The sequence below is a fragment of the Ascaphus truei genome, chromosome 13 (genome assembly GCF_040206685.1).
Source record: "Ascaphus truei isolate aAscTru1 chromosome 13, aAscTru1.hap1, whole genome shotgun sequence".
Taxonomy (NCBI): domain Eukaryota; kingdom Metazoa; phylum Chordata; class Amphibia; order Anura; family Ascaphidae; genus Ascaphus; species Ascaphus truei.
Window position 1 is genome coordinate 19,970,712 of NC_134495.1, and position 144,179 is coordinate 20,114,890.

The window sequence follows — 144,179 nt, forward strand, 5'->3', positions numbered from 1 at the left end:
GCAAGATTTTACCCTGATCTTTCAAGTGTTACGTGATTATCTGCCCAATTCCAGAATCAGTACGATATCGTTATTTTTTGGGAGGGGTTTAACTAGGACGGACCAATTCCACCATCTTTATTTTTTGCCAAAACAAAAAAAGACCAGTAGCATATCTGTGAGGTTGTAATTTTGGGGACATGCATCATATATTAAAACAAATTTTAATGTAAAGGGACAAGCACTGTGTTTGTTACACTGTCTGGAATTGCAAAAGGGGGGGGAAGAAAAATTGCCGTCAAGCTTCATGAGTTTTTATATAAATCTTTTTGCTATTATTGTGCTGCTGACGTTTCTTTAACTGCAGGCAGTGTGCGGGCGAGTAGAGGAGGGCGAGAAACGTCATTTTAAAGGTGCATTAAACGTGGGGAACGTACCTTAAACCTCATACATGGTCACTGCGTTTTCATCTTGTAGCTTTATCTCACAGGAGCCCTGGGCATCTGTATAATGTAGAGTTATTATTTTTCGCTGTATGGCATAAATTGAACCTTGTTTTCGAGGTCCAATCCCAGCTATCACCATCATCCTTTGGAAGGGACAATTCTGCAGTCCCACCCCCTCCCCCCGGCCTTTGGATTATCGAAGTCCCTCTGAATATCTTGGCTGAATGGGATAAAACAGTATGGCAGATTGAATCAAATGAAGCTTTGGTTCCAGTCTGAGGTCACTGCCCTCACTTGGGAAGTAGAGCCAATAAACAGTGAACAGCAGTGATTCTGGGAGTGAACATCACCAGCACCAACAGTCTCCCTAATGCGTTTTGATGATGGTGGTGAGCCCAAAGTTACATTTTTGAAGCACTGCATCCATCTTTTTTTCTTTTTTTTTTTTTCAAAGGTTTGATATTGGGTTCTAAGGCAGGTCCATTGATATAGTCTGTTCTAGCATCTCTCTCCACGAGTGTTCTTGAAGCGCTTATGACCAGAGCCAGCAACGTGCTGCAGCGTATGTGACACCAGTAACGCATAGCAATGGGACCAGTGGTGATCAAACCTCGGTGTGTGTTGTAGCGTGAGAACCTCGTGTACGTAAATGGGTGCAATCCATGGTAGCCAACAACAAAAAACGACCACTAGAATGCTTAGTGTTTTTTTTAATGTAAACATGCAGAAAGCAAAGATTGCCTTGATTTGTAAAGAAAAGCATTAATTGTCTGGGCCTCTAAATGGGGCGGGCTGGTCAGTCAAGTGTTCACTTTACCTCCCCCGTCTCTTTTTATAGCCAATATAGATTAAGGCCCATATCTACAAAAGGGTGCGACGGCTTAGCACGTTTTTACTTCCTTTAATCTGAATGGGAGCTGAGGCGTCCTAAAGCTTTGCACCCTTTTTATAGAGCTGGGCCTAAGAGAGGGGGTGGGGGGGTTGCCTGTGCAAACTCTTGTTGAAACCACAGACATAGGAAATCCAACCCCTCCCAAGTCGAGCTCACGGTGTTTAGCAAGTGACGTAAAATGAAAAGTAGGAGAAAAAAAGTGTCACGTTTTGGTTAACAAAAAAAACACACATCACCCAGATTTACCCCTGAAAGCTGCCCCTGCCATAGCTAAGGGGGACTGCAGATTTAAATACAGCTCTTTAAAAATGCAGTGTGTTTACTTTCTGGATTCAGCAATGTGTCCTTATAATGAGTTATTCAACAAATAAACTAGAGGGGTCTCCATCTGCAGACAGATTTCCTTCTGGGAACGAAGCCTGAACTTAAAACACCAATAATTGCACCTTCAATTATTAAGGTGTTCTCATGCCAAGCGCTTTGCCTTTGCTGCAGTATATCCCTCGATGTGGGACTCAAATGCACCTTTAAAATATGTTGTATAAAGGTGTGTGAAACGCCTCTGCTCGTATGCCTACGTTTTTGCACTGCCGCATTTTAGGAGTGGGGGTTACATGGTAACTGAACTCCTCGAGTGGGCCTACAGCTTTATATCCCAAGGGTGGAGGGATATAAATCCCCCCAGGCTGCCAGGCCAGAATGTCTACCGTAATATTTCTCCTGGGTTCAAAGGGCAGTCGCTCCCCGGGTCATAGGGAACTGAGGACCGGGAGGGTTTTTGCAAGCTGTAGCCAATATCTTTGTGATAAGACTGTTTGTCAGCCCTTCATGCCACCAGTACAGTTGTTTTTTGCTTTTGGTTCTTGGGTGGTGGCAGCGTCATTACTTTGCAAACACACCGGCAAACAGAAGTAGCTCATTAACCGAAAGGTAGATTGGATTACAACATTAAATTCGCACATGCCTTTTGCACAACCCCGGGTGTAAAAAGTTACACACCAAGTGTCGCATTGAAAAATGCAGAACGTGAGAAGCCGCAGTGCCACACGGCAAATTAATACCGGCAAAGGGTTTATAGGCTGGATCAGCGGGGCTCACCTCCAGCACTCGAGACCCCCAAACAGGTCAGGTTTTCAGGATATCCCAGCTTCAGCATAGGTGGCTCAATCAGAGGCTGTCGAAGACTTCACCTCTGAGCCACCTGTGCTGAAGCAGGGACTGATTGAGCCACCTATACACTGAAGCAGGGATATCCTGAACCTGACCTGTTGGGGGGGGTGGTCTTGAGGACTGGCGTTGAGCACCCCCTGGCCTAACTTAACAGTGATTGCCTTTGTATAAAGTCATTTTTCAAAGGGTGGGGCAGCTCGTAGATTATAAGAGGGGTTTGTTATGCGTGGGTTGAGGTTCTCAATTTTGGACGCTAGTCCCCCAAAAGATTCGTCTGAGTTGAGTATATCAGCTGGGACAGAGAAGAGAGCGAGGCAGTAAAACCCTAAACTTTAGGTTACCAAAAAAAAATCCGTTTTTTTTTTTTTTTTGTTACCCAAGGCATTAATAACGGAGCTTTAACCTGTTAACACTTTAGCTGCCAGCCACACCTTTCTGTATAGTGCAGGGATCTGGGTTAAACCGATCACTCGGCTGTTTATATGCGGGACTGAACATCTATGAAATCCTGTTTGGATGGTTTCCCCGATATACATCTCTGGTTTGTTTACATGCCTTTTTTTTTATTGCGTCGTTATCATTTTTTTATATATATATCTTTCTCCCCGTGCTAGTAAAATCTTTTATGATAAATCCGCCTTCTCCGTTGGTTACTTGGTTATTGCATTCATGTTGGGTCTGTACGATACTTTTTTTTTTTTTTTAATCATGTATGTCCGATTACAATCATGTCCAAGAAAGATCTCCGGTGTCTACTTTGTGTGTATGGGGCGGTCTTCTGAAAGGGTTCAAATAGTGGCCTGGTTGGTCTAATCCAGGGGTAGACAACTTCCAGTCCTAAAGGGCCATCAAGTCAGGAAGACCGAACCACCGATGAAACCACCTGTGCTGAAGCAGGGATAATCGGTGGTTCGGTCTTCCTGACCTGTTGATGGCCCTTGAGGACTGGAGTTGGCCACCCCTGGTCTAATCCATAGCGGCACAGAGAAGACATGAAGTCAAGACCACGGCCCAGATTTTCCAGCGGGACGTTATCGGTCATTAACGCCCCTTATTTTTTTCCCACGGTTTACACCCATCAACAAAGCTAGTTACGGCTTCAAAGCAACGGCTGTTGTATATCTCATTTAGCATCGGCTTCACACCACGTTAAATTAGCTTGAAATAACATGACTCACGTTGGGTATCTCTTACCGAGAGTCACACGTTGCCTCTCTACCTCTCCTAACTCACCTTTTTTATACACGTGGAGACCCCCGGAGATACGTGGGAAGTATGCAAAGTGTATTCAAATGCCCTAAATCGGCGTATTTCCTAGGTACAGCTCAACCACGTTACAACGCGAATCCGCTTATAACGTGATGCAGGCGCGGCTCCCAATTTTCATATGTATGAATACTTTACAACACGATTATTGGTGTCTTAAATACTTTATTGTACAATACATACAATTGTACATTATTTCTAACGCGATCCGCTTGTAGCGCGATGTGATTCTTTGGACCCCAAGCACAGCGTTATAAGGGGGTTGAGCTGTACCTCCCCAAGTGTTGTATAAAAGTGTGTTTGCTAGAGTCCAAATTGACTTGGGTAGCTCCCCAAAATAGTCTTTGTCCCTATTTCAGGGTCTTGATGCGAGTAACACCACCTTCAGGTATGACCTAAATCAGGGGTGCCTCAGTCATCAAACCTTGACCTGTTTCGGGGGGGAAGGTGGGGGGCTTGAGGACTGGAGTTAAGCACCCCTGACCTAAATAACGTCAGGTTAAATCGCTGCATTAACGAACGGAGCTCTGGATAGTCCTGATCTAGTGAGAGGGTAAAATGCAGTTGTGCTGCAGATCTGCAATCGCACGATCAATTTCTGTAAAGATCCCCCTTCCCCAAAGGAACATATACCATACAGTCAAAAGAAAGCACTCTAATGCAACACCTTGTTGGCTGCTATGACACGATTGCTGCTGTTGGAAAGCGTTCACGCACAGCCTAACAGTACTGAATGTCACACGTGCATTGCCAGCGGCTCCTATTACAAGCTAGGTTGGGGCAATTCCAACACGGCACTGATCAGGGCAAAGCAGTTTAATTTTCTAACATCAAAAAATTAAACGGGACCTGCACAAATTTATTAATGCGTATTTCTTCAGGAGAGAAAATTGCAGGTGAATTTCACAAGGTGTGATCGGGATAAAATAATGTACAAAAATGGAATGTAATGACAAGGTAAATACTGTTGAAACTGAGGGGAAAACTGCACAAATATGATGTTGCTATCTTGCTTGTTTTACAAGGTCATTGGCTACTCAGGGGAGTTACTATTTGGGTGAAGGTGACCTTGCCTTCTAGTCATCCATCCTGAGTGCCTTATTGCATTCACAATCGAGGACGAGCACTTTTTCTATGTTATTAGGCTTACTGGGGTCTCTTACAGGCGTCCTTAATAAAATCACATAAGCCACCGGCTCAACCAGCCCTATCCACTTCATTAGGAGTGGAACTTTCCATGCCATTACTATGCTGTGATTATGGGAGTCACCACAGGTTTAAGGGACCTGTCCGACTTCCCATGTGCCCTTTATTACATAACTGGGTGAAGGGAGTCTTCTAAGTGATGCTACTGCATTGGAGAAACACATTTGTTGTATCCATGACAACAGCCTGAGCCAACCAGCTGTGGGCCCGAAAGTTCCACACACTGGGTACCACTGGTGGGAAATTTAATGTAGGCGGTGAACTTTGCTGGGTGGAGGGTTCTGATTGGTCAACCGGAAATATGCCCACCATAATGGTTTTGTATGGGTGAAATTGGGTGGGTTCACATTACACAGAATATGAATGGGTTTCTATCCAGGTCACACGAACTACGGACTCCCCTCATTCTCCAGGCATGCTCCACTGAGCAGGAACACTCCGTCCATCAGAAGTTCCCACACGCCTATTGAAAATGAAGTAATAGCTCTTTATTTTTTTGTTTAGCTTCACACACGGGGAGGTTCAATCAGGTGCGAGAGTAACACCGTGCCCAACTTTTTTTTCATGCTTGTTTCGCATCTCAAAGCACAGGTTTATCGCAAATGTGTGTTCCTATCGGGATGTTTCTAACCCCAAGTCCAAAGAAGGGAGGGGACCCTGAAATTGGAATATGTCCGCGTCTATTTTAGAAGCGGATCAGGGTAATTAACCTGGCCCGGCTGCCTTCCAAAGCTGAATTAGTATTGTCGAATAAAACTTGAATTGGACGATGTTCCCTGCTGCGTTTTGTGATGCCGGCTCTGTCTGCAACAGCAAGGGACATTCAGTGTGACGCGATAGAACATGTTTCACTCTGGATACAGTCTATAATCAGGAGGCAGCAAAACGGGCTTCCTGCAAGCTTAATGTAGAAGTGGAAATGGCCATTTCTGCCAAATAAATGCATTGCATTGTTAAAAGTACAGTTATTCCAAAGGTAAAGGCTAATGACCAAGTCAATAAGGGATTTCTTCATATTTATTTACCAGGCAGCCGGATCAATAAAGGGACTTGTTCAACCTAACCTGAATATGCCAACCTTCCCCTAACCAACTCTGTCTAGGTCTTCATACTCTGGGAGAAAATCATTGCTAGCTAAATAAACACTTTTTTTTTTTTGTTCTGCAAAATGTTTGCATGGTTTTGCAATGCGTTGTAAGCCCCTCTGGCAGGGAAGGGGTTACATACGTGGGACTTGACCGAGCTTCCTCTAAATGCGTCCGGGGACTTTATACGTCATTTCAATGTGCGTTTCTTATTTACAGCCAAGGAAATGACGAAGTCGGGGAGTCGGAGCCTAGGCAGAGAAATATAGAAAATCGGTAGTTTGGTTTCATATAACGAAGGTCATTTTAAAACCGGTCCAGGTCAATGCAACGTGCCAATAACATCCCAAAATAAGGGGCGGCTTTTCCAATTTGCTTACACGGGGTCTTCCATTTTGATGTCAATATATTTCTTCTTTTTTTTTAAATCTGCATTGTGATGTTCTATGTTCTGGAAACTACTGCTATTAAAATGACTGCGTTACTTTTGAAAATCTGTGTTGACATTATTTATACAGATGTATTTTGTGGGAGTGAGCGAGCGATTTGTGGGGGGGGGGTTACATGTAGAAGATTAACTGTATCAAGTTGTTAAATAGTAATGTGTTTCTGGACCTTTTATTGTAGAAAACGTTCTGTGGAGGACGTGAGGAAGTTGATTTATTTATAAAATGTTTTACCAGGAAGTAATACATTGAGATTTACCTCTCGTTTTTAAGTATGTCCTGGGCATAGAGTTAAGACAAAGAATACATGGTTATATAAGTGAACAGGGTATACATTATATACAAGATATTGCATGCACAGTAAGAGATAATATGTTATAGGCGTATGTAACAGTTACAGACCAGATTAAAATGTGAGACCGCTTTAGTTTTGAAAGAACTTAAACTTGTGGTGGATGCGAGAGTCTCTGGTAGGTTGTTCCAGTTTTGGGGTGCATGGTAAGAGGAGGAGCGGCCGGATACTTTGCTGAACCTTGGGACCATGAACAGTCTTTTGGAGTCAGATCTCAGAGGATAAGTGCTGCGTGTGGTAGGGGTGAGGAGCTTGTTCAGCTAGGTGGGTAGCTTGCCCAGAAAGTATTTGAAGGCAAGACAGGAAATATGAACTTTGCGCCTAGTCTCAAGTGATGACCAATCTAGTTCTATGAGCATTTCGCAGTGATGTGTGTTGTAGTTGCATTAGGGAACAAAACAGCATATTGAATTGTAGAGGGTGTCAAGTTTGCTAAGGTGGGTTTGGGGTGCCGAGCCGTATACTATGTCCCCATAGTGGATAATTGCCATTAGCATCTGCTGGGCGATACGCTTTCTGACCAGCAGACTTAGGCTGCACTTATAGTGCCAGCGACGCGACGTTGCGGCAAAACAAATGCATTGCCGCCGTCACGTGCGGTTATAGTAAGGACGGAGCGACAGGTTGGTCGCGATCGCTGGAAGTCATCTCTTTGATTTTCCAGCGGCCGTCGGCGGCACTATAAGGGTAGCCTTAGGGAGGTTTTGTTCCTGTAAAGTACACCTAGTTTGGCATAGGTTTTGGATGTCAGGGTATCAATGTGCATCCCGAATGTTAAATGGGAATCAAACTGTATGCCCACATTTAAAACTAGTAACAGGGGTTAGGGTGGTGTTAGCGTTGGTTCTGATTTGGAGCTCAGTTATTGGAAGCTTTAAAAATTTAGCCTTGGTCCCAAATAGCATTGTCACAGGCTTGTCAGTGTTTAAAAACAGCAGTTTGTTTTGGGAAATCAAATTTTCAAGTCTCAAAGTCAGACTGTAGTATGTGTTGAAGGTCGGAGAGGCTATGGCTGTGTGCATATAAGATTGTGTCATCTGCATACATGTGTATTAAAGCTCCCTTACAAGCTGTAGGAAGATCATTGATGGACACTGAGAAGAGTAAGGGCCCCAGAACAGAGCCTTGCGGGACGCCACAGGTGATATCCAAGGGGTTGGAGGTAGAGCCTGAGAGACACATGTTGGGATCTACCTGGTAGGTAGGAATGAAACCAGTTTAAAGCATGTTTCCCTATTCCAGAGCCCTGGAGTTTAAGCAAGATAACATGCTCAACAGTATCAAAAGCCTTTGTCAAATCTAGGAATATTGCACCAGTGAGTTGTCCCCGTTCCATTCCACACTGGATTTCATTGCAAACTTAGCACAAGTATGTTTACACAAAGGTAGGTGGGTGGGTGGGGGGGGGGGGGTATTTCGTGGAATAGCCATCCAGCAGAGGTGGTAGGGGGCTAATGCAATAAGGTGTGTGTCTGTCTCTAAGACATGTGGCGCTCAAGGGGTTAACAAGTGAGCGAGCGAAGGGAAACCGGAGAATAGGTATGTGATACTGTACAAAATAACTACAGAAGTATATAATATAGGTACGGGGGCGAGTGAACACACACACACAAACACACACACTGTACAAATCTGTGAACCTGAAAAGTGACCAGCTAAAAACATGGCAATTCTGGATGGGTGGGGGGTGGGGGGTGGGGGTGCTGCTCATCGCAGAGCTGTATACAAAGGGAGCACAAAACTGCTATCCAAAAATATATTTTTACATACTATACTAAATGTTACTTTTACGTCTGAAGCACTTATTCCCATGATTTGTTATTTATATGATTATCACGTGTATTACTGCTGTGAAGGGCTATTTACATGAATGGCGCTATACAAAAAGACACACACACAATAATAAATATATATATATACACACGTATATGATCAAGGCATTTTTAGTGCAACAGATAAGCAAAAAAATGATGTCAGATAAACAATTTTCCCATCTGCTGTAAAACCGCACACCCTATTCCTTTCTCTTGCGTATTTAGGATAGTCTTGTCTATCATGTTTGAATGCCCTTTCTGTATTACCCTCTACCACCTCTGCCGGAAGGCCATTCCACACCCCCACCACCATTTCTGTGTAGAAGGTCTTCCTCACCTTTCCTCCCGCCCGCCCGCTTCAGAATATGGACCTCTTGTTCTATCACTTCTCTGGAGACGAGTTTCCCTCCCCCCTCCCTCCTGCTCCTTGTTGAATCCCTTGCTGTGTTTGATACTTTTTGAATCCTGTCCCCTCGCCCCTTCCCATCTGTACATTTAAAATGGTGTGTGGTCTCCTCTCTTTGCACCACCTCTAGTTGAGGGATGAGAGGGTGTTTCCAGAACTAAACAGTGAGGTCTCTCCACTGATCCGTAAGCTGGCATTGCCACCTCATGCTGCTTAGTTCATGTGGCTCTGTAGATTCTCGACAGGAAAACCTCAGAGTTTGGACGATATTACAGCAAATAAAAACACCGCTTGTGAGCACATTCACATGTCTCAGGTCTGCAACCCTGCCTCTCCCCATTATCTCCCAGCATGCAGTGCTTCCACTGCAGCAAGGGATTCTGGGAAATGACATACAAATGAGCACTCTGTTAGTCTTAACTTCTTACCCACTTTAACATGGACCCCTATAAACTTATGCCTGCCGCATTATACAGCTTTTTCAGTACAGCCTGAGTTAAAGAAGTGTAGAGCCAGCAAACCTCCTCACAGATAGCTGTTTCAGTCTTTTGGGCCTTATCAGTGCGAGGTTGATTGGTGCCTTTGCGATGTGAAGCGGATACCTGGGTATAACCAGACACTAACAAAGTTATTGTGGGTTAAAAAAAACAAGTGATGGTTACAAAACTTCCACGTGTGTTGTAAGAGTTTCACGGCCTTGTATCTGAATCACTCCACCTGGTTTCCCAACAGGATGCTGTGTATTGTACAACAGCTGTAAACAGCTGTTCTGCACAACCAGAGGGGGCTATTTATCTCACACGCCAATGAAGTCCAATCCCACCTAGCATGGTGAGCCGGTGCAATACTGGGCCAGGACCACTCCCCGCAAACAGCCCTAATATCGAGAGGGGCCCCCGCCACAGGTTTGGGCTTCCAAGGAGCAAGTTCAAAGTATTCAAGGTTACAAATAAAACACATCTTTGAGGCATGTGTGTTAAGCTTTGCCATTCCTATCTTAAGAAGGCAGAAGCGAACAGGGAAGCGAGTTGATTGGGGGGGGGAGAGGGTGGTGGTGGTAAGTCAACTAGAGTCCAGAAACCACGGTCACAGTGCAGCCGAAAAGACGTTGGGGCCGAAGGAAGAGATGAGATGCTGCGGTTAGATTAGTGAACTCGGAAGGGAGGGGAGTTGGGGACCGTAAGAACCACCTTCACCACAGATCAGAAACACTCTGCGGAGCGCAGCGAGGCGCTGAGAACCTTCCATCGGGGAAGTTGATTTGAAGGTGGGATATTGTCCTCTGTTCTACATCCAGTGAAGACGCTTCCCCGCTCTGCAGATTATTTTTTTTGTCCCAGTTTATTTGAATGGTGCTGGCTCTTCTCCAGCACGGGGAAGCGGTTCGGATTTATATTGAACGAGGACCACAGTGGTAGAAATATTACCTCTCTCCTCTAGGGTTGCCAGGTGGCTTCTCCAAAAATACTGGACACAATGGTGAAAGGTACACACACACACACACACCACTTCTCCATGCTGTTTCCTCCTCTCCTTGGCCCAACCCCCAGGCTCCTGACACCTCCTCCTGATTGGCTGCATTACCCAGCAGCAGCCAATCAGGATGGCTGCCAGCCCCCTAGCATCAGACCTGCTCAGGGAAATTCCGCGCCCCTCCCCCCCAAGCCAATCAGTTCACTATATCCAGAGAGGTGATACCGGTCACTATGTCCAGTATTACCTCTCATTTCTTACTGGACAGTGTGTCCAAATACAGGACCGGTTAAATACTGGACACCTGGCAACCCTAGCGCCCCTGCAAATAATCCCACCTCTGCCTTATCCCGTGCACTTTACTGATTAGGTGAGAGGAATGAACACACCGGATTACCTTATAAACAGGTTGGGTAAAGAGTGGCATTCCTCCTCCCTGTGTATTGTAAAAGAAAACCTTTTTGAACACGAAATAATGTCATGTTTTTTTTAAAGGCGTCTATCGCTACGTTTCAACACGAAGATCTCTCTGTGTCATCAGCTGCAGTTGTTCCTGTGTCGGACTGAACGTTTACATGAGTGGGAACTATGCGGGGTGGTTATTCTGTGCTCTCGGTTACAAGATATGACTGACGGGAACACGCCCAAAGATAATGAGGGATCCTTAACGTGCAAAGCGAGGTCAGATTCTAGAACAGATCCGTGAGAAGATATTAGGGCCAGTGTTCGCTAAGCAGTCTTCTGCCATAGGACAGCTGCAGGAGGTGGGAGACCCGGGGAAGGCCATTGATTTGTGTTCCAGGGACAGAAGACTGCTTAGTGAAAACTATCTGGAGAGGACTCCGACTCTGCCGCCGTAATGTGCCGGTCCTACAGCCCGGTGTTTCCCAACTCCAGTCCTCGTAGAACCCCCAACAGTGCAGGTTTTAAGGATACCCCAGCTTCAGCACAGCTGGTTCGGTCAAAATGATTGAGCCACCCGTGCTAATGTGAGGATATCCTTAAAACCTGGACTGTTCGAGGGTCCTTGAGGGCTGAAGTTGGGAACCAGTGCTATAGCCCAGGGGTGCTCAACTCCAGTCCTCAAGCCGCCCCCCCAAAAGGTCAGGTTTTTAGGATATCCCTGCTTCAGCACAGGTGGCTCAATCAGTCCCTGCTTCAGCACAGGTGGCTCAATCAGTCCCTGCTTCAGCAAAGGTGGCTCAATCAGAGGCCTCTAATTGAGCCACCTGTGCTGAAGCAGAGATATCCTGAAAACCTGACCTGTTGGGGGAGGGGGCTTTAGGAATGGAGTTGAGCACCCCTGCTGTAGCCCATGGAGTCTGTCTCTCTCAGCACAGGTGACCCATTCAGTCCCTGCTTCAGTACAGGTGGTGCAGTCTTCGACTGAGCCTCAGATTGAGCCACCTGTGCTGAAGCAGAGATATCCTGAAAACCTGACCTGTTGGGGGAGGGGGCTTTAGGAATGGAGTTGAGCACCCCTGCTGTAGCCCATGGAGTCTGTCTCTCTCAGCACAGGTGACCCATTCAGTCCCTGCTTCAGTACAGGTGGTGCAGTCTTCGACTGAGCCTCAGATTGAGCCACCTGTGCTGAAGCAGGGATATCCTTAAAACCTGACTTGTGGGTAGCTCTTGAGATCTGGAGATGGACACCCACACACCCACACACACCCCCACTCTGGCACTGAAAGGGTTAACCGGCAGGCCTTGCCCCAGACAAGCTGCAGCGCTCAGAAACGGCACCTCGCTCGTAACCAAGGAGACGGCTGTCAATATTTGAGTCGTGCGGTTGCATGAAGTGTACAGAAAAGGCATCCTCCCTGCACCGGGCAGGAGGGGAAGGGGTTAAAAAATAATAATCATTCCAACCCGCAGGGGAGGGAAGGCGTTCGCAAATCATATCTGGGGTCGTGGTCAGGCGGCAGTATAAGGCAGGGATGAGTATGACCACGTTATCCTATCGGCATCAAGGTTCCTTGGATTTGACACAAAAATTTTGGCCGAGGGTTTTCTTAAATATGGCCGCCACCGGGATTTGATAACCGCCGCTGTGTAACGTGACCATTTTGTTTTCCGGGCGCTTATATGACTTTTATTAAAAGTGTAAAAAAAAAAAACAACAACAAAAATTATAGTGCAGGGGTGTTCAACTCCAGTCCTCAAGCCTCCCCAACAGGTCAGGTTTTTGGGATATCTCAGCTTCAGTCACTGAGTCACCTGTGCTGAAGCAGGGACTGAATGAGCTACCTATGTTGATGCAGGGACTGATTCAGCCACCTGTGCTGAAGCAGGCACTGAGTCACCTGTGCTGAAGCAGGGACTGATTGAGCCACCCGTGCTGAAGCAGGCACATCCTGAAATCCTGACCTGTTGAGGAGGGGGGGGGGGGGGGCTTGAGGACTGGAGTTGAGCACCCCTGATTTACAGAATCAGGACGAGACACTTCTAACACCCTGCAGTAACCTGTCCCGCCCCTGCCCTGCGACCAAATAAACCAAGAGTGAAGGGTTTAACGAGACAGAGACGAGACAGAGACGTGCTGCAGCAGAAGTGATCCTTGGCCTGCTACCTTCAGCCTGCAAATAGTGTTATTATAGGGAAGCGCACGGTCCTGTGTGTTCCTCTTCTGATGGCCTTGCTACCTGGCCACATATTAACCCCCTAACCGGCTGCAGAGGTCAGCGTCTGCGCAATTTGTGTGTCCCCCTCCCCCCCCCCCCCGAACCGAAATCAGCGAGATTTGGGGTTTCTGGACCAATAAAAATGAAACTTTCTTGGAAACATGCTGACAGGCAGCAAGAAAGACAGAAGAGTCCGCAACCCCTGCAGTGCCACCGTGGACATTAATGCATTGTAGAGCATTAGAGGGGTTCAAAAGGGAACATTAACAAGGTTGTCATACGCCTTCTTTTTATTCTCACACCCTGAGTTCCACTGCTCTTTATTCTCACACCCACAGTACCACTGCTTTTTATTTTAATTCACTTACACCTTTTGACAGTTTTATGTCACCAAACCTTAAACCAGCAGTCTGCGCCGAGCGCCATTTTTGTGCGATCAGTGACACTATTGAGTTCTAGGGTAACCATATTTGTCCCGGCAAAAACTGGGACAAATGTCACGCATGCGCAGTCTGCACTCACCGACTGCGCATGCGCCATTGTTGAGCGCCGACTGCGCATGCGCGATCGGCATTTGCCGGCTGTTTGTGCGCATGCGCGACCAGCGGGATAGAAAACCAGGACACCGCGCCAGAAGTTCGGGACAGAGGCCTAAAAAAAAACAGGACATCTGGTCACCCGAACTATAGCAGGCGCTGAAGTTAAAAATCGCTGAGGCTGCCGCCATGTCAGGGGGCCGCACAGTGACAGCTGACCGGTGTGAGGGATAAATCTCACATTCTAACACCGACGCGGAGTCCGTCTCGCGGATTTTTACCGTTAGAATCTCGCTGGGGAAAAAAAAACTTTTTTCAGCAAAATACAGTTTTTGGGCTTCAGAACCCCCAAATCTCACCAGCTCAGCACTCCGGGGATGGGAACGTTTACAAATGTACCTACCCCGTTTATTAAATTCCAGTTAGCACCTCGTTCCTAATTCACAAAATGAATGCTACAGGGACCCCCATTCTGCAGGGATTAGTTAGAACAGAGGTGCGCAAAATGGGGGGGCGTGAGATGTTCCAGGGGGGGCACGGTGGTTACCAAGGCCCCGCTCTCTTCCACAAAGAATTGAAATTAAATGCCGGGGGGGGGCGCGCAAGGCCTCTGTAACTCACTTGCCTGGGCTTCCAGTGACGCGTCGTGATGGCAACACGATGTCAAATGATGATGTGGGGGGGGTCACGTGACGTCACATGACCACGTAGCGTCTTTTGACGCCAGAGCCCAGGTAAGGGTGCAAGCAGGGGGGCGCAGGGGGAAAGGTTTGTGCACCCCTGTGTTACAAACGTTTTATTCAATGCGTTTTTTCTCCAGCGCAGAGAATCACGGGATGATTTCTCAAAGAAGTGCGGGTTTCATTAAAGAAAACGCCATTTGTACAGTATTACAAAAAATAATAAGGGGGTCTCTGTGTCAAGAAAGAGTTCTGCGCTGGGGTAAAAAAGTAAACATTTTCGGAGGGTCTGAAACGCAACATATATTATGTGTATTTTTACCGTTGCAGAATTTGGCGCACGCCGCCCTAGTATTCTGCGATGAAACACCCCCTTCCCACTTACGCCACCTTTAATGTGACGGAGAAACCCGGCAAAACGCATATTTCTCAATACGTAGAACTGCGCCACTATGCAAATGTGACCCCGTCCGACTCCTCCCACGGGCGCCATGTATCATCTCGCCGCAAGCAGACACACAAATGGCGCAGTGAAGATGAAAACGTAGACGCAACCGGGGGCGCGGGTTTATTTCAGCGCGAGTTGTGACGAGATAACGATTTCACGCCAGCATTCTGCCTGTGATACGTAGAGACCAAAGTGTGTCGAAAGCTAATACCTTCTCTGCAGAATGGTATCTTTTTTTCCTAATCCCAACCACCTTTGCTATATAGGTAGAGCAATTTTTTTAGGGCTCAAAAAATAAATAAACTCCATATTGACATAATAAAGTTATTAGGAATGAATAGGAGTGTAGAAATGCCGTCTCTGCAGCCTTTCAATGTTTTAAAGGTGGATTATTAGTTTAAAAAGAAATGCATTTTCTTTTGTTTAGGGTGCCAACACCTGGGTGTTTTTCCCCCCTACAAAAACACCACTGTGTTTCTCAGCCAGGGTGTCATGTCACCCAAGGGTGCCTCACACAAGCCTCAACGGTGCCCTGTGAAAAAAACGAAGTACGATGTGATTTTTGTGTAGGAACCCAAATGCCGCCATATTCTGTGCCCGGCAGGCAGCGAGGAAATGTATTGCAGAGGAAATAAAAAATGTGCATTATATTTAAAATAGTAGAAAAACAGAATTTTACAACGATGTTTACTAGCAAACAGTCATTGAGAAAACACGGTCATTGTACAGTCATAAAATACTTATTATACAGTCATAAAATACTTATTTTTCCCCCTTTCTACCCAGTTTTATTGGAACTGAAATAAGTGTGAGAATTGATCAAATAATGGGTTACCCCAGAAATTGTATCGTCTCAATAGGGGCGCTCTGTAGCCGGAATATCCCTGCTTCAGCACAGGTGGCTCAATCATTCTCTGCTTCAGCACAGGTGGCTCAATCAGTCCCTGCTTCACCTAAGATGGCTCAAGGAGTCCCTGCTTTGGCACAGGTATGTATGTATGTATGTATGTATGTATGTATGTATGTATGTATGTATGTCTTTATTTATTTAGCACCATTAGTGTACATAGTGCTTCACAGCTGTAATACACGTGACAATCATATAAATAACAAATAACAGATCATGGGAATAAGTGCTTCAGACATAAAAGTAACATTGTGGAAGAGGAGTCCCTGCTCCGAAGAGCTTACAATCTAATTGGCTCAATAAGTCTCTGCTTCGGCACAGATGGCTCAATCAGTCCCTGCTTCAGCACAAGTGCTGAAGCTGGGATATCCTGAAAACCTGACCTGTTGGAGGGGCTTAAGGACTGGAGTTGAGCGCCCCTGGCCTACAGGTCTGTAACTGTATTTGCATTGGCTCACAACGAACACCGACTTTTTTTATTACTAAGCATGCACGCGCTCGCAGGGTTAAAAAATAATAATACGTTAGTTGCCCTCAAGCTGCAAGTTTTTTAACTTGTAAATTCCTGCCCAGTCACATAGTTTGCTCACATCGTGTTTAATTATCATCAGCTTCTTTTCGGGTGCAGCAGGAGAGCAGGTCTGTCTCTCTCTCTGTGTCTCTCTGTCTGTCTCTGTCTGTCTCTCTATCTCTCTCTGTGTCTCTGTCTCGTTGTCTCTCTATCTCTGTGTCTCTCTGTGTCTCTCTGTCTCGTTGTCTCTCTCTGTGTCTCTCTATCTCTCTCTCTCTGTGTCTCTGTCTCGTTGTCTCCCTCGCTGTCTCTCTCTGTCTTTCTGTTTCTCTCGCTATCTCTCTTGCTGTCTCTCGCTGTCTCTCTCGGGAAACCACGAGCCTGCGGTCTGTCCCCCTTCCTCGTTTATTAAGCCCTCTGCACCCTGTCGCATTTCCTGTGCCCTGCAGGTAGCGTAAGGGGACGCGTGCGCCTCGGGGAGCTCCTAGAGGGACCAGACCGACCTCAACTATTTGGATGCTCACTCCCCCCCCTCCCTAGCTGGACTACTCCTTTAGCGACGGCCTTGCGCGGGCGGCCTTGCAGGGTAAGAGATGCTACGTGTTGCTCGTCTTGGTAATGTGGCAGAGGAGAGGTCTGGAGGTAATGCCGCAGCCTTTGTAGTGGGTGCAGGTTGACTCTTGGGCTACGTCAATGTGGACCGCGTTTATGAAGCGGCGCTGGGGGCCGCGTGGGGGTCTTACAGAATAGCACTACTTAGTAAACATGGCCCCTTTTTTCATCTCTCTATGTATCGGGCCCCCAAAAAAATTAGAGTGTCAGCTCTTCGGGGCACGGATGTGCCTGGATAGCGCTGTGTACAACGCTACATACACGGTTAGCGCTATGTATTACAAAGAAGCAACATTTGCTTCAATATTGCGTTATGCCCCAAAACAGGTTTTCTAATAGAAAAAAACAACACAGGGGGAAGGAAATTAACCCCATTCTTAGTTGTCTCTGCCCCCCTCTTAACTCATTGAGTGCTGGAGGGGTTAACCCATTGCGACCCGTTCTCCGCAGGGAAAGGGGAAGGGAAAAGCCTGCGCTGGGCTTTCAGTTTGATTTTTTTTCACCACGATGTGAAATGCATTTGAGGCGGCAGACGGCAAGAGGGGACAGGAGAGTGCGCAACCCCCTGCAGTGCCGCCGGGGCACCAACTTGATTTTCACGCCGAGAGTACCACAACTTTTAATTATTTTCAGACTCACAACTAAAACCTTTTTATTACTTTTTTTTTTTTTTTAAAAAGGGGGATTTAAAAATAAATAAATCTATATTTACAGTTAAATGTCACCAAGCCTGAAAGCAGCCGTCCGTGCTGAGCGCCATTTTTTTTTTTTTTTTTTAAACGTGCTAACTTATTGCCCTTTTCAACACGGTTTTTATTTTTAAAATCCGACGCTCTGTTCGCCAGATAGACGCGTGTGAAATATTATTGTGAGTGATCGGGACGTCAAAATGGAGCTCTCCCCGGAGCCCAGCGCCGTCTAAAAGGTTACCGTGGCAACCTCACAAGCGAGAGAGGCCAGGACTGGCACAATAATTATTTTTAACTAAACATTTATTTTTATTTTGAAATAAAAAGCAGGACGGGCTCAGGGCCGAGATCCTAACCTGCGGCTTTAATTGCTGATATTTGAATGGATGCCTGCAACCTCAAACAGGGGTCTCAATTCCAGTCCTCAAGACCCCACCAACAGGTCAGGTTTTCAGGCTATCCCTGCTGCAGCAGAAGTGGCTCAATCAGTGGCTCAGTCAAAGCTGTGCTGAAGCTGGGATATCCTGAGAACCTGACCTGTTGGGAGGGGGGGGGGGGGTTGAAGACAGGAGTTGAGGACCCCTGACCAAAAACCTATACGCATGGATCGGCTGATTTATCAGGCCTGGGAGGTACAGTGATTGTATTGTATTGTATGTCTTTATTTATATAGCGCCAAAAGTGTACTCAGCGCTTCACAAAGAATACAGCACGGGGAATTATAATAATACAATAAGCGCAGCAAAGTCAGACAATAGGAAAGGAAATTCCTGCCCCGAAGAGCTTACAATCTAAGTGCTATGTTGTTGGGAGAGTTACAGAGACAGCAGGTGAGGGAATAAGTGCTGTAGATGGCAGGGCTTGGTCACAGTGGGTGGTAGCAGTGACTGTGGGTGTGGGACAGTAGCCAGAGGTTATTGGGATGCTTGATATTGTGGGACAAGTTTTAAGGTTAGTCAGGATTAAATCAGAAGGTTAACACCATTTGTATGGGAGGAGGTGGCAGGGAGGCGTGGGAGGAGGCGGCAGGGAGGCGTGGGAGGAGGCGGCAGGGAGGCGTGGAAGGAGGCGGCAGGGAGGCGTGGGAGGAGGTGGCAGGGAGGCGTGGGAGGAGGTGGCAGGGAGGCGTGGGAGGAGGTGGCAGGGAGGCGTGGGAGGAGGTGGCAGGGAGGCGTGGGAGGAGGTGGCAGGGAGGCGTGGGAGAAGGTGGCAGAGAGGCGTGGGAGGAGGTGGCAGGGAGGCGTGGGAGGAGGTGGCAGGGAGGCGTGGGAGGAGGTGGCAGGGAGGCGTGGGAGGAGGCGGCAGGGAGGCGTGGGAGGAGGCGGCAGGGAGGCGTGGGAGGAGGTGGCAGGGAGGCGTGGGAGGAGGTGGCAGGGAGGCGTGGGAGGAGGTGGCAGGGAAGCGTGGGAGGAGGTGGCAGGGAGGCGTGGGAGAAGGTGGCAGAGAGGCGTGGGAGGAGGTGGCAGGGAGGCGTGGGAGGAGGTGGCAGGGAGGCGTGGGAGGAGGCGGCAGGGAGGCGTGGGAGGAGGTGGCAGGGAAGCGTGGGAGGAGGTGGCAGGGAGGCGTGGGAGGAGGTGGCAGGGAGGCGTGGGAGAAGGTGGCAGAGAGGCGTGGGAGGAGGTGGCAGGGAGGCGTGGGAGGAGGTGGCAGGGAGGCGTGGGAGAAGGTGGCAGGGAGGCGTGGGAGGAGGTGGCAGGGAGGCGTGGGAGGAGGCGGCAGGGAGGCGTGGGAGGAGGCGGCAGGGAGGCGTGGGAGGAGGCGGCAGGGAGGCGTGGGAGGAGGCGGCAGGGAGGCGTGGAAGGAGGCGGCAGGGAGGCGTGGGAGGAGGTGGCAGGGAGGCGTGGGAGGAGGTGGCAGGGAGGCGTGGGAGGAGGTGGCAGGGAGGCGTGGGAGGAGGTGGCAGGGAGGCGTGGGAGGAGGTGGCAGGGAGGCGTGGGAGGAGGTGGCAGGGAGGCGTGGGAGAAGGTGGCAGAGAGGCGTGGGAGGAGGCGGCAGGGAGGCGTGGGAGGAGGCGGCAGGGAGGCGTGGGAGGAGGCGGCAGGGAGGCGTGGGAGGAGGTGGCAGGGAGGCGTGGGAGGAGGTGGCAGGGAGGCGTGGGAGGAGGTGGCAGGGAGGCGTGGGAGGAGGTGGCAGGGAGGCGTGGGAGGAGGTGGCAGGGAGGCGTGGGAGGAGGTGGCAGGGAGGCGTGGGAGGAGGTGGCAGGGAGGCGTGGGAAGAGGTGGCAGGGAGGCGTGGGAGGAGGTGGCAGGGAGGCGTGGGAGGAGGTGGCAGGGAAGCGTGGGAGGAGGTGGCAGGGAGGCGTGGGAGGAGGTGGCAGGGAAGCGTGGGAGGAGGTGGCAGGGAGGCGTGGGAGGAGGTGGCGGCAGGGAGGCGTGGGTCTGGTTTGTCACATGTATTTCCCATCTCAGACCAGGGACAGGCTTTCGGGCTTAGAAAGTATGTATGTATGTATATCTTTATTTATGTAGCGCCATCCAGGCACACCGCGGGTCACAGCAGTAATACACGTGACATAATAATATAATATAATGGGAATAAGCACGTCAGACATGAAAGTAACAGTAGGAAAAGGAGTGCCTGCCCCGAAGAGCTTACAATCTAATTGGTAAGTAGGGAGAATGTACTCAGACCATAGGTGGGTGTTCTGGTAAGTGCGTCTGCAGGGGGCCACGGTCAGTGCGTATGAGATGTATCAGCCACGGTGCTATTCATATAATTCGTTAAGCAATTGTGTTTTAAGATGAGTCTTAAAGGTGGATAGAGCGGGTGCTAGTCGGGTATTGAGGGGAAGGGCATTCCAGAGGTGAGGTGCAGTCAGTGAGAGGTTTAAGGCGGGAGAGGGCTTTAGATACAAAGGGGGAGAGAGAAGACATCCTTGAGAAGAACGTAAGAATCGGGATGGTGCATAGCGAGAAATTAGGGCTGAGATGTAAGGAGGGGCAGAAGAATGTAAAGCTTTAAAAGTGAGGAGGAGAATTGTGTGTAATACAGGATTTAATAGGAAGCCAGGAGAGGGATTTCAGCAGGGGAGACGCTGAGACAGATTTAGGAAAGAGTAGAGTGATTCTGGCAGCAGCGTTTAGGATAGATTGTAGGGGAGACAGGTAAGAGGCAGGAAGGCCGGACAGCAGGAGGTTACAGTAATCAAGACGGGAGAGAATGAGGGCCTGTGTCAGAGTTTTAGCAGTAGAGGGACAGGGGAAAGGGCGTATCTTTGCAATGAAGCGGAGGTAAAAACGACAGGTTTTGCTACATTATGTATGTGAGAGAAGAATTTGAGGGAGTCGAGTGTGACCCCTAGGCAGCGTGCTTGGGCTACTTGGTATATGATCGTAGTTCCAACAGTAATGTAGAAGGGGTAGTAGGGCCAGGTTTGGGAGGAAGTATGAGGAGCTCCGTTTTTTATCCAGGATGATATAGCAGAGAGACATTCAGAAACTTTGGTCTGTACAGCAGGTGTAAGGTCGGGGGTTGAGAAGTAAATTTGTGTGTCATCAGCATAGAGGTGATATTTGAACCCAATAGATGTGATAAGGTCACCTAGAGAGAGTGTGAAAAGAGAAGGGGTCCCAGGACAGAGCCCTGTGGTACCCCCACAGAGAGATTGATAGAGGAGAAGGAGGTGTTAGCAAAACAGACACTGAAAGTATGATGGGAGAGGTCAGAGGAGATCCAGGATAGAGCTTTGTTACCAAGAGTATGTAAAACTGTAACACAAATAGTGCGTAATTGAATACATCCCGTTATAATGTTGGCGTCCAATTCCTCCTATTGACACTCCCCGAATTGCGAGCTGATGCAAGACAGGGGGTGATAATAACCTTGATACATTGGTGAAAGGATGAAAAGGTCCCTCCCAAACGCCAATGTGTGCAATGTGAAGAGGCTTCCCTGTGCTGGGGGAAGAGGTACGCTCCATTCAAATCAATGGGACCAATGGTCACCACCACGGGATTTTCACTGCATATTAAATCAGGGCCTTGGCATCATTTAAAAGAAGCAACTCCCCCATTTAGCGTAAAAGTCATTTATACATTCCTCCCTTCGGGCTTTATTTACTTAGCAGTGCTACGCCATACACCCATTATGGGCCATTCATTTGAAGCTTTATGGCTTAACGCTGCTTAGTAGATGGGCCCATAGTGTTTTACTTTGTGACACTGGTATAGAGATATCCAACGTTTAGGGATATATCAGGGGTATGTTTGTGGTCCCCTAGTTGGCTAATGTTTCCCATCAATGCCTTAGAGAGTCTTTGATCTCGGTCTTTTAATCTCCTTGAGAAGTGTTACTGAGAGCACGGTGTATTAATCGACCTTTATCTTCAATGTCACAGGCAAAAAATGGGGTCTCGTTGGATCACTCTCCTACTGCTCCACCTATTTCTCCTTCCAGTGCTTGGCTACAAGCTGCCAGTTCTGGATCCAGCACATTTGACAACTCTAAATGGTGCGCCCTTGGATGACCCAAACAGTTCTCCGCCTGGCAAAGCCACCCAGTGGGAATGGGTGACACTGGACAATCTGGAGCAGGGATCCCCCAGATTGGTGCGCATGAAGCGGGAAGATACAAGCATGTCTGTTGATGTCATGCCGGAGGTTAGCAGCGCAACCATTAGTGATACACTTATGGAGGCAACTACTGGAGAGTCCCCATTGGATGGTCCATCTGAGGCCACCTCACATATTATCCCTCTACCTTCCACCACAGAGGAGAGTGTAACATCACTTAGTTCAAGTATTCCACACAGCACACATCTACTGATTGAAGATGAAACCACTCCTATATATGAACATAAACTGCATTCTCAAAGCACCCCAGAAGCCGCTCAACAACTGACCGAGGATGAAACAACACCTCTGTCTCACACTGATTCCAGTAACTCATTGATAGAAGAAGGTACCGAAGGACCACACACAAACAAGTCCACGGGTTCTCCAGAGCTTCTCTCCACTCTGAGTACCAGCAGCTCTCCTGAAGTAACCGTGAACACAACTGAAGGGTTCAAAGAAGTAACAAGTAGCAGTGATGGCAACATCCTCATGACAGTTAACCAATCCACTAACAGCCCAAAGAGTGGCACAAGTCATGTGATGGAAGATGCTACATCTGCTATACCTTCTGAATCTTCCAGTAATCCCCAATCTCCATCCACATTGACTTTAACGGGTTCCACAACTGGGCTTGATGCCCCCACTGGAACCACGCCAGACCCGTCCACAATATCCAACTCTACCATGGCAGTGGCATACATGACAGCATCCATAGAGCATCCGATCCACCTCCAATCCATCATGAATCAGTGCATGCTGGCTATCTTGATCCTGGGCATCTTGTGCGCCATCTTTATTATTTGCACCATTGTACTTGCGGCCAAACTCTCCACATCAAAGAACCACTACAAGCGACAGCAGCAGAACCACACGGAGATGATGTGCATCTCAACTCTCCTGCCCGAGAGCGACCTTTTAGTCGCCAAGAGCAAACTCAAGACTACCGCGTTGAAAACATTTGCTGCCAACGTGGAGGACAGCGATGGTGACAACACCACCCTCAATAGCTTTCTGCCCGATCACTAGGACAACCAACTCTGAGGAACTGTTCATGGAACTTTCCATTTCCACGTACCTGCACCAAAATAACCCAATAGCAGTGACCTGGTTAACAAGTCACATCTGGGAGACTTTCTTTGGTTTATTTTAAGTTGAACGTCAAGTATTTTTTAAATAGTTTTTTTTAATTTGGTTTGTAAATGTTATAATCTGAATCTTGGGAGGGGTTTGATGTCCTGTAGCTCCTTTATATATCTGTGTGACGTCACTGTGTTGGGAGACAGAGGAGGAGAAGGAGGGTGAGAGAGAGAGAGACACTTTCGTGCGTTTGTCTGCACCCGTAACAAACGCATGAAGCTTGTTAATCTCGCCTCTCCCATGTGACACTTAACTTTCAGGAGGTTAACGCCACCTCAGAACCGGCGGACTTATTTGACGTTAAGAGCGGGGGAAAACTATCAGTTATGGGAGCAGCGTTCGCTGCGTCTCATTATAATATTACTCTGTCTCTCTCCTCCCCTAATGCGTCCTATTACCCCCTCCCCAAGATGCTCACGGGCGCAAGTGGAGCAAAAACTGGAGCAAAAGCGCTTTGATACATCGTTGCAAAGAGACGCAGAATGAGCGAGTGACTTGTGGCGCACAGACCAAATCTGGTCCCCGAATGGCCATGCAGTCCCACCCCAGACTTTCTGCTCCCTGCTGATTGCGTCGGAGTGGCTCAGGCAGCTAACTATAAGAGGATAGACAGATATGGAAAATAAGTATAATGGATCGGCCACTGAAAAATGAATGAACGATTATATTTATGCAAAAAGAAATCCATTTGTAATCTAGACCAAGAATCAAAGTAGCATCAAAATAAGTTAGAATTGGCACATCCCGACTCTGCATAGCACAGTGAGTCATAGGGTAGCAATAGCAAAGACCCCATCAAGCAAAGTATACTATAGCAAGATATAAAAGTGTAGGATAATCATCAATTGCTTTGCTACAAATCCTAATAATCATCTTTTGATCAGCAGATATGGTGCAGATGTTATAAACGCGTATCGGATGTTGAAGTATGGAAATGTTAAAGTCTTTAGACTATATACAGTATAGGTGGTCTTCGGTATCCGGCGGTCCGCTCCCCGTCTAACGGCTTATCCGACGCCGCGCACAATGCAGTCCGCCGGACGCATTATCCGACGTCGGAAACGCTTATCCTCCGCGGATTAACATGGACCCGCAATCCGACGGTCCGATATCCGCTGGCGGTTTGCGGGACGGATTCCGGCGGATAAGCGAGGGCCGCCTGTACATACAATAACAGCAGTTCTGGCCCCGATATGATTTTTCCAATCCATTTTTCCTTTGGGAAACTAGCTGAAGAAGAGCATGGTATCATTGGTGATACCGTTGGCTGTGATTTTTGCAGTGAGGTTTTGGGGTCTGCGTAGGGTTGCCAGGAGTCCAGTATTGAACAGGACTATCCTGTATTTGGACACTGTGTCCAGTAAAAAATGAGAGGTAATACTGCACGTGTCATGTGTGTGTATTCCGGTATTACCTCTCTGGACATGTATATGTATACTGGTATTACCTCTCTGGACATGTATGTGTATACCGGTATTACCTCTCTGGACATGTATGTGTATACCGGTATTCCCTCTCTGGACATGTATGTGTATACCGGTATTACCTCTCTGGACATGTATGTGTATACTGGTATTCCCTCTCTGGACATGTGTATACCGGTATTACCTCTCTGGACATGTATGTGTATACCGGTATTACCTCTCTGGACATGTATGTGTATACCGGTATTCCCTCTCTGGACATGTATGTGTATACCGGTATTACCTCTCTGGACATGTATGTGTATACCGGTATTACCTCTCTGGACATAGTGACCTGACCGGCTTGGGACTGCGGGATTTCCCTGAGCGGGGAGAGAGCATGGCTACTTCTAGGGGGCTGGGCAGCTTCCTCCACCCTGATTGGTTGCATTACCCAGGAGGTGTCAGGAGCCTGAGGGTTGGGCCAAGGAGAGGAGGAAACAGCATGGAGGTGTATGTGTGTGTGTGTCACCATTGTGTCTAGTATTTTAGGAGACGCCCCCTAGCAACCCTAGGTCTGGGGGTGTGGAGGGGGGGGGGGTAATACACACTCCTTCAAAGTAGCAGTCCCATGTAGCAACATTGAAGTAACAGAAAAACAGAGTTTGACGACCGATAAAGAACAGATGACTGACCGCGTCTGCTCGTTTCCCTATCTGCTGTAAGCCGCAGACCCTATTTAATTCTTGGCTTTCTTTCGGCTTTAGGATAGACTAAGGCAGAGGTTCTCAACTCCAGTCCACAAGCCCCCTCAAAAGGTCAGGTTTTCAGGATACCCCAGCTTCAGTACAGGTGGCTGAAATCAGTCCCTGCTTCAGCACAGGTGGCTCAATCAGTCCCTGCTTCAGCACAGGTGACTCAGGGGTTCAATCTTCGACTGAGCCTCTGATTGAGCCACCTGTGCTGAAGCTGGGATATCCTGAACACCTGACCTGTCGGGTGGGGGGGGGGGGGGCTGGAGTTGAGCGCCCCTGGCCTAAGGCAAGCCTAGCCAAAGCATGTTTGCATTCCCTTACCGTAAAAGTACTTGTAAAATATACGGCGTTCTGGGGGTTTTCCCTTCCTTTTCAATCATTAGAAATGCTAAAATAAGCACCTGTCACTCAAGCATCCTCCCTGTGACTGCTATGGGGAAAATGGCCGCCAGCTTGATTTCAGTCAAAAGTTTCTGATTTTGGAGGCAGATATCTTCAGGTAGCAAAGGAGAATAAGCACATGGGGGGAAAACAACAGTAACAGGTACCCGGGAAACCACCAATACGTACCAGGGACTGCACCTTGAGGGTGTCCTAAAATGTGAAAAGTGGTGTTGCCAAAGTGAAGGCCATGTCTGCTAAGCAGTCTTCGGCCATAAGACACCTTACAGGACATTGACTTGAATGGACAGTAAGGGATCATCCAGCGCCGCACGGTGTCTAAGAAGACTGCTTAGTAGACATGGTTCTAAGTGTTTTTACAATGCAAAGTATATGTTGGTTGTGTTGGGATCTTTAACTCAAAGTTGCTCTGTAAGCCGAGACCCACAAAGCTCCAGTAAATCCGGGCTACAACGTCCCCTTATAGTTACATAGGTACACACAGTAGTTACATAGTTACATACAGAAGATATATAGTTACACACAGTTACATACCGTAGTTACATAGTTACATACAATGGTTACATACAGTAATTACATAGTTACATACAGTAGGTACATAGTTACATACAGTAGTTACATACAGTAGGTACATAGTTACCTACAGTAGTTACATACAGTAGGTACATAGTTACATACAGTAGTTACATAGTAGATGAGGTTGAAAACAGACATGCGTCCATCAAGTTCAACCTATGCTAAATTTAGGTGACAGATACGTTATCCTATATCCGTACTTACAGTATATAAATCCAGAGGAAGGCAAACAAAAAACCCCAGTGACATATCATCCAATGATATCTCATAAGGGGGAAAATAAATTCCTTCCTGACTCCAAGAATTGGCAATCAGATTACTCCCTGGATGTGAGCCGGAGTGATAATTCTCTGCAATGTGTTGCTGACACCTCTGACAGCTGAAGGGTTAATAATTCCAACATCCCCCCCACCCACCCCCCCACCCCAAACCTCCCTCCTACCTGTTCCTCCTGGTCCCCAATATTCAGACCAAAACTGCCAGGCGTCCCAATCTTTAAATAACAGTGTATTCTTTTTAAACACCCTTTGTGATGTCAATTGCTTTTCATTCAGGTCTTAGCAGGGTGTGAGGTGTAAGCCTTTTCATTAAACAAATGTAAAAAAAAATACTCCCCCCCCCAAAAAAAATGACCCACCCCCCCATTAAACTGTTTTACTTTGTATCATGTGAAAAGAAGGTGTGTTTTTCCATTTCTTTAGGCCTGGGGGAATTAGTGCTCCTCAGCGCTGTCCTTCTTCCCTGTTCGACTAATGTCAGCGTCGTCATTTCTTTCCATACAGAATAAAAGAAAAACGAAAACAAAGGTAGCTGCAGATCGGGGGGTGGGGGGTGGCAAACAGTCTTATCAGCAAAAGACATCAGATTGAGAATGTTAAAAAAAAAAAAATCTTCAACATTTGCTTGTTGTGGAAACATTTAAAGTTTCATTAATAATGAAGGGTGTTTGTACATGCCTGATAAGAAAAACAACCATTAATCACCTATATTTAACCTATTAAAACAGGGGTGGCCAACTCCAGTCCTCAAGGGCCACCAACAGGTCAAGTTCTAAGGATATCCCTGCTTCAGCACAGGTGGCTCAATCAGTGGCTCAGTCTTCCCCTTGATGCACTCTACTCCACTAATATCAAAATAAATACATTTTATTAATATCACATGATGTAAACGGAATAATAACTAAAACCCACTTCTAGCGCTTCCACTAGTCTGTCTCACACCAATTACCATGAATGCCTGATCTGTGATAGCTTCTCACATATGTAGGCAAAGGGTACCTAAATACAGCTAATCATGCATTCCTATGTACGGGCCCATATCTTAATTCACCACTAAAATGCTAATCAATGATGCTAGGATAGTGGTAATTATATTCAACCAGACAGTATATTGTCTGGACAAATTAACACTTATATCCCGGTAACTAAGTGTTAGCTGTAAATAGTGAACACTGGTTACAGAGATACACTGTCTAGTGGACAGTTGCAACCATGTAACCACAATGTAGCTGATGAGGTTATGCAGCAATAACTGCATATACATTCACACAGACCTATGGAAATTGGTATGTTGTTAAATTCCACACCAATTGAGTGTACAGTTTCCTAATCTAGCTAATGGGTTCCTTATAGTGGCCCATATCTTGGTTAGCTGAGGAAATCATATAGCAAGGACAAACAGATGATTACCCAGATAGCCGTCTAATGGGTGAATCCACATCACTGATGACACCCCAAATGGGCTGTTGGTACACATAGGAGGTTGCCTATATCCCCTTATGAATCAGGTAAGGCATAATCAACCCTTGTGATCCTGCTGACCCCAGAATTGTCACCTGATGCAGTGATAGTAAATGCACTCACTCAACACGGATCGATTGCGGGTAAGTCTGCTGTGACAAGAGCTGCACCAGCAGATCTGTGTGCAAAGCCTGCTCTCATCGGCTACCATCAGGGTAAGATTTGGACTGTCTGACTGCAGCTAATGGGTTCCTGAAAACGGCCCATATCAGTTTTAGCTTACTAAATGCGAGACAGACTTGGTGTGCGTGGAAAGTCAGGAACTAACTCCTGAATGCTCTAGCGCATGGCGCATGCGTGACATCACCCGACGCGCGTTTCATTCCTCACGGGAACTTCTTCGGGGGCACCTCTGACCCTGGTTCCCTCAATGCCACCCGTGGTGCCAGGCTCCTTGCCAGTCTGGTGGAATCAATGGAAATGCAAAGAGCGTCCATTGATCTCAGGACGTGAATACTTGAGTCCTTCCCTCCTGTTCAAAATGGTCTTGACACCACAGACATCCCCTTATGGCTTTCATCTCGACTGTATGAGTAGACATAGTGGCACGGTCTGAAAGTCCCAGCTCATAATATGGTGCCCAAGCATATGTTTCAAAACACGCTGTTCAATAAAATGTACACTCTAAAAATATCCTAAATCTGTGGATTATGGGAAATAGAATAAGAAGCTACACGTTATTTCTTACTAGCCATATTCCCCACACTCTATACAATAAACTTAGGGCTGGACTTTTAAAAGTCCCCTCACAACCTTATAGATGATTTAAGTACCCCCCCTGGAGTACCTGTACAGTAACTGGGTAACCCCCCTAACCTGGGGACCCCTTAGAGTTACAGGGATACATTACATCCCTTTGCACAATTTACCTTTCTGGGCTGTGCTGAAGCAGGGACCCCTAGTGGTGAGTCGCGCAAGCGTTTTCAAGGGGAGATATTACCGAGACAATGTGTCTACATGCAGCCAGGATTCCGACATGATTCCCGAGTACATTTTTAGGGTATCCAGCAACTCTTGGCTCTGACTAGATAGACACATTCTGACAACACTTTCTCCTCAAAAAACCCAGTGAGACTGATACCACAGCAGTCCCTGCTCGCTGGCATGCCTGGAAAGGTAAAAACACAAACATTATTTATTGTCGCATAATTACAGGTAATGCTTTTTTACAACAGTTGGGCCCAAGAGCTGACACTCCTGAACCCCAACACATGGATCAGAGGTAACCAAACGGGCGTAAACCTTTATTAGTGGGCCTGGTTACCTCTTCACCGTCACCGTCTTATCACCAAAAGACTGTAGATTAAGATAGTAAAAACTCTACAAAGAATTTGTTTTACCATGGAAAACTAGAAGAAATTATTTAAAAATGCCTCCACCTGTAGAGGGGGGGGTGGAAAAAGTGTGAATCAGCTGAATTTACCCTGATAGCAAAGGGTTAAGAATCAGCTAATGAGAATTACTGCATCAATTTTGACAGTGGCAAAGGCAAATATTTATACAAGTTATAACACCTCTATTCTCCCTCTAACTAGATTACTCCTTCTTTTTTTTTTTTAAGTCTCAGTCTCAAGTACTGTGCAAAAAAATATGTTTTTTTTACCAGCTTATCAGTGTAATCAGTTTACTTGGAAAGATTGAATTGTTTTTAAAGTGCTATTTTCGCTTGTTTCCTGTATAAAAAAAAAAAAATACATGTTTCTCCCACGATTTCCCCATCTTGATATTGAGTTCCATGTAAAGCAGATCCTCAGAACGTATTTTCGTTTTATTTTTCTAGCCGGTTGTTATTAGGGGTGCCAGGCGGCTTCTCCAAAAATACTGGACAGAATGGTGAAAGGTGCGAGACACAGGTAGGGTCGCCAGGTGTCTAGTGTTGAACCGGACTGTCCTGTATTTGGACACTGTGTACAGTAAAAAATTAGAGGTAATACTGGACATGTATGTGTATACCGGTATTACCTCTCTGGGCGTGTATGTGTATACAGGTATTACCTCTCTGGGCGTGTATGTGTATACCGGTATTACCTCTCTGGGCGTGTATGTATATACCGGTATTACCTCTCTGGGCGTGTATATGTATACCGGTATTACCTCTCTGGGCGTGTATGTATATACCGGTATTACCTCTCTGGGCGTGTATATGTATACCGGTATTACCTCTCTGGGCGTGTGTGTGTATATCGGTTATTACCTCTCTGGGCGTGTATGTGTATACCGGATTACCTCTCTGGGCGTGTATGTATATACCGGTATTACCTCTCTGGGCGTGTATATGTATACCGGTATTACCTCTCTGGGCGTGTGTGTGTATATCGGTATTACCTCTCTGGGCATGTATGTGTATATCGGTATTACCTCTCTGGGCATGTATGTGTATACCGGTATTACCTCTCTGGGCGTGTATGTATATACCGGTATTACCTCTCTGGGCATGTATGTATATACCGGTATTACCTCTCTGGGCGTGTATGTGTATACCGGTATTACCTCTCTGGGCGTGTATGTGTATACCGGTATTACCTCTCTGGACATGTATGTATATACCGGTATTACCTCTCTGGGCATGTATGTATATACCGGTATTACCTCTCTGGACATGTATGTATATACCGGTATTACCTCTCTGGGCGTGTATGTGTATACCGGTATTACCTCTCTGGACATGTATGTATATACCGGTATTACCTCTCTGGGTGTGTATATATATACCGGGATTACCTCTCTGGGCGTGTATGTGTATACCGGTATTACCTCTCTGGGCGTGTATGTGTATACCGGTATTACCTCTCTGGGCGTGTGTGTGTATATCGGTATTACCTCTCTGGGCATGTATGTGTATACCGGTATTACCTCTCTGGGCGTGTATGTATATACCGGTATTACATCTCTGGACGTGTATGTGTATACCGGTATTACCTCTCTGGGCGTGTATGTGTATACCGGTATTACCTCTCTGGGCGTGTATGTGTATACCGGTATTACCTCTCTGGGCGTGTATGTGTATACCGGTATTACCTCTCTGGGTGTGTATGTGTATACCGGTGTTACCTCTCTGGGCGTGTATGTGTATACCGGTATTACCTCTCTGGGCGTGTATGTGTATACCGGTATTACCTCTCTGGGTGTGTATGTATATACCGGTATTACCTCTCTGGGTGTGTACGTGTATACCGGTATTACCTCTGTGGGTGTGTATGTGTATACCGGTATTACCTCTCTGGGTGTGTATGTGTATACCGGTATTACCTCTCTGGGCGTGTATGTGTATACCGGTATTACCTCTCTGGGTGTGTATGTATATACCGGTATTACCTCTATGGGCGTGTATGTGTATACCGGTATTACCACTCTGGGCGTGTATGTGTATACCAGTATTACCACTCTGGGCGTGTATGTGTATACCGGTATTACCTCTCTGGGCGTGTATGTGTATACCGGTATTACCACTCTGGGCGTGTATGTGTATACCGGTATTACCTCTCTGGGCGTGTATGTGTATACCGGTATTACCTCTCTGGGCGTGTATGTGTATACCGGTATTACCTCTCTGGGCGTGTATGTGTATACCGGTATTACCTCTCTGGGCGTGTATATGTATAGCGGTATTACCTCTCTGGGCGTATATGTGTATACCGGTATTACCTCTCTGGACGTGTATGTGTATACCGGTATTACCTCTCTGGGCGTATATGTGTATACCGGTATTATCTCTCTGGACGTGTATGTGTATACCGGTATTACCTCTCTGGGCGTATATGTGTATACCGGTATTACCACTCTGGGCGTGTATGTGTATACAGGTACTGTATTACCTCTCGGGGCGTATATGTGTATACCGGTATTACCACTCTGGGCGTGTATGTGTATACCGGTATTACCTCTCTGGGTGTGTATGTATATACCGGTATTACCTCTATGGGCGTGTATGTGTATACCGGTATTACCACTCTGGGCGTTTATGTGTATACCGGTATTACCTCTCTGGGCGTGTATGTGTATACCGGTATTACCTCTCTGGGCGTGTATGTATATACTGGTATTACCTCTCTGGGCGTGTATGTGTATACCGGTATTACCTCTCTGGGTGTGTATATATATACCGGTATTACCTCTATGGGCGTGTATGTGTATACCGGTATTACCACTCTGGGCGTGTATGTGTATACCGGTATTACCTCTCTGGGCGTGTATGTGTATACCGGTATTACCTCTCTGGGCGTGTATGTGTATACCGGTATTACCTCTCTGGGCGTGTATGTGTGTACCGGTATTACCTCTCTGGGCGTGTATGTGTATACCGGTATTACCTCTCTGGACGTGTATGTGTATACCGGTATTACCTCTCTGGGCGTGTATGTGTATCCAGGTATTTCCTCTCTGGGCGTATATGTGTTTACCGGTATTTCCTCTCTGGGCGTATATGTGTTTACCGGTATTACCACTCTGGGCGTGTATGTGTATACCGGTATTACCTCTCTGGGCGTGTATGTGTATACCGGTATTACCTCTCTGGGAGTGTGTGTGTATACCGGTATTACCTCTCTGGGTGTGTATGTGTATACCGGTATTACCTCTCTGGTTGTGTATGTGTATACCGGTATTACCTCTCTGGGTGTGTATGTGTATACCGGTATTACCTCTCTGGGCGTGTATGTGTATACCAGTATTACCTCTCTGGGCGTGTATGTATATACCGGTATTACCTCTCTGGGCGTGTATGTGTATACCGGTATTACCACTCTGGGCGTGTATGTGTATACCGGTATTACCTCTCTGGGCGTGTATGTGTATACCGGTATTACCTCTCTGGGCGTGTGTGTGTATACCGGTATTACCTCTCTGGGCGTGTATGTGTATACCGGTATTACCTCTCTGGGCATGTATGTGTATACAGGTATTACCTCTCTGGACGTGTATGTGTATACCGGTATTACCTCTCTGGGCGTGTATGTGTATACCGGTATTATCTCTCTGGGCGTGTATGTGTATACCGGTATTACCTCTATGGGCGTGTATGTGTATACCGGTATTACCTCTCTGGGCGTGTTTGTGTATACCGGTATTACCTCTCTGGGCGTGTATGTGTATACCGGTATTACCTCTCTGGGCGTGTATGTGTATACCGGTATTACCTCTCTGGGCGTGTATGTGTATACCGGTATTACCTCTCTGGAGATAGTGACCTGACCGGCTGGGGGGGCCGCGGGATTTTCCGGAGCAGAGAGAGAGTAGGGCTGTTGCTGGGGTTGCCGGGTGGCTTCTCCAAAAATACTGGACACAATAGTGAAAAGTGCGAGACCCACAAACACACACTAGAGACACATACACCTCTCTCTCTGTTCCATGCTGTTTCCTCCTCTCTCTCTGTTCCATGCTGTTTCCTCCTCTCCTTGGCCCCACTCCAGGCTCCTGACACCTCCTTATTGGCTGCATTACCCAGCAGCAGCCAATCAGGATGGAGGCAGCTGCCCAGCCCACTAGCAACAGCCCTGCTCTCTCCCTGCTCTGGGAAATCCCGCGGCCCCCCAAGCCGGTCAGCTCACTATGGCCAGAGAGGTGTCAGGAGCCCGAGAATGGAGCCAAGGAGAGGAGGAAACCGCGTGGAGTGGAGAGCGGAGAGAGGGGTATGTGTGTGTCTCGGGCGTCTCGAGTGAGCGCGCGTATTTGTTATTTTATTTGTAATTTTCTTTTTTATGAAGTAGGCCCAAAAGCCTGCAGTAGAGTGTTCACATGGCACCTCCTGCAGTTTAGTCTCAATTGCTCCACCCCAGAGACGCCGGGCCGGCTTGATGGTGATGCTATCGGTGCGACTGCACCGGGCCCCGAGCTCTTCCCAACATCCTTAACCACTGTTTAATGATTTAAACTGTGATTGCCGAGGGAGAGTGCCTGGGCCCTCTGTTAATGCTGGCATCGCCTCCTACTGCTGTGTGACGATCTGTCGCTATGACAACACAACGTCACATGACGCGAGGGCGGTCAAGAGGCCCAGCGCATCACGTGCCGACGCATTGTCAAGGCGACACGTTGCAGGAGGAGGAGATACCCGGTCCAGAGGAGTGAAGAGGTCCCGCCATACTCACTCTGCCCAGGGCGCCGCCAAACTCCCAGCTGGGCCCTGAGTGAGGGTATCACTAGAGTGACGTGCGCACGAGCAGCCGGCAAGCGCCGAAATCACGCATGCGCGGCCAGCAGCATAGAAAACCGGGACAGCACCCCAAAAAGTCGGGACAGAGTGACGTCTGGTCACCCTAGGGATCACAGAACTAGGAACATCACAAACACTCTGCTACACTACATTATATTCCTACATTTCTTATACTACATCTCAGCAGCAAATACAGCAGTGGGAAAAAGGCAGAAAATAGCACTTCAAAAGCAAGCGCTCATTTAAATGTGTTACATTTATGTAACGGTGTTTCTCACACCCGGTGGGAGATGTGGCCATTACTGGTCGTGTGGTGCATGATACCCGCTTGTAACAAGAGGGCCTAGCCGTACACCGGCGGTAGTGGGGACACAGGACTAGGCTTTTGGGGTTCATACCCCACATATCTCTTTAGCAGTGCAGCGCCTCCTTCTGCCGTGGGCTCCAGGAACTGAAGTGATCTCCCACGATTACCTCTCCCCCAGTGAGGACACGCACCAAGTAGGAGATATAACAACAGGAACGGTTTATTATCTCTTCTGTACAGCACAGTAACAGGGCAAGCTTTTGCCCGATGCAGTAACTCTCAGCTACCACTGAAGGATGGTCCCGGGACGTCACTACAGGCCAAGGGCATCCGCAGCCGTCCCAGCTCTTCCCTGCCTCCCTAGCAGAGCCAGAGGTATGGTCCACACGCACTCTCCCCCGGAGGGAAGAGGGCTAGAGAAGGCCCAATAATCAGCCTCTCCACTGTTTGACTGCCTTCCTTAAGTGGGCAGTGGGCACTGCTAAATTTGGACGGTACCTGCCCTTAAGATCAGCCAGGAGGAGGGCACCAGGTCTGACTCATGATTGGTCATGCCCAGGCCTGATGTCACCGCCTTCCGCTGTCACTCAAGTGCAGTACCCAGGAGGGGGAAACCCCATATCAACTACTGGCAAGGCCTGTTTATACCAGGACTTACTGTACTGCCAGGAGGGAAGCAAACTAGTAGCCACAGATGGCATGGTTACACTTATAAGATAATATTACATTTTAAAATGGACAGGAAGCAAAAAGTGACACATTGTGGGGGTTCATTTACATATCACTACCCAGAATCCCTGGCTGTAGTCTGTAGTGGAAGCACTGTAGGCTAAGAGATGATGGGAAATAGCAGGTTTGCAGACCAGTCTGACACATGTGGATATGCTCACAAGTGGGTAATATTATTTAAATATGTCAACATTTCATTTATTAGAACAATAATTAAAATATCTTTTTAAGACCACATCGTTTAAAAACAAACAAATTGCTGCTGAGCCCAGCACCGTATATAACACGAATAAACATATATAAGATAAATATTGTATATTATTGGTACTCAAAACAGTGGTGTTCCACTCAAATATTATTACATACAATGTTTCCCCTACAATCTATCCTAAACGCTGGTGCTAGAATAACTCTATTCTTTCCTAGATCTGTCTCCGCGTCTCCCCTGCTGAAATCCCTCTCCTGGCTTCCGATCAAATCCCGTATCTCACACTCAATTCTCCGCCTCACTTTTAAAGCTTTACACTCTTCTGCCCCTCCTTACATCTCAGCCCTAATTTCTCACTATGCACCATCCCGACTCTTGCGTTCTGCTCAAGGATGTCTTCTTTCTACCCCCTTTTGTATCTAAAGCCCTCTCCCACCTTAAACTTTTCTCACTGACTGTCCCACACCTCTGAAATGTCCTTCCCCTCAGTACCCGACTAGCACCCTCTCTATCCACATTAAAGACCCACCTTAAAACACACCTCCTTATCGAAGCATATGAGTAGCTCCGTGGCTGATAGTATACACCTCATACATTAAACCTTGGCCCCCTGCAGACGCACTTACCCGAACACCTTCCTACTGTCTCTGTACATTCCTCCTACCTACCAATTAGATTGTAAGCTCTTCGGGGCAGGGACTCCTCTTCCTATGTGTCACTTTTATATCTGAAGCACTTCTTCCCATTATGTGTTATTTGTATTAATTGTTATTTATATGATTGTTCCGTGTATTACTGCTGTGAAGCGCTATGTACATTAATGGCGCTATATAAAGAAAGATATATATATATACATACATACATACATACATACATAATGTCATGTTTACCTGATTGCAGTCAGTGGTTGTAAAGGAAATATGATGAATGATACCATACTAAATCACAGAGTGGTTGCCCATGCTGACTTCAAAGAGTCTTAGCAGAGGAGCCGACATTCTCTAAAAGGGTCTTTGAAGCCCCCCGTTGACATCACAAGGTGAGGGGGGAGAATAAAAGACACATGGTTATAAAACATCGGTGAGCGCGGGGAGGAAACCAGCCACCTTATTGTACAGCAGCGTTTAAAAAAAAAAAAACCTTTGCAAAATAAAAACAATTATGGGGGAAACTGCGACTTTATTCCCGTTCCCGTTCCACGTTAAGCTTCCTCTTTCTATTGTGTTTTTTTTTTGCTGCGTTTTTTTAAACTGTCCCTTGAATTTCGGGTTACGGACGGAGTTAACTTTTTAAATTATTATTAACCGCTTGCGGGCCCGAACATAGCCTGACTGCCTTCTCTGTCACTGATGGGGTGAACGCCCCAACGCGCCCCCCAAAAAACGGCCCCACAGTTCCTTTCGGAAAAGGAAACCATGGCTCGCTTTCTGTATTCAGAAGCATAAATATTTGGAACGATTAACAATTAACCCTTTCATTTGTGTCGTTTTTGGGGCATTGAACTGATGTACAGAGGGTCCTGGGCTCAATTCCTCTTGTGAAAATCAGTTGACTATTAATCAAGTAATTTAAAACAATATGTATATATTCCTGTCTCACAGGCATAGACAGAGATGTATATTTATCATTTAACATTATACATTGATATCCATCAAAAACTTTTTCAAACTATGAACACCTGCACGCACTGAACTGTTCCCTTAAATCCACCAGGGGGCGACCCTGCACACGTTAGAATCCAACACCAACCATTTACATCGCAAGGCTCTTATTCCAAAAATCAATATCATTTTGAGGGCGTCTTCCCCACGCCAGAGAAGATTGCAGTCCCACTCATCTGAATGGAGCTTATATCTTCTCCTGCCAGGGGAAGACCGCTTGACCACATATTGAACAGCGGCCCAAGACAGAAAAAAAAAATCTTTTGGATTGTGAGCTGTGTACACTGCATGTTGTACGTAAAAAACATTTCCACAGGCCGCAGATCAGCAGGCGAAATCATCAACGCGTGGTAAGTAGTAAGTATCACTACTTTATAATCGACAAACCCAGAGTGCCACTACCTTTTGTTCTAACCAAACCCAGAGAAAAGAGGTTTATTGTAGAGAGACCCCTTTTGCCTTTTAGTTTTTAGAGCAGAAATATTGCGTAATAGTGCCCAAAGCGCTTGGGACAGGCTTTGAATTCCTTAAAACCAGATACAGCATAAACGACATCATACATTGGTTACAATCCAAGTAAGACGCTGACGAGCGAAGGGAACATATCTTGTGTGTGCATGCCTTTTGGGGTTAAATATCTCTAAATCTGCAAACGCTACAAATGTTATCCGTATTGGTCTTCTTGTAAGAAAAGGGGGGTACACGCCAACTGTATAGAAACTTGATCCATTAAGGCAGGGGTTCTCGACTCCAGTCCCCAAGACCCCCCAACAGGTCAGGTTTGCAGGAGATCCCTGCTTCAGCACAGACGGCTCAATCAGTGGCTCACTCGAAGACTATGCTGAAGCAGGGATATCCTTAAAACCTGACCTATTGGGGTTCTTGAGGACTGGAGTTGAGCGCCCCCTGCATTAAGGAGATGATGAACAGTCCCAATTTTACGCCAGGGTCACATTTTCACGGTATTTCCTTCCCCCCCCCCCAAAAAAAAGTGATTTAACAAATGTCGCCAATGCAAAAAAATAATAATTAATAGAAACAACTAACTTTCCTCCTTTTTCAGACACAACTCAGGAGCCCGTAAGGCTTCCCATCTAATGTGTCAAGATCAGGAAATACCAGCCCTGGGATTTGAACCAGGTTCCAAAATGTGCCGAGTCCTACATAAGCTTCGTGCCACGGCTCCTACCTTCTCCCCCAGCTGGCTCCTGTTAATCCAAGCACCATGTGTGTCATTTCTTAGGCTCAACTTCAAATATCTGCTTGTTTATACGGAAAAGGAAATGTTTATGCTGATTAATGAGAATGTTGTGAGAAAGCTTCTCTGGGAAATGTGAGTGTGAGACACGTACACACGTACACGCACACACGCACACGCACACACGCACACACGCACACACGCACACACGCACACACATGTCCAGTGTTATATGGAAAAATAAACACACTAATCGTAGTTTGATCTGACGATGTGTTGATTTATCTCACGCATATTTACCATCATATCTCTTTGGAGCAGGGTCGTTCTTTGTAGTGTGTATATACATTTAGATTGTAAGCTCCTTGGATCAGGGACCTCAGTTCTATTGTCTCAGTCTGTCATAACTTACATGTACACTTTTTGTTATACAATATGTTACTGTCCCTCCCTCCCACATTGGCTCCAACATATTCCTCAGCGCTATACAAACAAATAAAAGCTATATGTAGCTGTAACCCCCTCCCCCCTGTGTGATGAGCTCACACACGGTCACACTGCCCCTTGGCAGGTTTCTCTCCAATGTGCTCTGGACATGTGACTGTGATGGACATGAGAGCAGCCAATCATAACGGCTGTGGAAGAGGAGGGACAGACTATGAGGGAGAGGAGCCTTTAAAAAGGGTAGGGGGGCGGCCATGTTGGATCAGATCTGCGCGGACCTGAGTGCTAAGCGGTTCGGTTTCGGTCTGCTGAGAATGCACGTGGGCACGTGGTAACAAGAGCTGAGAGCTATAGGTCCAGACGTGGTCAAGCGATCACGCGCTGCTGGAGGGGACCCTCAATGGCTATAAAAGACACAGTGGCACCGAAGCACCTTTTTGAAGCACAGGCCCGCAACCGGTTCAGTACAACACGAGCTCCCACAGTGTGCCGGCACCATCATAAGCCAACATACCCAGGAATGGGTGGCAAATACACAGCTGACACTGACTCACACCTACGCTACCCTACTAAGGGATTGTGTTGTAACCAGTATACTGTGTGGAGTGATCCTCATCTGAGGATCACAAGGTGCCAGTCTCTGTAAGGTATAAGTAAACTACAGTAGTTGTATTACCCATACTGTGTCTGTATTCTTCCTGCCGTCTGAGCGTAGACCACGTGTGGCCCAGTAAATTATGAACAGGGACTCGGGCCGCAGCCTCAGCTACAGTTAAGTCTGAGAGCTAGATTACAATATTAATAATATATACATACACACCTATCTATCTGTGTGTGTATATATATATACACAGTGTGTGTGTGTGTGTGTGTGTGTGTGTGTGTGTGTGTGTGTGTGTGTGTGTGTGTATACAGTTAGGTCCGGAAATAATTGGACACTGATACAAGTTTTGTTATTTCGGCTGTGTACCAAAATAAATTAAAGTTACAGTTAAATAATGAATATGGGCTTAAAGTGCATTCTATCAGCTTTAATTTGAGGGTATTCACATCCAAAGTGGAGGAAGGGTTTAGGAATTACATCTCTTTAATATGTAGCCCCCTCTTTTTCAAGGGACCAAAAGTAATTGGGACAATTGACTCAAAAGCTGTTTCATGGACAGGTGTGGGCTATTCCTTCGTTATTTCATCATCAATTAAGCAGGTAAAGGGTTTGGAGTTGATTCCAGGTGAGGCATTCGCATTTGGAAACTGATGCTGTGAACCCACAACATGCGGTCAAAGAGCTCTCAATGCAAGTGTAACAGGGCATCCTTAGGATGCAAAAAAAAAGGAAATCCATCAGAGAGATAGCAGGAACATTAGGAGCGGCCAAATCAACAGTTTGGTACATTCTGAGAAAAAAAGAACGCACTGGTGAGCTCTGCAACACAAAAAGGCCTGGACGTCCACGGAAGACAACAGTGGTGGATGTTCGTAGGATCCTTTCCATGGTAAAGAAAAACCCCTTCACAACATCCAGCCAAGTGAAGAACACTCTCCAGGAGGTAGGCATATCATTATCCAAGTCTACCATAAAGAGAAGACTTCACGAGAGCAAATACAGAGGGTTCACCACAAGGTGCAAACCATTCATAAGCCTCAAGAATAGAAAGGCCAGATTAGACTTTGCCAAAAAATATCTAAAAAAGCCAGCCCAGTTCTGGAACAGCATTCTTTGGACAGATGAAACTAAGATCAACCTGTATCAGAATGATGGGAAGAAAAAAGTATGGAGAAGGCTTGGAACGGCTAATGATCCGAAGCATACCACATCTTACTATATATTTCTGAAAGTGTCCTATGTGTCCGTGTCTGTATGTGTCTCCCTGTGTCCCTCCCCATGTCCCTAGCGGCAATCTCATTGGACCTTGGGCCAGGCCAATGAGATTGCTCCCTTGGCCTGCCCGCCCCCGCACATTGGCCTGAGGCGGAGTGAAGGAGACTCTCTCTCTCTCTCTCTCTGGGGGGGGGGGGGGGTGTTACATACATTAGCGGGGCTCACAGTGTTAGCAGCACATCTCCCGCTCTCTTACCTGCCGGTCCCGGAGGCTCCGCCTCTTCCTCCGCCTCTCCCCGTTTCCCGCGCTTTCACCCTCGGCGCCGCTACAGTCAGCGGGGGAGCGGAGCGAGCGCCCGGGCCGCAGCGGTGGAGCGGCTACAACACGCTGCCTCCCGCCTCAGATCCACGTGGGAGCTGCCGGACGGGTGAGGGAGCTACCGGACGGGTGAGGGAGCGGCCTTCACCTCCCCTCACCTCCCTTCACCTCCCCTCACTCACTTCCCCTCCACCCCCCCCCCCCCCGGCGCCGCTAGTCAGCGGGGGAGCGGAGCGAGCGCGCGCCCGGGACACAGCGGGGGAGCGGCCACAACACGCTGCCTCCCGCCTCAGATTCACGTGGGAGCGGCCAGACGGGTGAGTGAGCGGCCAGACGGGTGAGTGAGCGGCCGGACGGGTGAGTGAGCGGCCGGACGAGTGAGCGGCCTTCACCTCCCCTCACCCCCCTTCACCTCCCTTCACTCCACTTCCCCTCCCTTCCACCTCCCCTCCCCCTCAACTGCCCCCTCCTTCACCTCCCCTTCACCTCCCCTCCACCCCTCCCTTCACCTCCCCTCCGCCCCCCCTTCACCTCCCCTCACCATCCCCCACCACCCCCCCTCACCACCCATCCTCCTCACCTCCCCTCCGACCTCCCCTCCGCCCCCCCACCCCCTTCACCTCCCCTCACCACCCCTCCGACCTCACCTCCCCTCCTTCAATGCCTTTCGTCCGCCCTCCCGCCTCTGCCTTTCGCCCACCCGCACTTCTGCCTTTCACCCGCCCACCGCTCACACCCCTGCGCCACACAGCCGCCGCACGCACTCAACAGACACCCGCCACACTCGACACACACCTGCCGCCTCTCACCTACCCCACACACTCGACACACACCTGCCGCATCCTGCCCCTACGCAACAATATCACTGACCAGCTGTCACCCGCACTCGCCACACACCCGCCGCCTCACACCCTAGCAGGACCCTGACCCACAGCCAGCACTCACTACCCACGCGCCACCCGTACTGAACACCCACCTGCCGCCTCACACACGCTCACACCCTAGCAGGACACACGCCTCACATTTTCACATCACTTATGTCACCAAAATATACATTGTACTGTGGTGTGTTTACAATAAACCATTTTTATACAACATCGTATTACATTTTCTTCCATCTTTCTTTTCAACATTATTATCCAACCTTTACAACAAATACTCACCTATTGTTCCACGATTTATAAATAATACTACCTATTACGCATTTACATCCCGGGCAACGCCGGGTATATCAGCTAGTCATCTATAAAACACGGTGGAGGCAGTGTGATGGCATGGGCATGCATGGCTTACAATGGCACTGGGTCACTATTGTTTATTGATGATATGACAGAAGACAGAAGCAGCCGGATGAATTCTGAAGTGTATAGGGATATATTGCCTGCTCAGATTCAGCCAAATTCAGCGAAGTTGATTGGACGGCGCTTCACTTTATAGATGGACAATGACCCAAAACATACTGCGAAAGCAACCCAGGAGTTTTTTAAGGCAAAGAAGTATAATATTCTGCAATGGCCGAGTCAATCACCTGATCTCAACCCGATCGAGCTTGCATTTCACTTGCTGAAGACAAAACTTAAGGCAGAAAGACCCACGAACAAACAACAACTGAAGACAGCAGCAGTTAAGGCCTGGCAAAGCATCACAAAGGAGGAAACCCAGCGTTTGGAGATGTCCATGCGTTCCAGACTTCAAGCAGTCATTGCCTGCAAAGGATTCTCGACAAAGTATTAAAAAGGAACATTTTATTTATGATTGTGTTAATTTGTACAGTTACATTTGAACGCCTGAAATAAGGGGACTGTGTATGAAAATGGTTGCAATTCCTAAATGTTTCATACGATATTTTTGTTCAACCCCTTGAATTAAAGCTGAAAGTCTGCACTTCTATTGCTTCTCGGTTGTTTCATTTCAAATCCATTGTGGTGGCGTACAGAGCCAAAATGATGAAAATTGTGTCAGTGTCTAATTATTTCTGGACCTAACTGAATGTATGTATGTGTATATATATATATATATATATATATATATATATATATATATATATATATATATATATATATATATAAATATATATATAAAAAGAAGAAAAAAAAGCGCCGAATCCTAGTGCATTACTGTGCAAAAATTGTATTTAATTTCCCAAAAAAGGCTCATAAAATGAACTCACAAACATGGAATATTTAAAAGCATATTATGAGATTATACTCATGCTCCAGAGGATCAGCAACTGCCGCTTTACTGCTGTACTGCTACGTGACTCCACTGTGTCCAATCTTGCCCTCGTTGTTCACCGCCAGCAAGAACTCACGATATCAGGCTCTCCGCAACTCCTCTCCCCGGGCACACACCAACAGATGATCTTTGGTTCCCTCCGGGGACGATAGATGCGGCGGGACAGCAAATGACGTCACACGGTAGATGTAAACACCAAACGGGTTTGGAATATCAAGCAGATATGTAAGCGGCGTTAGAGGATCCACTGCACACCTGTCCCTACGCGTTTCATCAGATAGACTGACTTCTTCAGGGGATGGGCTCTGGGTCGATTGGTACACATATATATACACCCACGAGTCCAATTGGCTATATTAAAGGTAATAGGCAAAACCTGTGTACACATTCAACATGACTGCATGATCTGAATATACAAATACCCACTATACTACTACAGAAAAGGATGTAAAATGCTCGCACAAATAAAAGCATTTCGTTAGCCACAGAACGGTATCATCTATTTATTTTTTGATTATTGAAGCTCGGCTAACACGGTACTGATACCTCTATATATATGTGTGTGTGTGTGCGTGCGTGCGTGCGTGCGTGTGTGTGTGTGTGTGTGTGTGTGTGTATATATATATATATACACACACACACACACACTCCCTAGACCTAGTGGGACTGCAGCTTAAATCGTGTACAGCGACTGGAAGGTATAATTCTCGCAAATATTGTGTCCGCTGGAGCCTGTCAGCTTAGTTAGAGCCTACTAAGGATGTATTTACATGCTGCGTTTAACATCAACAATTCAGCCTGACGTGTGTGTGTGTGTGCTGCCAAAGCCAGAGACTCCCAGAATGCTTTGCGAGAGCCTCGCTATGAGAGACGTCTCTCTGCTCCGAGGCAGGGATGGGCTCTCGTGGCTAGAATAGTGCCCATGAAACCGGAGGGGGAGAATTCAGCGTCTGTGGTTCAGTATGCTAAAACTAGAATTGGATACAGCTTTAATTATGGTGATGGGAGTGCTTTTAATTACGTGGTGAACCCCCGGGAGAGGGCTGGATAGCAAACTGACAGGGTGGGATACAGAACACACGGTCTTTATACAACTGTGCACATTGCCTTTGAAGTGGGAGAATCCCAGCGTCGCCTCTTCTTGTGACCTTGGGGAAGGGTCACTTTCTTGCCCTGTGCCTCAGGCACCAAAATTAGATTGTATGCTCTACGGCAGGCGTGCGCAAACTGGGGGGCGCGGCGGTTACAGAGGCCCCGCACCCTTCCCAAATGCATTTAAATTAAATGCCAGGGGATTGGTGAGGCCTCTGTAACATCCCTTACCTGCTGCCAGCCAGCTCTTCGGCGATGCATCATCATGGCAACGTGCATCAAGTGATGCTGCGAGGTGATGTGACATCACATGACCCGCAGCGTCATTTGACACCGGGTCGTAGGAGAGGGGGGCGCGAATGCTGGGTCTGCGAGGCAGGGGGGCACAGGTCAAAAACTTTGCGCACCCCTGCTCTACGGGGCAGGAACACCTGTGCCTGCAAAATTCTATGTACAGCGCAGTGGACACCGTCAGCGCCATAGGAGAAATAAATCATTGGAACAAATTGCATCATTTCCATCTTGCATCTCTGCGTCAGTGTGTCACGTTTTTTGTTTCAAGATTTGCCCAACGTGCGCAAACTTCTGATTTAGCGACGGTCCCCCGGTTACACATGTTATACTAGGGAAGGGGTTCTCAACTCCCCGGGTCCTCACAGGTGGCTCAATCAGTCCCTGCTGCAGCACAGGTGGCTGATTGAGCCACCTGTGCTGAAGCTGGGATATCCTGAAAACCTGACCTGTTTGGGGGTCTTGAGGACCCCTGCAAAAAGGTGTATCAAACTCTGCGTCTCAATCTTTGATATTGTATCTGCGTCCCAAACATTAGCCACGTCTGGGTAGCAATTTGCGTCACGCGTAAGAAACACTTCTGAGCCCGCAGTGGGTGTGGTTAGTTGATTGCTAACTTAACACACCTGGTTGTTGGGTGTTTCCATGTTTAAACAGATGTTTCTCACGAATGATGAGGTTGCGTGTCCTGATCAGTGTGACTGGTTGATTTCAAGTGCTGGTTGTATTAAGTGTGCATTTAGAACCAGGAGGAGTTTGAACAAGGAAGGGGTTAAACAAGGTATAGTAGTAAAGTGAAGTACAGTTTATTGTTGGTACTTATAACTTGATAGTTGCAATAATGAGCAGGAATGAGAATGCCACTCAATGCACATCTTGACACGTATGTGCACTTGGTTTAGCTGTTCCAATGAGCATATCGCTGTGAGAAGCTTGAGCAGGTGGTCTCTTTAGAGTCAGAGATTGCTCATCTGAAGAGGAAACTTGCAATATTTAGGGACATTGACAATCTTGAAAGGGGTTTAGTGCTCACTGAGCAGGCCCTGGCTTCGACTTGTGGTCAGATGGTGGCGCTGTTAGTGAGGAGCAGGTAGGTAGCTGGGTGACAGTTAGAAGGGGGAGCAGGGGCAATAGGAAGAGGCAGGTCACTTCTGAGCTGACCCATCCCAATAGATTTGCTATATTGAGTGAAGATATTGGGAGTGTCAGGGCAGAAGTGGCAAGGTTGGGGGAGACCGATTCCTCTAGCAGCCAGGGGAATAGTTCCTCCAGCACAGAGGGGACTCAGGATGCTCAGATACCAAGAAAGATTGTGGTGGTAGGGGACTCCATTATTAGGCAGGTAGATAGGGCAATCTGTTCCCATGACCGCATGAACCGAACAGTTTGTTGTCTCCCGGGTGCTCGGGTTCGGCACATTGCGGATCAGGTAGACAGATTGTTGGGAGGTGCAGGGATTGACCCGGCAGTCTTGGTAGATGTTAGCACCAATGACAAAGTTAGAGAAAGATGGAGGGTCCTAAAAAATGATTTCAGGGATCTAGGCCAAAAGCTTAAGGCTGGGACCTCCAAGGTAGTATTTTCTGAAATACTACCAGTGCCAGCTACCGCAGGGAGACAGTCAGAGATCCGGGAGGTTAATGCATGGCTAAGAAAGTGGTGCAGGAAGGAGGGGTTTGGGTTTTTAGAGCACTGGGACTCCTTTTCTGAGAGGTGCCATCTATATTCTAGGGACGGATTGCACCTCAATGAAGAGGGATCTTCTGTGCTAGGGGGAGAATGTTAAAAAGGTTGGAGGAAATTTTAAACTAGGATGGAGGGGGGAGGGGAAAGAAACAGATAACGAACTAAATAGAATAGATGAGGAAACAAGCGGTTATGGAGGTAGAATGGGGACAAGTGCGAGTTTGACAAGCAGCGAGACACCCATAGTAAATACAGATAATACTAGAAAACTTCTAAAGACGAAACCCAATTGGCGCAGAAAGGAAGGAGCAGATAAGATAATAGTACAGGCTGAAAAAAAACTTAAATGCATGCTTGCTAATGCAAAAAGCCTGCCAGATAAAATGGGGGAGCTTGAATTAATAGCTGCAAGGGAGCAGTACAAAATCATAGGCTTACTGAAACATGGTGGGATGAAACTCATGACTGGGCAGCTAATTTAGAGAGTTATTCCCTTTTTAGAAGTATCGAGCAAATATAAGAGGAGGTGGAGTATGTTTATATGTTACACTGGATCTAAAACCTATTACAGCTCAACCCCGTTATAACGCGATCCGTTACAACGCGAATCCGCTTATAACGCGATGCAAACGTGGCTCCCAATTTTCGTATTTATCAATACTTTACAACACGATTATTCTTATCTTAAATACTTATTGTACAACGCATACAATTGTACATTATTTCTAACGCGATCCGCTTATAACGCGATGTGATTCTTTGGACCCCAAGCGCAGCGTTATAAGGGGGTTGAGCTGTATACGCAAATCATGTGTTTTCATAACCTCTCCTGTCCGCTAAAGCCCGTTAAGGGTAACCCGGGGATGTTATGTTAGGTAGGTCAGACCTAAACGTGGCGTTACTGACATCCAGACCCCGATATAGGGTTTTTATAGGGTCTGGGTGGGTGTAAAGCCACAGTTAGGGATGATTTAACAAGCATAGTGTTAATTCTCTCTCCTTACTAACTTAACTTGTGTTAAACCCCTATCTCAGGGTCTGGACGGGAGTAACACTAAGACACACTTACCGTCACGTTATAGGAAGATAACACAACATTGTGCTACAGTAACGTGTCATTAACCCTATGCTAATGAGATCTAGCACGGACGCGTATAATTAGCTATGAGGATCCACGTCCGCCTCGGGGAACAGAACGTCCAGTCCTGTTTTATATAACATCACGCTATGCGCCCGGATTTACCGGAGATTTGGGAAACCACCTCAGCGCTACCAAAAAGCGAGAAGGGCAAAACAACAGCGGGGAGTGGGGTAGCTCAATGCTGATTGGACGGCGCAAATCAAAAAGGGGAGGGGCAACTGTCAAAATGACTTTGACGAAAGCCCTGCAACGTTTCCACCGATGTAACTTTACCAGCTGCGCACGCGTCGCCCGAAGGGTTAATACACCGACAGGCAACTTAGAATGGTCCTTTCCTCCCCCCCCCCCCCCCCAACGAGATTGGGAATCGTGACGGACGCTTCAAATTACGTGCAGTTAAACATAATAACAGGGAGGAGAGTTTAGAAGAAAAAAAAAAACCCTTTAAAATTATATGGCCATCAATATCTGAACCCGGCTCCCATCCAAAAACCGGAATGCATTCCTCTCCGGATATTTTTAGCTACTGCAAACCCCAGCGGGTTTAATGCAGCCGAGGACAGTGAAAAGAACAAGACTTTGCGAGTGCATGATGTGGTTTTATTTGCCATTTATTTCCTCCTGTGTTGAGGTTGGGGGGGATTGCTACCCGGGGGTGGTGGGGGGGGGGGGGGCAGTTGAATCAGGCGATCGCCTCCGGAGTACCCCGGCACTCTAAAGGTTAAAATATCAAGACTTTCAAATGCCTCCCCGGATCCCAAAAACAAAAAAACAAAAAAAGTCCTATTCTGAATTTTCATCCCTGCAGAGAAAATGCCTGCTGCCGGGATAGAGCAACATGGCAGAGACGAGCAGGGGAGGCTTTTATACCACGCTGCCCTCACTTGGGGGAAGACAGCCAATAAAGAGTGAGCACGAATGCACAGGATTCTGGGAGAAGACTCATTCAGCAAACCTTAAATCTGTCATTTTATGATGTGTTTGGGGGGGGGGGGGGGGGGTGAGAAACATTTCAAGGTTGGTTTTGGATGGGATTGCACCCAAAGCAGTGTTCTTATATCTGATATGAATAAATTCTAAACATTTGGGCAAAAAAGTTCATTGGTCTTCGTTTATGCTCTAAAACAGAAATCGGAACAAAAATCTCTCTCTTAGAAAAGTGGAAAATAAGAGTTAGTACATGGGGTGGGGGGGGGGGAGTGATAATTGGGATTTTAAATGAGAAAATGAGTGTTACCCTAATTACCATAATCTTTTGACCACTGCATTTTAACCCCAGAGGGACTTACAACTCCTTGCAGAGGAATCCAACGAAGGGGTTACTAGTAGGTTTATGGAAAATTTGAAAACGCCAAGAAAGATCTGACACTGTGTGCTCATTTGCATGTCATTTCCCAGAATCCCAGGCTGCAGGGGACGCAATGTACGTCAATAGATAATGGGGGGGAAAGCAGCGTTGCAGACCTGTCAGACGTGTATATCACAAATGATATTTTTATTTGCAATAAATAGCTGGAAATTCCAATCAAAGAGAAACACTGAAGTTCAACCAGTTTTGCTGCCTCCGTCTTTCCCAGGACAGGCGCCTTTTGGCACGATTCAGTAGGATAATGATTATAGGAGATACAACGTAACTTAACATGGGAAAAGGTTCCCCCATGACTGACCTTATACCACATCAAAAAGCCATTTGTGCTTCCCAACTGATAGATGCCCTCGTTTTAAGAGAGTTTGAGACCCTTGGTTCACCAATGACCCTTCTCAGTATCCCTTGGAGTCCAGTAGAGGTCTATATGCTCTCGGTTTTAGGGTTGGGGTTGGATGGAACTTGGGTTTTGGGTTGGCCCCCGCCCCGCTTAGGCCTATGTGGGTAAACCCTGTAGGTGACTATCACAAGCTTTCACCCGTCTTCTTGGTGGGTGATTCAGTGACGCAGTCACCACAGTGTTCCGTAACCCGTCACCGCGGTGCAGGATTGAGGTAGGGGTCGTATTCCCCAATGTGATTTCCTCCTTGTCTTGGTTCTGGACCCCAATTCAAAATGCAGTATGTAACCCTCCTTGCCTGGCTAGACGAGCTCACATCTGCGTAGTTATGTACAATGGCAGGGCTCAGTCTCTCAGGCCTGTACAGGGTAGGGGCACGCTGGGCCTGGATGACACTATGGGAAAACATGGGCGCCAGGAACTTTTATAAAACAAAAAGGTGCGTTATTGACAGCCGTCAAAAACCCTTCAGATGTATTGACATACGGTGCATCTCGGCAAAACTCGTGGCAATCAATAATACTCTGGATTTCATCCCCTGGTGGCTCCCACTCCTATTCAGGAAAGGTGCATGACCTAAGTACCCATTGAAAGGGAGGGAGTGGAAACAGCTTGCAGGGGGGTTAGGATGCAATGAGAACCTGCTGGATGGGCAGGTCCAACGCGGGCGCAGGCTGTAGTATGGGCAGCTCTATGAGGACAGTGGCGGTCAGACTGCGGTTGGGACAACCCTATGAGACGACAACAATTGGCATCTCTCTCCCACAAACGTAGTTTTCCCGTTCCTTTAACAGGCGCTAGCTGAGGAAGGGCAGGTTACTAATGGGAAAACAAAGGATGACAGGACACATCTTAATGTATATTACTAAACACACAAACCTATGCACAGGACTCACAGTGAGGTCCCCAGTCAGAACTCTGAAGAACCTGCTTCTAGAACATAAGGGGTGGCTATATTTACCCTTACATTGACATCAAGGTGTCAGCTTCTTGTGATCTTGGGCAAGTCACTCTATCTCCCTGTGCCTCAGGCACCAAAAACAGATTGTAAGCTCTAAGGTGCAGGGACCTGTGTCTCTAAAATGTCCTATGTTCTACGTCCCGCGCGCTATACTGTAATTGTGACGTGCTCTGAGTCCCATTGGGAGAAAAGCGCTGTATGAAATAAAGTTGTTATTATTATTATTATTATTAATCACATGATGGGCCGGGGAGCAACTTGAGTGAGACCACACAGTTAACCCCTTAAGGCAATCAACCCTTTACAGAAACGAATAGTCCTCCAAGAGGGGGCTACAATTATAAATAAAAGTCCTTTGTGTATGTGTGTATCTGCCTAGAAGGGATATGCAGCGGTCCTTGTGCTGTGAAGTCGTCTCCTTGCTAAGGAAGATGTTGGCTCCATGCACATTGAAGCCTAAAGGAGTTTAACTCTTAATTCTTTTTTTTGTTTTATGTTTTATTTCATTTTAAGAAACATGATTTTCTGAATCTCTAGCTCCTGAGGTTACCACGGTAACCTTGAGACCGCACTGGGCTCTGGGGAGAGCTCCATTTTAACCTCGCTTAATATTTCAAACTCTTATTTAAAGACAGAGTTGGAATAGAGCTGCAAAAAAAAAAAAAAAAGGAAGTACAAAAATAATGGCGATCCGTGCAACCTGCGACTTTAAAATCTTCCCTCTCCGCGTCGGGACACAATGATGACCTCCCTCTCATCTCTCTCCGCTCCATGCTGTTTCCTCCTCTCCTTGTGCCCACCCCCAGGCTCCTGACACCTCCACCTGATTGGCTGCATTACCCACCAACAGCCCATCAGGATGGAGGAAGCTGCCCAGCCCCCTAGCAACAACCCTGCTCTCTCCCCGCTCAGGGAAATCCCACGGCCCCCCAAGCCGGTCAGGTCACTATGTCCAGAGAGGTAATATCGGTATACACATACACACCCAGAGAGGTAATACCGGTATATACATACACGACCAGAGATGTAATACCGGTATACACATACATGTCCATTATTACCTCTAATTTTTTACTGTACACAGTGTCCAAATACAGGACAGTCCGGTTCAATCCTGGACACCTGGCAACCCTATGAAAAGTACACAGTGTCAATTTCATGGCCGGCTCTCCTTGAGACCGTGGTCAAGTCCCTTTATCTATTTGTGCCCTAGGCACCAAAGTGAGATTGTAGGCTCGACTGGGCGGGGACACGTCATGCCTGCAAAAACTATGTACAGCCCTTTATACACTGTCAACGCGGTCCCAGACAACACGTTCATCGTTAACACCTCTCCCTCATTCTCTTTGGTCCTGAAGTTTGAGATCCCGAAAAGGCTTTATTTGTAGAGGGGTCACGCATTGCCGGCAGTGAAAGTGTTAACAGCCACTTTTTCCATTGGATCCCACAGTTTTTTTGCCCAGAGAGAGAGAGAGAAATCCTACAGACAGCAGTCACGGGGGTGAGTAACTGTCTAGATATGGCAGCGTGGGGACTTCCAGGTTCCTAGCATTTGAATTGCAAAGCCACACCGGAAATTGTTCTTATTGAAAGATCACAGAGAGATGCTCCCTGGGGAGATGGGGGGTGGGGGGGAAGGATCAGGGAAGTTATTTAAATGGCTCGTTCTGTGTTGGACATACTGAAATGCAATTACGTTGGCTGGATTCCTGCTGTCCGTGTGAGGGTTGGGGATGATCATGAGGGGTAGCTAAGTCCCACTCGGAGGGCAGTGGCTTTTAGTCAATATTACGGAGACGCAGGAGAAGGGTTCAGGGCCATTTAAATGGTTGGGGGCTAAAATATTCTCTAGTACCGGGAAGGCAACGTCGCTGTATTTGGAGTAAGAGCCAAGTAACTGTTATAGGGGTGGAGGTGATATCTCGGTCATTGGGAAGTCACCGTACTCACAAGGAGCCTCAGTCCTCTCAAAGGCGAACACGTTTAAAATAATGTCTCGCTCATTGGCAAGGCCATCTCCTCCATCCGAAGTGAGTCTTACTCCGTTGGAAGGAGCCTCATTCGCACTCGACCAGCGCTGATCACTTTTGTTTTCACCATTGAAATATGAAGTGTTCAAGAGGTTAAAATGGAGCTTTCCCCGGAGCCCAGTTATCATGGTATCCTCAGACGCTAGAGATTAAAGGAAATCGTGGGTTTTTTTTTAACACAAATAATATAAACAGCAGGACATGCTCAGGGGAAAAGGAATTAAACTGATTTAGGATTCTTGGGGGGTCACTGACTCCACTTATGTGAGTCTATCTCATCTGGAATGTAGCTTCTCTCAAATGGATGAGCCTCACTCATTTATAAAGGCCGGCTCGATCATTTATAAAGGCCGGCTCGATCATTTATAAAGGCCGGCTCGCTCAGTTATATGGCCGGCTCGCTCAGTTATATGGCCGGCTCGCTCAGTTATATGGCCGGCTCGCTCATTTATAAGGCCGGCTCGCTCAGTTATATGGCCGGCTCGCTCAGTTATATGGCCGGCTCGCTCAGTTATATGGCCGGCTCGCTCATTTATAAGGCCGGCTCGCTCAGTTATAAGGCCGGCTCGCTCAGTTATATGGCCGGCTCGCTCAGTTATATGGCCGGCTCGCTCATTTATAAGGCCGGCTCGCTCATTTATAAGGCCGGCTCGCTCAGTTAGAAGGCCGGCTCGCTCAGTTAGAAGGCCGGCTAGCTCATTTATAAAGGGCGGCTCGCTCATTTATAAGGCCGGCTCGCTCATTTATAAGGCCGGCTCGCTCATTCATTAGGCCGGCTCGCTCATTTATAAAGGCCGGCTCGCTCATTTATAAAGGCCGGCTCACTCATTTATAAGGCCGGCTCGCTCATTTATAAAGGCCGGCTCGCTCATTTATAAAGGCCGACTCGCTCAGTTATAAGGCCGACTCGCTCAGTTATAAGGCCGGCTCGCTCATTTATAAAGGCCGGCTCGATCATTTATAAAGGCCGGCTCACTCAGTTATAAGGCCGGCTCTCTCAGTTATATGGCCGGCTCGCTCAGTTATATGGCCGGCTCGCTCATTTATAAAGGACGGCTCGCTCATTTATAAAGGCCGGCTCACTCATTTATAAGGCCGACTCGCTCAGTTATATGGCCGACTCGCTCAGTTATATGGCCGACTCGCTCAGTTATAAGGCCGGCTCGCTCAGTTATAAGGCCGGCTCGCTCAGTTATAAGGCCGGCTCGCTCAGTTATATGGCCGACTCGCTCAGTTATAAGGCCGGCTCGCTCAGTTATAAGGCCGGCTCGCTCAGTTATATGGCCGACTCGCTCAGTTATAAGGCCGGCTCGCTCAGTTATAAAGCCGGCTCGCTCAGTTATATGGCCAGCTCGCTCAGTTATAAGGCCGGCTCGCTCAGTTATATGGCCAGCTCGCTCAGTTATATGGCCGGCTCGCTCAGTTATAAGGCCGGCTCGCTCAGTTATAAGGCCGGCTCGCTCAGTTATAAAGCCGGCTCGCTCAGTTATATGGCCAGCTCGCTCAGTTATATGGCCGGCTCGCTCAGTTATATGGCCAGCTCGCTCAGTTATAAGGCCGGCTCGCTCAGTTATATGGCCGACTCGCTCAGTTATATGGCCGACTCGCTCAGTTATAAGGCCGGCTCGCTCATTTATAAGGCCGGCTCAACGGATTGCATGCCAGTGCAGGAGTTAAAAATAAAAATATGTATATATATATATACTGCGGCGTCTGTGGCTGTATAGATCTCTGTCATACAGACTGCATTTATACAGAGTATATATTACGGTCATTCATTATAACTTGTGGCATCGCGTGGCACATCATTCTGACACTGAACAGGCTTTGTTGCCTGTGCACTGCTATGTAATTTCGGATGGATAACAGACCGTGCCTCGCGCTGCTTTGAAATCTAACCTCCCCTGCAGGTTGTCACCGAATCCCGTCTCAGGCCAGAGTTTCTTGTAATTTGCTGTTCCCCAAATTAAAGTCCGACTGTGCCAGGAAATGAAGGGTCTGCCTGTAAATTGGAGCTTTGGAGAGGCCTGCCCATGGAAAGCTGATCCCGACCATCATGAAAACGCACCTGCTTTACCCAGCATCGAAGGGCTTCATACACACACCGGGTCTACATTACCATTCTATGTTAGAATGATTTCTGTGCATTTACCCCATATGACTGAGGGGAACTCTGTTAAATGACTTATACATGTGGTCCCCTTATACCTAGCGGGACACACACAGACTATTCTAACACAAATACAGGGTTGCAGCCATTAGTGGGCTGCAGAGCTGACACTTTACAGTTACCCACTATGACTCAGGGGAACCCTGTTACCCAGAATCGAAGGGCTTCATACACACACACACCGGGTCTACATTAGCATTCTATGTTACAATTATTTCTGCGCCTCACAATGTTTGTGCTAGGAAGTCGCACAAACCTTCACACAATGTGCATGGTAGGTATGAAGGACGGATGAAGGTCGACTTTTACATATGACCCATAGCTCGTTGTTTTGAGATTTTGTTTGACACATTGCGTCATGTTGAATACCAAGAAAGACCAGGACTAATAGGAGGGATCAATATCGCCAGACAGAAACACGACAGTTCGTCAAATTAATTTATTGGAAAAGTATATCCACAACAGTACATATACAACACACAAACTTAACTGGGGACACCCTGCAGGCGTAGTTGCAGGGACCTCCTTGCATGTTTCCGCTGTTCTGCTTCCCACACAGTGCCTACAGGGCCTACGTTTCAGGCCTGAGACCAGCACTGGAGCTCTGTATCTGCAGCTGGCAATCACCACCAGAACTGGAGCTTGAGCTAACTAGGGTGTCCCTCCCCACCTTTTTATACACTTCACACATAACTTGGAAACATTTGGGGCCAGGTGCTGCCTACGTGCCCAGGCCCTGATTGGTGGGTAGAACTGCAACATTACATTTGCAACATAAACTGAGCAAAGGGAAAGGACACAGACCCATTTGCAACAATTCCCCTGCAATACAGTTAACCCCTGGTTCCTAATGAGCTGGAACCAGGCAAATACATAATACAGATATACATAACATATAGAAACCACTTAGCTTAATACACTGTATTATTGACAGGTAGGTGTAATGCAGGCTTAACCTTTATCAATAGCAGCCAAATTTACCCTACTGTCACAACCTGATTGAGACTCACAGCGAAAGAGACTACCTTCCGATGAGTGAGACTCATTGCAAGAGACTGCCTTCCAATGAGTGAGACTCACTGCAAGAGAGAGACTGCCTTCCAATGAGGGAGACTCACTGCAAGAGAGACTGCCTTCCAATGAGGGAGACACTGCAAGAGAGACTGCCTTCCAATGAGTGAGACTCCCTGCAAGAGAGAGACTGCCTTCCAATTAGTGGGACTCAGTGCAAGAGAGACTGCCTTCCAATGAGTGGGACTCAGTGCAAGAGAGACTGCCTTCCAATGAGTGGGACTCACTGCAAGAGAGACTGCCTTCCAATGAATGAGACTCACTGCAAGCGAGACTGCCATCCAATGAGTGAGACTCAGTGCAAGAGAGACGGCCTTCCAGTGAGTGAGACTCACTGCAAGAGAGAGACTGCCTTCCAATGAGTGAGACACTGCAAGAGAGACTGCCTCCCAATGAGTGAGACTCACTGCAAGAGAGACTGCCTTCCAATGAATGAGACTCACTGCAAGAGAGACTGCCTTCCAGTGAGTGAGACTCACTGCAAGAGAGACTGCCTTCCAAAGAGTGAGCCTCACTGCAAGAGAGACTGCCTTCCAATGAGTGGGACTCACTGCAAGAGAGACTGCCTTCCAATGAGTGAGACTCACTGCAAGAGAGACTGCCTTCCAATGAGTGAGACTCACTCCAAAAGTGACTACCTTCCAGTAAATTACTCAATGCAAAAGACGGACTGCCTTCCAATGAGTGAAGCACAACGGGCCTGTGAATACAGCACAACTTAGTCAACACACATATCTAGAAGATCAGGAGACCCCTGGGGAGAGCGGAGACCAAATGATCCCATGGTTCTCATTTCCCTTCCCAGGAAACTCCCTCTTTTATCTCATTTTTCAGCCAATTAACTGGGGAACGGTGGCTACCAGGAATATCCCACTGGGGAACGGTCCCGGACGGAAATCGGGGGTAATTATGCTCATTAGGAGAGGGTCCCACTCTTCCCCCAAAGACTTTAGGGACAGCGGTAAACCTCATTAGAAAGTAGCGGTCTTGTGCCAGGGACGACTAAATTGAAGAAAGGTCTCACATCGCCTTCGTTGGCTAGTTCCAAGACGTGATAATACTCCGACCTCTGCTCTTTTCGGATGGTGATCGGTGGGTATCCAGCCTGCATCAAGATGAGGTTCCGATCAAGAGGTCATAGGCTGGAGCTGGAGGTTGGGAGGCTCAGGAGACGCGAGGAAGTCCTTCACTGAAAGGGTGGTGGACTCGTGGAATAGCCTCCCAGCAGAGGTGGTAGGGGCTAATAGGGTAAGGGAATTCAACCATGTTTGGGATAGATATAGGGCTATCCTACATGTACATTCAAAAGAAAGCCAAAGATCAAATCGGGTCAGCCGTTCCACAGGAGAATGGGTGGGCCAAGGAGTTCTTCTCTACCGTCAAATGCTTCGTATGTGAGTGTCTGCACCATGTTATTACACATCCTTAAAATAACCTCCCCCGTTACCTGCTCAGGTATTAACGAGTGGCAATGAATAAACCTTGGGGGGGAGGGAGGGGGGAGGGGCAGGCAACTCCAGACCTCAAGGGCCACCAACAAGTCAGGTTTTCAGGATATCCCTGCTTCAGCACAGGTGATTGAGCCACCTGTGCTGAAGCAGGGATATCCTGAAAACCTGACCTGTTGGTGGCCCTTGAGGACTTGGAGAAGCTCACCATTGTGAGTTAACCCCTTGAGAGCCAGAGGAAGCCAGCAACGCGTCTTGCCTCCTTTGGACTGTTGCTTTCCCTCCCCCGGCCCCCCCACCCCCCGGCAGAAAACGCTGTGTGTGCAGCTTTTCCGAAGGCTCGGAACAGACGCGGCGGGTTAAACTTTCCAGTGGAAAACGTGAGTTAAGAGGCGAAGGTTTCCACGTGGTTTCACTCAGCCGCGACATCCAGAGAGACGCTGCCACCGGATGAACTTTAAAGGGAGTGTGGAAACTTAAGGGTGGCAAGAAACCAGGAGGCCATCCAAGGCTCTTATTCAACACCGCAGTGAAACAGTCTTCCCCGTGCTGGGCAAGATTTGAGTCCCATGCGTTTGAAAGGAGCGGATCTCTTCTCTGGCACGGGGGAAGCAGCTTCACAACGTGTTAAAGCCGCAATCTTGCCAAGTGGGATTGAAAACCTCCAGACCCCGTCCTACAGATGCTTACCAGTTTTGGTGGCCATTTTTATTTCCCTGGAGGGAGCTTTCTTTTATAGGATTAGAACCAGGGGGGGTCCCTGAAGCCAAAAAAAACATGGTTCAACTCTGGAAGTTCCCCCAACCTGGTGGAAATCCTATTAAAAAAACACCCCAAAAACATGAGCAGGCAGGATAAGAGCCCAAGTGAATAATGGTTAACGCACAGTTACCGTTGTTTATCCCTGTTTCTCGCTGCATTGAGATGAAGCGACTTATTCTATATCAGCCGATTAGGACGTTTTCGGGCGAAATTCCCCCCGTTGCAAGCTTTGGCTGACATAGAATAAGCCCCTGAATGAGGGGTCATACTCTGCACAGCTTTACACTGCAGCCTGTTCATTTGTTGCATAATCTACATGTAGACCCCCCAGCCTACACCTTCTCTCCTCACCTAAAAACCCACCTTCTCAACGATGCATTCCAGTTGCCCGGGCTCACGCCCACACACACGCACTTACCCACTATCAAGGTCAGACGCCCCAAACCTACTGCACCTACTCCTTTACCCGCCGTCTTTGTGAGTCTCCAAGCATCCCACTTCGATTGTAAGCTCTGCGGGGTAGTGATGCCATCCCCCATCAAGCACTTTTCATGCACCCTTTGCATTACAATTCCCTGTATTCTACCACGTACCCCGGCAACAGCAGATACGCCAAAAATAAACGCACAAATCGTAATAAAACTTCGATTTCACTGTGGATGATGTAGGAAGAGCACCAGAAACATGACTTTAAGTGGATTTTTGACCCCTTTCAGGCGCCTCTGGCAGCGCACGGGGTTAATATCTCCGCCTCTGGATCCAGAAGGATGCACAGAAAAGGCAGGAGGGATTATTTTTAAGGGCTGACTCCCCCCTCCCCTCTTCCCCTCTAATGAAAACAGCCTGCTTGAGACATTGAGAGGCTGAGACTAGGTACTCAGCAGACAGGCAGCAGGGAAACGCAGGCACTGCAAGTTCCCAAACACTCCGTCTGCCCTCCAACTAGCCAACTGCAAGGCAACCAAACCCCAGAGCCAAAGCAGGACATATCCATCCGTGTATCTCTATATTAACTTCCGCGCGCGTCTCTGGGAGCGGACAGCGTTGCCCGCAGGCTTTTTTTTTTGGAAGCGCCTGGAATCCACAAAACGGTTCGGTAAGTATGTTCCTTTTTTTTTATGCATAACATTATAGGAGCGAGGAGAGAGGGGAACATTGGCTAGTTAGTCTCTCTTCTGAATTCCACTCGGCATCCGAGAGGTTAAGGTGTATATGGATTTTTTTTCTCCCTAAATCCTGGGAGTCCAAAAACAAAAAAAAAAAATCGACTGAAAATGTATTATATTTCAATCTTTTTTTTTTCTCTTTTATGATTATTGTTATTTCAAAACACTGTGTTTGTTGTTGATAGTTAACCCTTTCCCACACCACTTTCCCGAGGTTTATTGGAAAAAACGCTTTCTTTATTTTTGGTTTCCAATATTACAATGACATAAATGTACTTTAAAAAAATAAAATAATAATAATAATTACATTTTATTTCATTCCGGTTACATGCATTTAATCAGCTCCTTCGTTTTTAACTTACAACGTTTAGCAACCTTTTTTTGTGGAATCCCTTTAAAATTCCAGACGGGCTCGTTCCGGCCAAGAGAACCACGTTCTTGTGAACGGCGGAATAAAGGATGTTCTACGGTGACCCGCCAACGCGTTGCGGAGCCGAGAACGCAACTCTCGTACGCATTGCGGCGTTACCTGTGCCTGTAAATATAAATCGGAAATGGTTATCTTTTCTTTGCATAGCGTCGGCATATTCCCCAGCGCAGTACCATGCGTCTTCTCTTATCCGACGGCGGTTCTTATTATTGGATTACGTTTCCCAGACATAAAAGTTTCCATCTTTCTTTGCTGGAGGCGTCGCTAATTTTTAATTTGCACATTACAGTAGATTTAGTGGCAGAAAGTTAGAAAGTTTTCCTCCCTCCTGGCTGCTCCAGATGTGAAACGAGTTCTCCTCTCTGCTCTGCGAGCCCAGGACCAGAACTCCCTGGGGGGGACGGGGTTTTTAAGTAACAAAGAAGCAGGCCGACCTCGCGTGCCTTCAGGGAGGAGGAAGCGGCGTCGGGCAGCGATGACCTGGTTCATATTAGAATGTTTGTAGTCCTTTTCTGTTTGGAACAAACGACGGTAGCCACTCCGTGACGTGGTGAGTCGCTTGAAAGCGGCACAGACGTGCCAGTCGGGTGATGTTGCGCGGCTAGGGCAGATAGCCGCGGCCGCTGACATTTGGTCACCGGGGCAGTGCACGGCAAAAAGGTAATGTTTTCCCTAACCCAGGGGGTGCTCAACTCCAGTCCTCAAGACCCCGCAACAGGTCAGGTTTTCAGGATATCCCTGCTTCGGCACAGGAGGCTCAGTCGAAGATGGCCCTAACCCCACACCCTAAAACCTCTAATCTTAACCCCGTACCCTGAAAACCCAAAGCATAACCCCGTACATAAAAGCCCAAACCTTAACCCTGTACCCTAAAAACCCAAACCTTAACCCCGTACCTAAAAACCCAAACCTTAACCCCGTACCCTAAAAACCCAAACCCCGTACCCTAAAAACCTTAAGCCCTTGTCCTACCTGAGGGGAAACCAACAGGGATTAACGGCCAACTGTCCCTCAGTGACTGACTGGCCACGGCTAATAATCCCTTTCCTCCTATTTCAACCTATTGAAGTTAAGAACATTTTAAGTGGATTTGAGGATTGACAACTTTGAAAGGAGTCATCCAAAGTAAGGGGGTTTCTGGGAAAAAAATGGAAACCACCGATCAGTGAACTCGGCCTGTCTCAGGAGGATTTGATCATTCCCCAACGGAACAGCGCGACTCTTTTTCTGTCTTGTGAAAAAGGAGAGTTTTCCGTTCTTCGGCACGTCAGAACGGCCGCTACTGTGTCTGTTTGCCTAACGATGTCTTCGTCATTTCGATCCAAAAAACAACAAAACGATTGAATTTACATTTTAGAATTGACAGCCCTGTCACGGAAAGACATCAGAAAAAGGTTAAAAAAAAATAACGCGCTAAAAGATTTTACAGAAAACAAAATACAGGCATACCCCGCATTAACGTACGCAATGGGACCGGAGCATGTATGTAAAGTGAAAAAGTACTTAAAGTGAAGCACTCCCTTTTCCCCACTTATCGATGCATGTACTGTATTGCAATCGTCATATACGTGCATAACTGATGTAAATAACGCATGTGTAACAGGCTCTGTAGTCTCCCCGCTTGCGCACAGCTTCGGTACAGGTAGGGAGCTGGTGTAGCTGTTCAGGACGTGCTGACAGGCGCATGCGTGAGCTGCCGTTAGCCTATTGGGCGATATGTCCTTACTCGCGAGTGCACTTAAATTGAGTGTCCTTAAAGCGGGGTATGCCTGTACTCGGAATATTCAAAAATACTTGTATTTGTGTCATTCGTTTTTAACCCGTTCCCTGCCAGAGGCGCCTGCAACACATTGCCAAGTGAAAGGGTTGAAAATAAATGACGCCAGTATTTTTAAATATCGATTTTTTACATTTTTCATTCTGAACAAAAACTTTGGCGAGTTTTTAGAATCTTCACCTAATGTCTTTTGGCGATAGGATCGATCAGGCAGATCTGGTCTTCTAAATAACACTTTCTGTTATTGTTACCCATTAATATCTCCAGAACGGGTTGTGCAAACCCGATACGCGTCACTAAACAAGACTGGGATTCAATCTCCGTTAATACCCTCTGCTCTTCTGTTCTTTTTTTTTTTTTTAGCAGCGCCAGAGCCCCGCCGAAGTATGGGATTCCCGGTGACCCTATGCGTGTTCCTCGTGTTCACGACTCCTCTGTGCCTGGCGAGATACACCCCCTCGGAGACGGAAGACCGCACGGGGAGTGGAGATGGCGAAGTCCCCGCCGTGTCTCCTACGGAGAGCCGAGAGCTTATCCGCCTCACGACGGAGGGTTTGGGAGCATATCCCAATGGCACTTCCACCTCCCTCAATATCCTCAACAACATTGTGCAGTTCCTAAAAGAATACATGTTGCTCATCATCGTGGTTGGTTCCTTGGTCTTTCTGGTGATGTTTATAGTGTGCACCGCTGTGATTATGAGTCACAAACACAAGGCCTCTGCCTACTACCCTTCCTCCTTCTCGCAGAAGGAGTACGTCAACCATGATGACATGTCTGGTGGGGCCAAGGCCTTCAATGAGATCCCTGAGAAAGCCCAAGACGCAAAGGCAGAGGAAGTTGTGGATTCCACCAAACAGCTCCAGGTGGACATCCTCAATGCTGCCCAGAACCTCAAATCCCCAACTAAGGCCACAAGCCCCAAAGAGGACCCCAAAATCCCAGAGGAGACCAAAGGGACCCAAGAGGGGACAGTTAAAGACATGGAAGTAGCCCCCAGTGGTAAAACCCAAGAGGAGTCGCCATCTGAGAAGATAGAGGAGAGCGAATGTGGCCAGGCAGGAGAACCTGGGCCTTCAGGCGGTGCTGAGGAAGCTCCAGATGTTCAGAAGACGACACAGGAGGAGACCAATGCATGCGTGGAAGAGATAAATCCTGCACCCTGCGACAGCCCCCCGACAAATGACCTCAGCCCACCTGAGGGACAAGAGTTACAGCCCTCAGAAGCAGGCGGTGTTTAAAATAACAAAAGGTGAGACTCAAAAAAGGTACAAAGACACCTTTGGGGTTATGTATCCACGTGCATTAATCACCATGCAGACGGTCACCTAGTGTTGGGCAATACACAGTTACACGTTATCTCGCGGTAATATAAAATGACGATAAATCGATATTCAAATTTGTTATTATTGTATCACCATCAATCACAAGGAAGTCCTTGCCGTTGGAGGACATGTGACATGCGGTTTGAGACGAGGCACTTTCCAAGGAGACAGAGCAGCCAATGTAAATAGGATCATGGAACCCTCATCCTCTCAATGGCGGTGGTACCTCCTTTTGCCAACAATGATCCCTTTAGCCCATGTTTGCCCCCTTCCTCTTAACCCCCTCCCCTCCATCTGAGGTTTTGAGGGATAGGGGAAAGTAAGAATGTTTTTAAATACCTTACATTTTAAAAATAAAGTATCGCATCATTAGCCAGTATTATTATAATTATGGAAACATGTTTTCAAATTAATTGAAATAATGATGTTTTTTTTTTTTTTACCCCTATTGAATAACTATTTATCACGATAAACATTGTATCACGATAAGTTTCTTAATATTGTTGTTGTGGGAATTCATTTTGTTATTGCCCGACCCTACGGTCAACTCATGACCCAGTGCTGCACGCCACCAGTAGGCCTTAGGCCTGTCATTCTACCCAACCTTACTGGGACAAACACTCGGAAAATGAACAGGCCACAGCTTTTATTGAACAACCAATGTAAAACCCCAATGGCCTTGCGGGGTCCGACCACCTAAAACATCAGGCCACAAAGCCACAAGGGTCTCCCAAGTAACCCGCCAAAAGATGCTCGCTCTAAAGACCATCCGACACTGGGGTGCCTGGATCCTTCGAGCGGCTTCAGGATCCAGCCCCAGATAACTATCCACAACCAGCGAATCCGTGCCGCCCCCAAAGCGGTGACAATAGTGCCCGCCAGCCAAGAGTATCACAGCTACAATAAAAGGGGGGCGGGTGAGCGGGCTCCCCCTCTCTTCCCTTTTCCTGCTGCACAACGTGGCACGTGGCAGGAATTCTATAGAAGCCCACTAGCCTTGTCCACGGTGCCCTGCAGCCCGACCCCATCCGATCGCCTACAAGGCAACACCTTCACACCCCTGACTCCTGCCCCTCCAAGCCCCCCAGGTCAGACGCAGCACTCCCGCTAAGTGTAACGGGTTAACCTTTGACCTCGGCTATATTTTGAGGCTGAAATAGTCATTTGATGTGCAAAAAATAATAATGATGCGTCACTGCCAAATCGCGTTATTAAAGTGCGTAGAGTAACCCCTCCTACAGACCCTATAACCACTCCCCACTACGCAGTCCAGCTGATGTCTTAACCCCTTGCCTGCCACGTGACGCATGTTTCTGCCACAGGAAAATCCCTCCTGTGCTATAGCAATAGTGAAAATGACTCTTACGGCAGCACCATCAGCAATTGAAGTGGGATGGCGTTAGGTGTTAAAAAAGGACCACTGCTTTTTTCTTTTTAAACGGTCGACTTTTGCATCGAAAATTGGATTTATCGCAGGGCGAAAAAAAAAAAAAAAAAAAAAAAAAAAAGAAGATTTTCCATCCCTTTCACGTCCTTAGTCGAAAAAATAAATAAATCACCTCTCAAGATCCTTGTGCCAAAATGAAACAGGTGTGAAATCTGGCATAAGTAACCTTCACAGGGACGCATAGCATTGGAACTTAGTTCTCGCTGCATGAGGGGTAACAGAAATGTGGGGGCGTTTGTTTGTTTTACGTTATATATTTCTAAGAACGCCTAAAAGCAGGGTGTTCTCAATTCCCGTCCTGAGGACTCCTCCTCCCCCCCCGCCCCATCACCACAGGTCAGGCTTTCAGGGTATCCCTGCTTCAGCACAGGTGGCTCAATCACTGGCTCTCTGCTTTCAGCACAGGTGGCTCAAGCAGTGACTCCCTGCTTCAGCACAGGTTGCTCAAGCAGTGGCTCGGTCGTAGACTGCGCCACCTGTGCTGAAGCAGGGATAGCCGTAAAACCTGAGCTGTTGGGAGGGTCTTGAGGACTGGTTATGAACCCCCTGCTTCAAGGTATTTATTAATGTTGTTTATTTAGGTACTGAAATATATATGATTCAATCTTGTATTGCTTCCTATGTGTTAGATTCCCTGCTGTCTCTAAATAGTCAGCTTATTGTATATTGCGAATAAGTGCTTTATGGACCAATAAAGTTATCTTCTTTTATAAATGTTTCTGTGTATAATGTCTGTGTGTGTGGTCGAACCAGATTCTCATACAGGCGTCTCACAGCAGTGGCAGCAAATATTACGATTTCGGGAGAGGGAGTGTGAATATGGTGTGTGTATTTTAGCTTCCAGACTGACTCCAAATAGGACAGTCACAGAACATTTTCCCTCTCCTCCCTCTCCTCCCTCTCCTCCCTCTCCTCCCTCTCCTCCCTCTCCTCCCTCTCCTCCCTCTCCTCCCTCTCCTCCCTCTCCTCCCTCTCCTCCCTCTCCTCCCTCTCCTCCCTCTCCTCCCTCTCCTCCCTCTCCTCCCTCTCCTCCCTCTCCTCATTGCACAACATGGCAGACCTGACAGGGGTTTGTGTTTCAAAGCTAATTCAATGTATACTTTCTCTAAAAGAGAGAGGTCGCTTTTTGGACCTATTTTAGGTAGAAATACTCCTGATCATTATACAATGCAGCACATTTGGGTGCTGTGTGAAAGGGGCACTATTAAGTAGCATATAAAATAAAACAACTTATCAATACAGCTATCTTCCTTAGACACATTTAATCAGCCTCACAGTGAAAATTGTATCATTGGGAAAATTAATAATGTCTTTTTCCCCCCCCACTGGGTACTGTGAAATTCGCCCTTATTGTATGCCTGCTGCCCTTCCCCTTTATCTGATTGGTCGATGATGGTATCCTAATGACGTTCCAAAGAACAGCAGAGAAACAATGGCGATTAAAATTACCCTGGTCGATTCTAGGACCATCCCCCAGAGAGATCAGATAAAAACGGTAAAAACCCTCTAAAGCATTTGGTTCCCCAGGGCACATTCGATGTTGACAACATTTATAATCCCAGCTAATTCCCCCCCCAGATGTCAGCAACATAAATTAACCCAGGAGTGCTCAACTCCAGTCCTCAAGCCTCCCCCTCTCTCCCCCCCCCCCCCCCCCAACAGGTCAGGTTTTCAGGATACCCCTCCTTCATCACAGGTGGCTCAATCAGTCCGTGCTTCAGCATGCTTGGCTCAATCTTCGACTGAGCCTCTGAGCCACCTGTGCTGAGGCTGGGATATCCTGAAAACCTGACCTGTTGGGGGGTGGCAGGGGGAGGGGCTTGAGGACTGGAGTTGAGCCCCCCCCCCTGAATTAACCATGCCACTGCCTTCACATCACTTTGGTCCGAGGTGGGACTGCCTCTTTAAGCCCAGGCGGCCAGGCAGCGCAGGGGTTAAAAGGGAATAAAGTCCGACTTTTTCTCGCGAATGCAACTTTTCAAAAAACACCTCTCTAATTTGGGTCCCCCCCCCCCCCTCAGATGTTGCACGTGCAGGAAAGGGAAGTGGGCACCGAGAAGGCTGATTAAGATCTTTTGGTCCCGGACAAGACTGGGACGTTTGCAAATTAATTGGATCCAGCTGCAAAAAAATACGCAGCTAAAATAACAGCTTATTTGCAGTGTCTGTTACAAATGTCAATTATACACGACTCGCTCTTTTTTTGTGAATGAACGTTGGAGGGGAAATTGTGCCTTCTATTTTAGAATAAGGTAAACAACACCCATAACCCCAGCAAGCCCATTTTGGGAACCCCTCTATTTTAGAAGGCCAGGCAGAGGTTAGCGCTCCGTGTTATCACGGAACCGGAGGAGTTTGGGCCAAAACGTTGGCCCAATGTATCTAACAAATACCCTAAAGAATGAAATCATTTGAAGTTCTTCCATGGTTTCCAAATTATCAGGGACAGGTTCAGACGGTCCTGGGTTTATAGCTGTCGGGTGACCTTCTGGCTGCAGGTCATCAGGGACAGGCTCAGACAGTCCTGGATTTATATGCAATGTTGGGTGACCTCCTGGCAGCAGTCTCAGGGACAGGCTCAGACGGTCCTGGGTTTTATATGTATTGTTGGGTATTTTTTATTATAAAATTATATGTAATGTAACGTGACCTGAATGCAGATCAGGGACAGGCAGAGACAGTCCTGAGTTCTACCGTTTAACCCTTTATTTTCCTTTTGTGTAGGATCATGTAAAGACCGACCACAACAATTTTTTTTTTTTTTTTTTTTTAAAGGGGCAGTGCAATTTTGCGGGTGAAAATGTTTGCTTGAACAATTTGAGTGTAAAAAGATGGAATCCCCCTTAAAGTAACCGCGCGTTATTTGTATATTGTGAAAACAAATGAATGTGTATTGCATCTTCCTGTCGGCAACATTTAATTCATGTCAACTACTTCCGTTTGACTAATAATGGCACCATAATTACTTTGCAAACAAAGGCACAAAGCAAAGAGAACAGCTTCGATAACTGGCAGACAGTTTCATCGCCAAAAGACATTAGATAAAGTTTGCAAAAACCTTCAAAAGTTTCTGTTTACTATTGAAATGTCCCATTTAATTTTTTTTTTTAAAAAAAAGGTGTCAATCAACTCCATCCAACCTGTTAACCAACGTCCGCGGCTCACTGTAAGACTGCTCTGTGCAATAGCCAAAGAGCAATAGGTACAGTATACCCTTAAAACAGGGGTGTTCAACTCCAGTCCTCAAGCCGCCCCCCCCCCCCCCCCCACGCAACAGGTCAGGTTTTCAGAATATCCCAGCTTCAGCACAGGTGGCTCGAGCCACGTGTGCTGAATCTGGGATATCCTGAAAACCTGACCTGTTGGGAGGGGTGAGGGCAATCTTCAGGACTCGAGTTGAGCATCCCTGCCTTAAAAGCTCTGCTCATCGGCGCTGCGCTCAGTTCCACTATGTACACTAATGGCGCTATATAAATAAAGACATACAGGCTGTGGGCCCTCCCTGGCACAGCGGGGGTTAACGCGAAGTTGCCGCGTTCGCGTTGAAATCATTGGCTCGCGGCACTCGATTTCCGAACCAGATTCCAAAGCCCCGAAAGACGGTTCCTTTAGTCCAGACGCCAAGGTAAACAGACGTCTGGCCAAGAGGCTCAAGTGGTGACGAGATCGCTTTAAAACCACATTTTCCCTGGGAAGTCTTAAAACCAGCCTGCCGAACGCACGGCCCTTTTATACACGACAGCATTAAAAGCAGCAAATATACATATATTATATATACACACACACCGTGTGTCGCCGGAAGAGGAGATCAGTGTATCTCGAAAGCTCGCACAAATAAAAGCATTTCGTTAGCCACAGAACGGTATCATCTATTTATTTTTGAAATATATATATATACACACACCTAACGCCTATAATCTTAGCATCCTGCCCCGAGTGGGTCCTGCTACTTAGGAAAATAAAAAAGTTTTTAAGTGTTCAAAATAATGACCTCTAGTTACCACGGTAACCTTGAGACCGCACTGGGCTCTGTAGAGAGCTCCATTTTAACCTCCCGAATACTTAATATTTCAAACGCGTATATCTCCTCACTTGGGCATCAGATTAAAAAAAAATAAAAGCAGCATGGGAAAGAGGTACCTGCCACGCAATAACGCCAACGCTGGCACCTCTAACCTCAATGTTTTGTTTTACAAGTAAGGCCCAGTTACAAGAAGCAGACCCCGTGTAACTTACAATGAAAGCCGTGCAAAATAAGGGAAGCCAGAGGCAGATTTAAAGATACTCAGACCCACACATGCTGCTGCACGGCCCTTGGCAGCGACAGTCAACAGGGGGGGGGGGGGGGGGGGGGGCGCATCATTCTACTTTTCATGCTTCTCACTGCGAGGAGCATGTGCTCCAGCGCCCTCTGGTGGTGAAATGTTTTTAAGACTTGTGGGCTCCTATAATTGCTATTAAAAAGGTGTGTATAGTATACCCCCCCTCTCCAGGTGAGAATCAGGGGGTCCCTGGAGCTGAACCGGGTTAATTTCAGCTCTGGGGACCCCCCTGCGATACTTTCTCTCCGAAGTTGCCACCTGGTGGCTAAACAATGTGGTGGTTTAAATCTCTTGCGACTTCCTGTTGGCACGTGTGCTACAGGAGATTTAAGAATCATGGAGAACCAGGCAGCACCTTTAGAGGCAAGCAAATTTTTTTTTTTTTACCCGATTATAAAGCAAATGTTTTTTTTTTTTTTTTTAAATAAAAGTTAAGTTGAAAAGTACATACACGCCTTATAATCAGGCTAAGACCCGCTATAGAAATCAAAGGATGCTCAGTATAATAAACCTCATTAAAAATAGCATTGAGTTGAATTTACTCCTTAAATTATCTAATACTACAGCACCGATTTACTGGTTGTTAAATAGCTGTGCTATACATAGTTCTAGATAATCACAATTATGTATTATTTTCATACAAATTACCGCCTCTGGGATGTTGATGTAACAGATGGAAAACACACACTTTAGCCTACAAAGCCCCTACCCCATAAATCTTACCTCTCCGGCTTCATTCAGCCCCAGGCTGAAACTTGCAATAACAGGGTCACCTTTTCTTGTTCGCTTATCCAGGAACCATCTGTGCCATCCCTGGCAAGTTCCTATTTTAGGATTTAGACTGTCTACTGCGTGACATGCCTTCCCCTCTGGGAACTTTTTCAGTGAGACAGTACAACAATGATATTTGACAGAGGAGGTTCCTGGGGGCTCTCCATTTCAGTTCCAATACACTGTGAAGCTGCATGCTCTCAATCAGTCAAGTATCACCTGCAGCTACTTCCAATTAGGAATTAACTATTTTGAACCCTTAATCATTTAACACTGTTTTCTGGTGATGGATAACAGGAATTTGCTAGGGTTTTTGTGTGTGTACCTTCCTCTGAATAGATCATACGTAAAGTCAGCACTCCTTAAAATGTCTCATGAGGTGCACCAACCCAGACTTGCGGTAAACAAAATTAGTTTGGCGCCACACACACGTCTTTTTAAACTTAATGTACTGCATTAAGTAACTGCTTGCGATAGTTTTTCTAGGCCTAGAACTCTTCTTATTCTGTAAACCAACACAAACGTACAACTTTGGCTATTTCACCTGTAAAATACACTACTCAAACATTTATATACAGTCCAAACAATGCCTCAAACCTTCCTCCTGCCTAGCTAGTTTTTTTTTTTTTTTTTAAATGGATAATTAGCTAATTACATATTTATATATAAGTGGGAACAGGTGTTTGGCTATTTAAGTTTTCCAAAATGTGGACTTGCTGGACACACGTTTGTTTTACAGGGGAAAGGTTTTATTTCTCATTACTCTGGAAGAAACCATATAGATCTTTAACCCCGAGTGCACCTGAGGGCCACAACCGCTCCAGCACGTGATTACACGACTACTTTGTTGCTCATGATGAAACGGAAGTCACCCCTCCGCCATTCCTCAATGTACTTGTCCCACTCCGTAGCAGCACAGCACGCCACTTCCCCTAGCAAAACGACCATTTTGTTTTGACGTAGCTACATCATGGCATCCCTGGCCGCCATTTTGTTGCGTGTATATGTATATTATTTTGTATAAATAGATCTCTTCTTGCCCTTTCCAATGGGGTTTTTATTTTTACAATCTGATGCGGCATTCAGGGTGCAGGAGGTTGAAACGGAGCTTTATCCAGACCAGTCATAAGGCTACCATGGTAACCTCACGCGATGGCAACAAGAAAACAGCCATTAGTTCTAACACCAACAATTTTTTTGCTAAACAAAACAGGACATGCTAAGGGGACAATATAAATTCAACTCAAAATCCTAGGAGTTTTTTTTTTTTTTCCAAACATTTTTATTAGGTATTGAAACATCACTTTACACGCATTGTCATATGTGCATAGCATAATACCATAACTGTTGTTTTTCCCTTTTTCCTTATAAGAGTGGGGGTAGAAAGACGAGAGGTGGGGGGGGGAGAGGGGGTGGGAGGGGTCCTTGATTACCCACCCATAGGGGTGGCCGACCGTCCGGTCCTTCAGTGGACCCTGTGATTAGACTCCCGAAAGAGAGAAAAGAGTGGGAGAGAGTGGAGGGAAGGGGAGAGAGTGGAGGGAAGGGGAGGGAGGGGATTTCTAGGTTTCCCTTCCCCTGGAGTCGCCTCCTGTTACTTGGTCCCAGCGTCTCGTCCGGTTACTGGGCAAAGGAGGGGGCTGTTGTCTCTTACGGTCTAGTGGGTCAGCCAGGGCTCCCATATGCGGTTGAACCGCTCTGTTGAGTGGTTAAGGAATGCTGTCAGTTTTTCCATTAACATTACCTCATTTAATCTTTTTTTTACCATTTGTATATTGGGTGGGGAATTTTTCTTCCAGGAGAGTGCCACCGAGCACCGCGCTGCAGTCAGAATAAAGGAGATTAATTTCCATACTGGGTGGTCAATTTCATCCATTGGCCTGCCCAGTATGAAGGTCAGTGGGTCCATAGGGATTGTGAGGTCAGTGACCATTTTAATTAGGTTTTGAATTGAGAGCCAATATATCTGAATTTTTGGGCAGTGCCACCATATGTGAGCCATGTCCCCCCTATGTCCACAGCCTCTCCAGCATAGATCGGATACCAGAGGGTAGATTTGCCGCAGTCTCACTGGTGTTAAGTACCAGTGAAACATTATCTTGTAGATGTTTTCTTTAATGCTGGTGCACACTGAGGTTCCTGATGCCGCTTCCCATATCTCCTCCCAGTCTTCGCTATCAATGTCTACATTTAACTCCGCTGCCCACTTGTGCATATAATCGTGTGTGTCAGGGCTTGCGTGTCTATCTAGTATCCCGTAGATTTGAGAGATTAGGCCTTTTTGGTGCTCGTTTTCCTGACACAATCTTTCAAATTGTGTTAAGGGAGGGAATTCTAGTGTGGGGGACAGCTTTTGTAGGAAATGTCTGATCTGAAGGAATTTAAATGTATCTAGGGTTGGGGCTTTAAATTTATTCCGCAGTTCTTGGAAAGTCAAAGGTTTCTTGTCACATACCAGATCATAGACTTTCTCAATTCCTAACCTCGCATACTGTTCAAACTGCTTGGTCTCACACCCTGGGAGGAATTCTGGGTTATTATATAGTGGGGTGAGTTGTGAGGCTGCGTTCGAGAGTTTAAATTTGTTCTTAGCTTTTTGCCAAATCTCCATTGTGTGGCCCATTGTCCTTAGTTCAAATTTGTTTAGCCCCTTTTCAGGTCTGCCCGTGGCCCATAGACTTGCTTGCAGAGAAGGCGCCCTGGCATACTGGGACTCAATCTTTAGCCAGCATAGCTGGTCTGGGTCCGAGTTCCACTCGACCACTGCTTTTAATTGGGCTGCCTGGTAGTATCGAGCGATATCCGGCACCCCCATGCCCCCCCCACTCTTTGGTGCTGTTAGTATTGATTTTGCGATTCTGGGTTTTTAATGTGCCAAATAAATTTGAATATTCTGCTCTGGAGATCTTTCAATTCTGATCCAGGGACCCTGATCGGAAGTGTCTGAAAATAGTATAATAACCTTGGGAGTACATTCATCTTAACTGAGATCATCCTTCCGATCCAGGAAATTTGGTATTCCTCCCATTTATCCAAATCTTTTCTGATTTTGTCAAATAAGGGGGGGTAATTGCATTGATATAGGGAGCGGTAGTCCTTTGATACATTAACTCCCAAATATTTAATGTATGAAGGGCACCATCTGTAATTGAAATTTGATTTTAATAATTGGACCTCTGAGTCTTCGAGATTTAGATTCAGGGCTTCAGACTTGTCGCTATTAATTTTATAGCCCGATATCTCTCCGAAGTTGGATAACTCTTTTTGCAGGTTGGGTAGGGAGGTATGAGGGTGGGACAGCGTGAGAATGACATCGTCCGCAAACAACGAGATTTTGTAACTGGTGTCCCCTATAGCTATGCCTTGAATGCTTGCGTTGTCCCTTATTCTCGCCGCCAAAGGCTCTATTGTCAAGGCGAAGAGAAGAGGGGAAAGGGGGCAACCCTGTCTCGTGCCATTCCTTATCTCGAAGGCCTCTGCCGGAGCGCCCGGGAGTTTGACCGTCGCCGTGGGGCTGCGGTAGAGTGCCCTGACACCCTCCAGGTATGTGTCATTAGAGCCAGTCAATTCTGTCGAACGCCTTCTCTGCATCAAGACTTAACAACACTGCTTTGGAACCTGAGATTCGGACATGTTCTATCATGTTTATAATTTTTCGTGTGTTGTCAGAGGCCTGACGGTTCTTAACAAATCCAACCTGGTCAATGTTGATCAGTCTGGGTAAGATTGGGTTCAACCGATTGGCGAGGATCTTACTATACAGTTTCAGATCATTGTTTAGTAGCGATATAGGTCGGTAGCTTCCACAATGTTGTGGGTCTCTACCGTCCTTATGGATTATAGCTAAACTAGCATTGGTCATGGAGGGCGGGATTGGAGTTTTTTTTTTTTAAAGGATAAACGCCACAAGCAGCTCTTACTGTGAACTTCCCACCCTGTAATCCTGTGAGACTTCTAGTTCTTACACAAAAAAATACAAATCTGGAGCAAAATGACATCACATATTTAATAGAAACACCAACAAGAAAACAAACTGCTTCTTTTTAGCTTTTATTACATTATAGTAAATATATACAAAAAAACGCAGCTGATTACATTTCCACTCAAACTTTACCCTGCATACAAAGCTATAAAAGCTTTCAAGACACTTTATCCTTTGCAAAAATAAAAAAAAATCCCCATCGGATCTTTTTGGAATAGAGAAACGGCTCTATAAAAAAAAAAAGGGAGCTTAGTGAGGGGGTAATTCTATATATACACCAAAGTGGCCACGCGGTCCGTTCTTGGCTGAATGTCCCCGTTGAAGTCAATGGGGATTTCCCACCGAGAAACAGTCCGAACGGGAGGGTTTGGCGTTCATAGGATAAAGCCCGAAGATGTACTCGCTTTCTAGGTCTTCGGAGCAAGACCACATCCCAGAAACAAGAAAATAAAATAAACCCAACACTGTCTATAAAGTGAAATAAAGCACACGTTTTACACGTCATTGCAAAGACAAACAGTTTCTGACGAGCGGTTATATTATTATTGTGCGTATCGTGTGTCTGCTGCTCTAACAGTACAGACAAGCCCTACAGAACGTCACCGACACGCCGTCACTAGCTGACAGAATGTCACATTGGGTGCATTATATGGGGCAGCTGGTTAGACGCTGGCCACAGATTCCACCTTATCTTGCTTCAGTCTGTAATCTGCCAGGGCAGCTCTGATAGCATCTTCAGCCAACACTGCAAAAGAAGGAGAGGTGGGTTAGAGCAGCAACCCCCTTTTTTGTACCCAAGTCGATCTGAGCTTCGGGGATCTACCCGCTTCTCAAAATACTTACCCGTGAGGTTACTGGGTTTCAAATCTTCCTCCAGGGGGAAACAAAATGGCTGACAAATCTCAGGCCAGTAAGAAGCCTCAATATCAACAGTTGTGGCTTCCTATTGGATGGCCATTTATATCCCCTTAAAAAAAATAAATAGTAATGCTGGTAGGTATCTCGGAAACATGGGTGTCCCCAGAGCTAAAGATATCATGTTCAGCTCCGGAGGACCACAACCGTTCCCAGCCTGTTAGTTACTTTAAACAAGTATGTTCTCTTCGTAGGGCATTTTCCGACGCCAGTGCTTATATTCAAGGTGCAGTCCCACCTAGTACAAAATTGAACCAATACTCGCTATTGATTGCTTAAAAAAAATAAAAAATAATTTCATTTGAAAGTGGAAATTCACTGGGGGAGGGAGGGGGGTATTTAATTGTGTTTTCTTTACCATAATGTAATTAGACTCAGGGAAGTACACTATTTAGGAAAGGGTTCTAGGTAAAAAGGAGAGATAAGGGTACAAAAACCCCATGCTAAATTGCCAGTAATCGGATTTACAGACATTTCCAGTATAATCTTTTACATAATTATAGCACAATCAAATTGCCTGATTTTAAAGGCATAAAATAAACCTTTTAAGCTTATTCCAGAGTCATTATTTGCTGCGAGTTGAACAGAGCTGAAATCTTTGAATGGTCCAACAGCTTCCGATACATTTACATGACAAGTGTGAATAGATAGGTGTGTCTTACTTGAGCAGTGCAGCTTAACTGGAGGAAGGGCGAGTTCTTTAGCGATATCTGTGTTCCTGATGGTCAAGGCCTCATCAACCTGCACATACAGTAATAGAAATAGTTAGTTACACTCGAGACCAGGGAGCGGCCAACACCAGCCTTCAAGAGCCACCAACAGGTCAGGTTTTAGGGATATCCCAGCTTCAGCACTGGTGGTCGAGTCAAAAATTACTGAGCCACCTCTGCTGAAGCCGGGATATCCCCAATACCTGGCCTGTTGGTGGCCCTTGAGGACTGGAGTTGGCCACACCTGTATTAGTGTGCAAAATGAGATCTACAGTTCCCTTGCAGATCCCATATATCTGCAACAAACCAGATGGTGCATTAAGCCCTTTGTTGCCAAAGGCATTAAAAAAACAAAATTGATTCTAAGTCTACTACACACAGGAAACAACAAGTGGCGCAATGATTACTGGCAGCCATCTTGGAAAAGGGCAAATACCATAATAATAATCTTTAAAAAAAACAAAAACCTGCACTCTGAATATTCCTGGTTGAGCTGCTTATCAGTGAAGGTACCACGTCGCAGCCCCTTCCAGGGGGGAGAAAAAGGTAACGTGGGCCAATAGCAAGCCACGACATTATCTGGCCTCCTATTGGCCAGCGTAATGCGAGAGATTGAAATACCAGGACGTATCTCGGGAAGCATTTGATCCCCAGAGTTGAAATGACTACGGTTAAATCTCCGCTTCCCATCCTGGTAATAAATGGCTGGGGGGTATGGGGACTGTTACTTTAAGACGCGGGATGGATCGAAGCTATAAAAATGTTGTAGCGATGACAAAGTTTTATAATGTCACAATGTTTTTTTGCTTTTAAAACATGGAAGTGAAGAAGCAAAAGGGACGTTTTCTCAGTGTCGCCCAATGGTATGAAGCAGTAATGTCTGTTACAGCCCAAATCCCTTCACTGCCAGCGGGACCAGCCCTTCATTGCAAGCAAGGGGATAAATAGCAAATACACCACAAGTGGGGGGGTGCGGGGTATAGACAATACAAATGGAAGTTACCGTTTTTCCTTTAACCCACTCAGTAGCCAGTGAGCTGGAGGCGATCGCAGAGCCACAGCCAAACGTTTTGAACCTGGCCTCAACGATCTTCCCATCCTCGTCCACTTCAATCTGCCACAAGCAGAAATAACACACTTATTAGCCCTTTCTTACTGGGGACTACGGTAATGCTTCCCAAATCCAGTCCTCAAGAACAACCACAAGCCAGGTTGGAACGGTATCCTAGCTTCAGCACACGTGGGTCAATCTGTGACTCAGTCATTTTGACTCAACCTTTTGTGCGGAAGACGAGATATCCTTAAAACCAGACCTGTTTGAGGTTCTTGCTGGAGTTTGGAACCATTGGTCTACAGCATGGGGGCCACAAACTGGTCAGGTTTTCAGGCTCTGTTTCAGCACAGGTGGCTCAGTCATTGACCGAGTCACCTGTGCTGAAGCAGGGCTATCCTTAAAACCTGACTTGTTGGTGGCCCTCGAGAACTGGAGTTGGCCACTCCTGGTGTACATCATATTGGGAGCTCAGTGCGACTTCCCCTAGATCCAAACTTTGAAAGGGCTCAGTTACACGTGGGCAAAGCACTGGGAAAAGGTGCAGAAATGATGAGAACATTGGAACCACCAAGAACGCCAATACACTACTTCAGACAATTAATATACATATATCCTACTTGCATTACTGGAAGGTTTTTAATGGGCAAAAATAGTTAAGAAGACTGTCACGCCATAGCATATGTTCCTCGTGCTGCAGAGTGCACTTAGGGGCTTATTCTAAGTATCTGCTGAAGCGGCCGATTGGGCAATTTTCAGCCAAAAACACGGATTGCTTCAGCGGATATAGAATAAGCGCATCCTCACAGTATAACCTGGGATATCGCATAGATCAGGGGTGGCCAACTCCAGTCGTCAAAAGCCAGCAACTGGCCAGGTATTAGGGATACCCCGGCTTCAGCACAGGTGGTGCAGTCATTCTGACAACCACCTGTGCTGAAGCAGGGATATCCTGACCTGCTGTTGGCCCTTGAGGACTGGAGTTGGCCAACCCTGCTCTAGACCAGAGGTTCCCAACTCCCGTCCTAAAGAACCCCCAACGGGCCAGGTTTTAAAGGATATCCCTACTTGATTGAGCCACCTATGCTGAAGCCATCACAGGTTCTCTCCACCTTCCCCCCCCCCCCCCCCCCCATATCTTACCGGAACTGAAGGGGGATCCACTGGAGCAGAGGCTTGATCCCACAACCTTCAGTCCCCAAACTATTTCTAGTTTTGTTGTGTCACTTTTGACACAAATAAATATGGCCAAGGGCTCACATCAGAAAGTGGCCCCTAGGCAAGAATATAAAACATTTAACCCCTCCGGTGCCAGAGGAATCAACTTGGTTAAAATAAAAAAATTAAATGAAGTTGAATGCTTTCAATTGACTGCAATCACAACTATACGTTGCAGTGGGACTGCACCTTTAAAACAAATTGTATATTTAGCACAGTGTATATTTATTCCCCAGTGTCTGGGGAAGCATGTGACCTACATGGATAATATTACCTGGGGTATCACAACACGTTATGCAAGCGGCATCCCACACACACACACACACTCACCTGTAGTTTCATAACATCGCCACACGCTGGTGCGCCCACCAAACCAGTCCCCACGTTCTTTGCGTTCTTGTCTAGGGATCCCACGTTCCGTGGGTTCTCGTAGTGATCGACCACCTGTGAACGTAAAAATTGCAATAGAAAAGAATAAACGCTTTAGTCTGTGACAGTCACAAGAGACTGGTTAGTGCTGTCCTGGGAAATACAAACGGCCTGTTTACAAGCAGCGTCAGTGCTTCACATGCATTTTGCGCATGCAAATAAATGACAATAGCTCCCTTTTTGTCACCCGTCTCCTGAGAAAATGAGAAAAACCTGACCTACTTTTGCTTTATAAAAAAGTGTGATGCCACATAACCCTCTGCAAAACCTTTTTGCAAATAATTAAAGAATCTTATAGGCTTCCTTAAAACAAATCTAGCCATGCTCAAAGCAAATATCTGGCCTGCTTTTTTCTATCGTCCCCCTCAGATGCAAAGGGGTAAAAAAAAACAAAAAAACACTAAATGGATGTGGCGCTGACAGACGTCCCTAACCCAGGTACAACAGTATCACTGATGTTAGAAATAAAAGCAGGCCAGTCACACAAGGGTCTTATTGAAATTACATTGTAATTGCAGCGCGTCACTCATTCCCAGGACACCTCCATATTACATGCGACATCACTACATTACATCACTGGGACAGCCCCTCCGCTGTCACCCATCACAGCCCTTTCCCATGGGCCACACGCAGTGTAACATAGGGACATACGCAGTAGGATATACACTGGCACCTGTCACGTGACACCTCCTCCCGTGCACTGTGCTCATACACAGGGACAACGGGCTGCTGCCCCATAACCCCCTCAGCTGTCCCCCGTCACTATATCACCCGTTCCCACCGCAACTATATCACCCGTCCCATGTTTCCGACAGGCGGCCCCCAGTCACCACCTCAGCTGTCACCCACCCCGCAACTATATCACCCATCATCACGCCCCCCCCCAGGCGGCCCCTGTAACTATGTCACCCGTCCCAGACGGTCCCCCTTACTGTCACCCGTCACCCCCACCTTTTTATGATAACCAGCACAGGGGACCCGCAACTCGGGAACTGCGCACCGACTCCAACGCGCGCAGCACACGCGAGCCACTCCCGCCATCTTGTTCTCCGTTCGTATGCTCTGAGGGGGGCGTGACGCGGCGTAATGACGTAACAGGACGTGCACGTGGTCCTCAGGGGCTATCAATAGCAGCAACAGCAGCTGCCAAACTCACTGTGCAGCTATCATGTAATGTGTATTGTTACTGTAACAATAGAACTAAATCGTATAATGCTATAACTATAGGATTAGAAAGAAGATTAGTATATATTTAGACGTACATTTGCATACCCTTATTTATATTGTAATTTTTAATATATATTAAAACATATTTTTAACAGCAATTTTTGGGCCCTAGCTCGAATATTCAGATTTCGAATCGAACAGTGAGTTCTCTAACTTCTTACGGCTTGGAAATCGAATCCAAGAAGCTCACATTTTGCACTTGCACACGTGCCATCCTTAACCTTTTAGCTGCTAGAATGGAGTGATCACACGCTCGCCCCTCCCACTGACCGATGTAAACATAAAGTAGAGCGGGCTCCACTTCCATTTGAGGCTGCGCTTATAGTGCCTGCGACGCCGACGTCAGGCTGCGGTCGCTGGAAAAATTAAATAGAGATGACTTCCAGTGATCGCGACCAAGCCGTCACACTTACAATAAGCGCACGCGACGGCGGCAATGCATTGATTGGTTTTGACGCGCTGTCGCCGGCACTATAAGCGCAGCTTTAAATCGGGCCGACCGCTCCATCACCTAGAAAACATAAATTTTTGCCATGATGCAATGATATAGGAGCCACTCTATAGGTTAATATATCTGGCAGCTGGCAAAATCCAATCATTTGAGTGAGATTTTTTGGAATTCTAGGCCAAATGTCTGACAATCCTAATTACTAATTATTATTATTATTTTAATAAAAGACGAGTCTCATTTATTGTGTATGAAGGTAAAGATGCGTGTTCAGTAAGCGAGTCTGACTCCAAGTGAGTGAGCTTTGATAAGTATGAATCTGGGTTGTTGTTTGGAAATTGACAATTGTAAATGACAGAAATGTATTAATACAGTAGTCACTGATGAAGGTTGTTATGTGATGCTAGCCCCATTTCTAAAGCGTATTGTTGCTAAATAATTCAGGTGAATGCGTTAACAAGATTTAATGCGCTGTTTGTAAACCAATTTCATGCCCCAACCAATATGGCAGCATTGTTGTACCTCCCCTACACCTAGCAAGGACCCTTAACGACAGGCCCAGCGCTGCCCTCTATTTGCCTGAAACAAAAATCACATTCAGTGTTATGTATTTCTCTCACATAAATAATTATTTACGGATACAATGCATGTATTTACACTATCCTGTCTCACTCGGAGTTCCATGGTGTATTAAGAGCCCGGGTGTGGTGGAACTGCAGCTGGCGGAGACAGGCATGGCCATGGACGCTCTCCCGCCCAACGTTGTGGATACGCACAGAGGAGCATGATGGCGGCTGCTGAGCACGGGAAGGAGGAGAGGGAGAGCCGGGCTCTGGGGGACCAAGGGGAGGAGGAGGCCGAGAAGGAGATGGAGTCCGAAGGAGAGGGGGCTGGAGGCGGCTCCGAGGGAACGGGAGAGTCCTCCGAGGAAGAGGAGGACGAGAAGGAGAATGAGGCGGAGATCCAGCGGCTGGAGGAGCAGGTGAGGAGGGGAGGCCTCTTATTTACCAGGGAGGCCTCTTATTTACCAGGGAGCCCACAGTTCACCACCCCTCCCCCTCTTACTCTACCACCACCCTCCCCCTCTTACACTACCGCCACCCTCCCCCTCTTACACTACCGCCACCCTCCCCCTCTTACACTACCGCCACCCCTCCCCCTCTTACACTACCGCCACCCCTCCCCCTCTTACACTACCGCCACCCCTCCCCCTCTTACACTACCGCCACCCCTCCCCCTCTTACACTACCGCCACCCCTCCCCCTCTTACACTACCGCCACCCCTCCCACACTACCGCCACCCCTCCCCCTCTTACACTACCGCCACCCCTCCCCCTCTTACACTACCGCCACCCCTCCCCCTCTTACACTACCGCCACCCCTCCCCCTCTTACACTACCGCCACCCCTCCCCCTCTTACACTACCGCCACCCCTCCCCCTCTTACACTACCGCCACCCCTCCCCCTCTTACACTACCGCCACCCCTCCCCCTCTTACACTACCGCCACCCCTCCCCCTCTTACACTACCGCCACCCCATCCCCTCTTACACTACCGCCACCCCTCCCCCTCTTACACTACCGCCACCCCTCCCCCTCTTACACTACCGCCACCCCTCCCCCTCTTACACTACCGCCACCCCTCCCCCTCTTACACTACCGCCACCCCTCCCCCTCTTACACTACCGCCACCCCTCCCCCTCTTACACTACCGCCACCCCTCCCCCTCTTACACTACCGCCACCCCTCCCCCTCTTACACTACCGCCACCCCTCCCCCTCTTACACTACCGCCACCCCTCCCCCTCTTACACTACCGCCACCCCTCCCCCTCTTACACTGCCTCCCCCTCTTACACTACCTCCCCCTACAACCCCCCTTAATTTACTATTTCCCCTCTTACACCTTTGCTGCCAGAGGCCCATCTCGCATTGAAGGGGTTAACCTCAGAATGTTCCACAATGGATCGCAGGCCAATCCGACACTGAAGGAATTAACCAGAAAAACCCTGCACCAAGTCAGGGATAAAAATAAATAAACTTCTTTCTTTATCGCAAACCACAGTTACATAACATGCTGGGAGATAATGAAAAGAGGAGAAATAGCCCAGAGGGCTAAGCTCTATAAAAGTTTAGTTACCAAACTTTTTTGGGTTCAAGAACCCTATAATTATTTTGTGAAATTGTAAGGAACCCCAACCCTCTCTAATAGTGTGCCTGAGATCAGATGCATTGTAAGGAACCCCAACCCTCTCTAATAGCGTGTCTGAGATCAGATGCATTGTAAGGAACCCCAACCCTCTCTAATAGCGTGCCTGAGATCAGATGCATTGTACGGAACCCCAACCCTCTCTAATAGCGTGTCTGAGATCAGATGCATTGTAAGGAACCCCAACCCTCTCTAATAGCGCGCCTGAGATCAGGTGCATTGTAAATTCTTCTGCATTTGGTACCATTTGCAAATTACCTGATTGCAGGGAACCCAAGGGTACCTAGGAAACCCTGTTGAAAAACACTGCTCTAGAATCAGATATTATGTATACCTTCTATGGTGAAGTACGTTTTATGAAGATAAAATAATGTACAATCAATCTCCAAACTAGACCCTCATAAACGTGTCTTGTAAGCACACATATGTTTAGGGAAAACCTGGCTCCTCAGTCCTACGTCCCGATCGCTGCCAACTCCCCATCTGTCCTCGGCTTGCGTCTCCACGAAACTCAGCCTCAGATCTTTGAGAGAGGGGAGTGTGTGTGTGTGTGTCTCTGTCTGTGTTCCGTGGAGACGCAAGCCGAGGACAGATGGGGAGTTATATTTTATACATACACACATTTGGGGCTGTGTATATATGGCTTTGCAATGCATTGCAGGCCTCTCGCAGCGATGGGTTTTAACCCCAGCAGCATTTAATTAAATATTATACATTTGTTTGTGCATTGGTTCTGCGTGTTTGTAGAAAGTGCTGCTTATATATGCAAAATACTTTATTCAACGCACCAGTGGTGAGGCTACTGCAGCATTAGTTGTTAAATAAATGTCAATAAATAATAAATCAGATAATGAATACACATATTCTTTAAAAGAAACAATAGAGTTAAATATAGGCATGTCTTGTAGATGTGATATTAAAAGCATGTTACTGTCCTGCTAGGCACATTTTAAAAGCACAAGTCCTGAGACATTCGCAGAACACATACACTGATATCCGTGTCAGGCTCTACAGAAATCACCTTTCCTCGCTCTTGTCTGTGGGGTTTTATTGTGCTTATCTGGGCTCTACAACAACCTGTCCCTTTCCTGTGCTTTTTCTCCCCCGCAGTTATCTATTAACGTTTTCGACTACAACTGTCATCTCGACCTCATCAAACTCCTGAGACACGAAGGGGAGTTAGAGAAGCTGAGACGGGCCCGGCAGAAGATGGGTGAACTCTTCCCTTTAACTGAAGGTACGTTTAGTGTTTGTTTGGCAGGTGACAGCTTTGTTACCTCGCCAGGGTCTCACGTTAACCTTGCCCCTGCTTATCTCCCTTAGCCATGTTAACCCCGTTCACTGCAAGATCTGTAACACATCGTGGTTCAGGCCGCCTGGCAGTGACGGGGTTAAATATGTAGGCTATTTGTCCATAGTCTGCAAGTGGCAAAATGTTTCTTTTTATTTATATAGCACCAACTGTGTTCTCAGAGCTGTATTGGAATATAACACAAAAATGGTCGTGCATTAGCTATAAAAGCAGACATTGGGGAAGGAAATGGAAAAAAACGGACGCATGAGCTTCCAAAATCAGGGCTCAAAAGTGTGCAGGTACATCCAAAACAATACTGTATGTGGAAATACAAAATAGGATGTGTATATGTACAATTCTAACACTAATGACGTTGGTAATGTATCCGGGTTCACTGCAGTGAGTTAGAGTAGAAACAGGTCACTAATGCTCTCATATTCAGGGTAGAAACTTGTTGAGATACTAGGGATGTCTGAAGTACCCACAAGGGGGAAAATCAGACCCCCAGTTAACTGATAATGTATAACCCATAGAGCTAGAAGGAAAGGAGTCACTGTCCCAAGGAGCTGACAATCTGTGTAGTGTGTTGAGGAAAAGCCGTAGAAACCCTTTCATTTACACATACTTTCTGCAAGTCTGTTTCTATGGCATTAGAGCAGGGGTGCGCAAACTCTGCTCCCTGCGCCCCCCTGCCTGCTCTCACCCGTACACTCGCCCCACCTTTCCCCCCCCCCCCCTTCCCAACGCTTGGTTCCGGCATCAAATGACCCCACGGGGTCATGTCACGTTCCCAAGCGTGCAGGGATTCTGTAACCGCCACGCACCCCTGTTTGCGCACCCCTGCTTTAGAGGGTAAGGTAAGTGCATCTGGAGTGGATGGTGTAGGGATGGGTTCTAACCGTTTAGCCATTAGAATATTCTGTAGTACTTTTGCTGAGATACAATGTTACTGGGCTGAATGGTAAGGTCGCTGGGTTTGAAACCCAGAGGCAGCTCCTTGGGCCCCGGGGCAAGTCCCTTTATCTCCCTGTGCACCTAGCATCAAACTTAGATTGGGCCTGCAAGGTTGTATGTCCAGCGCCGTGTCCACTGGTGTATAAGAAACATCTATATGATGACACTGCTTCACAAGGTCTTGGGCGTATCTCATTGAACTGAGATATTTTCCGAACCTTGTCACCTTATGCCCTAAATTGGAATAAAGACTTGGTAACGATTTCACGCTCCTACACATAACGAGGGAGCCTTCATTTCTTTATCTCAAGCGCGCATTTTATCTTTCCGAGACGCATCCTAATGCCGTGTAATGGTAGGGGCCACCAGGCACTGCAGGAGTTCGATTACCAGATGGTAGCCGCGTAACTCGTGACGGTTCTTAAATCCGGTCAATTCTTCCATTGTGGTGTCTTGCAGAGATCTGGCTGGACTGGCTGAAGGACGAGATAAAGATGGCAGAGGAGGCCTCGGATCGAGAGAAAGTGTACGAGCTGTTTCAGCGAGCCGTGAAAGATTACATCTGTAAGTTGAGGTTTAACTTGTGCAGGTAACAAGGTGTGATCCTGTAGGGTCAGTAATGGATTGCAGCCCACTCCTACGGGCTCACAGGGCCAATATGAAGGTTCCTCACGCGTCTCAAACTTTAGTACAAGTGCATCTTCTAGGTGTGCCTGGTAGCCAGGCTGCTGGAGAACTGACGTGCATGGTCTTAAACCTTCTGTACAACCACATACAGGAAGAGCTCAAATATTGTCTGACGGATCTAACAGGCTCTACCAAACCTGCACGTCATCAGGACGATATATACCTGTAAGAACCATGCCCTAGATAAGGGGTGCGCAAACTGGGGGGGGGCGAGATTTTTCTGGGGGCACGGGTTGCAGAGGCCCCGCGCTCTTCCCCATGGCATTTAAATGAAATGCCGGGGGATCGCGTGAGGCCCCTGTAACTTCACGTACCGGGATACAGAGGCCCGGTGTGAAGCGTCGTCATGGCACAGCAGTGTCAAATGACGCCATGGGGGTCACGTGACCCGGCGGCGTCATTTGACGCCTGTTGCCATGGTGACGTGGCGTCACAAGTCCCCGGCAAAAGAGGTAAGGGGGGCGCGAGACTCGGGGGGGAGCAGCTCAAATAGTTTGCGCACGCCTGCCCTAGATAAGCTATAAAATGTTTAGTTTCCAAATATTTATTTTTTAACTTTCTATTAAAGGTGAAATTACACTTAGCAACCTATATGGTGGTAAAAAAAAAGCCATTTTAAAAGGTGTGTGTCGCAAACGATAATAAAAAGATACAAACTATATTTTTTTCTAACATGAACGGGGTGTTCCCAAATCTGATTGGTGGTCCCTCAGCTTCTAGGTATCTCCCCCCCCCCCCCAGTGCAGGAACGTGAGAAGGGGGAGCACCATGTTTGTAGTCTGTGACCATATTGGTAGCATATTTTTTTATACATTTTTATTTGTTTGTCAAAAACGGCACAGAAAAAATGACAAATATCTCTAGAACTGGCGAGGTTCCCAGGTCCCTGCTTCCGTTAGGTAATAAACAAACAAACAAAATTAAGGGGAAAAAAGCTGCTTTATAAAAGTGTTCAATATTTCTCTGAAATGGGAAAGACTTGCTGCATTTCACAATCAATAATTGTGCAGAAGAAAAAACGATTTGGGTTGAAAATAAATAAAAAGTTGGATCACGTTTATTATCCTTTTGATAACCTTACGGAATATTTAACCACACAAAATATGGTTAAATGTGGTTGTTTTTTTTGTGTACCTCGGAAATACCATTGGGAGCGGTTTCTGCCCAAACTTCAGGAATTCCAGCAATAAATCGTAAGCGACAAATCAAACTAGAAGTCAAATCTTCACAGAGCTATTTGGTTTCTTTAAGGTCCAGAAATTTGGCTGGAATATGCCCAGTATTCTATGGGCGGCATGGGGGAAGAAGGGGGCATTGCGAAGGTCCGCTCGATTTTTGAAAGGGCGCTGACCGCCGTTGGACTCCATATGACCAAAGGATCAACGGTGTGGGATGCTTACCGGGAGTTTGAAAATGCCATATTGGGAACCATACAGGTAAATGAACAACTTGCTGCTTACACATTTGGGGCCAATTACAAAAGATAATCACAACTGTATAATAGCTCAAATATAGTTTCCTCCTAGTCCTCCCATGGCAGGACATGACCGCGTTATGGCGCCTACCAGCCTCATGTGTTGTACCGCCATGGAAGGACTAGGAGAAATTATCAGTTTAATTTTCTAGCATCCAATCAACTTGAGGCCGAAATAAGTAATGCCGATGTGATTGGTGGAAATAAGGAGGCATGAGCGTTGGTCTTCGTGTTGAAATAGGCTTAAATTGCTCAGACAAGGATAATGTTGCGTTTTATATCAGCATGTTTATTGGCAGCTGTACAGCTACATAGACGTTAACTGCAGAGAAGTACCAGCTGCATTGAAGGTTGTCTCTGAGTGTAGCTAGGTATTGATTCATACTCTCTTGTCCCAGTTGGGGTTTTTAATCCCTGTTATTTCATTGCCTACTTAGCCAATGCCCGGGAGCATCCCTTCCGCCGAGCAGCAGCAGATGCTGAATGCACAGCTGGAGCGGATCCACACGCTCTTCAAACGCCAGCTTGGTGTCCCACTCCTAGGTAAGAGCACTTTCCCAACCTCGGGAGAGTGAGTGACTTTCTGCTAATCAGTAGTAATGTATCAAAACAGAATAACTGGCCTGCCAATTTAATGTATATTCCTCTGTAGCGCTGACAACTTAGGCCGCGCTTATAGTCCTGGCGACATCGTGACGTGCTTATAGTGTTAGAGACGAGATGGCGACCGGGGGGCGTGGCCGTGAGCGGTTCGCCCTCATTGGCTGAACCGATCATGTGGCTGCTGACGTCACGCTGCGGTCGCTGAAAAATCAATTTTCATTGACTTCCAGCGATCGCGACCAAGCCGTCGCGTCGCTCCTACAGGCGCACGCGACTGATTCAATACATTTGTTTTGTCACGACACCGGCGCCTGGACTATAAGCGCGGACTAATGCTCTAGCTTTTCAGGAAGAGTCTGCTTTTTTTGAGGAGTATAAATCTCCACTACCGTCCGCTCTTAGGCCGTGCTTAGTCCCGGCGACGAGACGTCGCGTCACAAGTGTATTGAATCCGTCGCGTGCGCCTATAGCAGGAGCGACGCGACAGAGCGACGACTTGGTTGAGATCGCTGGAAGTCAATGAAAATTGATTTTTCAGCAACCGCTGCGTGACGTCAGCGGCCACGTGATCGGTTCAGCCAATGAGGGCGAACCGCTCACGCCCCCGGTCGCCGTCTCTTGTCTCTAACACTATAAGGAACAATCGCTGCTACAGTGGTGACGGATAACGTTGTGTCGCCGTAGCAAGGATTATAAGCGCAGCCTTGGGAAGTAATAATGTTGCCGCACATTATTGGCTAATCTGTTCCTGGCAGAGGGGTTCTCAACACGCAGCTTTCAGCAATTTCCAAGAAGTCATTAAAGAGAATAACCAAATGGTCAGAACGTATAAACAATTGTTTTTCTCCTCTGGGGGTTTATCGCCGATTTTTATTCTGTGTTTCGTCGTAGACATGGATAGTACGTATGCGGAGTATGGCGAGTGGTCGGAAGATCCCATCCCGGAGGCTGTCACGCAGGCCTATAGGAAAGCCCTGCAGCAGATGGAGAAATGCAAGCCTTACGAAGAGGCGCTGGTAAGTTCATATCGTGTTAAAGGCGCAATCCACCCTAACTAACCTCCAGGCCTGAACCAAACTATGTTCAGCTTCAGAAACCCCCAGGTTCCCGAGATACCTGCTGCTATTACTTCCTGGTTTTGAAAAGGGATTTAAATGGCCGTCCAGTAGTGATGTTGCAGCTTCCTATTGGCCCGAGATTTGGCAGCTATGTTTCCGCTGAGAGGAGGTTTAAACCCTGGTAACTTCATTTGTAAGTGTCTCGGAAACCGGGTGGGGGTCCTGGAGATGAAAATAGTGGCGTTTTAGCTCACGGAAGACCACCAGTTCCCACCCTGTTCCAAAATTAAAAAAGTAGGAGTAACTGCTCCTTTAAACGTCTTAACGCAGCAATCCACGATGCTTGTGATTCTGTCGCTTTTTATTTTAAATATCCATCTCCTGCGAGGGAAACATTTGTCTTGGGAGGATATTATGGCAGCTTTATGAGCCAGCAAGCCAATTGATGTGTAATGGTGTTGGTGATGTGGTGGCCCCAAGTTAACCCCTTCACTCTTCCCAGGAGTCGGGTGGTGGCAGAACCAGAGGGCTCCCAGTCCCGGGGGAGCTTTGTTCTAAAGTTTGCCATCTAATTTTCGTGGTCTTAAGCATAATGGAAATAAGATGACCATGCCCAAAGTCACAAGATGTTTATATCCGAACCAGCTTCTCCTATTCGGACCACCAGGCCATTCTGTCTCCCTGGCCATGTAAATGACAGCTCCCTTAACCTGCGCCTCCTATCTGCTCCCCAGCTGGTTGCGGAAACCCCGAAGCTTTCGGAATACCAGGCATACATAGACTTCGAGATGAAGGCAGGAGACCCGGCTCGCATCCAGCTCATCTTTGAACGCGCCCTGGCTGAAAACTGCCTGGTGCCAGACCTGTGGGCTCGATACACTGAGTATCTGGTTAGTGTCAGCAGCAGATGTGCAGAGGGGGACTCTTGTTATTCAGCCAGGAACGCAGCAGGGGCTAATACAACACATTTAGGAGACAGGGAGACAGTTTGGGTTATTTAAAGCTGCCGTTTAAAAAAAAATAAAAAATAAAAATTCCATTTAATATGTGCATCAATACAATCTGCACACTGACAAGTGATTAGCTACGTTGCCGATCAATCCTTTCTCCTGTAATCGATCACTGAAGGTTCGGCTCGGGGGTTCTTTATAATCACTGTTAGGGTTGCAGAAGATTACCCAATATGCAAAGTTGTGTGTGGAAGATCATGTGACCAGGCAGGCACTAGATACAATTGGTGCCCTGCTAGAGAGAGGGCAGGGCTCAAGAGCCAGAGCCAGTCTCAGAATGTTTGTTACATTAGAATACATAAAAAATGTCTTTCGCATGTATTTTTTTTTTTTTAAACCGTTCTTTCAGTATTTTCTCATAGTACAGAACTGATTTATTTCCTAAAAAAACACACGTAGGATATTGCTTGAACTGCAGCTTTAAATAGACGAATCATTTCTTTATTTGATTTTTACCTGCTTGAGGGAGTCTGACTTCCTGAGTGACAAATATTGTACGCGTGTCCTTTAAATGTCAGGCAAATGCAGTGAGCACGTGTCGGACATGTTACCGGCACTTTTTCACGGCAAATAATGTGATACACATCTGTAAACCTTTTATAAAACATTTGTGTGTGTGTGTGTGTGTGATCTCTCAATTATAACCCTTGATCTTAAGTGCGGGACCCTATGGCACCAAATGGTTGCGTCGCCAAAATGTTTAATATGTTTTGCCATTGCTTTAACCACGGAGCTGCCTGCGGTATGGGGTGGGGAGGGGGGTTGCAATTATACAAATATAACTTTTACTTACACACACATACACACACACATACACACACACATTATTACACACACACACATTATTATTACACTCACACACATTATTACACTCACACACACACACATTATTACACAATCACACACATTATTACACACACACACACACACACACACACACACACACACACACACACACACACACACACACACACACACACACACACACACACACACACACATTATTACACAATCACACACATTATTACACACACACACACACACACACACACACACATTATTACACTCACACACATTATTACACTCACACACACACATTATTACACATTCACACACATTATTACACACACACACACACACATTATTATTACACTCACACACATTATTACACTCACACACACTATATCTATAACATCTATATTTCCTTCAGAGGTTAATCACAAAGGATACCTTTTGGGAATCCAAGGGATAGTTGTGGGGGCTTCTATACAGCGGCGAAGCCTGAAGAATACACAGCGGACACGCTCTTCAGCAGGTTACTTATATGCGTGTCCTGGTGGAATAGACCTGCCTAATGTAGCAAGCAGCTCTGACTGAAGCTCTATGTCCCTGCCTTGGGCCATATTAATGTTCTACTTCTCCAGGACCGGCGGCTGAAAGTGAAAGAGATGGTGCTGTCGGCACATGACCGGGCTGCTAGGAACTGCCCATGGACAGTGGGCCTGTGGAAGAGGTATCTTCTGGCCATGGAGAGGCATGGAGTGGATCACAGCATCGTGACCGGTAAATCCTCACTCTCCGAGGACACAAGTCCCACTGAGGCCTGTTGTTAATATCTTATCAAACAATCGTTCCCACCAGCCATATCGAAGACATACATCATAATATAACTAAAAGTGCCTTTGTTCTTCTGTCGTCCTAGAAAATTTTGAGAAGGCACTGAATGCCGGCTTCATCCAAGCCACAGATTACGTGGACATTTGGCAGTCCTACCTTGATTACCTAAGGAGACGAGTGGACTTCAAGAAAGGTGAATGAATTTCTGAAGGCTTAACTAGTTTTAACATAGTTTCTAGTGACGGAAATATCTGTATGTCAAAAACCTACACTTCCCGTTATTAATAGGGCGCTGACCCTGGAGAAAATGTAGTGGACTTGCAATGGACCAAAATAAGTTTATACGTTGGATCTCGTACATAAGGTTTTAGCCCGGGATTTATCAAGCCGCGATCCTGGGTTATCGCCCCCCGAACTGCTGTTGACTTGAATGACGGGTACCGCCGGAGCACGGCGTGATGAATCCCGGCGTTAGTATGGACTCTAATGAAGAAGAGACCGTTGAAGGATTGTAATCTCGTGTTTTGCCTACATCCAGCAAGGGTTTCATGTCCGTGCTTTCAAAGCCGCAATCGGTGGGAGGAGAGGGGGTGGGATGCAAACGATACACTAACCTCCGATGGGCTATTGCACCATGGTCCCGCGTTAACCGCCATTGACTTGAAGGGATGTCAACTTGGGATAGTGGTGTGATAAATCTGTATTAGAAGTTGATGAATGTCCGGCAAAGTGGAAGCCTCTCCTTGATTCTATAACCCAACTCTAGCTAGTTCTGATAGAGCCGGGGGAAAGCCAAACCCAAGAAAAGCGATTTTGTAAGCGCATGCACTCCCAGTACTGTACCGGAATGGGTAAGGGACGTGCACGATATGCTGTCGGGGGTCTAATCCTGCCGTCTATCCCCTTTTGGAACAGATTCAATAGTAGAAAGGCAGCGGCACCGGTAAATTGAAGAAAAGTGTCTCTGTTGAAGTTGCATGTTCCCCCTACGCGTTTCGGGACTGAAACGCGTAGGAGGTATATGTAACTTGAATAAAGACACTCCCCCCCCCCCCCCCCCTTTCAATTCACCAGTGCCTGCTGCCTTTCTACTATTGAACCGAAGACACCGCAAAGTTTCATTCTTTTCCCTCCTGTTCTTTTCCAGACTCCAGCAAAGAGCTGGAAGAGCTGAGGTCCGCGTTTGTCCGCGCTCTCGACTACCTTAAACAAGAAGTTGAAGAACGTAAGTGGTAAATGGTGGCAGACTGGGGGCATAGTTCCTGCCTGTTTTATTTTGATACCCCATTCCAGGGGTGCACAAAGGTTTCAAGGAGTCGCGCCCCTTCACTGCTCGCGCCCCCTTACCTCTTAGGTCGGCGTTAAATGACACGGGGGTCATGTGAAATCACGTGACTCCCGCAGCGGCATTTGACGCCGTGTTGCCATGGCGACGGGCGTCAAATGTCACCTCGTTGCCATAGCGACGCATCACACCAGCCATATGAACCTCGGTAAGTTCAGTTACAGGGGCCTCGCGCGATTCCCCCGGCATTTAATTTCAATGCCTTGGGGGAAGAGCGCGGGGCCGATGCAAGAGTCTGTGCGCCCCCAAGAAAAATCCCGGTGTGCTCCCCTGCCCCAATCCATGCCGTGTCTATCTTCAGCTCTACCCACTTTGTCTTTGTGAGTAGTGCAGGGACAAAGGGATCCCCAATTGTATTTATTTATATCATGTTTTACCAGGAAGTAATACATTGAGAGTTACGTCTCGTTTTCTAGTATGTCCTGGGCACAGAGTTATGATGACAGATACATGGTTACAAACACATAGTTACATTAAGTGAGCAGGGTTATACATTATATACAAGACATTGCATGCACAGTTAGAGATAAAACATGTTATAGGCGTATGTAACAGTTGCAGACCAGATTAAAATGTGAGACCGCTTTAGTTCTGAAAGAACGTAGCCTGGTGGCGGCTGTGAGAGTCTCCGGTGATGCATCGCTGTGATCTAACTGTTTCTCATTACTGCTCCCTAACAGGTTTCAGTGAAAGCGGGGACTCCTCCTGCAGCATAATGCAAAACTGGGCCAGGATAGAGGTGAGGCATCTTGGATATTATGTATGTTGTAGTCTCCACCGGCTTTACAAACATTAAAATACAAGGGATATAATAATACAGATGGGATCAAGACATACATGTAAAAATGTGTCCTGTCTGCTGCTGCGTCACATTACCCGAACACCTGCTCCTTTCGCAGGCAAGGCACTGTAACAACATGCAGAAGGCGCGGGAGCTGTGGGACAGCATTATGACGAAAGGCAATTCCAAATTTGCCAACATGTGGCTGGAATACTACAACCTGGAACGGTAAGGCTAATCCGTGTGCGCAACATTGGAGCCGCAGTCGGCGGTGATCACCATTTGCATGGTGGCACGTGGAGATATCACCTTGCACTTTCCAATGCTGGTTTTATTCTTAAAATCGGATGCTCCGTTCAGGAGATAGAAGCGTTTGAAATAGTGAGTGTCTGGGAGGTTAAAATGGAGCTCTCCCCAGTGCAGTGACATGCTCAGGGGACATGCTACTAACATTATGTAGGAGTTAAACCTCATTTAGGATTCAGGGGGAGGTTCTGCTGCTTTAAATTGAACAGGAGCAGCCTGTGTTGCTGCAAAGGGAATTCCCAAAGCTGCTTCTTCAGTGCCACACAGGACGTTGCTCCGGCCGATTGCACCAGTGTGTTTAATTTGACATGTCATTTGCATCACATTCCATCCCTTGTTCTGCGCATTACAAATAAATGGCGACTGGAATGAAATCTCCCCCTCCACCCCCTCTAGGTCGCATGGCGATGCCCAGCACTGTCGTAAGGCTTTGCACCGGGCCGTCCAGTGTACAACAGACTATCCTGAGCACGTGTGTGAGGTGCTGCTCACTCTGGAAAGGTTAGAAGGTGAGAGTTTGAGATGAACATGTGGACGCTGATCCCTGTCCTGTAGAGATATTTGCCTCCCACCCCCTCACACGGTGATGTAATCACTCCCCGTTTCTCAGGCTCTTTGGAAGAGTGGGATGCAGCTGTTCAGAAGACCGAAAACAGACTGTGCCGTGTCAATGAGCAGAGAGCAAAGGTCGGGCATCCCTTGTACTTCTTGTATATAGGTGTATTGCTTACACACCCCTGCCGCGCTCTCCCTGCCGCGCTCTACCTCTACGAGAGGTCCGATACGGACATATGTGCCCCCATGTGGCATTTTGCTTCTTTTTTTTTGCTCCGGTGGGTGGGGGTGAGAAAGAGAGAGACACACAAAATACCTTTACCTTGTTATAGTCCTCATTTAAGAAGTCTGGTCCTGCTGCCGCCATGTAAGATTTTTATGCTGTCCCCAGTAGGCCGTAACAATTAGGTTACTGTATTATGGTGACGTATCCCACTTCCTGAACCCTCCTCCGAATTTGACCCTCCTGAAGATAAGTGATTATTTGTGCTCCGGTCAATACAAATGTAGATTCTTGCATTGAAGTCTCCGAAATGCAGGGGCAATGTTCTAGTGTCCGATTGTAGGAGGACTAACTTCCTACCCCATATTGTAAGAAGCTTACTTAGGCCTCACCGCAGAACGGCTACTGCAAGGCTGGGATGTGTGTTGGCCGGGGCTCGTCACCTCCCCTGCCAGACCCCGCTCTAACACTCCGCTTGACCCCCCCAGGCCGCCGAGAAGGAAGCCGTACTCACCAAGCAGGAAGACGAGCGAGCGGAGCAGAGGAAGAAGTCCCGGGCAGACAAGAAGTCCACAAAGAAATCCAAGAAGGCAAAACCCGGAGAGAAGCGCAAAGCAGAGGAAGAGGAGGATGAAGACGAAGAGTGGGGTGAGGAGGCAGGTGTGTGTTCCGATGATTCCTAACCCAGGAAAGCTTGCAACCAGTTTCAGGGACTAGCATTTGCTGACGGTTAGATAACGTAATCCCAATTACACTTCTGCATAAACCTCTTCTTTTTTTTTTTTATTATTATTTTTTTTTTATAATAAGGACATCAAAAAAACTAGCCCAGGGCTGTGTCAACCGTTTTTGTTGGTCTTCCAGAAGTTAAAGCAGCTACAGATATAGATAGTTATAGACATGGGTGTAGCAGCCGTACCAGCAAAAAAGCACTGGGGTTTACGATCTCGGAGCATCAGTTCTGTGTTCCACAGCATTAGGCCGCGTTTATAGTGCCGGCGACGCAACGTCGCCCGAAAACAAAAGCATTGTCGCCGCCGCGTTCGCTTATAGTAAGCGCGACGTGGCGACGCGATTTTTGGTAGTCGTAATTATTTGATTTTTCAGGGGCTGCCGCCTCGTGACAGCCCCTGAACCAATCAGGAGCCTGGTCGCCCGCGCCGCCGCCGCTAAGCGAAATACAACTTTTGCTTGCGGTGACGTCACGCGTCCTGTCGCCGGCACTATAGGTGCGGCCTTAATGTGACTGACTGTGTAACCGTGTATGTGATGTGGTGCTGTACGGTTAAAGAGCATTCGGTGCTGGCATTAACTGTGTCAGCTGCTTTAAACGGTAGTAAACAACATTGTTAGAGATATATATATATATATATATATATATATATATATATATATATATATATATATACATACATACATACATACATACATACATACATACATACATACACACACAGTGGTCGACAAATCACCAAAAAATCTACTTGCCGAACAAAAAAAATCTAATCGCCACCTAGTACCAAACGTGTGCTGCTTGGGCCAATAGGAGCTCACCACGATGTTAAATCCTCTCGCCCGGGGCGTGCAAATGTATAGGTTTGTCGAACACTGTATATATGTATATGTGTATGTGTGTATAAGAGAGAGAGACATACATACACACACACACTGTAGATACTAGGTATAAAATATTTTCTAGAGGTTTGTTTTGTGTGTCTCTTTGTGTCTCTGTCTCGATAGATAATCATGTCTATAAATTGCTATTGATATACTGCATACAGACACACCTCTATATATTTCCCTTCAGCAGAGCAGCCAAGTAAGAAGCACAGAGGGGGAGGTGATAAGTTTGAAGACAATGAGACTGAAGACATGGAAACAGAAATGGGCCTGTTTGGAAGGCGGGCCCCTTCCAAGGCAGAGACTCGGGCCAAGCAGAAGCCCTCTGCCGTGACGGAGCAGCCCAAAGTGTCCCACGACCGGAACAAAGACAACATCACGGTCTTCGTCAGCAACCTGACGTTCAGCATGTCCGACCCTGAGAAGCATCTACGAGGCGTGTTCTCCAGCTGCGGGGACATCTCTCAGGTCCGGGTCATCTACAGCAACAAGGGGGTGTTCCGAGGCTACTGCTACGTGGAGTTCACGGACGAGAAGAGCACGCTGGCCGCACTGAAACTGGACAGGCAGGAGGTCAAGGGGAGGCCCATGTTTGTGTCTCCTTGTGTGGACAAGAACAAGAACCCAGATTTTAAGGTAGGTTTCCAGGCTTCTTCCCATGAGCCACCCAACTCTCTCCTCTACTTGTACCCATACTATTACAGAAGCCCATTCCCAAGTCTGTATTGTATAAGTAGGATGTGTATGGGGTAGTATCGTTTCCAAGCTGTGTTAAAACTCTATGCTAGAATTATATTGGTGGTTTAACGCCATGTAAATTAGAAGGCTTACGCTGTAGAAGGCTCTTCCGTATCCAGGATAAATACGCCACGTGGACAACTGCTGAAGCGTCTACTAGTGGGGACTGCAACACATGGTCACTTTGGAAACAAAGTAGCAATCTCCCATCTGAAGCCCATGTAAGCTTAACTCCTATAAAGTTGGATCTTGTCCCCTGAGCATGTCCTGCTTTTTAAATAAATAAATAGTAGAACAATCTCTAGCATCTGAAGTTACTATGGTAATGTTTAAACTACACTGGGATTTGGAGAGAGCTCCATTTTATCCACCTGGGCAATTATCATTCCCAGTATTTATGGCCTCCTGAATAAAGTATGGAATAAGCAAAATATAAACCGCAAAAGAACAGATCCAGCGCTCCTACCAAACTGGGCTAATATATACTAGTGACATGTTTACAGTTAGAACCGAAGTCTGTGTGACAAAGGAGTCGTTTGGTTGCATCTTTTGATCATAATATGATTTAAAAAAATAGAAACCGCGCTGGAAAGGGCGAACAAATGGAGATCATTGCACACTGCTGCTTTACGGTAATATGGGGTATGTTGCTTGCTGGCCTTTGAAGTGGGAGGTCCAAGATAAGTACCCCACCTCCTTATGACCGGACCGACATGGAAGCCTTTGACAGGTGGCGTTTGTACGTAAGTTTCCTCTTCAGATGTAGTTACACAGACGTTACACTTCTGAAGAACGCTCTTCTTAATCCATTACAAGGTATTCCAGCCGGGAATAACCCACTCCAGCACTACTCCAGGACCACCGATAGGACTGTTAGAACTCCGCTTTGCTTCTGTGATCTTGGTAAAATCACTCTCTCATTGGTAAAATCACTCTCTCATTGGTAAAATCCCTCATCTTTACAATCATCACTTTATTTCATATAGCGCTTTTCTCCCAATGGCACTCAAAGCGCGTCACAATTACAGTACAGCGCGCGGTAGGAATGTTACAGACACCGTCCTTGCCCCGTGGAGCTTACAATCTATGTTTTTGGTGCCTGAGGCACAGGGAGATTAAGTGACCTTGCCCAAGATCACAAGGAGCCGATACCGGGAATTGAACCGGGTCATTGTTTACAGTCAGTGTCTACTCACTGAGCCGCTCCTTCTCCCTGCCATCCCACAATGCCGGGTGTCCGACGCACCAGTGTGTCTCCGGCCCACCAAAACTTCTGCGTCTCGTAACCACTCCTGGAGAGATCACGTGACATTGCTGGAGTCCGGATTGTGGAGAGGGGGTTGTTTTTTTTGAAGCGGTTAGCTCGGTCTGCCCCTAGGAAACAAGAGCGGGCTCATGACATCCCTGGCACATCAGAAGGGCACTGTAGATGTCAGCCACGCCATGGCACACAGGTCGTTGCACTTGCATCCTACTGGCAGCACCTTCTAACCTGATTGTGTATCCGATTTACTCAGGTGTTTAAATACAGCACCGCGCTGGAGAAGCACAAGCTATTCATCTCCGGATTGCCCTATTCCAGCACCAAGGAAGAGCTGACGGAGCTTTTTAAAGAACACGGGTCTATAAAGGAACTCCGACTGGTGACAAACCGCTCTGGGAAGCCAAAGGTTAGTTGGTGTGTTGGTGATGTACGGGATGGATGCATGTGGGTGGGGAAGGTTGGAACCAGGAGCCATATTCTGAAGAACGTTGTAGGCCTTTCTGGGACTGATCATTTGCTATCAACTTTAATTCTCTGGAGAAGGGAAGATATGTTGGAAACCTTTTATATATGTAGAGGGAATCAGGGTTTTTTTTTTAGAGAAAAAGGAAGGCTTGAGCAGGGTCTTGCTATGAAGCTGTAGGGTAAGCGGTTCAAGGAAATACTTCCTTGCTGAAAGGGTAGTGAATGCAGAGAACAGTTTCCCAGCAGGGGTGAAGGAGGGCAATACAGTAGAAATGAAAAAGCACTTGGGAAATGGATACCATAAATATGTAGGACCAGGAATCCATTGTGTGTGAGACGAGAAGGGAGTAGAGTTACCCATTTAAAGCGAGTATTGGGAAAGCATTGATGTGCTTAAAGCGGAGGCGAAAGTTTGGGCCCCAGACCTTATAGCCCCGCCTTTGTTGTAGGGGCTGGCCTACGTGGAGTATGAAAATGAGGCGCAGGCATCTCAAGCTGTACTTAAGTTGGACGGCGCGACAATCAAGGAGCACGTGATCAAGGTGGCGATCAGCAACCCCCCGAGAAGGAAGCAGCAAGAGGTCCCGGAGATGTCCCGGCCAGCCGTGTCCATGGTCCAGCGGCAAACCTACGGAGCGTGAGTCATGACCTTTTTACGAAGGGGATTCACCAAGGTGCCGTTCGGGTTATCACATCGCGAGCTGTCGTTAACTGCCACTGAAGTCAATGGGCGTTGACTATGGATTGCAGTGTGATGCACTGGGGTTCACCATGATGCAATACGGGTCTGGGTGTTGGTTATTTCCAACGTGTGTTAAGTCTCACAGGGCCATCTCTTGAGGTTTTACATATCTTTGTTTCACGAAGAATCCGCCATTTTGCAAGCTCACCCCAGTACATATATTGAGGCATGGTGTCGAGGTGTCACCTTGTCTACCCCTTTTTGTATCTAAAGCCCTCTCCCGCCTAAAACGTTCTCACACCTCCGGATCCCCACTTCTCCTCAATATCCGACTGGCACCATGTCTGTCCACTTTTAAAGCCCGTCTTAAAACACACCTCTTTAATGAAACACATGGGTAGCTCCATTAGCTGATACTAGACATGTACTGACCATGACCCCTTGTAACTCCCACTTACTATAACAAATGAGAGGGTTCTTGGTATTGTATAGCAGGCTTTATGACGCTTGAATAGACTTGATGAGGAATGGTTCATTACTTGAATTGCGGTGGTTACGTAGCTTGGAGTGTAGGGAAGTTGTCCGTATAGAGGGATGTGCGCAGTATCTGCTCGCTTTGCTCTTTTGGGAGTAGCAGAACATCTCCTGTCTGCCATTTTCCTTTGAGGTTCCTCACCCCTAAAAGTAAAGCTTAGTTTTGAGAACACAAGATCATTGTTTATTTATGAAATATTTTACCAGGAAGTAATGCATTGAGAGTTTACCTCTCGTTTCCAAGTATGTCCTGGGCACAGAGTTATAATGACAAATACATGGTTACAAATACATAGTTACATTAAGTGAGCAGGGTATACATTATATACAAGACATTGCATGCACAGTAAGAGATAATATATATTATAGACGTGAGAGAGTCTCCGGTGATGCATCACTGTGATCTAACCGTTTGAAAGAACTTAGCCTGGTGGCAGACGTGAGAAGTCCATCACATTTACAGAGAGAGATTAATGCAGCAAATGAATCTGCGAGTGCCTTGTTCTGTTTGTGTGCGCCCTATTATCACATAGTGCAAGTAGAGCAAACCTTTCTGTCCGAGGCGGCTTGTCCAGCTGCATTCATGGTACTGGCTTGGCCCTGTCTTTGCTGAGCAGAAAGCTTCAGGTTTTGCTCCTCACAGGCTGGAGCCCGACTGAATTGTTTTACATTTTGTGGTCTTTGCACTATTGCAGTTTTATTGAACAAGGGCCTATCAGTTTATAGTATGAGGGCCTTAGTGTCTGAGGGTCTTGTAGATCCACTGTAGGGGGTCTTCTATTCAGACTGTGTGTATATAATTTTGCACATGCACATGTTTGTGTATAAAAGTGTGCGCGTGTGTATATACAAATATGTCAATGTATAAAATGTGTTTAGAAACGTATGCTAATTAGTTATTTAAGACTCTTGGGCCCAGGCCATAGTGCAGGCGCGTGCGACGGAGCGCATAGCGTTGCGCCTGCTGCAGAGGCGATCCGTGGGATGGGGAGACGTGTCGGAGGCGTCCCTATGACGTCATGTGAGTGGTTCGCCCTCATTGGCTGAACCACTCACGTGATCCGGCTGTCGCAAAGCAAAATCAAACGATTTTGGCTGCCCGGAAATCGCGCTCTCTCTATGGCCGTCCTCACTGAGGTACGGCCTTTTGTTTGCGTCTCACGGACTATGGACGCAGCCTTAAGTGCACGTCGATACTTCTCCCCATTATACAGTGCCGCATGTTTCCCCTGAAGATAAATGCTGCTCTTTTGAATGTTGTATTGGGCTTTCTGAAAACTTTTTTGCTTACAGACGGGGTAAAGGAAGAACCCAGCTGGCATTGCTACCCCGGTCACTGCACCGTCAGAGCGCGCCCACCGCCAGCACCGAAAACGGGACCCCCGCGTCGTCCTCCATTTCGGAAGCGGAGCCCAGGAAGATGTCCAACGCAGACTTTGCCAGGATGCTCCTCAATAAGTGAAGGGGGCTCGCGGCGGCGGAACCTGGGAGACGGGAAAATGCGAAAGAAACCCCCCCGATGCCTTTGTGTCCTTATCCGTCTCTGAGGCTGGTCGCAGGGCAGCTCCGTACACAGTTCGGGGACTGCAGTATCTCCCGGTGTAATGTATAGCGTTGGGATTAGCGCGCACACACTTTCTTTCAGTTCATCTCCTGGTTTTCTCTTTGTTTTAATTGCACAGGCTGTAGGCGTCCTCATTTCCCTCATATTGAGGTAGACTCGGCAATTTAGGGGCAGTCTGTTCTGGGAATGTTTTTTTTTTTTTTTTTACTCTTTGCTGAAGGAACAAAGTCATTAATCTCCATTGATAACGTCCTTCCTGCAACACACTGCACATAGGGTTAAAGCAGCAGCCCGAAAGATTGGTATTTTTATATAAATTACCTTCATTTCATCTTTTTCTTGTGAGCGTCCCAAGTCCTTGATCTGTGGAGAAAACCGGATTGACATGTTCGCTGTACTCCTCAAAAATCAAACATGGCAGCCATGCAGATAACCGCATTCCTATGATGCGTCATTGGGGGAATGCGATTTTTACAAATTCCCCCTCAACCCCCCCCAATCAAAATGTAATGCCCTTGGGGAAAAGATTACTCACAGCAGATCCCGTTAAACCTTGCATTTCCCTATTGTGCGTATATTTGGCCTTCATATGACCTTTTACACACCCACCACCCCCTCCGGTGTAGGACATTTTGGTTGAGGCTGTTTCGCCGCGACCAAATGACTGCCGGCGTTTAGCCTCTGCTCACCTCGCCGCCAGGACACTCCGCTGCCGGTCGCTTCACCGCAAAGGTAAGTCACAAACCTTGGCCCTTACCTTAAATTCCTGCTAATGCTATCCCCTACCCTAAACCTTAACTCCTTACCTCAACCGCTAAAATCCCTAAAGTTAACGCCCTACCCTAACACTTGTTGGCGGAGGGTCCCCCCTGCGGCTAAATGCCGGCGGGGATTCTCGCCATGACCCAGTGTCCCATTCCGCACACCCACCCCAGACACACACACACACACACACACATATATATATATATACACCCACCCCAGACACACACACACACACACATATATACACCCACACACTCTGCCCAAGTGAGAGATAGCAGCTTAATTAAATGTGTTCAGTCCTTTTTATTATATCATTCAGACTGGATCACGGGAGGGAACACCGCTGCTATTACCTCCCGAACATCATAAAAGTAGCCTTCAGACCCGCACATAAGGCTTGCTAACTCGTCCTGTAGCTGCCGTTCCCATTGGGTTTTACAAACCAAGCCGTGTTTTTCTCCACGCTGTCTTCGGCATTTCCTTTTCCTTAAATTCTGTGATTTAAACAGATGCAGATGTGAAAATTATACTTTTTTTTTTTCAATTTTAATCGAGTAACATTTTGCCACGATGGACTATTTTCCTACAAAATGGGAGGGTGGGGGGGCGGGGGGTGGGATTATATAATGCAGAGTGAAATTGACTTGCTGATAGGGTTTCCTTTTGTTGTTGTTTTAAGTATATTGTGCATTCAAGACTTGTTAGCTTCTTGAAACACACTATAAAAAAAAAGCGGATGCTTTGTAAAAACGGCTGTGTTTTTTTTTAACCCCTTCAGCACTGAAGGGATATGGGGCAGCTGCAGACATGCGTTTCAGTAATATTTCTGTTTTCTCCTTTGTATACAATGCAGATGTTGCTGTGATGTTTTTCTGTTTCCACTCTTGTTTTATTAAACTCCAGTTCTCTAACATTTACTGTGACGTTCTCTTTTTATGTGAACGAGTAATAACTTTTTGTAGCAAATCATTGTGTGTAAATCCTTATCCCTAGAACTCCCTATTTTGTATCCAAGACACACACAGCCTGTCCGTCATCCTGCAACTGGTATTTCGTTTGGTCGAGAAAAGGTCCCCAGCTTTGGATAAATCACACATACAAAAACTGATAACCAAAATAATTTATTAATAAAATAGTTCGGACACACAACTAAAGTGCATATTGCATAATGTAACTTGTTAACCAATGTTTGTGTAGGGTTAAAATAGAACATCACTGCCAGTCTAAACAGACCTGCTGTCACTTATTTGAATTCTAAAAGTAACAATGTGTCTCTTGTACGTATTCTATAGAAACAAACCCTATATGTGAGGCAGTCCTCACATCCACTTATTAAGAACTCCTCAGCAGGTCAGACTGCTTTACACCAGAATAAATAAGGTGTGATGAGTCCTGTCTACATCACACCTGTTTCTAATCCTGTGATCATACAGCAGATATAAGTGCCCATGTTCAATACCACACCTTCTCTAGGTCAGACGTGTGAAGATAAACTGGTTCCGGATACTGAACCTACATTTCTGGCAGCGTTAATAAAACACCTAGAAAAGGGGAATCCCCGGGGAGGGGGGAGGAGAGAACACTGTCCTTTAATCAGTGCACAACTTGTAAAGTAGGCACAGTTGTAGGTGTGATACAGTACTGAGAGTATTGAGACAGGCGGTAAAGCAGAGTGAAGTACAATGTAACCTTGATTAGGTATCACACCTACAACCACAACTGTGTCCACTTTACAAGTAGCAGTGCACTGATTAAGGGATTTTGTTCTCTCGTTCCCTCTCTTGGAGATTCCCTTTCACTCTAAGGCCCGGGCCATAGAGGTGTGGGGAGAGCGGAGGCGCGCTAACGCTGAGGCTCGCCTGCTTCAGTCAGCGCAATTGCACGGACTTGCAGGCGAGCCAGGGTGCGCGAAGGGAGCCGGGGGAGGTGGTTGGAGGCGGGGCAGTGACGTCGCTGGGCCAATCGCCCGCGACGCACTCACGTCAATGTCACGGCGCCGTGACGTTGACGCTGCTTCAGGCTGATTGGATGTTTTCAGCCGACAGCGCGCTGAAAAACAGCTTGGCGCTCGGCTGAAAACTCCAAAGCCTGCGGACGCTCGCGTGAGCCCCCTCTAAAGGCATCCTCATTGAGGATGCAGGTGCTCAGCGCTGAGCGTCCGCACGGCTCAGCGCTGCTTGTCCATCTATGGACGCAGCCTAAGACCACGCTTAAAGTGACGGCGACGCCACCCAAAAACAAATGCAGTCGCCGCCGCGTGCGCTTATAGTAAGCGCGACGGTGACAAAGCGATGTGATTTTTGGTAGCCGTAATTATTTGATTTTTCAGGGGCTGTCGCCTCATGTGACAGACAGCCCATGAACCAATCAGGAGCCTGGTCGCCCGCAAAGCGAAATACAACTTTCGCTTGCGTCACTATAGGCGCGGTCTAAACCTTCACTTAGGTGAACCTACAAGGCCACATTTGTGTAATGGGCTGAGCGTGGGCTTATGTTTTATATTCATTAAACACTTACACTGTGTTCTGGAACAGTAAAACCTATTTTAGAAGGCGGCAGTCCATAACTACGTACACACTGTTACCCCTTTTTAAAACCTTCGCTGCGAGAGATGCCTTTTATGGTGCATGGCAGGTACCTCTGGCCGTAAGGGGGGAGGATTTGTTGGAATGGTACAAGACATTGCTTTTGGGATCTGAGATCTTCCTAAATGTCAACGCTGAGGTCCTGAGATGGAGCAGCAAGGTACAATGGAAACCAGTAATTTAACCCCTTTATAAATAAAATCCACTGCTATTAACCAGATGAGAAGTACAATCTGGTTGAGTTAAAAGAAAAGTTTGTCTCAAGACGATTCTAATCTATATTAATCAACTCTTTGAAATAAAAGGAACCAACCGTTCTGCCTTTAATCCCTTTATCTTAATTATAGCCTTTGACGGTGCTCTGACTAGCGCCCCCCGGAGGGTTTGGATGTGTCCCTTGTACTTGCTAATTTCATACTGGTTGCTCAGGCAGCTTCACACACTGAAATTACAGAATATAAATATATATATATGGTACAGATGTTACAAATGTTTGTAAAACATTTAAATATAATAATTTCCAAGTCTTTAAATATATCTAAAAGGACATTACAATAAGCTTGTGGCCCATCAACTCCTAAATGGTTTCTGATTTGGCCCCTTTTGGAGGAGTGGTTGAAGAGCCCTGGGCCTAAGCCATTCACAGGAGGAAACCATCATTGACTTGTGATGTCATTTAGGACACAATGTATCTGCTTTGGGGTAAATTCCATACACTTGAAGTGTACGGGGGATATTTCGTCTGAACAGATACTTGGTCAGATAAAGAACTACCCCCTTAATCTGTAACAGCAGACGCAGTCCCTTATCCCACTTTCTCCTTCAATTGGTGTTTTTTTTTCTTCCATAGCAGCAGTGGGGAGAACAGCAGATTCATTATGAATCTCCATGTGCTTCAGCCTCTGATACTTCTACATGACATCGTAATTTGAATGTGTGGCAGGGTCGTGGTGAGTCACAGTAATCTAATAGGAGCAACCTCAACGATCTTATTTGGTTTACTAAATATCTATACTCAGCGGCATAGCTAGACATGCGCGAGTCCCCCGGGCAAAACATTTTTTCCGGGCCCCATTATAAGTGCCTACCGGTGGGACAGGCTGGTGAGGGAGGGAGATGATGGTAGGTGGCGGCGTTAGGCCACCAGAGGAGTTGCAGGACGGCCGGGGAGAAGCGCACGGCAGCGACGTAGACATCGGAAGACACTTCCGGGTCGGACCGCTGGGGCGCGCTTCTCGGCCGTCTGCTCTGCCTTTGTGCAACTCTTAAATCCTCTGCCGGCTTATATTCTGCTTCACTCTGGCAGCCCACCACCGCATATCATCTCCCCCACCTGTCGGAGAAGAATGATAGGGCCACTGATGAGGGGGGGGGGGGAAAGAGAGAGGAGTGGGCTGGGCTTTGCCCAGGCTATAGCTACACCCCTGTCTATTATTAGAGGAGCATTCCATGTGTGGAACCCACCCGCTGATGATGATGAATAAGCTGCAATATAAATGAATACAGAGTATGAATACAAACTTAGCAATAATGTTTTGCTGGCCCCTGTAGTATTGAAGGGCTTCATTGATTCCCAGCCAAATAATTACATCTGCTGCCCATAATGCCCTGTAGGAAACACTGCTGTGGAAATGTTGATTTGTTACCCGGAGTAAGAGGCCAGTTCAAACTTTCTAAGGAGATTTGTAGGAGGGATTGTGTAGGGATACTCCATGTTACTTTATATTGCAGCATGTTCCTTTCTAAAACATGAGATTCTCTTTATCCTAGCGAGCAGCAAAATATTAAATAAATTAAGGGGATGTGCCAGCTGCAGCCCACCCAGTAGCACCTCCCTGGAGCTGTGAACATGATGAACCTATGGGTTAAGCAAGGCATTAGTGAATGATGAAGTTGAGTTCAAGTCTTCACGGGAATAGTTTGCTTGCACCCAGAGAAGTTTGGGTTGGGTTCTGGGAGACCTACTGGGTGCTCTGCTGTAGCGATCAACAAGAGGTCCAAGGTGTTCTCCGTACATTTGGCAATGAACCTAATGAAAGGTCTCACATCCCCTTCGTTGGCTAGTTCCAAGACGTGATAATACTCCGACCTCTGCTCTTTTCGGATGGTGATCGGTGGGTATCCAGCCTGCATCAAGATGAGGTTCATGAACAAACGAGAAGTCCTCCCGTTACCATCCACAAATGGATGGATGTAAACTAGTTTATAATGTGCTAGGGCAGCAAATTCCACAGGGTGTAAACTGATAGCGTCATCAGAGTTTAGCCATTGCACAAATTCTTGCATGTGCTTTTCCACATCACTGGGATGCGGTGGGATGTGATGACCCACAAATACTTGGTTAGTCCTAAACCGGCCAGCTTCTATGGGGTCCACATAGCCCAGCACCCTCCTGTGTATCTCCAGGATGTCGTTGATTGTCACGGATCCTATTCGAGACACCAGGGTGGTATTGACATATTTCATGGCAGCATGCATCCCGATGACCTCGTTCTGCTCTTCAAGACTTTTGCCCGGCACAGCATAGCGCGTCTCAATAATGTGACGGATTTCAGACAGCGAGAGGGTGTTCCCTTCGATGGCTACCGTGTGGTAGATGTGGTGGTAGTAAGACTCTTCCATGACCCTTCGAAGAGCAGAATTGCCTTTGGGAATGGACATCACTTTCTTGACCTTGCTGTCGATGATACTGAAGTATCTCTGGTCAATCTCTTCCACTAGGGGCAGCGTCCGATCACGGTTTACCAGAGCCTTCTCATTGTGCGGGGAGATCATCAGCGCTTTGGAGTACAAGTAGTCCGCCTGGATGACGTCCTTCTCTTCTTCCAGGAGGATGCCAAGCTCGTTCAATGCATCCACATGGTCTGGGTCCATCTTCAGTGCATGGTGGAGAAGCTTGTGTGCCTTGTCCTTCTTACCCAAACGCTTCATTTCTAGAGCTTGGTTCAGGGCAGCTTTGGCTTCAAACTTGACATCTAAAAACGTGACAAGATTCTGCCAATTATTAGGGTTTAAACTTCATAACTCCTCCATACAACACTTTATTATTGTGAAAGCCATATTAGGAACCCAGAACAAAAAGATGACAAGGATTATGTAAGATACTAATACATAAACTTCTTAAGCATAGGCTTTAAAGGGCCAGTCCCTCTGAAGACCAAAAAGTGAACTAATTCCAGTGACATCTTTAAGGTGTCTCATCTGGGTAATTGATACTTATAGGTTTCAGATTTGGGTAAAAAATTTTTTTTTTTTATGTGTGTTAAAGTGTGAATTGGGAAGGTGGGATTTCTTCTGGCTGCTCCCTCATGCAAGATGTCACTGTGTGATCAGCAATAGCTTCTCAAGCCAGAGTCTCCCCTCTCCACATCTTTACTGGCTCTCTGATAAGGGGAAAGAAAACAATTGACAAACAGGCATCGAAAACATTAAACTGTCCGACTATGTTGGATTGCACCTTTTAAATTGATGACAACTCTCGAGTCCTTTGTTGCAACTACAGGAAGAGGTGAATGCAGGCATAATCCTTTATTGTAACGTTATGTACACAGTTAAAACACTGCTGAAAGTAAAGCAACACAACAGAAAACTATTTTGGGGGGGGGAGAGAAGGGAATTCTTGTATATGGATACACCAGTATGCTGACTGCTCTTGGAACTAGAATCTATCAACATTAGCTTAAAGCTCATGCATTTTGATTAACCATACACTGCTAAACACACACTGCTATCGACATATGAACCTTCCATATGCTAGGAGTAGTAGACCCTGTGGGACGGTTTCCCAATCTGGGGGAACCAGGAGACTTAAAAAGGATGTCAGAGTGATAGGACGGATGTACACACAAGGAGAAACAGAATGACAGAAATGAGAGTACAGAGTATCAATAAGACAGAACAGGTCAGAGAGTGGCAAAGATTAGGCATTTTCCTAGCACACAATTCATATATTCCATTTGGGATTCTTAGTCTTTCGAGTGGGATTCTTAGTCTTTCGAGTGGGATTCTTTTGGAGTCCAAACCTTGGCTGTCTCATGTGCCAAATACAGAATTTACTGCAGGAAGAGTGTGTGAAAAGGCAAAACAGTTGCTTTTGGGGAGCTTCAATGAAAATGAATAGGAACCACTGCTCTATGTACAGCTTCCTTTTGTGTCACTGCATGGTAAATATAGGTCATCAGTCCCTACTGCTTGTGCCTTACTAGGAGTAACAAACGCCTCCATCACCGAGGTACACTGTGATATAGATAAATATATATATAGATATATAGTTTCAAGCTGCCCACAAGAACCACTTATAAGGAAACATTTTAACCTATTGTGTGTGATAAATATCACACACAATAGGTTAAAATGTGTCCTTAGAAGTGGTTCTTATGGGCAGCTTGAAACTAATGGTATACAATGTATTAGTATTAGGGGCGACTTGAAACCGAGTGACAGGATGTATATGTTAAAGATGCTTGCTTTCCCCAGTTTCACACTACCTTTTCCCATACATTGTATTTCACTGATGCTATAACTTATATTCTGACAGGTTGTGACCCTGTTCCTAGCTCTGTGTAGCTGTGACTGTTATTTTAAACAGTTCCTAGGATTCTTGTCTATGTCTTTCGTTCCTAGCTCTGATATATTTTTCTTAGTTCTTTATCTTCCTGAGAAATCAGTGTGTTTTAGCTTTGTGAGAAACAAGTATGTAATTTAGTCTAGTTAGCCAAGACTAGTGAGTGATTTATGTCTTTGTTCTGATGGTAAAGAATCACTGAATATGGCATAAGTCACTACTTTCTTAGATACTGAAGACTAACAGATGTATCTTATTTTTATTTTGTTATAAAAATGTTTTACCAGGAAGTAATACATTGAGAGTTACCTCTCGTTTTCAAGTATGTCCTGGGCACAGTTATAAAAAAGACATGGTTACATTAAAAAGGACAGAGGTTATACAGTCAATTCACAGACATTTCATGGACAGATTGTTGGGTACAGGGGATAATGGGTTTGTGATTTTCCGATTGAAATAGAGCAGCTTTAACATCAAACAGCAGCGAACGTTTATCTATTATATGTATCCTTATTACATAAAAGGCGGAAAGCTGATTGAAGAATAATAAAGAATGCCGTTTTGAACTGGAAACCTGATTATTATATCAAGAAGAGACTTTTCTAACACACTGTGGGCCAATAGTCCTGTCTGTGTCAACAGGGGAGGACAAACTTAGTCATAGGTCTTTGTATCCCTTCTCCGAGTCACGGTCCTCAACATGGGACATCCCACAAACCACCAACGTTAATCCGGTGAAGTACTAATGACATTTCCATTACCTGCAGTAGGTTTTGGTTTGAACACCAGGAGTTCGATTGCAGTTGAAGCCACAGCCAGGCCAGTGGTCTGCCCCGTGTAAGTGTGTCCCCGTTCATCCCTACCCCACAGGTTACACTGCAGCAAAACCTTCAGAGCATCTCTATACTGATCTTCCAGTCCTGCCAGAGGGAAGAGAACCACCAGGAGGAGGGAGCCAGACAACACCACGAGCGCTGCCCGCAGCCCGTAGCGTGCCCATTGCAAGTCTGTCACGGCCATTGACGTGGCAGTCACCCGGCTCCAGGGGCCGACCGCAAGATCATAGTCCTCAGCGGTGGCGCACACACCTGTCAAAGAGAGGAGAGGTCAGACTGCAGCCCTGGCCAGGGTGCGACCAGCAAGGTCCTGACGGAAGCCACCCCACAGACAAACAGGGTATAGAGACTGATATGTAACACTGTAGAGAGTTAATGTGGTGTAGAAGGGGTTGATATTATCTCCTTACAAATACCCCACTGCTAGTAACCCATAAAAACCTCTTACCCCTCCATTTAAATGTCCCCACACATGGTTATTAACCCTTTATGTAAACATCCCAATCCAGCTCATTCATTCTCCCCCAACCCTACACTATTAATCATGCTCCTCATGGTAGGATCATTATTACTTTTCCATAATTCTGCTTATCTCTCCATCTCCCGATGATTTAATCATCACTCCGCTCCATAATAACCCAGCATTCTCATCATTACCCTTTTATAGCTCAAAGTAGCCAATTGTTACCCTCCATACACCCACAGTATTCCCATTGTTACCCCCTTAATTACAGCACATTATGTTCATTGTTACCCCTCCCTATCCCACAGTATTATTATACCTTCATATTCCACAGTATTCTCCTTATTACCCCTCTATATCCCACAGTATTGTTAGTGTTACCCCACCATATTCCACAGCATTATTATTGTTAGACCTCCATATCCCATAGTATTATTAGTGTTACCCCATCACATTCCACAGTATTCTCCTTATTACCCCTCCATATCCCACAGTATTATTATTGCTAGACATCCATAGTAGTCTCATTAGCTCTCCATACCACACAGTAATCATTATCACACAGTACTGCGTTGTATTGCGCGGTAACAATCTTTACCCCTTCATGCCCAACAGTACTCTCATTATTACCCCACAGCATTCTCGTTGTTACCCCTCCATACCACACAGTACTCTCGTTGTTACCCCTCCATACCACACTACTCTCGTTGTTACCCCTCCATACCACACAGTAGTCTCGTTTTTACCCCTCCATACCACACAATACTCTCGTTGTTACCCTTCCTTACTCACAGTACTCTCGTTGTTACCCCTCCATACCACACAGTACTCTCGTTGTTACCCCTCCATATCACACAGTACTCTCGTTGTTACCCCTCCATACCACACAGTACTCTCGTTGTTACCCCTCCATACCCTCTCACCTGCCAGTTTGCTCACCTCCTCGTTCTTTTGACGTAAGTGAAGTTCCTCTCTCTATTCCCCCAAACATCTTGTTCTTACTGTGATTGGTCGTACCAAACGTCCATCATAGGATGCCAGCCTCTCACAGTGCCGCCGGCTCCTCCTGTCTCCCTGATTGGTTGAATGCCATCGCTGACGCTATCCGAGGTTTAGGTAACAAGGAGGGGGGGGGCCTCGGTTTCCATGACCAGCCATCCGCGCGTCGCTGCTCGTGCTTTGCGTGGTGTGAGATGATTGGACACCAGGGCCATCAATCACCGCAATCCCAGCTTGTGATTGGATAAGAAGTCAGTGATGTGTCAGTCTGAATTAAAGGGCCAATTCACAGCAACGTTTCTTTTTATTCATCCTTGGCTAAGCTGCTACAAGAGGTTTCATTCACTAGAGAATGATGCTTCATTTCCGTTTTTAACCAGAAGTGCAAGACGATCGGATGGTGGTGGGTACCCCCCCAGTTAAAACCTCAATCCGGAATCCCTATATACAAACTGTAAAGCCCTAACCAGGGGTGGCCAACTCCAGTCCTCAAGGGCCACCAACAGGTCAGGTTTTAAGGATATCCCTGGTTCAGCACAGGTGGCTCAGTCGTTGACAGGGGGTATCCTTAAAACCTGACCTGTTGGTGGCCCTTGGGGACGGGATTGGCCACCCCTTGGTTCTAGACATACCAAGAGCTGTGCTGCTGCTCACGGAACCTGTGGAGGAGCCGCCAGCATTGGGTTCTAGGGAGGACAGTTGGGATTTGAAGCTGAAAATGTCAGTTGACAAGGGCGTTAGTCCCAGGACTCGGGTAGAGAGAGATGCATACATTGATATGAATTTAAGGAGATGTAAATAAATGGTTTATAGTGTCAAGTTGTATTAAGTTTTCCCCCTGTCTCTCCCTTGGGAATTATGGTGAAGGTGTCCTGCTTGTTATCTGGTGAATTTCTAATAGATTTGGGGAACCCTACCCATATTATTAATTTCTTGCGCTCATAGATCAATATCTGTATATATTTATTTGTATAGCGCAATCCCTGTACATAGCGCTTCACAGCAGTAATACACGTGAGATAATAATAGGAGACATTCTAAGAATAAGCGCTTTAGACATAAGAAAAAGGTACACATTAGGAAAAGGCGTCCCTACACCGAAGTGAGATTTATGGGACAATATCCATAGTCCCATAAATCTCACAATCTCATATTAATTAGGAACCCAGTGTTTATCAGGTTACATTTGCAGTGTGTGTACAGTAACCGTCTGCGGCTGGTATCAAACCCATCAACTGGTGTATTAAAAACTAAACCATTCTGTGTAGTATCCAAGGGATATAGGCAATGGGGTAAATATTTATGACTGGCAACCACATTTAAAAAATAAATATATATTTATGTAACACTTATACTTCAGTTTTTAAAATGTTAATGTTTTCATTGTATGTATGTCTTTATATAGCGCTATTAATGTACGAAGCACTTCACAGCAGTAATACAAGTGATAATCATAAATAACAAATAATACAAATAACAGATCATGGGAATTAGTGCTTCAGACATACAAGTGACATGTAGGAAAAGGAGTCCCTGCCACAAAGAGTTTACAATCTAAACACTGGATGCTTTTTTTTTTACAATCTCTAATCTCGTGGTTAAGTTTGGCAGACGGGAAACACACACACACACACACACACACACACACACACACACACACACACACACACACACACACACACACACACACACACACACACACACACACACCTAGTTGACCTATATCTCACCTACTTTTCGTAACATATGTAGCCATGCATAATAATGACTGCATACATCTTCCCTGTTGGCAGTAAGTCCTGGTAAGTACAGGCCTGCCAGCAGTAGTTATGGAGGTTTTCCCTCACACCCTGGTGTGGTGCCCTGTGTAAGGAAGGGAGTGGCTGTATGCTCTGAGTCCCTGGATAGTGACCTCAGAGATGCGCCTGCCCCCTGAAGTATAAAGGGCGCAACACTGTCAGTTAGTGTTGTTGCAAGGTTGGCAGAGAAGCAGCTGGTAAAATGTATGCTACGGCATAAGGGATTGGAGGAATACTTTTGTGACCCTAGTGCAGTAACTAGCGGTAGCAGAGTGACCAATCGAGTCTGTCTAAGCCACACTGTGTCCAGGGACCTGGCACAGTGGTGATCTCCCTAGGAGAAAGGGAATCCCACTTCAATACGGGAGGGCGTACCTGACAAAGGGACAGCACGGAGAGATGTGCGGCTAGAGCCGGCAGCTGCATGGGGCAGTCTGCTACATCCCAATCTACAATAAAGATGCCATGTTCAAAGAAACCCCCACTGTGTGAGTGTGAGATTACTCAACAGTGGCAGTCACCACCGAGAAGGAGTTCCTCACCAGGACCATCTCCCTGCGGAAGCATAGATCCTGATGAGGTGGAGGCGCTGCACGTGAAGTAAGTTGGACTCGTAACCACTACCTCAGATACCTGTCCTGATGATATCCTCTTATAACACCAAGCGGGAGACTCAGGAGTCCTGTTACTTGCAGGTGCACCACCACACACGACCTTGTAATGGGGACCGGTTAGACCACACGGGCCAATGTGAGATTGGGTGGGTCAGACAAGGGGGGTCCAGCCGTTACAATTGGAGGCGCTGCTGAGAGACCTGTCAACAGGACAGGCTTTTGCTAGGCACACGCTAGGAAACAGGGAAAGTGTCTGCTGCCACTTTGTGCTGCGTGGGACGGAGCCAGGGGTAGTCAGGGAGATGCTGGAGCTGCAGGCCGCACAGACGCCTTGGGATCCGTAAGGGGTTAGTGAGTCTGGAGCAGGGGGCTATTGCTGTTCTAGTCGCCTTGAGGTAGCGCTAGCGGGGGACGCCTGAAGGGGTAAACTGGTAACTTAGGGCAGGAATTCTGGAAGGGTCCGCACTAGGCTAGCCAAAAGTAGGTCGACGCCCAAAGTACTGCATGGAAGAGCCAGAGTACTCTAGTCTCCATTCCAGATCACTTACCAAGGAGCACAGACTGGAGGAACGTGTTACAGTAGACACAGAAAGAGTGAGCCTAGCCTGAGGTAGTGCAAACACGAGTCAGATCTACGTTAGGTACACAAGGTGGTGCACAAGGCATGTTTATTGTACGGATGTGGTAGCTGCCCCGCAGAGCGGAGCTCCATGTACAGGAACGCAGTGTTCAACGATAAAGAGAGACCCGTCAGAATGGAGGATCTGCACAGAGTAGAAGGTCCAGGATGGCGGGGAGAGAGAACCACAAGAATGGAGGATCTGCATAGAGCAGAAGGTCCAGGATTGCGGTCAGAGGAAGAACACGCATATGAACTGTGCGTGGACGAAGAACAAGCTACAGGAGAGACTCTTGTGTGTTTGCTCTGGAATGGCGTGAAAGCTGTGGCTGCGCCGTGTTTATCATGTTTTTGTTCTCGGGATGATACCCCTGAGAATAATGAGCATGACAGTGTGATCCGATGGGAGGAACGAAATGGACTTTGTTATACCCCAATTAACAAACAGCCAGACGCTGCCTTCAATGGGAAAAAGGACAATACTTACCAAGATGGCGGTTCCCGCGTTCCCGGGACACCGCGTGGGCATGCTGCAGAAAGTCTTGCAACTTTGCAGTTTGCTAATTGTTGGTCAGAATTGGCGCCAACGAGAAAACTCCACCCCGATGGGGAGTTTGGCGCGAAAGCTGGAGCCGCGCCCTCATGGACTATGACTCACTCCGCACCTGTGCTGGGTCAGCCTACAAGTCTACGAGACATCCCCCTAGTTTCAACCAGGGGGAGTGGTTTGCGGTGCCACCGGATTTCGACAGAGAAAGTGGGAGGAGGGGTTGCTACATCAGCCCATGCCCTTCAGTTGCGAAGAGCCATTGACCAGTATAGACCTCTGAGACGAGTGCCTCCGCTGGTAAAAATGGCTGAAGCTGCTGATAAAGTGGACCAGAGTCCGGTGATCTCCACTCACCCCTTTTCGGCTCCAGGAGGCTCCCTGGTAATCCGGGTGGAGGGTGTGGAGACTGTGGCATGTCTTTGCCTGCAGTGCAGACTGCCGGGCGGAGCTGTGGGCAGCGAGGCCCGATGCCCCCACTGTGGACTGCAGTACATGTGGCCCATGACCACGTTTGTACCGGTGCAAGCTGTGGGAGTGACCGGAAATGTCCCGATGCCGATAGAGGAGCAACCGGGAGCACTATGGAACAAGAGTGCAAGTCCTGCGGAGTCGGAGTCAGGTTCGGTGCTCCCGACGGAGAAACCCAGCCATCGGAGAGGTGATCACCGAGGAGCCCATCGCCGGTCTCCTACTGGGATGCCTCGGCCGAATTGCAAGTTAGAATCCTCGGACGAGGAGTGTGCTAGGCTGTCGAGTAAGATGGTCATAAAGAGAGACTGTCATACTATTGGTACGCCATGGAGAGATGCCATTAGCCGTGGTGTAGAGACGCGGAGTAGAGTGTCACCAGTACAGCGACCACCCGATCGCCGGAGTCCCACTGCCGTGGTGACTAGTGGATCGGAAGGAGGTCGATCCACCCCGACCCTGCGAGGTACTAAGATGACACAGTGCCTGTCGCAGACCCAGGGGGTGGAGGAGAAAGAAGAGCGAGTCCAGAGCCAGACTGGATCGCGCAGCAGACGGGCGTTGCCGGATGTCCTCGTGGAGGAAGAGATCCCGATTGGGGATCCAACCCAAGATGGCGTCGAAGCACGTGCGTGTGCGGAGGTGATTCCGGATGACCAGAGCGGCATCGAGTGGGAGATGATTGCGCCTCTGCGGTCGAGCAGCGGAAGTCGTTCACCTACTGCCAGACGGAATGGGCACTCGAGTCAGAGAGTGAAGAGTCCCACTGCCGGTGAGAAAGAGAGACTTTGTGCCGAAGCCGAGACAGGTATTGCTGGGGAGCAGGTCGTAACCCTGCCTATACCTACGGTTCGGTCCCGTCCCCAAACCCCGTCCACACCCAAGGTTAGCCCCAAGGCCCTAGCTAAAGCCCCTGTCCCCGTCACTATTTCATTCGGGTCTAGTTCTAGCTTAGGGTTGTCCGGGGAGTCACGGGGTCCTTCCGAGGATCGGACTGGAAGCCTGGACTGGGGAACTTCGGATGATGGGTCGGAGGGAGGATGTCCCGACAAGTGTCGGTATCCAGTGATTGCCCTAGTGTGCTAAGCGTTACCGTTAGAAACACCGCACAGTACAAAGGAGTTGTCGAGCGATCTGAGGGTACGCCCGGGGTATCTTCGGGTGGGCCTGATGAGGAGTCGATAGAGGAGTCTATAGACCCTAGCTCCGAAGAACGGAAGGAGACTAGGTGGTGGGCCCCGTTGTACGAGGGGTATGTAGCCTGGTTCGACGGCACCCGATTTATCCTAGAGAGGGAGGGGGTGGTTGATCACTGGTGGGCTGCCGGTGACTTTGACGACGAGGCATACCTTAGGGCCCTAAGGGTAAGGTGGGATCGTATCCAGACAGGCTTTATTATCCCTAAGGGGTCCGCAGGGTTGGATGACCCGGTAGAGACCGATGAGCCCCTATCATGGGTGTTGCCCGGGGCGGCTGGCGAAAGTAAGCTAACCAGGGCTTGCCGAGCTGAACGGGCTATTGCGGCAAAATACAGGAAATCACATGGGCTTGATTATCCGTATGTCCCAGAACCTCTAATGAGAGAGATAGAGGAGAATAGGGAGAGATGGCTTAAAAACGATATCCAGCACTATATCGTAGAGAAAGGGGGAGCCATTAAAGGAATGCAGGCCGAGCAGAGAGAGGGTGTCCCAGCTTATGCGGGTCTGGAAGATAGGACGCAGTGTGTACATGCACAAAGTGGTGTATTGCAATGAGCGAGGGATACCACGGGAATACAGCGTGACTGTGCATGATGCCGCGGGGCGGGAGGTGAAGAAGCCAGATCCTCGACATTATTATTGATTAACAACATAGAGTGGTCTGCTGTTTTCTTTAGCGCTCCCTGCTGGTCAGTGAGTGAGATGGGCTTGCATTATTATGTCAATGTGATGATGTTTGCCATGTTATTTGTGTGTTCTTTTGCAGTGTTTCCTGGCGCAAGGTACACCAAATTTAGGTCCCAGCCGGGACGGTGGGTATTAACCAGGGGGAGTATGTAGCCATGCATAATAATGACTGCATACATCTTCCCTGTTGGCAGTAAGTCCTGGTAAGTACAGGCCTGCCAGCAGTAGTTATGGAGGTTTTCCCTCACACCCTGGTGTGGTGCCCTGTGTAAGGAAGGGAGTGGCTGTATGCTCTGAGTCCCTGGATAGTGACCTCAGAGATGCGCCTGCCCCCTGAAGTATAAAGGGCGCAACACTGTCAGTTAGTGTTGTTGCAAGGTTGGCAGAGAAGCAGCTGGTAAAATGTATGCTACGGCATAAGGGATTGGAGGAATACTTTTGTGACCCTAGTGCAGTAACTAGCGGTAGCAGAGTGACCAATGGAGTCTGTCTAAGCCACACTGTGTCCAGGGACCTGGCACAGTGGTGATCTCCCTAGGAGAAAGGGAATCCCACTTCAATACGGGAGGGCGTACCTGGCAAAGGGACAGCACGGAGAGATGTGCGGCTAGAGCCGGCAACTGCATGGGGCAGTCTGCTACATCCCAATCTACTATATATTTGTGAAAGCACTGTATGTCTGCGTCCCTAGCGGCAATCTCATTGGTCCCTTGGCCCGCCCGCCCGCCCCCGCACACCTCTCATTGGCCTGAGGCGGAGTGACGGGCCAAATGACACAACACACACACACACGAGTAGGGGGGGTGTTACCTACATTAGCGGGGCTCACAGTGTTAGCAGCACCCGCGCGCATCTCCTCCTCTCCCCGTGTCTCCCGCGCTTTCACCCCGCCCCCCCCCTCCCCCTCCCCCGCTACAGTCAGCGGGACACACACACTATTATTACCCCTTCAGCGTCCCCCCCACCCAGTGTCAGCGGCCGTGCGAGACCCCCCTTCTATATCTCCCACCTCTCCCCCCCCACACATATACATGCCCCCCCTCCCCGGCGCTACAACTCACCCCGGCGGGGGAACAGCCAGTGGCCAGGCAGGCTGCCTCGCGGCGCCGAGTACCCAAGATGGCGGCGCCCGGGACACAGCGGGGGAGCGGCCACAACACGCTGCCTCCCGCCTCAGATCCACGTGGGACCTGCGGGATGGGTGAGTGAGCGGCCTTCACCTCCCTTCCACCCCCCTTCACCTCCCCTCCACCTCCCCTCCATACCCCCCTTCACCTCCCCTCCACCCCCCCTTCACCTCTCCTCCATACCCCCCTTCACCTCCCCTCCACCCCCCCTCCCCTCCAGTGTCAGTGTCTCCCCGATACCCCCCCCCCCCTGGCGCCGCTACAGTCAGCGGGGGAGCGAGCGAGCGCCCGGGACACAGCGGGGGAGCGGCCACAACAAGCTGCCTCCCGCCTCACATGCACGTGGGACCTGCCGGACGGGTGAGTGAGCGGCCTTCACCTCCCCTCACCCACCCCTCACCCCCGTTCACCTCCCCTCACCCCCTTTCACCTCCCCTCACTCCACTTCTCCTCCCTTCCACCCCCCTTCACCTCCCCATTTACCTCCCCCCCCTTCACCTCCCCTCCACCTCCCCTCCACCCCCCCCCTCTTCACCTCCCTTTCACCCCCCCCTTCACCTCCCTTACACCCCCCTTCACCTCCCCTCCACCCCCCCTTCACCTCCCCTCCATACCCCCCTTCACCTCCCCTCCACCCCCCCTTCACCTCCCCTCCAGTGTCAGTGTCTCCCCGATACCCCCCCCCGGCGCCGCTACAGTCAGCGAGGGAGCGAGCAAGCGCCCGGGACACAGCGGGGGAGCGGCCACAACACGCTGCCTCCCGCCTCACATGCACGTGGGACCTGCCGGACGGGTGAGTGAGCGGCCTTCACCTCCCCTCACCCACCCCTCACCCCCGTTCACCTCCCCTCACCCCCTTTCACCTCCCCTCACTCCACTTCTCCTCCCTTCCACCCCCCTTCACCTCCCCATTTACCTCCCCCCCCTTCACCTCCCCTCCACCTCCCCTCCACCCCCCCCCCCCCTCTTCACCTCCCTTTCACCCCCCCCTTCACCTCCCTTACACCCCCCTTCACCTCCCCTCCACCCCCCCTTCACCTCCCCTCCATACCCCCCTTCACCTCCCCTCCACCCCCCCTTCACCTCCCCTCCAGTGTCAGTGTCTCCCCGATACCCCCCCCCGGCGCCGCTACAGTCAGCGAGGGAGCGAGCAAGCGCCCGGGACACAGCGGGGCAGCGGCCACAACACGCTGCCTCCCGCCTCACATGCACTTGGGACCTGCCGGACGGGTGAGTGAGCGGCCTTCACCTCCCCTCACCCACCCCTCACCCCCGTTCACCTCCCCTCACCCCCTTTCACCTCCCCTCACTCCACTTCTCCTCCCTTCCACCCCCCTTCACCTCCCCTCCACCCCCCCCTCTTCACCTCCCCATTCACCTCCCCCCCTTCACCTCCCCTTCACCCCCCCCTTCACCTCCCCTCCACCCCCCCTCTTCACCTCCCTTCCACCCCCCCCTTCACCTCCCCTCCACCCCCCCTTCACCTCCCCCCCCCCCCTTCGCCTCCCCTCCACCCCCCCTTCGCCTCCCCCCCTTCTCACCGCCTCCCCACCCCCCTTCCCACCGCCTCCCCCCCACCTCCCCCCCCTTCCCACCGCCTCCCCCCCCTTCCCACCGCCTCCCCCCCACCTTCCCACCGCCTCCCCCCCCTTCCCACCGCCTCCCCCCCACCTCCCCCCCCTTCCCACCGCCTCCCCCCCACCTTCCCACCGCCTCCCCCCCCTTCCCACCGCCTCCCCCCCACCTCCCCCCCCTTCCCACCGCCTCCCCCCCACCTTCCCACCGCCTCCCCTCCCCTTCCCACCGCCTCCCCCCCCTTCCCACCGCCTCCCCCCCTTCCCACCGCCTCCCCGCCCCTTCCCACCGCCTCTCCGCCCCTTCCCACCGCCTCTCCGCCCCTTCCCACCGCCTTCCCCCCCCCCTTCCACCGCCTCCCCGCCCCTTCCCACCGCCTCTCCGCCCCTTCCCACCGCCTTCCCCCCCCCCTTCCACCGCCTCCCCCCCCCACCGCCTCCCCCCCTTCCCACCGCCTCCCCGCCCCTTCCCACCGCCTCCCCGCCCCTTCCCACCGCCTTCCCCCCCCCCTCCCACCACCTCCCCCCCCTCCCACCACCTCCCCCCCTTCCCACCGCCTCCCCGCCCCTTCCCACCGCCTTCCCCCCCCCCTCCCACCACCTCCCCCCCACCCCTCCCACCACCTCCCCCCCACCCCTCCCACCACCTCCCCCCCACTTCCCACCGCCTCCCCCCCTTCCCACCGCCTCCCCCCCCTTCCCACCGCCTTCCCCCCCCTTCCCCCCCCCCTTCCCACCGCCCCCCCCTTCCCACCGCCTCCCCCCCTTCCCACCGCCTCCTCCCCCTTCCCACCACCTCCCCCCCTTCCCACCACCTTCCCCCTCCCCACTCCTCCCCCTTCCCACCACATCCCCCCTCCTCCCCCTCCCCACTCCTCCCCCTTCCCACCACATCCCCCCTCCTCCCCCTTCCCACCACCTTCCTCCTCCTCCCCACCACCTCCCCCCTTCTCCCCCTTCCCACCACCTCCCCCCTTCTCCCCCTTCCCACCACCTCCCCCCTCCTCCCCCTTCCCCCCTCCTCCCCCTTCCCACCACCTCCCCCCTCCCACCACTTCCCCCCTCCTCCCCCTTCCCACCACCTCCCCCCTCCTCCCCTTCCCACCACTTCTCCCCTTCCCCCCCCCCTACTCCCCTTCCCCCCCCTCCGCTCCCCTTCCCCCACTCTGCTCCCCTTTCCCCGCCCCTCCCCCCTTTTTCCCCTCCCACCCCTCCCACACTTCCACTCCTTCCCCCCCTCCTCTAACCCTTCCCCCCCTCCTCTAACCCTTCCCCCCCCTCCTCTAACCCTTCCCCCCCCTCCTCTAACCCTTCCCCCCCCTCCTCTAACCCTTCCCCCCCCCCTCCTCTAACCCTTCCCCCCCTCCTCTAACCCTTCCCCCCCCTCCTCTAACCCTTCCCCCCCTCCTCTAACCCTTCCCCCCCTCCTCTAACCCTTCCCCCCCTCCTCTAACCCTTCCCCCCCTCCTCTAACCCTTCCCCCCCTCCTCTAACCCTTCCCCCCCTCCTCTAACCCTTCCCCCCCTCCACCCCTTGCCCCCCTCCTCCACCCCCTCCCCGCCACCCTTCGCCTTCCTGCCCGCCTTACCGCCTACCCACCCCCGCCTCTGCCTTTCACCCACCGCCTCACAGCCGCTGCACGCACTCAACAGACACCCGCCACACTCGACACATACCTGCCGCCACACACCTGCTGCCTCCCACCCCTACGCACCGACATCACTGACCCACCGCCTCATACCCTAGCAGGACCCCCACTCACAGACAGTACTCACAACCCACGCGCCACCCGCCGCCTCACACCCTAGCAGGACCCCCACTCACAGACAGCACTCACAACCCACGCGCCACCCGCTGCCTCACACCCTAGCAGGACCCACACTCACAGACAGCACTCACAACCCACGCACCACCAGCCGCCTCACACCCTAGCAGGACCCCCACTCGCAGACAGCACTCACAACCCACGCGCCACCCGCCGCCTCACACCCTAGCAGGACACACGCCTCACATTTTTACATCACTTATGGCACCAAAATATACATTGTACTGTGGTGTGGTTACAATAAACCATTTTTATACAACATCGTATTACATTTTCTTCCATCTTTCTTTTCAATATTATTATCCAACCTTTACAACAAACAGTCACCTATTGTTCCACGATTTATAAATAGTACTACCTATTATGCATTTACATCCCGGGCAACGCCGGGTCTCTCAGCTAGTCTACAATAAAGATGCCATGTTCAAAGAAACCCCCACTGTGTGAGTGTGAGATTACTCAACAGTGGCAGTCACCACCGAGAAGGAGTTCCTCACCAGGACCATCTCCCTGCGGAAGCATAGATCCTGATGAGGTGGAGGCGCTGCACGTGAAGTAAGTTGGACTCGTAACCACTACCTCAGATACCTGTCCTGATGATATCCTCTTATAACACCAAGCGGGAGACTCAGGAGTCCTGTTACTTGCAGGTGCACCACCACACACGACCTTGTAATGGGGACCGGTTAGACCACACGGGCCAATGTGAGATTGGGTGGGTCAGACAAGGGGGGTCCAGCCGTTACACATACATTACCATACACATTAGATTCTCTAAAAGGGTCTTGAGTGGAATATGAGAACTCACGTGTCACAGCATTAGCACTCCCTTGGTTGAATTCTAAATGCATGGTTTTGATCCTAAAACCCTCCTGCCTTGAGAACAGGATAAACCCACCTTTCAGGGCGTGCTCTTGAATAGAGCAATTCTACAAGGGACAGACTGAACTAATGTCAGGGTTTTACTTCCCTTATCTCCCCCTTGTCCTGCCCCTCCCCACTATTTTACGGTATATGACATGCAGGGAGTGTGCAGAAATGTAATTACCTTCTCAATGGAAGAAATTGACAACATTGACATACCGATTCAGAGTATCAGTCTTTCAAAAAGTTATCTAGATAGAGAGACAGAGAACGGGTAGGGAGAGACAGAGAATGGGGGAGGGGAGATAGCGAGAGAATGGGGGAGAGAGACAGAGAATGGGGGAGCGAGAGAATGTGGAAGAGAGACACAGAGAATGAGGAGAAAGAATGGGACGGGTGGAATGAGAATGGAGGGATGGGGAGAGAATGGGGTGTGTGAGAAAAGGGGGGACAGAGCGGGGTGCAGTTAGTGATGTCATTTGTTTTATAAATATTTTTATTAATGTGTCCCGGTTTTTACTTTTGTAAATCTGGTCACCCTACTCTATGTGGTTCGAAACGTCGGATTGTGTGTCATTTTTCAGTATATTATTATTTTGATTACATACTGAGTGCTGTCTCTTTCTTTACCATTTTCACCGATGGTAACACATGCTCCAGATTATTTTATGGGGCGCATGCGCAGTACTTCAGTTGTGTTACAGCCTCCAGGTTATGTCCTCTCCAGGTTATGTCCTCTCCAGGTTATGTCCTCTCCAGGTTACCTCCTTCATATCAACATTGGCCAAAAGGGAGGAACTGAAGCAGCTTTACTGATATATATGAAGGACCAAGAGGAGTATATACATCTACATGCAGCAGAAACTATCTTTCCCTAGCACAGTGCCTGGGAAATGTTACTGTCTTGTTTCTAATCTACACAGCATGTGACACGTGATCCGTTTTGAATTCTAAAAACTACAACTCCCTTGAAACCCTTCGTGTGAGCATGCGCAGTAGGACTGAGAGCTGTGACCCGGAAGTAGTCATTGTCTCCACTTCCGGGAAAGAAGATACAGAAATACAGTGGTGCAGGAAGCATACAGGAGCGTTCTCTGTAAGTAAATTACTTTGTATTAAAAACATTAGAGCGGGTATATGCAAACACGTGGCGTTTCCTCAGACCATACACCTTACTGCAATAAAATAACTATTTACATACACAGAGCGCTTAGCCTAAAGATGGCCTGTTGGGCAAGCATACCTAGTGTACTCATAAAGCTATACCTAAAAGGTGAAGGATGTGACCGACCCCAAATACAGAGACCCCAGGTCTATATATAATACTGACTGTGGGTTTGATCTTAATGACATCTTCCAATAATAAATGGGCCAACTCTTTTATATCAGCAAGTTGAAAGCATTGAAATATATTCCCAATCAAAGGAGTGTAATAGATCAGTCCAAGATTGAAGAAATTGCAGCATTAGGGACAAGTGAACCCAAGTGATTTGTATCGGCGCTAAGAACACCCACAAGAAAAATTAAAGTGACAAAATATATAAATACTGTGAAGTGATATGCGGCCAAAATACTTCTCAACCTTCCAAGGAATATGTAAGGATTCCTTACAGAAAACAGTCTTGGTCCGGGGTGGGAAGGGAGCGGTAATTTCGGGAACACACCAAAAAATAAAAAGATATAAACAATAATGGTGCAATATATTAACACATCATGGAAAGCAATGAATTCTTGACTCTTCTTGACTCTGAAATTCCTACTTACAACAACTGGAATAAACAAGGGCAATGGTCTGACACTGTCAGTATATGTAAAACTGGATCTTCAGCAGAGAAGGAGATTCAGGAGGAGAAGTAACTCCGAACGGAGATCATACAGGTGGAGTGAACTCAGATCCAAACAAAATGTGTTGTTCATGTAAAATAGAAACGGACCATAGTGTAGATCGCAATAGACACAATTTATCACATCAAGCAAAGTAAGAAATGTACTTACAATAAGTACATAAAATATGTACACATAATGGTATCGTGAGACAGTAGAGGGCTGGTCCCGTGTGGAAAGGCTTGCTGTATCGTCTTCCTTTGGCTCCCACTTCGCCGCCGATGGATGGCGTCTGACGTCACTTCCGGTAAACGGGTGATGACATCCGGTTGGGAGCGGGGAAGATAGATGGCAGCGGATCAGCAACAGCTGAAACGTCTTCACTCAGGGGGCAGCTGTAGCAGACTGACGATGAAGCTCTACGATTTTCGCTGTACGTAGACAGCTTCCTCAGGAGCGAATTAACAACCCTTGTGGGTGGGCATCAATTTATAGCGTGGATAATTGAAGTGTTCCCGAAATTACCGCTCCCTTCCCACCCCGGACCAAGAGCATAAGGGACAAGACAGACAAGTCTTCCAAAACGTATCAAATACACAACTTGAACACACAAATCAAGTCCCAGGCGCAAATGGAACAGAACAGTACAATACCTGTCCCGTATATGGTTATGAAAGCCAGTCCTGTTATCCATTTAGACATGTCTTTCCTCCAAACGGTGTTTCATATGCATATAAAGGGGACAAACCATTGCGCAGCACCTTTGATTAAGAGGCCTGCTTCACCAGGGCCGCCGACTGAAATTGTGGGGCCCAGGAGAAACAATTTAAGCAGGCCACTCCACTCCCCGTGTCGATGGTATTGCGAGCCCCCTCACCCCTTCCCATGTATTTCCCCCCCCCCTTTCCCATGTATTCCCCCCCCCTTTCCCATGTATTCCCCCCCCCCCCTTTCCCATGTATTCCCCCCCCCCTTTCCCATGTATTTCTCCCCCCCTTTCCCATGTGTTTCCCCCCCCCTTCCCATGTATTTCCCCCCCCCTTCCCATGTATTTCCCCCCCCCTTCCCATGTATTTCCCCCCCCCTTTCCCATGTATTTCCCCCCCCTTCCCATGTATCCCCCCCCTTTCCCATGTATTCCCCCCCTTTCCCATGTATTTCCCCCCCCTTTCCCATGTATCCCCCCCCCCTTTCCCATGTATCCCCACCCTTTCCCATGTATTCCCCCCCCTTTCCCATGTATTCCCCCCCCTTTCCCATGTATTTCGCCCCCCCTTTCCCATGTATTTCCCCCCCTTCCCATGTATTTCCCCCCCCTTTCCCATGTATTCCCCCCCCTTTCCCATGTATTCCCCCCCCTTTCCCATGTATTTCCCCCCCCCCTTTCCCATGTATTTCCCCCCCCTTTCCCATGTATTCCCCCCCCTTCCCATGTATTTCCCCCCCCTTCCCATGTATTTCGCCCCCCCTTTCCCATGTACTTCCCCCCCCCTTCCCATGTATTTCCCCCCCTTTCCCATGTATTCCCCCCCTCCTTTCCCATGTATTTCCCCCCCCCCATTCCCATGTATTTCCCCCCCCCCTTTCCCATGTATTCCCCCCTCCTTTCCCATGTATTCCCCCCCCCCATTCCCATGTATTTCCCCCCCCCCTTTCCCATGTATTCCCCCCCCTTTCCCATGTATTTCCCCCCCCCCTTTCCCATGTATTTATCTCCCCCCCCTTCCCATGTATTTCTCTCCCCCCCCTTCCCATGTATTTCTCCCCCCCCTTCCCATGTATTTCTCCCCCCCCCTTCCCATGTATTTCCCCCCCCCCTTCCCATGTATTTATCCCCCCCTTCCCATGTGTTTCCCCCCCCCCTTTCCTATGTATTCCCCCCCCTGTTTCCCATGTATTTCCCCCCCCCCGTTTCCCATGTATTTCCCCCCCCCGTTTCCCGTATTCCCCCCCCCCCTTCCCATGTATTTCCCCCCCCCCTTCCCATGTATTTCCCCCCCTTCCCATGTATTTCCCCCCACCCTTCCCATGTATTTCCCCCCCCCTTTCCCATGTATTTCCCCCCCCCTTCCCATGTATTCCCCCCCCCTTTCCCATGTATTTCCCCCCCCTTTCCCATGTATCCCCCCCCTTTCCCATGTATTCCCCCCCTTTCCCATGTATTTCCCCCCCCTTTCCCATGTATCCCCCCCCCTTTCCCATGTATCCCCCCCTTTCCCATGTATTCCCCCCCCCCTTTCCCATGTATTCCCCCCCCTTTCCCATGTATTCCCCCCCCTTTCCCATGTATTTCGCCTCCCCTTTCCCATGTATTTCCCCCCCCTTTCCCATGTATTCCCCCCCCTTTCCCATGTATTCCCCCCCCTTTTCCATGTATTTCCCCCCCCCCTTTCCCATGTATTTCCCCCCCCTTTCCCATGTATTCCCCCCCCTTCCCATGTATTTCCCCCCCCCTTCCCATGTATTTCCCCCCCTTTCCCATGTATTCCCCCCCTCCTTTCCCATGTATTTCCCCCCCCCCATTCCCATGTATTTCCCCCCCCCCTTTCCCATGTATTCCCCCCCTTTCCCATGTATTTCCCCCCCCCTTTCCCATGAATTTATCCCCCCCCCCTTCCCATGTATTTCTCTCCCCCCCCCCTTCCCATGTATTTCTCCCCCCCCTTCCCATGTATTTCTCCCCCCCCTTCCCATGTATTTCTCCCCCCCCTTCCCATGTATTTATCCCCCCCATCCCATGTATTTCTCCCCCCCCCATTCCCATGTATTTATCCCCCCCTCCACTTCCCATGTATTTATCCCCCCCTCCCCTTCCCATGTATTTATCCCCCCCTCCCCTTCCCATGTATTTATCCCCCCCCCCTTCCCTTGTATTTCTCCCCCCCCCCTTCCCATGTATTTCTCCCCCCCTTCCCATGTATTTCTCCCCCCCCTACCATGTATTTCTCCCCCCCTCCCCTTCCCATGTATTTCTCCCCCCCTCCCCTTCCCATGTATTTCTCCCCCCCTCCCCTTCCCATGTATTTATCCCCCCCTCCCCTTCCCATGTATTTCTCCCCCCCTCCCCTTCCCATGTATTTATCCCCCCCTCCCCTTCCCATGTATTTATCCCCCCCCCATTCCCATGTATTTATCCCCCCCTTCCCATGTATGTCTCCCCCCCTTCCCATGTATGTCTCCCCCCCTTCCCATGTATTTCTCCCCCAACACCCCTTCCGATGTATTAATCCCCCCTCCCCTTCCCATGTATTTATCCCCCCTCCCCTTCCCATGTATTTACCCCCCCTCCCCTTCCCATGTATTTATCCCCCCCTCCCCTTCCCATGTATTTCTCCCCCCCCATTCCCATGTATTTCTCCCCCCCCTTCCCATGTATTTCTCCCCCCCCTTCCCATGTATTTCTCCCCCCCTTCCCATGTATTTCTCCCCCCCTTCCCATGTATTTCTCCCCCCCCTTCCCATGTATTTCTCCCCCCCTTCCCATGTATTTCTCCCCCCCTTCCCATGTATTTCTCCCCCCCCCTTCCCATGTATTTCTCCCCCCCCCCTTCCCATGTATTTCTCCCCCCCCTTCCCATGTATTTCTCCCCCCCCTTCCCATGTATTTCCCCCCCCCTTCCCATGTATTTCTCCCCCCCCCTTCCCATGTATTTCTCCCCCCCTCCCATGTATTTCTCCCCCCCCTTCCCATGTATTTCCCCCCCCCCTCCCATGTATTTCTCCCCCCCCCCTTCCCATGTATTTCTCCCCCCCCCTTCCCATGTATTTCTCCCCCCCCATCCCATGTATTTCTCCCCCCCCCTTCCCATATATTTCTCCCCCCCTTCCCATGTATTTCTCCCCCTTCCCATGTATTTCTCCCCCCCCTTCCCATGTATTTCTCCCCCCCCTTCCCATGTATTTCTCCCCCCACATCCCATGTATTTCTCCCCCCCCCCTTCCCATGTATTTCTCCCTGTGACGATAGCTTCCACAGGCTTATTAATATTACACAAAAATAATTGGGTTTGAACTGAACGAGGCTTAAGATATAATAAATTGTATTTATTCCTTAGAATAAAGGTGAACACAACAGATAATACAGTAACAAACAAGAAGTACACTTACATAAGGGTTGGGGAATGAGAAGTATGATGTAGCATTTCTCTCAGCAGTCAGGAAATCATTCAGGTGATATCAGGTAACCATATCAGCAAACGAAGACGAATGAAGACTTTGCATGAAGACCAAAAATGAAGACAAAGGATAGATGGGAAACAGCAGGTTATAAACCCTTTGTCCCTCTATCTGTAACATTAAGACCTTGGGATTGGTTTGCAATTATCTTCAGCCAATTATCTCCAGCCAATGTGGGGGAACACATTTTAGGACAGGCCCCCCTGCTAGCTGGCACATGTGCAGTAGAACTCTGGGGTCTCCTTTCTGAGGCCCCACATGTGCAAATGGAATGCCAGGCCAGCTACCCCTCCGGATCTTGGACAAGATAACCTGTGTTGGACAGTGATAAGTGGGACACTTAAAAACTGCTATGGAATGCGCCTCCCCCATACTCACAGACAGGGAGGGTAATAAAACCTTTTGAACAAAACTTAAGTTCTAGCCATTGGGACTCTAGGGCCATCTGTCATCCTGATATCTTCAGAGACATTTCTTTGCTTTGTCCATACCTGGAGACACAGTATTAACGCACTATTAACCCTTGTGCTCCCGGATGGATTCTAGTGTGTGGGGTGCAGAAACTGAGGTACAATAACAGAGGGGCCACAGGAAAATACACATTTACAGGTTATAACAGGGGTGAAATCACATTTCTGGACCTCAGTCCAGTTAACCCCTCGTCTCCCTGGTGGGGTCAGGGGTGGCCAAATGGGGTGCAACCCCTTTAATACCGGGCCACCCCCTTTCTCCCTCTACACTCCCCCCCCCATCCCATGTATTTCTCCCCCCATCCCATGTATTTCTCCCCCCCATCCCATGTATTTCTCCCCCCCATCCCATGTATTTCTCCCCCCCCCATCCCATGTATTTCTCCCCCCCCCTCCCATGTATTTCCCCCCCCTCCCATGTATTTCCCCCCCCCCATCCCATGTATTTCTCCCCCCCCATCCCATGTATTTATCTCCCCCCCCCTTCCCATGTATTTCTCTCCCCCCCTTCCCATGTATTTCTCCCCCCCCTTCCCATGTATTTCTCCCCCCCATCCCATGTATTTCTCCCCCCCATCCCATGTATTTATCCCCCCCTCCCCTTCCCATGTATTTATCCCCCCCTCCCCTTCCCATGTATTTATCCCCCCCTCCCCTTCCCATGTATTTATCCCCCCCCCTTCCCATGTATTTCTCCCCCTCTTCCCATGTATTTCTCCCCCCCCTACCATGTATTTCTCCCCCCCTCCTCTTCCCATGTATTTATCCCCCCTCCCCTTCCCATGTATTTATCCCCCCCCATTCCCATGTATTTATCCCCCCCTTCCCATGTATTTCCCCCCCCCTTCCCATGTATTTCCCCCCCCCTTCCCATGTATTTCCCCCCCCTTCCCATGTATTTCCCCCCCCTTCCCATGTATGTCTCCCCCCCTTCCCATGTATTTCTCCCCCCCCTCCCCTTCCCATGTATTTACCCCCCCCCCTCCCCTTCCCATGTATTATCCCCCCCTCCCCTTCCCATGTATTTATCCCCCCCTCCCCTTCCCATGTATTTCTTCCCCCCCATTCCCATGTATTTCTCCCCCCCCTTCCCATGTATTTCTCCCCCCCCTTCCCATGTATTTCTCCCCCCCCTTCCCATGTATTTCTCCCCCCCCTTCCCATGTATTTCTCCCCCCCTTCCCATGTATTTCTCCCCCCCTTCCCATGTATTTCTCCCCCCCCTTCCCATGTATTTCTCCCCCCCCCTTCCCATGTATTTCTCCCCCCCCCCCTTCCCATGTATTTCTCCCCCCCCCCCTTCCCATGTATTTCTCCCCCCCCTCCCATGTATTTCTCCCCCCCCCTTCCCATATATTTCTCCCCCCCTTCCCATGTATTTCTGCCCCCCCCTTCCCATGTATTTCTCCCCCCCCTTCCCATGTATTTCTCCCCCCCCTTCCCATGTATTTCTCCCCCCCCTTCCCATGTATTTCTCCCCCCCCTTCCCATGTATTTCTCCCCCCATCCCATGTATTTCTCCCCCCCCCCTTCCCATGTATTTCCCCCCCCCCCCCATCCCATGTATTTCTCCCCCCATCCCATGTATTTCTCCCCCCCCATCCCATGTATTTCTCCCCCCCCCCTTCCCATGTATTTCTCCCCCCCCCCATCCCATGTATTTCTCCCCCCATCCCATGTATTTCTCCCCCCCCATCCCATGTATTTCTCCCCCCCCATCCCATGTATTTCCCCCCCCCCTCCCATGTATTTCCCCCCCCTCCCATGTATTTCTCCCCCCTCCCATGTATTTCTCCCCCCCCATCCCATGTATTTCTCCCCCCCCCCATCCCATGTATTTCTCCCCCCCCCATCCCATGTATTTCTCCCCCCCCCATCCCATGTATTTCTCCCCCCCCCCATCCCATGTATTTCTCCCCCCCCCATCCCATGTATTTCTCCCCCTCCCCTTCACACTCTTACATCACTAACTTTCAGGAACCATTTAACACCTCTAGCCATAAATCACATCCACACACGGGGGAGGGACAAGCACAGATAACATTCCAAGAGACACTGTTTTTAAGTATTCCCTTTGCTTGCTTTATTCATTGTAACATCGCCGGTCCTGTCTTCTCCTCACAGCCTTGTTCAGCACCGTTGCTGCCCGTATGTATTAGGCTGAGTCCATAGGGACTTCAGCCGTGCGGAGGCTGAGGGAAAGCGGGTGCTTCCCTGGCCTTAGTCTGGGGGCGGGCCAGTGACGACACGGAGCTGGTTCGCCCTCATTGGGGGAACCGCTCACGTGACCGGCCCTCCGCTCCTGTCAGCGCTCAAACTAAAAATGTATTGTCTGCTACGCGTCCGCACGTGGACGCGTGCGCAAGCCCCTGCTAAAGCCGCTCATTGTGGCTGCAGGGGCTCACTGACAAGCGTCAGCACGGGTCAGCGGATGAGCGCAGACCATGGACTCGGCCTTAGGCTGCGGTCCCAGTGACTGCGTATAAGCACCGCCCCTCAATGGGGCTGGGCCCAGTACGGACCTTCCCGCTGAAGCTGCAGCCGCGCCGTACTGCCAGGTTTATAAACGCAATGAAATTGAGTTTAGAACTTGCGACGGAGACGAACCAGCCGCGTGAGGTCATGGCCACGCCACCGCAAATCCCTCACCACGCCCACTCCCATCGCAATCTCCCTCTGTCCCAGGAACACTGCAGATCGCAGTTAGCGCTGTGCATGCTCTGACACCCCCCCCCCCGGGTGTGAGTGCCACAGTGCTGACTGGGACCGCAGCCTTAGGCTACGGCCTCAGTGGTCACTACTGCACGTGCGTCTGACTGCCTGGCGGCGTGTGCACTGTATGTAAAGCCCTCTCCCGCCTTAAACCTTTCTCACTGACCGCCCCACACCTCAACAATGCCCTTCCCCTCAATACCCGACTGGCACTTCTCTATCCACCTTTAAGACCCTCATTATCACACATCTGCTTAAAGAAGCATATGAGTAGCACCGTAGATATTAGTGGACACATGATACATAAAGCTTGGCCCCCCCGGAGATGCACTTACCAGAACGCCCTCCTACTGTCTCTGTACATTCCTCCTACATACCAATTAGATTGTAAGCTCCTCGGAGCAGGGACTCCTCTTCCTAAATGATACGTTTATGTCTGAAGCACTTAATTCCCATGACCTGTTATTTATATTATTTGTTATTTATATGATTACCACGGGTATTACTACTGTGAAGCGCTATGTATATTAATGGCGCTATACAAATAAAGACATACAATACAACACAACACAACACCTTGTTACATCAACCCCACTTTCTGTTTAGTTGCACCAGAAGAAAACTCACCTTTGTGTCACTTGTGTCATCTTATCGATGAATTTTTAATTACAATAGTGTTTTTCATTTATTTTTTAAGTAATAAGAAAGTAGTCACTGGTGTGGCCTGTGGCTCCCATTCCAATCAAACTGTGGGTACATACAAGTGAGCCATCGTATATACATTGCTCTCCATTAACTTCTGTTCTCCTCAAAAACTGGAGAGAAGAAAGAAAATACAAGTCACATTATTATCAACTTACCCTTTTTCAGCGTTGTATAAAATAGACATTACTTTGAGGCCTCACTAACTGTCGCAATTTTAGATTTGTAAATTGTGGGAGAAACGAGGAAGAACAGAACCTTGTGGCTTTCCAGTACCACAGGAAAATCTACTACAGAACCTGCACAGACCTCCCCCCACACACACAGCTCCTGGTTTGGAGATGAATATGGGAGAGAGCTTGGTATCAAGGGGGGTACGCTGTGGAAAAGTAATGGGCCAGCACAAGGTAATCAGGAATATGTGTTGCATGGTTTTTATATCTCTATTGTCTTATTACTGATGTTAAATTGCACATGGTGATAGACCTGCATACACCATTACATATTTATCGGAACGGGGTGAACGGCAGAAATATCGCAAATATTTTATCACCTACTCCAGGCCGGCGTTAGCTCTGTCTTTCCTATGTATATAATGGCCAATATACTGCCAGGCTCTGATCTGGAGGGATATGTAAAATTCAGCTTGAGGGATATTTTTATCAGATGTAATTTGTTCAAATGATTTAATCCTATTATTACCCTCCAGATGTCTTAAGTCTATTAATTCCGTTAGTTTTCCAGATTGAAAAGTCTGCCCTATCCAGGCCCGGAGCGAAATCCTTGTTTGCCCATAATGGGGTCATTTGAGTTCCCTTCGTAGTCAGTTTACACGCAAATTTGGTAGACTCCCAGATGGATAACGAATTGGTCATTGAGGCAAGCAGCCCTGTTCCAGCTTTTTTAGCTGATTTTGGGGTCCAGATCAGATTGTTTAACTCCAATGGGGAGTAACACTCCTTTTCCAAAGCTACCCTCCGTTTCAAGTCTGGGTCTGTTTGCCATTGGGAGATTTTGGCTTAATTGTGCTGCTTTATAGTAGGATAACAAGCAAGGTACCGCTACCCCCTTCTACTTTTTGTTTTAACAAGATATGTTTCTTTACTCTCGGATTTTGCCTCCCCATATAAATTTGGAGATCGCGGATTGAAGTGAGAGTATGTCCTTCAATCTCAGTGGCACTGGTAGAGTCTGGAACAGCAACAAAAGATGAGAAATAAATCTCCATATGGTGCTTCTAATTCCCAGGATGATCCAATGTAGGCAATATAGCCCAGGAGTCATGGGTTAAGTCAAATCAGTGCAAATGTATAGACATGTGACAGGGCATATAGCTCACCAAATAAAGCCTGATATGGACAGAAAAACATACAGCCACCCTCAAAATGAAACCACAATAAAGCCCTTATATGAAGGGACTCCTAGTGTAATCACTATAGAGAGGGATGGTATCCTGAACCAAAGGCTGGAGCCATGCAGATACCCTATAGTCACAGTCACAATACAGTATATATATAGATAAATGACTCACATGATAGACCCCTTGAACTCCATGAATGCGTGCATCCGTCCGTGGTATAGATCAAATATGCGTGGAGACGTGGAGGAGCACAGCTGAAAAAAGTAGGGCTGGAGGCAGTTTGAAGAACATTAAAAATGCTTTATTAGAGATGCATGGTAGCAAAAGCTACATAAAAAGGGTCCTCTAATGCATCCTGTGATGTCTGGGCTCATACGGATGTGGGTTGCCAGCGGTTCCATACAGAGAGCGAACAAGAGGGGCAAGAGTGGACAGCCCTGTCTTGTACCGCTCTTGAACGGAGTGGATGGGAAGCCCTGGTGCTGAACCTTGGCGGCTGGATTTGAATACAAGGATAGTATAGCGTTTACTAATTTTTCCCTGAATCCAAGCGCTCCAAGCCTGGCTCTCAGATATGCCCAGTCAATCCTGTCAGATGCCTTTTCTGCGCCCAGACTTAATACCATAACTTTTAACTGTTTAGAATTGGCTATTTCTAGCAGATCAATAATCCGTCGGGTGTTATCTGCCGCTTGACGATCTTTAATGAAGCCGACTTGATCCGGGTGTATTAGTCTGGGCAGGATATGACTCAATCTATTGGCAATTAGTTTGGTGTATATTTTTATATCCATGTTTATTAGGGAGATTGGCCTATAGTTTTTGCAGTCAAGCGGATCCTTACCGGGCTTTATAGATAAGGGATATGGACGCTTGGAGCATCTGTTCCGGGAAAGGACTTTTCTCCAACACCGCGTTAAACATACTTAGCATATGTGGGGGTGTTTGGATTTTAAATAAAAACATCACCATCACATACAATTTCTGTGACAAAATAGAGAGAAAGGACAAAGAAATTTCACTTAAAATGAGCGTGCTTTGCACACACACTTTTTTTTTTGATAACTAATGCCTAATTTCACCTAATTTTCTAAATATGTATTTTTTTTTTGTCTCGTCTAGTACAAAGGCAAGTTCCAAATCCACCTGTGCCAACACTGCAAGATTGCTTTTAGCAGTCAGGATAACCTCCTCTAACATCTGAAGTTCAAACACCCAAATGAGTATATGGAAAAGATGAGGACAGAACAATCTTGCAACATTCCAATAAATATGACAGAAAATACATCTTTCAACCAGTCAAGGCAATTAATAAACAATGTAACGGCTTCTCATTCCAAAAAACAGATATTAGCAGCTGCCATAGGAAAAGATCTTGGAGAAAGTGGGAAGAGTCTGACTTGGTTATCAGACCAGAACACACAGAAGAGGACACACACAGGGGAGAGACTGCATGTATGTGGGGAATGTGGGAAGGGATTTAGTGTGTCGTCCAGCCTGGACAAACATATGAGGACACACACAGGGGAGAAACCGTATGTATGTGGGGAATGTGGAAAGGGATTTAGTGAGTTATACAACCTGAACACACACAAAAGGACACACACAGGGGAGAGACCGTATGTATGTGGGGAATGTGGGAAGGGATTTAGTCAGTTATCACATCTGGGCACACACAAGAGGACACACACAGGGGAGAGACCGCATGTATGTGGGGAATGTGGGAAGGGATTTAGTCAGTTATCACATCTGGACACACACAAGAGGACACACACAGGGGAGAGACCGCATGTATGTGGGGAATGTGGGAAGGGATTTAGTGACTTGTCCAGCCTGAGAAAACACAAGAGGACACACACTGGGGAGAGACCGCATGTATGTGGGGAATGTGGAATGGGATTTAGTGTGTCATGCAACCTGAAGAAACACAAGAGGTCACACACAGGGGAGAGACCGCATGTATGTGGGGAATGTGGGAAGGGATTTAGTCAGTTATCACATCTGGACACACACAAGAGGACACACACAGGGGAGAGACCGCATATATGTGGGGAATGTGGGAAGGGATTTAGTGAGTTATACAACCTGAACACACACAAAAGGACACACACAGGGGAGAGACCACATGTATGTGGGGAATGTGGGAAGGTATTTAGTGAGTTATCCAGTCTGAACACACACAAGAGGACACACACAGGGGAGAGACCGCATGTATGTGGGGAATGTGGAATGGGATTTAGTGTGTCATGCAACCTGAAGAAACACAAGAGGTCACACACAGGGGAGAGACCGCATGTATGTGGGGAATGTGGGAAGGGATTTAGTCAGTTATCACATCTGGACACACACAAGAGGACACACACAGGGGAGAGACCGCATATATGTGGGGAATGTGGGAAGGGATTTAGTGAGTTATACAACCTGAACACACACAAAAGGACACACACAGGGGAGAGACCACATGTATGTGGGGAATGTGGGAAGGTATTTAGTGAGTTATCCAGTCTGAACACACACAAGAGGACACACACAGGGGAGAGACCGCATGTATGTGGGGAATGTGGGAAGGGATTTAGTCAGTTATCCAGTCTGAACACACATAAGAGGACACACACAGGGGAGAAACCGTATGTATGTGGGGAATGTGGAAAGGGATTTAGTGTGTCATCCAGCCTGAGAGAACACAAGAGGACACACACAGGGGAGAGGCCGCATGTATGTGGGGAATGTGGTAAGGGATTTAATCGGTTATCCCACTTGAATACACACAGGGGAAAGAGCCATCTCTAAGACCAGGTATGTTTAGAGATAACCAGTGACGAAGACGCTCACATAAGTGCACATGTGTATCTGTGTTACGCTAAATCACAATGAAAAGTCACTTTAGTTTATGGTGCATAAAACGAGCATTTTAAAAGGATAAAAAGTTATAACGTTTTAAATGTAGGTTATTTGTGTCATTCTTATTGTAGTTTTATTTAAAGAAAAATGTTTTTCCAAATGTTTTATATTTCCATGCTGTTGGTTCTAATGAAATGTGAGTTTCCCAATATGCTGAAACGGTATGTAGTCTCACTTAGCTTTGAATCAGAATAGTTACTGGGCTGAGGGAGGTGTTCATATGGGAATCTGGGGCCAAAATCTATGGTCAGTCTAGGACTCACACACCCAACTTTTCTTTTGTATTTGTAACTCTAACCCAGAATGAAAAGCATTTAGCTGTGGGGGGCACAGGCAGTGAGGGGGCGGATTGGGAGGAGGAGGGGGGGGGGTAGACACTTGAAGCCCCTCGTTCGCCTCTGGGTTTTGTTTACGGCTAGTTCCATTTTGGCGGGATAGTGAGCCTTGTGTTACCAGGCAGATGTGGGACAGGTGTCAGGTGATTGGCAGAGGAGCAAGTGCTGGGCAGGTGGGCAAAGTGCTGTGATTGGACAGGCCAGAGGGAGGGCGTGGCTACTGAGTTTGGGCGGGAAAATGAAAGGTGCGGGGTGTTTATATAAACGGAGCAGAAGCAGATAGCGACATTACCTGAGGTTAGGATATATATATAAATAAATGAATGAGAGAAGAGGAGAGAGCGCACGCCCCATAGCGTAAAAAAGTAACAATTTATTGGATTGGGGATGGGAGAAGGGGAGGGATAAGAATCGCACTCACAAGATGTCAAATATAAATGCACAAGTGTGAAATTATATCACTGCCAAGCTGCAATATCACCGCAATCCAAGGATAAGATCCACAGGGAAGATGATACTCCGTACTTGCAGTCGATGAAGATTGTAAACCACCAGGTGTAGCCTTTCGGTGGGTGCTCTGCTGCTCGGCTAGGTGTCTCACTTGGCTCAGAGGAACAAACGGTCTGTACAAACATCAAGCGCGACCCGACCAGATCACGCACTTCGGTATTGATGCAGTGTCGTGACGTAATTGCGTAGTGACGTCCCTGACGCGTTTCGTCGCAACAGTGCTGGATGTTTGTACAGACCGTTTGTTCCTCTGAGCCGAGTGAGACACCTAGACGAGCAGCAGAACACCCACACACACACAGACACACAGAGACACACACACATGTAGACACACCCACACACATATACACACTATATATATATACACATATATACATATACACAGAGACAAACACAGACACATGTAGACACACACACACACACACACACACACACACACGTAGACAGACACACACATGTAGACAGACACACACACGTAGACAGACACACACACGTAGACACACACACACACACGTAGACACACACACACGTAGACGCACACACACACACACACGTTTATACATACACACACACATGTTTACACACACACACACATCTATACACACACAGACACACGTATACACACAGACACACGTATACACACAGACACACGTATACACACAGACACACGTATACACACAAACACGTATACACACACACACATGTACTGTACACACATGTAGACACACACACACACACGTAGACACACACACAAACACACATGTAGACACACACACACACGTAGACACACACACACACGTAGACACATGGCCCCCCAGCACACCGGCATTCTCGGTCCCACGACACTCTCAGCCCCCATCAACACCATCAGCACCCACACATCAGTACCTTCGCACCTCCCCCATATCTGCACCCCCACATCAGCACCAAACCCTCCCAAATCAGCACCCCGATACAATCACCATCAGTACAGCCACCGCAGCAGTACCACCGCACACCACCATGGGCCGCATGGACCACTCCCCACCCAAATGCCACCCCCACACCACAAACATCCCGGGCAACGCTGGGGCTCTCAGCTAGTATATATATATATATATATATATAATCGCAGCACTATGCCCACCTGCCCAGCACTTGCTCCTCAGCTAATCACCTGACACCTGTCCCACATCTGCCTTGTACATAAGGCTCCCTTTCCCGCAAAAATGGAACTAGCCCAAATCTACACCCAGAGGTGAACGAGGGGCTTCCAGTGTCCCATTAGCCGTGTGTACCTATGTATGGGAAAGATAAAGGTGCGCAAAATATAAGAACAAACAGAGTAATAAGGATCCTAGTGGATGCTGCCACAATGTGTAGGAAACGCACAACTCCAATAAATATAAGGGAAGAAAAAACAAAGGGCGCAAACCACTGTAAACAATGTTTAAAATAACAAACACTTGTAGGGATATGGTGTAATGAAAGTCCAATCTGTAGAATACAAAAAGGGGGGAGACCTAGAAATAAGAAAAATAGCCAAATATGGTGAAATAAGTATGTTCAGTGACACACAACGCAAGCACAGATTCTACTTACGAAGTGATAGATAATAATGTGCGTCAGGATAAAATCTTAGTCTTTAACTGCAATAGTGTGTCTGTGTCTGTGTCTGTGTCAAATCACCCAAAAATCTACTCGCCACCTAGCTCCGCCTCTAGTCCCACCCCCCCAAAATTGAAGAAATTCCTAGTAAGAACAACATTCATTTTTTTACATAAGTTTAGTTATTGTATTACATTTATACTTTACTACAATTAGCCCTTGGTGAACCAAAATAAAGAAAGCTGCCTATTATGTCGCACTCGAGAAAGCACCCTTAGCTAAATTAAAAATACTATTTATTAATGAATTCATTAAAATATATTTATTGCAGCGAAATATACAGTGAACCAAATGATTAAAACAAATTAAAAATGAAGGAGGTGTCTGTGTGCTATTTAACAAAGACGACAGTGTAAATGAGAGAATAGCTATTATTCACTGTCTTATCCCACGGTGAGATAATTATACTCGCCGTGGTAATGGCTATTCAAATACAATTTTAAATCGTCAAGTGACTACTCCTATATAGGTGAGAGTGTTGATGATTGAAGGACAGCTACTGGCTCCGTGTGTCCGTGACGATATTTGTATGTGGGGTAATGTAATCCAACCTCTATATACACATACACAGCATTACCAGACCATCAGGCTCAGAAGTAACTGAGCCTGTAGGTCTGTCCTGGTGAACAACTTGACAAATAATAGCCAAATACTCTTAAAAAGAATATAAAAAGAACATAGCTCTCTTAGACCACAACCTGTGGGTTTAACACTCAAATTACAAACTATATAGGATATAGTCAGAGCGTTGTGCTTCCCACGACGAAGGCTCCGAAACGCTCTGACAGAAATGAAGCACCAGACCTCTCCGATTAGGCTGCGTACCTGGTAGTAGCGCTAAGCCTGCCCAACATATGTTTCACCGTTGTGGCTTCATCGGGGGCAGTTTCAAAGTGAATACTCATGAAATCAATTTACCAACACAGCTAAATTCGAATATGGGTATACACGGACCTATCGGCACCACTATAGATGGTCAGATGACCTGGCAACAGCCAATCAGGGTAGATCAAGCTTATGTAACCCACTATGAAGCGTGGTTATGACGTGTCGCTAGAGGACCAATCAGCGTCTGACACTAATCAGCAAATATGGCGATAGATGCACATAAATACTCATTAGGAACACTTTTAAACTTTTTTTTTGTGTTTTTCAATATATATATATATATATATATATATATACATATATACATATATATACTGTATATACAGTGTTCGACAAATCCAGTCGCCCACAGGCCTGGGGAGACTGGATTTGACCCCGTGGCGACCTCCTCATGGCTGCCAATTCCCCTGCTCGCGCCAAGGGAAAAAAAATTCCTCTACCTGATTGGCCAGTCCCGAGTTGGCGCGCTGCCAAGACTTGTTTTCTTTTTTTTGGCCCGCAGGCTCTAGTCTGAGAACGTAAGTACCCTCCCATGCCTTCCCCCTTCTCTCCTGCATTACATGCACAAAGCCCGCCAGCCGGATGGTGTGTGTGTTTATTTTTCTGGGGATGTGTCCGATGCCATGTGCCAGAAGGGGGCGGGGGAGCTGAGTTGAGCTCCGCCTGCATGGGAGCACGACCAGGTGGGAGAGGAGAAAATCTCCAACAAGATGAAGCGTCCACCAACAAAATTAAGGTATTGAGGGCTTTTAAAGTTGAACGGGCATGGGTGGGAGAGGAGTCTAAGGAGTGCACCTACCCCCTTGTGTCCGACGCCCCCCCCCTTGTGTCCGACGACAGCCCCCCCATGTCTCCCTTGGCCCCCTCCTGGTCTCCCATGCCCCCCCCTTGTCTCCATTCAGTAATCCACCCCCCGTCTCTCTCTGTCACCACCTCTGCCTCTGTCACTCACCCTGGCACCCCCCTGTCTCACCCTGGCACCCAGTCTCACCCTGGCACCCACCCAGTTTCACCCTGGCACCCACCCTGCCTCACCCTGGCACCCACCCTGCCTCACCCTGGCACCCACCCAGCCTCACCCTGTCACCCACTCTGCCTCACCCTGTCACCCACCCAGTCTCACCCATTCACCCACCCTGCATCACCGTCACCCACCCTGCATCACCCTGTCACCCACCAGTCTCTGACACCCCCCCCCCCATGTGTGATGAAAAGATGATAAACATATAACTTCAATTAGAACAACATAAAAGAAGTTCCAAGGACTAAAGGAAGGCACACAATGAATGGAGATGCTACACGAATCAGAAGAGTTATCAGTGTATTCATCAAGCAGACACCATAGGTATACAGATGCAATGGGGACTTACAGGAAAGTCCCAAAAACAGGCAGTGTGTATGGAACACAGACAGTGTGTATGTTCCCACCGGTGTACTGCGCTCCCTGACTTCTTGACACTACAATAGTGAGTAGAGGCTACTCCACACCGGGGCAACCAAAGACATGGGGATTGTTTGCTTCCAGCTAATTATATCCCCTGTTTTTGTCTCTTCCTGTTTTTCATCATTGGTTTATCGGACATTGCTGCGGCGGTCATTCCGTTTTACCCGACTTTGCTCCACTTATACACTTTACATATTGTATTTGCCGATTTGGTTTATTTATTATAGTGCTAACCACCTGGAGCTTATTAGCGGTTGTCTTTTAGTAACATTTGGAAATAAACTGCCATAGTTTTTTGTCGTTTGGTGAGAGCCTTTCTCCAAACTGCCCTATCCTACCATCTGGCGTGGCCCTTCTCCAATCTGCCCTATCCTACTATCTGGCGTGGCCCTTCTCCAAATCTCCCGTCTTCCGCCTACACCGGTCTCCTTTCTGACATCTGGGCCTAACTCCATATCGTTCCCGCCCAGCTGAATCATTATCACGTGAGACTTCGTTCCATAGTCTGATCGCGCTCTTGAGGTGGTCGGCACCAAATCTCTCCAGCACATACTTCTTTTTTTTAACTTTCTGTTTATTGGTTTTTGTATATATATCATACAATCAAAATTTCATTGCCATAACAGGGTGGACAAAATCCCTTTGGGACATACCACATTTAACAGACGGGGATGGGAAGACAACAGGACATAAACGAGTAGAGAAACAAAAAAAGGGAGGGGGGGGGGAAGGAGAGGAGAGGGGGTTTAGAGAAGGGTATAACCATTCTCTTCCTATTTTCATCGACCTATTGATCGCCACTGACGCTTTCCGTTTTGTATATATCCACATGTGCTGGTGCGCTGATGTACCCGCTGATTCCTGGCTTCCTGTAGGGGGGGCCTACTGTACGTTCTCCGCGTCCTGTCTGCATCTTGGTCTGCGCATTCAAGGAGAACTCACTTTATCCTATTAAAGCCAGATGGTGGCATTGCTCAGCCCTGGAATATCTGTCTGGGCTAGCCAAGGCAGCCAGACCTTTTGGAATTGAGCCAGTGTCGTTAACCAAACTCGTTAACTTTTCCATCTGGCATACAAACCAAATTCTGTTTCTGATTTTTTTCTATTGATGGAATTGCATTCTGGTTCCATAATGCTGCGGTCTCGCACCTCATGGCCGTTGCGAAGTGTGCTATCAATTTGTTCTCCGTTCTTGAGACTTCGTCTGTGGGTTTGCTTAATAGGAACAGCCACGGGTCTAGCTGAATTTGGAGGCCCAAATTCCTCTGTAGCCAATCGCGGATCTGACTCCAAACGGGCACAATTTTCGGGCAGGACCACAGCATGTGCACCAGATCTCCCTGTTCCCCACACTGCCGCGGGCAGAGCCTGGGACAAATTTAGCTAATCTAACTGGAGTGAGGTACCACCTCAACAATACTTTATATGAGTTCTCCTTCAATGTCGTGCAGATGGAACTACTGGCCGCAGCCTTAAATATTTCTGTCCAGTCCTCGTCCTCTAATGTTTCCTGTAAATCTGACTCCCATTGACTCATGAATCGGGGTCTGTTTGTGCGTCCTTGTCAGCACCGACCACATTTCTGTACAGAGTAGAGATCAGTCCCCGCGTGTCAGTGCCCTGCACGCAGAGCCTTTCAAAATTCGTTAACGGTGGTTTCACCAAGTGTTTGTTGTAAAAGGCCCAGAGCTGGAGGTACCTAATAAATTCTGTGTTGGGGATGTCTGTTTCCGACTTTAATTGGTCAAATGATTTGATTGTGTTTCTACCCTCCAGGTCTTTCAGTCTTTTAAACCCTAATTGTCGCCAGAGCGTAAAATTCTTGCCCTCTAGCCCAGGAGCAAAATCTGGGTTACCGTACAAAGGGGCCATTAAAGTGTGTTTTGAGGTCAATGAGCAATTACTTTTAGCCGCCTCCCAGACCGATAATGAGTTGAGCACAGAGGTCGGAGGCTCTTTTATGTCCTTTACTCTTTTTTTCGGGTACAAAATTAGGTCTCTGAGCTCCAGCGGGGTACACAACTCCCTCTCCAGTGCCACCTACCTTCGCAGCTCTGGGTCTCCATGCCATTGTGTAATTTGGCACAACTGCGCCGCTTTATAATAAGACAACAAGCATGGCACTGCCAGTCCTCCAGCTTCCTTAAGTTTTTGCATAATCGTTGCATTTATCCGTGGTTGTTTACCCCTCCAGATAAATTTTGTTATCGAATTTTGTAATTCTTTAATCTCAGATCTCACCACGGGTATCGGAAGAGTTTGGAACAGATATAATATCTGGGGGAGGATATTCATCTTTACACTGTAAATTCTGCCTAGCCATGAAATACCATATGCTGACCAGTCTTTCAGTTCCTTCTTTAGAGTCTTCAATAGACTGGGATAATTTGCTTGATATAGGGAGGCTATCTTTTTTGTGATATGCACCCCTAGGTATTTTATGGACTTGGACTGCCATTTAAACTCAAAATTGAGTTCCATTAGTTTTTCCATCTCTCGTGGGATGTTCAAGCTAAGCGCCTCTGATTTCGACTGATTTATCTTGAAACCTGAGATCCGATTGAACCTCCCCAAGAGCGCGAACAGATTAGGGAGCGAGGTGAGCGGTTTTGTAATTGTCAGAATAATATCGTCTGCATATAACGCTACCTTGTGTTCCTGTGAATGGATTTGTACCCCCGTTATGTCTGGATTGCTGTGTATTTGTGCTGCTAGTGGTACGATGCATAAGGCAAAGAGCAAGGGCGATAGCGGGCACCCTTGTCTCGTAGCACTTTTGATTTGAAACAGCTCCGAGGGAAAACCCTGGTGAATCACCCTCGCTGCTGGAGCTATGTATAGCGCTTTTATTGCCCTTAGGATCTTATCCCCGAACCCAAATGCCCCAATCGTGGACTCCAAGTATGGCCAGTCTATCCTGTCAAAGGCTTTCTCCACGACCAGGCTCCGGACCTTGTTGGCATTCACAAAGTCAATTATATCTACAATCCTTCTGGTACTGTCGGCCGCTTGACTATCTCTAATAAAGCCAACCTGGTCCGGATGGATCAGCCTAGGCAGGACAGTGCTTACTCTATTGGCCAGTAATTAAGAATATATCTTAACATCCGAATTGATCAATGATATCGGCCTGTAACTTTGGCAATTTGTGGGATCTTTGTCCTTTTTGTGAATCAGGGAGATCGACGCCTGGAGCATCTGCTCTGAGAAGGGCTCTCCTGCCAGGACCCTGTTAAATAACCGGAGCATATGTGGGGCTAGTATCCCTATAATTTTTTTATAGTAAATATTGGAGAACCCATCTGGGCCCGGGGCCTTGGAGGACTTTAAGTTTTTGACAACTGCCGTTAATTCTTGAGTGAAATCACTCTGTATTGCCCCGCGCTCCAATCTGCTCAACTGTGGCAGTGCAGCATCTGCTAGAAATTCTTGCAGTATGCCCCTTGTGTTTACATTATGAATCACCTTCTCCCCGTTGTATAACTGAGCATAATATTGTTTAAACTCTTCCACTATAATTTTGGTGTTGGAGGACATCTCCACTGATTTTGTCCTAATTGCTTCTATGTTATAATTTGGTTGCCTATTATGGAGTCTGTTAGCTAACATTGTGTCCGGCTTGTTGGCCTTCTCAAAAAATTTCCTGCGTGTCCAACTCAAATCCTTCTCGGCCCGGGATGTGAGGAGGAGGTTAAGCTCAGTTCTTACATCCTTCCGCTCCTTTAGTGTGTCCCCTCTACCTGATCGGCTATGTAGTGTAGAGAGCTCATGTAACCTCTTATATAGCTGTGCCAATTTGGCGTCCCTTTGTTTTTTCC

General features: G+C 47.9%; 7 protein-coding genes across 12 annotated transcripts in view; 5 read left to right on the forward strand and 2 right to left on the reverse strand.

Moving 5' to 3' along the window:
- Positions 1-6,538, forward strand: part of CORO1C (coronin 1C) — a 63,193-nt gene extending 56,655 nt beyond the window's left edge. Inside the window, exon 11 of the mRNA XM_075568802.1 lies at positions 1-6,538. This exon is cut by the window's left edge and continues 758 nt beyond it. The gene's annotated coding sequence lies outside the window, so the exon portion shown is untranslated.
- A 9,804-nt stretch (positions 6,539-16,342) lies between these two features.
- On the forward strand, positions 16,343-27,027 carry SELPLG (selectin P ligand). Its single transcript, XM_075568803.1, has 3 exons — positions 16,343-16,366; positions 16,688-16,824; positions 21,876-27,027. Exon 3 carries the CDS (start codon positions 21,883-21,885, stop codon positions 23,116-23,118), a length of 1,236 nt encoding a protein of 411 aa, XP_075424918.1. The 5' UTR covers positions 16,343-16,366; positions 16,688-16,824; positions 21,876-21,882; the 3' UTR covers positions 23,119-27,027.
- Positions 27,028-58,492: 31,465 nt separating this feature from the next.
- TMEM119 (transmembrane protein 119) lies at positions 58,493-64,506 on the forward strand. The gene is made up of 2 exons (XM_075568804.1): positions 58,493-58,749; positions 61,390-64,506. Exon 2 carries the CDS (start codon positions 61,413-61,415, stop codon positions 62,265-62,267), a length of 855 nt encoding a protein of 284 aa, XP_075424919.1. The 5' UTR covers positions 58,493-58,749; positions 61,390-61,412; the 3' UTR covers positions 62,268-64,506.
- An 8,422-nt stretch (positions 64,507-72,928) lies between these two features.
- Positions 72,929-78,303, reverse strand: ISCU (iron-sulfur cluster assembly enzyme). The gene is made up of 5 exons (XM_075568806.1): positions 78,148-78,303; positions 77,098-77,211; positions 75,502-75,612; positions 74,451-74,529; positions 72,929-73,618 (listed from the first exon to the last, which is right to left on the reverse strand). The coding sequence occupies exons 1-5, from the start codon at positions 78,235-78,237 to the stop codon at positions 73,536-73,538; spliced, it is 477 nt and encodes a 158-aa protein (XP_075424921.1). The 5' UTR covers positions 78,238-78,303; the 3' UTR covers positions 72,929-73,535.
- A 1,316-nt stretch (positions 78,304-79,619) lies between these two features.
- Positions 79,620-101,529, forward strand: SART3 (spliceosome associated factor 3, U4/U6 recycling protein). Of its 5 annotated transcripts, none has more exons than XM_075568807.1 (19): positions 79,620-79,853; positions 82,188-82,314; positions 83,785-83,889; positions 85,264-85,448; positions 85,924-86,029; positions 86,981-87,105; positions 87,882-88,037; positions 89,582-89,720; positions 89,860-89,967; positions 90,922-90,999; positions 91,800-91,858; positions 92,019-92,128; positions 92,603-92,715; positions 92,817-92,893; positions 93,473-93,644; positions 94,792-95,240; positions 96,860-97,012; positions 97,521-97,708; positions 99,581-101,529. In XM_075568807.1, the coding sequence occupies exons 1-19, from the start codon at positions 79,656-79,658 to the stop codon at positions 99,747-99,749; spliced, it is 2,817 nt and encodes a 938-aa protein (XP_075424922.1). In that variant the 5' UTR covers positions 79,620-79,655; the 3' UTR covers positions 99,750-101,529. The 5 variants fall into 5 exon arrangements, with proteins under 5 accessions (XP_075424922.1, XP_075424923.1, XP_075424924.1 ...); XM_075568808.1 differs by having other exon boundaries at positions 94,795-95,240; XM_075568809.1 differs by having other exon boundaries at positions 93,473-93,632.
- Positions 101,530-101,721: 192 nt separating this feature from the next.
- FICD (FIC domain protein adenylyltransferase) lies at positions 101,722-110,633 on the reverse strand. Of its 2 annotated transcripts, none has more exons than XM_075568812.1 (3): positions 110,004-110,633; positions 108,527-108,853; positions 101,722-106,176 (listed from the first exon to the last, which is right to left on the reverse strand). In XM_075568812.1, the coding sequence occupies exons 1-3, from the start codon at positions 110,053-110,055 to the stop codon at positions 105,101-105,103; spliced, it is 1,455 nt and encodes a 484-aa protein (XP_075424927.1). In that variant the 5' UTR covers positions 110,056-110,633; the 3' UTR covers positions 101,722-105,100. The 2 variants fall into 2 exon arrangements, with proteins under 2 accessions (XP_075424927.1, XP_075424928.1); XM_075568813.1 differs by having other exon boundaries at positions 109,988-110,629.
- An 11,766-nt stretch (positions 110,634-122,399) lies between these two features.
- LOC142464995 (uncharacterized) lies at positions 122,400-135,875 on the forward strand. The gene is made up of 3 exons (XM_075568814.1): positions 122,400-122,488; positions 131,498-131,683; positions 133,759-135,875. The coding sequence occupies exon 3, from the start codon at positions 133,864-133,866 to the stop codon at positions 135,424-135,426; it is 1,563 nt and encodes a 520-aa protein (XP_075424929.1). The 5' UTR covers positions 122,400-122,488; positions 131,498-131,683; positions 133,759-133,863; the 3' UTR covers positions 135,427-135,875.
- Positions 135,876-144,179: the final 8,304 nt, after the last annotated feature.

Bases quoted from the DNA above. Each gene is read 5' to 3' on its own strand.
- SELPLG (XM_075568803.1), top strand. From the start codon at position 21,883: ATGGGGTCTCGTTGGATCACTCTCCTACTGCTCCACCTATTTCTCCTT.
- TMEM119 (XM_075568804.1), top strand. From the start codon at position 61,413: ATGGGATTCCCGGTGACCCTATGCGTGTTCCTCGTGTTCACGACTCCT.
- ISCU (XM_075568806.1), bottom strand. From the start codon at position 78,237: ATGGCGGGAGTGGCTCGCGTGTGCTGCGCGCGTTGGAGTCGGTGCGCA. The intron at 77,212-78,147 runs GTGGGGGTGACG...TTACGTTCACAG, and splicing joins GTGCTGGTTATCATAAAAAG to GTGGTCGATCACTACGAGAA. The intron at 74,530-75,501 runs GTAACTTCCATT...CTGTATGTGCAG, and splicing joins AGTGGGTTAAAGGAAAAACG to GTTGATGAGGCCTTGACCAT.
- SART3 (XM_075568807.1), top strand. From the start codon at position 79,656: ATGATGGCGGCTGCTGAGCACGGGAAGGAGGAGAGGGAGAGCCGGGCT. The intron at 89,721-89,859 runs GTAAATCCTCAC...CTGTCGTCCTAG, and splicing joins GGATCACAGCATCGTGACCG to AAAATTTTGAGAAGGCACTG. The intron at 97,709-99,580 runs GTGAGTCATGAC...TTTTGCTTACAG, and splicing joins CAGCGGCAAACCTACGGAGC to ACGGGGTAAAGGAAGAACCC.
- FICD (XM_075568812.1), bottom strand. From the start codon at position 110,055: ATGTTTGGGGGAATAGAGAGAGGAACTTCACTTACGTCAAAAGAACGA. The intron at 108,854-110,003 runs GTGAGCAAACTG...TCTCTTTGACAG, and splicing joins TACGTCAAAAGAACGAGGAG to GTGTGTGCGCCACCGCTGAG. The intron at 106,177-108,526 runs GTAATGGAAATG...TCACGTTTTTAG, and splicing joins CAAACCAAAACCTACTGCAG to ATGTCAAGTTTGAAGCCAAA.
- LOC142464995 (XM_075568814.1), top strand. From the start codon at position 133,864: ATGGAAAAGATGAGGACAGAACAATCTTGCAACATTCCAATAAATATG.